The sequence below is a fragment of the Eschscholzia californica genome, unplaced genomic scaffold, assembly GCF_041429995.1.
Source record: "Eschscholzia californica isolate CP2 unplaced genomic scaffold, dmEscCali1.0.p SCAF_5, whole genome shotgun sequence".
In the NCBI taxonomy this organism is placed as follows: Eukaryota; Viridiplantae; Streptophyta; class Magnoliopsida; order Ranunculales; family Papaveraceae; genus Eschscholzia; species Eschscholzia californica.
In genome coordinates, this window is record NW_028238472.1 from 24,959,805 (window position 1) to 25,103,983 (window position 144,179).

At 39.1% G+C, this 144,179-nt stretch overlaps 4 protein-coding genes, 4 long non-coding RNA genes, 1 other non-coding gene and 1 pseudogene across 21 annotated transcripts; 4 read left to right on the forward strand and 6 right to left on the reverse strand.

Moving 5' to 3' along the window:
- Positions 1–7,218: 7,218 nt before the first annotated feature.
- LOC147537941 (uncharacterized) lies at positions 7,219–8,670 on the reverse strand. Of its 3 annotated transcripts, none has more exons than XR_015225481.1 (3): positions 8,140–8,670; positions 7,714–8,057; positions 7,219–7,258 (listed from the first exon to the last, which is right to left on the reverse strand). It is a non-coding gene; the product is annotated as an uncharacterized LOC147537941 (long non-coding RNA). The 3 variants fall into 3 exon arrangements; XR_015225480.1 differs by having other exon boundaries at positions 7,225–8,057; positions 8,140–8,197; positions 8,303–8,670; XR_015225482.1 differs by having other exon boundaries at positions 7,225–7,757; positions 7,887–8,057.
- A 2,269-nt stretch (positions 8,671–10,939) lies between these two features.
- LOC147537942 (uncharacterized) lies at positions 10,940–14,567 on the reverse strand. The gene is made up of 3 exons (XR_015225485.1): positions 13,758–14,567; positions 12,233–12,337; positions 10,940–12,087 (listed from the first exon to the last, which is right to left on the reverse strand). It is a non-coding gene; the product is annotated as an uncharacterized LOC147537942 (long non-coding RNA).
- A 933-nt stretch (positions 14,568–15,500) lies between these two features.
- On the reverse strand, positions 15,501–27,785 carry LOC147537943 (uncharacterized). Of its 9 annotated transcripts, none has more exons than XR_015225473.1 (7): positions 26,555–27,785; positions 26,355–26,420; positions 20,825–25,678; positions 20,689–20,746; positions 19,520–20,555; positions 19,399–19,441; positions 16,912–18,551 (listed from the first exon to the last, which is right to left on the reverse strand). It is a non-coding gene; the product is annotated as an uncharacterized LOC147537943 (long non-coding RNA). The 9 variants fall into 9 exon arrangements; XR_015225474.1 differs by having other exon boundaries at positions 26,547–27,785; XR_015225476.1 differs by lacking the exons at positions 26,355–26,420; positions 26,555–27,785 and adding an exon at positions 15,501–16,877 and having other exon boundaries at positions 18,263–18,551; positions 20,825–26,073.
- Positions 27,786–29,098: 1,313 nt separating this feature from the next.
- Positions 29,099–31,005, reverse strand: LOC147537944 (uncharacterized). 2 transcript variants are annotated; one of them, XR_015225484.1, is made up of 4 exons: positions 30,914–31,005; positions 30,550–30,801; positions 29,881–30,182; positions 29,099–29,806 (listed from the first exon to the last, which is right to left on the reverse strand). It is a non-coding gene; the product is annotated as an uncharacterized LOC147537944 (long non-coding RNA). The 2 variants fall into 2 exon arrangements; XR_015225483.1 differs by having other exon boundaries at positions 30,550–31,005.
- Positions 31,006–39,551: 8,546 nt separating this feature from the next.
- Positions 39,552–43,706, reverse strand: LOC147537945 (uncharacterized). The gene is made up of 7 exons (XM_086642488.1): positions 43,320–43,706; positions 41,502–42,510; positions 41,307–41,420; positions 41,118–41,177; positions 40,828–40,887; positions 40,368–40,516; positions 39,552–40,042 (listed from the first exon to the last, which is right to left on the reverse strand). Exons 1-7 carry the CDS (start codon positions 43,461–43,463, stop codon positions 39,776–39,778), a joined length of 1,803 nt encoding a protein of 600 aa, XP_086498614.1. The 5' UTR covers positions 43,464–43,706; the 3' UTR covers positions 39,552–39,775.
- A 4,411-nt stretch (positions 43,707–48,117) lies between these two features.
- LOC147537946 (uncharacterized) lies at positions 48,118–75,836 on the forward strand. Its single transcript, XM_086642885.1, has 10 exons — positions 48,118–48,690; positions 48,777–49,124; positions 49,235–49,772; positions 49,923–50,212; positions 65,226–65,231; positions 65,423–65,499; positions 65,582–65,672; positions 65,874–65,918; positions 75,517–75,588; positions 75,723–75,836. The coding sequence occupies exons 1-10, from the start codon at positions 48,118–48,120 to the stop codon at positions 75,834–75,836; spliced, it is 2,154 nt and encodes a 717-aa protein (XP_086499011.1).
- LOC147537947 (small nucleolar RNA R71) lies at positions 50,872–50,978 on the forward strand. The gene has a single exon (XR_015226814.1). It is a non-coding gene; the product is annotated as a small nucleolar RNA R71 (small nucleolar RNA).
- Positions 75,837–102,520: 26,684 nt separating the features above from the next.
- LOC147537948 (uncharacterized) lies at positions 102,521–109,517 on the forward strand (annotated as a pseudogene). The gene is made up of 6 exons (XR_015225546.1): positions 102,521–102,612; positions 102,710–102,763; positions 105,186–105,284; positions 106,037–108,293; positions 108,374–108,637; positions 108,731–109,517. The product of XR_015225546.1 is annotated as an uncharacterized LOC147537948 (transcript).
- A 207-nt stretch (positions 109,518–109,724) lies between these two features.
- On the forward strand, positions 109,725–110,870 carry LOC147537949 (uncharacterized). Its single transcript, XM_086642886.1, has 5 exons — positions 109,725–109,982; positions 110,070–110,276; positions 110,361–110,450; positions 110,542–110,646; positions 110,745–110,870. Exons 1-5 carry the CDS (start codon positions 109,725–109,727, stop codon positions 110,868–110,870), a joined length of 786 nt encoding a protein of 261 aa, XP_086499012.1.
- Positions 110,871–131,881: 21,011 nt separating this feature from the next.
- On the reverse strand, positions 131,882–135,711 carry LOC147537950 (uncharacterized). The gene is made up of 5 exons (XM_086642887.1): positions 135,127–135,711; positions 134,950–135,084; positions 134,497–134,811; positions 133,444–134,334; positions 131,882–132,925 (listed from the first exon to the last, which is right to left on the reverse strand). The coding sequence occupies exons 1-5, from the start codon at positions 135,709–135,711 to the stop codon at positions 131,882–131,884; spliced, it is 2,970 nt and encodes a 989-aa protein (XP_086499013.1).
- Between the last annotated feature and the right edge of the window lie 8,468 nt (positions 135,712–144,179).

Sequence of the window (144,179 nt, forward strand, 5' to 3'; positions counted from 1 at the left end):
TGTTTCTCGGTGACAGAGGTCATGTCTGAGAAGATCTCCGATAAGTGGATGCTTGATTCAGGGGCGTCGCACCATATGTGTCCAAATAGGGAGTGGTTTACTACCTATAGGAGTATAGATGGTGGTACAGTTATACTGGGTGATGATAGTATATGTAAAACTGTGGGACTCGGAACAATACGTATCAAGATGCACGATGGAGTGGTGAGAACATTGACGGACGTAAGACACATACCCGATTTGCGGAAAAATCTAATTTCCCTAGGTGTGTTGGAGCGGAACGGCTGTAAGATAATTATAGAGAATGGCTCCATAAAAGTCGTTAAGGGTTCTTTGGTGGTAATGAGAGGTACTCGTTACGGTAATTTATACAAACTTTTGGGGACAACAATTACGGGAGATGTAGCAGTAGGAATCAGTGGAAGGGATCCAACGGCTAGTACGAGGCTTTGGCATATGCGCCTTGGGCATATGTCAGAAAAGGGTCTATCTTTGATGTGCGGAAAGGCTTGTTGAAGGACATGAAGAAGCCTTGCATGGAGTTTTGTGAGCATTGTGTGTTCGGGAAGGCACACAGGGTGACGTTCTCTACAAGCAAGCACAGGAGCAAAGAGGTGTTAGACTACGTACACACCGATGTCTGGGGACCGGCAAAGTTACCTTCCAAGGGTGGTTCCAGGTATTTTGTTACATTCGTTGATGATCATTCGAGATTTGTCTGGCTTTATTTTCTGAAGCATAAGAATGAGGTATTCAACACATTCCTGGTGTGGAAAGCAATGGTTGAGAACAAAACTGGTCGAAAGCTGAAGACGTTAAGGTCGGATAATGGGACCGAGTACACGGATGGGGCATTCAAGGAGTTTTGTAATCAGGAAGGCATTATGAGGCACTGGACAGTAGTAAACACACCTCAACAAAATGGAGTCGCAGAGAGATTGAACCGTACACTACTTGAGAAGGCTAGATGTATGCGCTCCAATTCGGGATTAGGCGTAGAATGGTGGGCAGAATCTGTTGCTACAGCTTGTTATATTGTGAACAGGTCTCCACATTCTTCTTTAGATGGCGGCATACCTTACGAAGTGTGGTCAGGTGAACATGCAGATTACGGGAGACTTAAGGTTTTCGGTTGTACGGCCTATTACCATGTTAAAGGTAACAAACTTGACAATAGAGCAAAGAAGGCAATTTTCTTAGGATATGCTACAGGAGTCAAGGGTTATCGGCTATGGTGTACGGAAGACAAGAAGTTTGTAATCAGCAGAGATGTGGTGTTTGATGAGTCATCTATTGTAGCTATGGCGAAAGCTACGGTGCCTAGTTGTGGTGATGTTGGGTCTACTAAAGCTCAAGTAGTGGAAGTAGAAATCGAAGACCAACGGGTTTCTAGGAATCATGATCAGGTTGAGCATCAGGATAATACTCAGGATGAGGAAATTGATGAACCCGATCATGAGGAGGTTCAAGGGGAAGGTACACAAGTTTTACAACAACAACAGCAGGATGTTTCGGTACACACTAGGCCGAAACGGTTATATAAGCCGGTACAGAGGTTAGGGTCAGACAAACCTCTTAGGCATTACGGGCAGGCAAATGTGGTTGAATATGCACTCTCGGTGGAAGACGACGAGCCGGTCACCTTCAAACAAGCTATCACCGCGGCGGAAAGAGAGAGTTGGTTGGTTGCTATGCAAGAAGAGATGGAGTCTCTTCACAAGAACCAGACATGGGAGGTTGTCCCATTGCCCGAAGGTAAGTCTGTTATTGGTTGTAAATGGGTGTACAAGAAGAAAGAGGATTCTTCCGAAATCAAGGGTACAAGGTATAAGGCAAGACTAGTGGCCAAGGGTTATGCACAGAAAGAAGGGGTCGACTACAATGAGATTTTCTCACCGGTCGTGAAACATACTTCTATTCGGGTGCTATTGAGTATTGTTGCTCATAGTGATCTTGAGCTGGAACAACTCGATGTTAAAACCGCCTTCTTGCACGGAGATTTGGAAGAAGAAATTTATATGGCTCAACCTGAGGGATACAAGGTTGAGGGTAAAGAAAATCAAGTATGTCATTTGAGGAAGTCTCTTTACGGATTGAAACAATCCCCTCGCCAATGGTACAAACGATTTGATTTTTTCATGCTAAAGCATGGTTTTCGCAGAAGTGACTATGATTGTTGTGTATACATCAAGAAGCTTCGCGAAGGTGACTTTATTTATCTCCTTTTGTATGTGGATGACATGCTTATTGCTTCTAGAAGCATGGTGGAGATTGATAAGTTGAAATCTCAACTCGGTCAAGAGTTTGAGATGAAAGACATGGGCGCTGCAAAGAAAATACTGGGAATGGAGATTAAGAGAGAGCGGTCAAGTAAGAAACTGTACTTGAATCAGAAAGGTTACATCAAACGAGTAGTTTCTCGATTCGGGATGCAGAATGCGAAGGCGGTGTCAACACCTTTGGCACCACACTTCAGGCTCTCGGGAAAACAATCTCCCACTACTACGGTGGAGAAGGATCATATGGATCGTGTACCGTATGCTAGTGCAGTTGGCAGTTTGATGTACGCTATGGTGTGTACTCGTCCGGATATTTCACAGGCGGTCAGTGTGGTTAGTAGGTTTATGGCAAACCCGGGGAAGACACATTGGGAAGCTGTGAAGTGGGTCTTGAGGTACTTGAAGGGTACTGCTGATACAGGTTTGTGCTTTGGTGGAGACACATGTCAGGTAAGCGGTTATGTTGACTCGGATTATGCTGGCGATCTAGATAGAAGACGATCTACTACTGGTTATGTATTTAAGGTACATGGTGCTCCAGTTAGTTGGCGATCGATGTTACAATCTACAGTTGCGTTATCTACTACGGAGGCCGAGTATATGGCTATGGCCGAGGAAGTGAAGGAAGCATTGTGGTTGTGGGGTCTTCTGGATGATCTAGGGATTAAGCAAGAGTGCGTGGATGTATGGTGTGATAGTCAAAGTGCGATCCACTTGGCGAAGAATCAGGTTCACCATGCTCGCACTAAGCATATCGATGTCAGGTATCACTTTGTACGAGATGTCATAGAGGAAGGTGATGTTTCTCTCATGAAGGTACACACAGATGAGAATCCCGCGGACATGCTGACTAAAGTGGTGACGTGTAGCAAGTTTCAGCATTGTCTGGAATTGCTGCAAATCGGCTCGTGTTAAGTTGCCCGAAAGGGCGTAATGGCGACAAGGTAATCTTTATGTGAAGGGTTGGTAGAACTACGGTAGGCTTGATCCTGTAAAAGGGTACGTAGGCAGCCATGGTCATATGGTGCAGTCGGATGAAGTTACAAGAAGCAGATATATCTTACAAGGAGTATCCTGGTGTTCGTCCAAAATTTGAAGTGTATCAAATTGTGTACGAGGTGGAGAATTGTGAGAGGCGGTTTAGGTGACTTGTGGCGGTTTGTCCAATGGCGGTTTATGGAGCCAATTTGTGGCAGTTTCTAATTGTGGCAGTTTCTAATTGTGAATTGGATTCACAAATTGGACCCGGCTTATATTATTATAAATAGGGGGTTAAGGGCCAATGTATAAATCACCAACACAACTACTCAACAACTCTTCTTTAGAGAGCTAGAGAGAGAGCAAGAGTGAGAGAAATTTTTCATAGTTTTTGAGCGGTGTTAAATTTCTCGGTCGTCGAAGATATAGTATAGAAGGTTATTACTATACGGTACCATCTTGGGACGAACTTGCGGGTTGTGTGAGTCGTCTTCATCTATCCTTCAATAAAGATTTCTTGTTCGCCCGAGGACGTAGGCTTTAAAGCCGAACCTCGTAAATTCTGTTTGCATATTTAGATTTTGACTTAGCTTTTCGATTAATCTTCATAATCGGATCAATTTCTAGGTAGGTTCGATAGCTTCCGCGACTTTTAGTTATAACAGATATAAAAGATGTTCAAAAACCTCCTTCAGAGCCCAGGTTCAGAAACGCATGAAGCTTCTAACCTGATACACTGCATAACATAAGGAGCACCAGTTAATATTGTCTTACCTGAAAAAACAAGTTTACCAGCTACTACTTGTGCAGTGCGTTTATCCCACTAGAGAGACCTAATGTTAGAGATTCGACCTAGTCTCTTCATTTCCTTAGAGCCAAACCTCAATTTCTGCTTTTCAATTTAGTATCCCCTAAATGTTCTTCCATCAGAGACAAAATAGGGTGTAAGGAAATTGTGAAGAAAGTGATCCTTCAATGAGTTATTTGTTCCTATAACATTTCCAAAAAAATTAGAAACGAAGTGGATTTTCCAAACAGGTTTCATTTGAGCACAAGTGAAAAGTTGCCTTCAGTGCAACAAATCCTTGTGATCAGTCGCCAAGTTCTCCAATTTCACAAAAGAATAGGTTGATTGAAGAACCAACAAAACTTGTTTGCTGAATCATACTTTATCTCTACATAGGGAAGACTCTACCATCAACTGGAATGCAAAAAAAGGAAGAAGAGGAGAAAGGAAAAGCAGACTCCATCTGGCGATTCTTATTAACCATCGTGTCACATGTGATTACTTCTAACCTGTTCCACAGCAGCGATACCTTCCAGAAGATACTGAAAAGCAGAATGATACTTCTAACAGCAAACTTATAAAACCTTTTCTTAGTTTTCCCAACAATCAAGACACTGAGAAAAGTTCAAACAACTCACAAAATTCAATAACAGAACACCTACGCTTCAAAAAATCAGGTTTCAGTCTCCGATGCGAAATTGTGCTGCCATATTCAATGCTATAGGGATCTGAAAGACAAATAAATTATCAAGATTCTACAAACACAATTGAAGAAATGAAAAGGAAATTGTGGAATCAACCTTGTTTTAACTTCAGTGTGTTATAAGATGTATGAAGAACTAGTAACAACTCCATTTCCCTGGATTTACAAAATAGAAACAAGAAAAGCCGAGGCAATTTAATCCTAGTTGCACACTAAGACCTATAAAATTTCATCCAAATGAGAACATTCTCAGCAAGAGCTGCAAGGAGTGAGATATGTTAACATGCTTAAATAAATCCAGTAACAGTAAATCGGATGTCAAATCTATGCAGTCGATCTACAGAATTTTTTTTTCAAAGCTACGCAAAAGTGATGAATTCAAAGCTATGCAGTCCAGTTAATTGAGTGATTGAGTCTCTCAATAAGAACAAGTGTTGGAAACACCCAAACACTTGTAATGGTCGTGTTGGCAAGTAATCACACACACACTGACAATAAACATACAACACACACAAAAACAAACTCTGAACTATAACACAAACGCGACACACCAAAAACGACCACAACAGCAAACACAAGCAGAAACACAAACAAAACACACAAACAGAAACAGAAACACAAGCACAAGCACACGCACAAACACAATCAAAAGCACGAACACAAACATAAACACAAACACAAACACAAACACAAACACAAACACAAACACAAACACAAACACAAACACAAACACAAACACAAACACAAACGCAAACGCAAACACAAGCACTAAGAGAAGCACAATCATAAAGATAAATCAAGACCCAAACAATGAGAAAGAAAAAGACAGATACAGACAAAGACAAACAAAAACACAACCACAAACACAAACACAAGCAAAAGAACACATGCACACCTACAGACACAACACAAACACAACCACAAGCAAAAGCAAATACAACTGAAAACTCAAACCTAATAAAATAATACACAAAAAGATTTAAAGAAGCTCAAACAAAAACGAAAATAGTCTGAATAAAATAACACTTTACAAATCAAGTTGATATTGGAACTTAGGGTGCAGTCTAGCCTTCCTGAGTTAATTTTCCCGGATATTTATTTTATCACAAACCTCTAAAGGTTTAGTCTAGTGTACGATAGTCAATAATTGAAAATAACATCACTTTATAACTCGTAAGTTCTGTCTTTGTGGCTTTTGTTCTTTTGCAACATACCTTAATTTTAACATTCGAGCATATGTGCGCTGCCTTGATTCCTATTCCTAACAATTTGCATACTTGACATAGAAAACAGGATGATCATACTGTAGTGTCCCTACTAATTTATGGGGGTGCCTTTAGCAACACAAAATTAATACCCCTTTAAATCCCTACACACCCACCAGATTCAATTTCGTTTCTTTTTCTTCCCTTACACCCGTGAGTTGTGAGAGGACTTTAAAGAGAGATAGTAGGGTTTAGAGAGAGAAAGTGAAGGAGAAGGAGAAGGTGGATCAAAAAGGCTTTGCTAGGGGATTTGTTTCTTCTTCTTGGTACTAAAAATCAGGTAGGTTTCTTCTTCCCTAGGGTTTACATAGCCCTCTTTAATTTCAAACCTAGATTTGAATGGTTAGAACAATAACAACTTTAAACCATGAATTTTTGCTAGGTTATCATCATATTAGTACCAATTAGTGATACCATAGATATATATTATGATTAGAAACTAATTACAACAACAACATAGTAACCCTAGACCATTATAGTAACCCTAGACCAATTAGTGATACCATAGATATATATTATGATTAGAAAATTGGAATTCAATGCTACACCCCATGGAAGAATTTTCATTTTTGGTCCCGAAACCCTCCCACGAAATAAAAAATCAACAAACTAAGATCTTGTTGACAAGAAGCAAGAACCAACTGACCAACTGTTAAAAAAAATAATCAATTCAAACCATTCTTAAAGTTAAACCCTTAATAAGAGTATCAATAAATCACTTCGTGTTACAGACTCGCAAATCGAAATGATAAACCTTCCAATGACAAAGGCTTAAAGTTATTCCAAAGCACATATACCCAAAAAAAGCAATCCTTATCAGAATTTGGTGCTCATATATCATTATCAAGATATTAAACAAAAGGATAAACCTTCCGCTCACCAAGATGATGTTCTCAAGTTATGTCAAAGCAACTATATAGACTAGCATGAACAAATCCAGATAGTATACCTACGTATCTGTTAAGAATAACCGAAGGCGAGAACAAATTCTAGATTAACAGTTACAGAGAGACTACTAAATGTCAAAAGTTTTCTATATTGACATATTCCGAAATCTACATCGACAAGGACAAAGTGACCTTGCGGTTTCCCCGAAATCTACGTTGGAGACCACATAGCAAAGGCTCAATAGAATGATTATAAATGTGCTTTACCTGAAGAAAAATCAGATTAATAAACTGTTGCTGGTTTAAACCACCAAGTTAACTTAGCAAGCATGCAAGTTCATCCGGATGTAGATTTTCTCCTGCATATAGTCATGATAAGATCGGCATCAGAACAATCTCTAAAGCCATTAAAAAGTAAATATCAGTGAACTAATAACACTGTCCTATATCAAATATAAAAGCTAACCAAATTTAGATGCTCAAAATGAAAATCAAAACAAATGACCTTTTCATGATTCGATGACTACCCCTATAACAGTGAAAAAAATTGAAAAAGCAAGTTAAGAGAGATAAAACAATTTCTAAAGCCATTAAAAAGTGAATATCAGTGAACTAATAACACCGTCCTGTATCAAGTATAAAAGCTAACCAAATTTAGATGCTCAAAATGCAAATCAAAAGAAATGAACTTTTCATGCTTCGATGACTACCCCTATAACAGTGAAAAAATTTGAAAAAACAAGTTAAGAGAGAGAAAACACCCTTCCATAAACAACTCATTAGTAATTGGAAACAACTCATTCGAACACTACACCTTCTAATAGGAGAGTGCTTCCATACCGCTACAGGCGCCAAATCCTAGAAGGTGAAGGAATTTTTAAGACGGTAGGAAAAATCGACAAATTGTAAACTAAGCTGTAAGGAGAACAAAAATTAGAAAGCCCCCTTGAGTTGAACAAGTCAGCTTAAATCCAAGTCCTAATATACCAAATGTGAGCGATCATCTGAACCAGCAAAATCACGCAAATAGCACTGTTAAAGCCAACTGCATCTTGTAGCTGTCGCAACAAACATAACCTAAAAATAAAAATTTAGCAACAGAAAACTTCCTTCAAGAAAGAACCATGCCGGTTCTTCAAGGGTTAAAGCCTAATAACGCTGCAAAAATGAGGAAGGGAGTTCAAAAGAAGAACAAAAGTGAAATTAATAAAAAAGTTAAGTTTTTTGGGGTCAATCAAACCTTACTGTTTCCTAAATCGATTGCAAACAGGTACATATTACAACCTCCAATGCAGTCCCTAGAATAAGAAGAAAGAAATCGCATGTACTCAATAGTCAAATAAATAACCTATGAACTAAGAGAACAAGATTTATTAATCCCCTAGAAATGAGGAAGAAGTAACCAGAACGAGCGAAAACTAGGTCGTGGCTACTTGGAATTGGCCCAAGTCGCAAATCCCTGCAAAACATCAATTTGATTTTGCTTCCATTAATTATAGTTTCTCTAAAAAGGACAAAAATCACAGAAGCAAGTTAAAAAAAAATGGCCCTTCACACAGATGATTTGACAAAGTTGACCCCAACCATCCTAGCAAACCAATAAGAATCAAATGAGTACTTATATCTATTGAAAACACCGTAAAAAGAAACGAACTAGTGTGGTTTTTTAACCCATCGCCTCTCTGACGTTAACATGCAAAACTAAGACAAGTCGTCCCATGATCACATCACATCGATACCTGAGAAAGATAACACAAAACAAATACGTAAATCAATTCAAGAAGATATGAAAGAAGAAAAAAAACTGAAAGAAGAAAGTTCAATTAGATAAACCCTTTTTCAAAAAATAAAAAGAACCTAGCCCTTAAGAAGATCACCATTAGGATGCGAGAGTAGTTGTGAGCTATGCTTTAAAAAGCGGCGCCTAGCCGGCTAGTCGTGAGTTCACCGATCGACTAGGACTCAGCTAGCTAGTCGTTTTCAGAAACCGAGTTAGCCGGCGCCTGGGAGCCGACTATAGCCGACCAGCCGGCTCACTAGGCGCCGATCAACTCGGTAAAACAATAACTTGTGTTTTTTTTTTTTTCCTTTTTTACCAACTTAAAGCTAGGGTTTTGATGAACCTTCCTTGCCAGCCATCTCCCTCTCTCTCTCTACTACTTATTGTCCTAATACCAAGTTCTACAAAGATTTGAAGCACCATAATCTTCATTTAAGTAAGTTTCTCTCTCTAGAACTTGATTTTCTTCTCTTTCTCTCTCTAAAGGTAAAGGCCTGACTTCTTAGGGTTTCTCAACTATTAGTAAGATCTTCTTGCCCTAATATTTCAATCTGCCTCTCTCTCCAGCGATCTGTTTCTCTCTCTCTCCAGCGATCTCTTTCTCTCACTCTCTCTCTTTTGATTTATATTTGTTACAGAGATGACATCTTCTCTTTAATGTTTCTTGTTTGATTTTCTTCTCGTCTCTCTCTCTACAGCTGTTAGACACTAAAAGTGAAAGGTGTCTTTATTTTAATTTTTTTATTTTTATTCTCTGTTTTTTGATTTGCTGTGATAAAAGTTATTTATCACTTTTTTTTTTGTTGAATGAGAGTTATTTATCTAGTTCAACAAAAAAAAAAAAAAAGAGAGTTATTTATCACTTGGAAAAATATTTTCATACATATTAAAGGTATGATCTCTATATATACTCCATATATTATGTATAATGTCTATTATATAATTTATAATAAAATATATATATATATATGGAGTATATACATCATTTACATAATATATACATAATTTACATATGATATATTATATATATTATTTTATATTAACCGATTAAATCCGACTGGTCCCGTTGTAGTCCCGACTAGTAGCTAGGCCCGGGTCGACCGACTAGTCCCGATTTCCGACTTTTCAAGCTTAGGTTGTGAGTATTTTAGGCTCCTGAAAAAGTGTTAAGTAAATTCATTGTTACAACCTCATACAGTTACAAACGACGAATGATAAAGAATGTACATTGTGGAACCGATGTGAAATAGAAAACCCCCTTCAGACAAAAAAGATAGCCCAATCTTCCTCCCGAAGACACCAACTTTCCTCTATAACATCATGCAACTTTTAACAATGGATATTAGATTAGTAACAATGAACAAAGAAAATTGGAAGGATTGCACAAGCTACACTCCACGTAGAGATTTACATTTTGGGTCCTAAAACCCTCCCACGACAAAGAAAGTTAATAGACTGATATCTTGTTGACAAGAAGCAGGCAACCAACTAGAGAAAACAACAATCAATTCAAATGATTCTCAATGTTAAAACCTTGATCCAAGCATCAATAAATAACTGTTTGTTACAGATATTCATAGATCGAATCAACAAACCTTCCAATGACCAAGATCATAACTTAAAGTTATGCCAAAGCAACTATACCCAAAACCGCAATCCATAGTCAGAATTTGGTGGTTATAGATAAAGGTATCAAACAAAAAAATAAACCTTCCCCTCACCAAGATGGTTTTTTGAAGTTATGTCAAAGCAACTATATCGACTAACACAAACAAATCCAGAGATGTTACCTGCTTAACTGTGAATAACAACCAATGGCGATAACAGATTCTAGATTGACAGTAACAGAAAAACTAGTTAATGTCCAAAGTTTCTATACCGAAATATCCATATACATATAAAATCTTCCCTGGAGACCACACAACAAAGGCTCAATAGAATGAATATGAATTTGCTTTACCTGAAGAATCAAAGAAGCGAGTTAAAATATCCCTTTCACAAAACAACGTAATGTGTCCTTGCTTATATAACAAATGAACTTTTCATGCTTATATAACTACTACTCTAACAAGGAAAAGTTTGAAAAGGCAATTGATGAAACCCCCTTCCAAATAAAAATGCATTAGTAATTGGAAAGGAGGGAACCCTAAGAGGCAAATTTGAATGGAAATTCAAAGAAAACAAATTAACGTCTCCTCTAAACACCAATCTTCCTCAAATCGAAAAAGAAAAGGAGTGACATGTTAAGGAATGAAAGTAAAACTTAATAGTTCACTGTTTCCCTAAGGGGCTTGAGAAAAGCACGGATAGTTGGGCCTTTGGGTATTTGGTGCCCTTTATGATGAAAACAGGAAACCCCCTAGGAGACATGCAAATAACATCTCCTCGGAGTATCTAATTTGTAGATTTCCCTTGAAAATCAAATGAATTTTGCATGCACAAATTATTATTCCTTTAACATGGATAAAAATCAAAGAAGCAGGTTAAGAAAACACCAACTCGTCCTCCAAACCGAAAAATAACATAATGGAAGACTGCACGGAGTGGAAAAGTATTGAAAGATTCTAAAATAATGGCCCAATAGAAAAAAACAAAGTATATATACTAGTAACGTTTTCCCGTGGGGAATTAGAAACACATGGACAGCTGGACCAATCAATAGATTAGAAGTTATTAACATAAATAGGTGAACCCTGATGCAGAAGGATAAACCAACGATATGGGAGAGCTTTATGCAACCTATGGAAACCAAAGCGATACAATTAACACAAACAGATACCTAAACTTTTGTAAAGAAAAATCCGAAGTAAAAAAAGTTTTCAGATTAACAGTACCAGAAAAAGTATATTATGTTTAAGTTTGTATATCTGACATATGCAAATACATTAACACAGTTGTTCTTTCTGTTTGCCGAAAGCTTCCTCCCAAGCTATGCAACTGGGGCTCAATTGGAAGAATTCCCCCTGAAGAGCAGTCAAATAAACAAACTGTTATTGGTTGAAACCACCACTAGAGCAAGTATTGAACGTGATTCTGATGTGAAACCACCACCATAGACATGAAAAGATTGGCATCAGAATCATTCTCTAAAGCTATTAAAAACTAATTATTAATGAAAAAATAACCCCCTTTCATATCAAATACAAACTTGAATCCCTTTCGTAGTTGAATCCAATTGACGATGGAAATCTCCAAAAATTGAATAATTATGGAATCTGCAGAAGCAATCAAATGGTCAAGAACGTAATCTAACCCATATTGTACTACCCTAATCAGAGAAACGATGAAAGAATGAAATCTAGATGTTGGAAATGCAAACAGAAAACAGCGAAACCAAATTAACCACGAAACCCTAGATTAGTCAAAGAGCAAATACGCTTGCAAGCATCGCCTGGACAGCGAAAGTTCCTGCAACGAAAATGGAAAAATAAGGAAAAAAAACCCTAACAGAGGGAAGAAACTGAGGGAGTAGAAAGATAAAACGAAAGGGAAACAAGAAAAACTCTTAACAGAGGGTACAAGAGAAAATGAAAGAGGAAAAGTAAGCAAATACCTTGACAAATGAAGGAAGAGTCGAAGAGTAGATAGAGAAAACTGAAATCGTAAAGCAAACCTTTTTCGAGAAGAAACCATGAAACTATGTCAACCAAATTCCATGCTGCAGAAAAGATATCAAGAAAGATAGTCTTCATGAAAATACAAGAAATTTTGTGGAACTTGTAGCATAAGAACCTATAATGCAATGCATATTTCCCTGTAGAAGTGTGCTACCAACTGGACAAAACAAATTTCTGATCCAGGTTGAAATATACAGGTTCAAGTAGAAAACTCCATTCAAAATAAGAACCATACCAGTTCGTCATGTATTAAATCCTAATCACTGTGGAAAATGAGCAAGGGAGGTTCAGAAGAAGAAAGTAAAACTAATAAAGGCTCAAGTAGACCACCTAAAGAAGAAAGAAAAAGAAACTGAAAGTAGAAAGCGCAACAGAACCCCTTAACTAAAAATAAAAGAAACAGTCCTTAAAAATGGAAAACCAAAACGACACAAAAAAACAGTCTATATTGATATAACCAAGGAATGAAACTTCCCGAAGTTTCACCGAAATTTCGCGAAACGTTTCCTAAAATGAGATTAGGTGTACGAAATAACACTTACAACTATTTCCTGCATAGTATCCACCGACATGATCGAAATTTCCACCGAAGTTGTGGGAAATATCGAAATTTCCACCGACATGATGGAAATTTCGACTGACATAGTAGAAGTCTAGCAAAAAAATCAGAGACTAATACTAGAAAAATATCCATTTCTTCGTCTTTTTCATCTTCATTTCTCTTAGATCTTTTTTGATTTTTATGTTATGTTTTCCATGGTTTTTAAATCTATTTGAATGATTTACGACTTGACTTAACGGCCTAAATTGATTTTATCTTAGTAACACGTCTAATATAACTGTGTAATTGACGATACCTTCTCAAACTAACATAGTTTGTTACTTATTATTAGTAAGAATGATATCTTTTGGATGTTATAGCCAAAAAATTATTCAATTTACCACCGGAAGTAACTGTGTAATTGTTAATACTCCCTCAAATTAATAGATAATGTTAAACATCATTTTTATGCTTCAATATGGTTTAATAATCTTGTTATACATAATTGCATCATATTTTTATCATTTCTGTAGATTTGTAAGATTTCCACACTGACCGAAACATTTCTACGAAACGTTTCCACTTTTGGACCGACCGAAATTTCCACCGAAACCGAAATTTCATTCCTTGGATATAACTACGACCGGACCTTCATAAACAAACAGTAAGGAAGAGAACTTCAACATTATAATAGGAGATAAAAAAAAACCCTCAATTCTCTAAACAAGGTTATTCCTCCCTGGAGAGAAAACCCTATTCTCACAAAATCAAAGAAGAAATTTCTAATAGCCCTTTCACAAAACAATGTAATGTCTCCCAGGAACAAGTCCAATTCTCAAAACAAGGGTATACCCATACCTCGAGCAAGAAATCGACAATACCAGGTAAGGAAAGTTCTTGACCACGAAAAATATGAATACCTCCATATATCAAGATGGATGCTCGAACATAGTTGAGGTTCGTACTCTCATAACACCTGAGGAACAATTTAATGGCACTGTCGTAGTGGAAGAGGCCAAAATACCGAATAGAACGATAACTTCCACATAAGAAATCAGTTAGGGAAAAAAAACAGATTTCCAAGTGGGAGTTCAAGCCTTATCGTTTTCAACATCAACAAATTATCCCATTTTTTGTAGCTAACACTCCGTTAAGCTGCCACTATAGAAGGAAACCAATTTGTTCAACGATTGAATCAGATGAAAACCTACACACCAATAAAACACCATTTAAGTAATCAACTTTATTTTATTAACAACTCCTCAGAACCTAGACTTGTCCACATCTAATCCAAGCCCCAAATAATAACCAACCAAAATGAAATAAGTCCAAGACAAAGAAAAAGAATTTAGATTTATATCCAAATGAAACTTGCCCCCATCCCCACCCGAATGAAAGTTGAAACAGAAACCCCTAATAAGAAAATAATTTAAGTTCTCTATGTATACCTCAGTTGTCTTAAGTATCAACCATCAACAAAAGGGTCTACGCGACATGTTAGTGGACGAAAAAGACATGCAAATTTCTCAGTTTCTATTGGTTAGGAACTAAAAAGAACATAAGAAATTTAAATGGTATTGTTCACCTAGAGGGTATTGGAGGAAGACAAGAAGCTGATTCTTTTCACCACAATTAGACACTTGCACACTGCAAAATCAGGAGAGACATCCAATATTCTCTTCCCACCAGAACATGAGCCAAATATAGATTGTGATCTTCCAAATTGGATGCCCTGAAAGTAGTTGAAAAAGATTGTTTGTTTGATGCTAAAATTAGATATAACTCACAAAAGAATGAAATAGCAAGTTAGAACAAAAACACCCAGGCGATCTATCTGCAGCATCCAACAAATTCACTCGAACTAGAACAATTTACCAAGTAATGGCTACAAACATGACAGAAAACCATCGGCTCTAAGAGAGTTATTTAACTAGAAATAATTGTTATCACCTCAAAACTTATCTAGCTGTAACTCTTATGTTATAATATAACATTAAAAAGGAAGAAAGCTAAAAGAGAGAGCTCCTGTTGCAGCTGCTACCGCAGTTTTCTTGATCTACTGTCAAATAAATTAGCCGCATATCCCTCCTAATCGATCTATCTTGTTATCTTGATGCCCCACTAGAGAGGACAACAAGTGACCATGCAAACGAAAAAATCAAAATAAAATAAAAAGGGTTAACTCAATTTTGGCCCCCTAAAGATGACCAGCTCACCAAAATGGCTCCCTAAAGATGACCAACTTCCAAAATAGCCCCCTAAATCACTTTTCCGTCTGTTTACCTTTAGAAATTAAATTTTTTCTTTTTCATTACCAATTTTACCCTTCTGACATTCTTCCATTATTTATTGTCTCTGAAGCCGATAAATCTTCAACCATAAGAGTCCCTGGGAAAAACAAAAAGCAAAGCCAAAAAATAGGGTCCCAAACACTAAGAAATTTAAAAAACACTTCCACAGTCCACATCCTAACACGAAGGGTACATCATGCTATACTATGTATATTCAATGAACTTCTGAAGAGTACTTCAAGACACTACCCCACGTAATATAACTTCTATCCCTACAACAGAGTGAAGGAATTACAAAAGAAGGGCACAAGTTAAGGTGGATACAACACGAAACATAAAAATGGCAAACTTGGAACCAGAAATGAAATTTAATAGTTCTGTTTTTGTCTGACGGGTATGAGAAAAACTAAGACAGTTGATCCATGGATACTATATTTTCATGTAAAGTGATAAGACAATAGGGACGAATAGTGGATTCTATGTTTTTTTTTATGAAAAGGATTCTATGTAAAATAGGAAAACCCCCACAAGTTAGAACCAAATCACATCTTCTTAAAGTAAGTCCAATTCAAAAATCCCTACAAAAATCAAAATAATGCTTACTTTAATTGTTATTCCTCTAATAAGGAAATTAATGGAGGTAGCAAGTTAAAAGACAGAAAACGCCTTTACCAGATGAAGTCATAACTAATAGAAAAGAAGACTATTAGAGGTCTGGAGTGCACCTCCAAGCAGAAATCATTTCTAAGAAGACGTTTCCAGAAGACCAGTCATCCTGAAAACTACTAACTAACACATATGAGGACCAGACGACTAAGGAAATGAAAAGGTATAGAAAGATTCTTAAATCATGCCATGCAATAAACCAAAAAAAGGTACTACTATAACTTTCCCGAGAGGCATGCAGATAACAAGGAGAGCCAGTTTTTGGACGTTGAATATTGTTGTGAAGTGTTAAATGTTAACAACATAGACCGGCACTAGAGAAGAATTTTATGGAATCTGTGCATAATATGGGAACTCCCTTGAGAGAGAACACTGAAAAGAAAACGCTAACCTAGACAACTCCTTCAGTCAAAACAAGAAACCCCAATTTCCATTACAGTGACTTCTCTACAACATGATAAAAACATTTCAATTGCGTGTCAACCATTAGTAACGCAAAACTAAATAAAATCAATAGTGCAGTTTAATATAAACTCCCTTCACTTGAAGATTTACTTTTTTGGTCAAGAACTAACCCATGAGAACATTTGAACAACCTGAAATCCCCTCAAGAGAAGCTGGTTACCAAGTGGAGATAACAACAATCTATACAAAACTGTTGTCAAAATTTTCTACTCTTGGTTGAAATCCCATCAACAAAAGAATTACTGCTAGAAAGAAGAAAAGTTTTTCTCATCACCAATTTTGATAAATCCGAAAGGTTAACCTTGACCAAGATGATGTCCTACAGTTACGCAACAATAACAACTTTACCGAATAAACCTAAAAAATCAATTAGGATACCTAAGCTTTTGAGGAAAGCCGCAATGAGAGAATAGATTCCACAATAACAGTAACAGAAAACCATAATCATGTCCAGAGATCCACTAGCAACATATCTGATACATCACAAAGTGATCTTACCTTTTCCCCAAAACTTTATTGGACAACACAAATAGAAGCTGCTTAATGGGAAGAATTTCAAAGTGTGTTTTCCCTACACAACAACTGGATCAATAAACCAATGAAGATGCAAATCCGACCCTGAGTCCCAAATCAAAGAACAAATTAAGAGCCAAATCAGAACCAAAATTTCTAGATGCTCGAGATGCAAACTAATACCAAACAAACCAGTTAGATCACGAAATCGACATTGTTTCAAATGTAAATATGTTTCAGGCACACCACCAATCACCAAACAACATGGAACTGTTCATACCAAATTCAGAACTTTAGTCCTCACACCAACTTCAGAGGACAACAATCAATTCAAAACAGTTCTACGATTAAACTTTTGGTTCAAGTTAATTGTTACAAATCAAGAAGTTAAATATTTTATTATGTATAGTTTCTATAGCGTCAAATTCGCACTTGCAACAGATTGATGTTCATGTTTCCCTCAAGGCTCTAATAGTAATAACAACAGGGGTGAACTGCGAGATTATGAATATGTGGATTCCCCAAAGAGTAATCAGATTAATAAAAACTTTGGTAGTCTAAAGCATCAACAAAACCATTCTGATGTGCATCAAGTCAGTCATTCACATATACATAATAAGATCGGCAGCATTATCTCTAAAGCCTTTAAAAATACTACCCATAAATTAGGACCCCCTCAACTAATCTTCGTTTAACAGGATAAAAATAAAAAAGTAAAAAATATTACAATTCATTCAGAGTTTAACAAAAAAGATAAAAATCAAAGAAGTGGGGTAAAAGACAAAAAAAAACCTCCCAAGATGAACAACGCATTAGGAATTGAAAATGACAAAATTTTAGACGCAAATTTAAATGGAACTTGAGACACAAAAATCTCTTCCCAGAAAATGCTTCCTCTAGACAGAAGCCGTCCTTGAAACAAACTATAAAACAAATTTCAGCATATTTAATAGCAGTTCTGTTGAGGCTTATTTAACGAACAAACACGAAGTAGAGTGAAGATCTACAGTTCCAATAGGGCGTATTTGATAACATTACATTTCAGAACCTTTCAGTTGGCAAACACTATCTGGTAGTTGTTGGCCCCTGAAATTTAAAAAAGGTGGATCTAAACGACCCTCCAGATATTACTAACTCACTATTATATGTTGTGCAAGGAACAACCAATTGGCACATCTAAAATCAGATGAAGTAGAATTGAAATAGCTATTAATATGTCACATAAAATCTTAATATCCAATATAAATTAGAAGCAGGCAATAACTGAATAACTGAATTGATTCACAACCGAAGCACAAAAGAATTTGGAGACAAGATTAGAAGGTGAGATGGCCATTCCTAGCTAACAATAAGACTATACAAGCAACAAGCCAACAACTTCTCAAGCGTTAGAGCTCATGTTAGATACAAATAACACTAGATTATGTCTTAGGCAAGGAGCAACATAAGACACAGCTAAAATAAGATGAGGTAGAATTGCGAAAGCTAACCTCCCAAGTTAGTAAGTATACCAACCGAAGTTGAAGATGAAAAACCTACGGAACAGTTTGCATCAACATGATAGCTCTCCTAAGATAGCATGTGTTTTAAATTACCTTTAAAAGTCAGAAAATAAAGGAAAGGTAAAGAACTTTGGCACTACGGATCTATTACTCATGGATCTGGAATAGGACTGAAAATACTTGACTTACACATTATAAAGGAAATTAGTTCAGTCCGAAATCTTCTGACCCGTCGAGCAAGCACCAGAAAGTTGTTCCATTGGACTTGGAAGTCCACCTATCCTACATCAAGATAAGACCGTCAACAATTTTACAGATGTAGATAACCTAGACACGACACTTTAAAACTGAAAAAGATAAAAAAAACTACATCCTGATGACAACCAGGGAATATGATAGCAGCATTCAGCAACCCCGACAAGAAAGATTTTCCATTTTGTAAAACCAATCCAACATCTTTTAGAAACGAAGGAACACAACCAAAATAGAGAGAATAACAAAAATCATCATGTACATTATAACAAATTACCTATTCGGAGAAAATGAGCAAACAGAAAACCTAGAAAAAAAAAAAAAAAAAAAACCTAGAAAAAAGTGCAAAACTGTGATTAGCATAAAACTCAAAACTGAAGAAGGGAAAATGAAGAATTGCCAATGAGGAACCACTAAGGAAACTAAGGATAACTTGACCAAACACTACCGCGTAACAAAGTTGGTTCACTCACGATTGACATGAGGCAAATATGGATCGCAGACATCTCAAATAACGTACTCCAAGAAACAAAACCAAATCGTCAAGCAATAAAGAAACCTTCGGAAAAAGAACAACAAAAGAAAAATAAGGATCCAGCGCACTAAGAAATTTAAAAGAAACCCCAACAAGGTTGAGCAAGTCAAAAACCAAATACGAACACAGAAATAGGTGGCAAGCAAGACTCGTAACTCCATATTTTCCCCTCCCCACGTCAGATATTGAACTTAGTATTGATATCTACCAACCTGTAGCTCATACCCCTAACATCAGGGCTCAGGTGGGAAAAAAAATATTTGTACTATAATAAAAATCTACCAATAAACTTCCTCACTAGCAACTTGAAATAAAAACTCCTTCGGGAGAGACTCACGTCAGAATTCCTTGTCCTCCAACAACCGGAAGAGTGACAGAATCTGCACAGTGGATATCACCGGTCACACATTGTGAATATAATTTAAAGTAAATGTGAACAGAAAGTTTGAAGAAATGACCTATGTACGAAATGTAACTGCAAGTTTATATAAGAAAGAAACCCTTCGAAGAAACCAAAGCGCTCCCACCATGGAAACCTAATCCTCCAGTAAACAAAGATAATCCAGCAAAATAAGTTCTACCACCACTGCAAGAAATGCAAAGCAGGTTATTTTTTCCGTGACAAAACGTGCGACACGCTAACCCTTCCAGGTCCATGCCACATATTCTTAAAACTAAGGTTAAGGAATTTCGTATTACGAATAGGAAAAAGATTGCAGAAAGACTAAAATAAACTTCCATGAAAGCCCCTTAACTAGAGATCCCCCTTTAAGCCCCGTTCAAGGTTACCAACCGTCGGGGAATGTCTGAAATGGCGGCCACCCATACCCTGAACACAGTTACATGCAATTAAATCTTAAAGGTAGAAGAGACATAACATAAGCAAACCATCTCTCTCAGGGAACAAGCTAGTATAGAAAACACCCTCCCTTCACAGCAGACAAACCAAACCTCTTCTGCAAGTATTTAAATCCTGAGGGTTCGGATAGGAAATAAAATGCCAAATTTTGATCTTTTTCCCAAATCACGAAATGATTGAGGTAAGGATTCCACAACAAATCCCTAATGATAAGGAGAGAAATTTTTACCACTCAATATCCTAATAGCAAAGAAAATGAATTTAAAGCCCCGTGTTTGGATAGAGAACCCCTTTCAAAATAAAAATGGAGTCGCTCTCTAGGCAAAAACCATATCATCTAGGAAACAAAGATTACAACTGAAAAATAAAGGAATCACATAATTGAGAAGGCAAAGCCAGATAAGAACATCAAAATGCTCCTTCCCCCATCAAAAGTTGAGCCTGTATATTTAAGGATTAAGAGTAAAAATGTAACAAACTTCCGGGAATCAAGTAATAAGCAAAAAGCTTTTTAAAGAAAACAGAGTAGTTTTAAAATTATAAATACCACTCGGATCCAAGAAATGTTACTCCCATGCAATAACTCCCTTCAAGAGAAGAACCAACTAGTTCTCCATGAATTAAATCCTTATCATCTGGGGTCCAAAAAACTAGTAAGCCAAAGGTTGATCTCTCCAAAACTGAGAGAGACAATCTAATATAATTGAGCAGAAAGAGGAAAAAAATCTAATCAAACTATAAGTTTGTACGGGGGAATAAGACTGTTACTCTTTCATAAATCAAGAAATAACCAAGTATCGGTAGCTAACACTTCCATAACAAATCCCTGCAATATTGGGAGAGAATTGGCATATTAAATATTTGAATAAAGAAACAATGAACTTAAGATATAAAACTGAAGTACCCCAAGACCGCATATAAAACTCTACAACAATAAAAATGTGATCGCTTCTCTAGGTAGATCCTATCATCCAGGCAACAGACAACAGCCAAGATGATTCCCATACCTGCAGAAATGAGGAAAAGGAAACCAGCTTGAGTGGAAGAAATAGAAACCAAGTATGCGGTATCCACTGTTACACTTCCGGCATGAAGAGGTCAGACGACTATTTAAACTTCCAGAATCAATTTCTAATCACCAAGTGTCTGTGATCATGTTATTCAATGATTAAATAAAGAATACTGCAAAACATAATTAGTACACGGATAAAAAAGAAAAGAAAAGCAAGTAAAGAAAGACCCATACGAATACAGCCTATAGAACTCCGTTGACTCCACCCCTCTTACTAAACAATCAACCAAAATATATACTTGGACAACTAAAAAACCGAAGGTTTAAAGTCACCATCCACTTTTCATGTTAAAAGGTCACACTCAAGAGAAGAAAAGAAAAAGAACTGAAACGAAAGAACATAGTGAGACTTTATACTATGCGTATTCCATTACTAACAAAGAACTAAAAATACTGCAATGCATTAGATATAGACTCCTCTCACGTAAAGGTTTCCCATATTGGATTGCAACAACTACCCCATGAAATCTACACAGACTGAAATTCTGTCAACAAGAAGCACCACCAACTGAAGAGAACAACAGTCAATTTAAAACAACTTCGAAAATATTAACTCTTAGCAGAAATATCTCATCAATAATTGATGACTGCTAGAAAGAAGAAAAATTGAAGGCGAATCCAAATAAGCTTAACAGAAGACTAGATCAGGTTTAAGTTTCTATACTGACTAATCTAACATATCACAGAGTCATCTAGTATAGGATCAATACCTTTACTAGCTAAACCCGCAGTGAAGCAAGTATTTAAGATGATCCTGATGTGAGATCGACATCAGAATAATCTCTAACTCCAAAGTAATTATCAATGAGTATTAACTCTTAGCTGAAATGTCGCATCAGTTATTGATGACTGCTAGAAAGGTGAAATATTGGTAAATCGTGAAAGGACACTAAACCAAATGCAACCTTCCCACTACAACGACCAACTAATCATGTTATACAAAACGTTTCTAGGATAGCAAATCGAAACGATTAACGTTATAATGACCAAGATGTTATGCCAAAACAGAAGTATTTAAGATGATCATGATGCGGTATGGCATCAGAATCATCTTTAAATCCATTAGAAGTAATTACCAATGAATTAGTAATCCCCTTCAATCTCAAATACAAACTCAAGGGCGATGTGTAGTCGAATCTGCATAAGCCGCCAACTGATCAAGTACTAATTTCCAACCCATATATTCATTTCTCCCTAACCAAAGAAAAAATTCAACTTAGAACCAGATCGAAATCAAACATTTTAGATGCTTGAGATGCAAACCAAACTGAATAGATTAGGTTGATTGAGAAACCATAGATTACTGAAAAAAGCAAACCGCTTTTAGGCACCACCAATCAATCAGCAAAAGCTTGAATAGCTTGAACTGTTCACACCAAATTCAGAGAACAACAATCAAGTCAAAACCATTCTCAAATTGTAACACATGCTTCAAATATATCATAAACAAAACAACTGGTAGATGGACAGTAAACTTTAGGCTGTTAATACTGTGGTAGTGTGGTAAATAACTACACAAGCTAATACCCCAAATTCAAAGAGAGAAAGTGCAGCTTCTATATACAACCCACAAGTTAGAAGCAATTCCAAATTAACAAGAAGTAAAAACTAAATCATGTATAGTTTCTATACCGAAAGATTTGATACACCAACAGAGTTATCTTACTTTCCCTCGAGGCCTTCTTTGAGAAAATCTGGGATGATTCCAGAATACTAATCTGAGAAATAAATCGTTATTGGTTTAAATGCTCAATAAATCCATTACACGAGATGATTCAAATGTGGACCGCATCGTGCATATTTGCACAATAAGATTGGCATCGGAATCATATCTGAAGTCATTATAAAGAATAATCAATGAAGAACACGCCTCTTCTTACAGTTGAATTAGATTTCAAATGGAATCATTGACAGATATCAAATCTGCAGAAGCATTTAATCAAAAACATAATTTGAAACCCCGTTTTATGAAACGTCACGCCTAAACTACCAATAATCAAATTGAAAGGAAACTGGTACATGCTTAAGAACGCAAACCACGAAAAACAACAGAAAATCGACCAACAACCTAGATGAACAAAAACACAAACCACGAAGAACCAGCTAATCAGCCAAAGCTTCAATAATAACATGAAAAGGCCTGCAACAGATACCGAAAAATCAGGGAGAACACAAACCTAGATAAATCAGAAAAGGGGAGACAGAGAGAGTGCGGGTCAGGATCTATAATATAAGATCCATTTTGTTTGTGAGGTCTAAGAGTTTCAATTTTGACGAATAGGATGAATTGCCAATCAATAAAGCAAAATAAATTCACAAAACTACCAAAAAGACCAGAAAAGGAAAAAATGCAGATAGGTTTAAAAGCCATTGCCTTCCCAATAAACCACAAGTTTATTCATGACATAGATCTCTGAGAAAGAGACGGGAACAAATTCTACCAATATTTCATTCAAATAGATCATCCTCACAAGCAAAAATCCCCCTTTAGGCAAAAGAAGAAAGCTCAGTTTTCCTTACATAGACACCTGACTTGCCTATAGAACATCATAACTAGAACTTTTTACATTTTATATCAATCATTAGTAACACAGTACTAATCAATAATACATTTGCTATGAACTCCATTTATATAAAGATTTTCCTTTCCTGTTAACAACTACCCCATAGCAACTATACCAGTTAAAAATAAAATAAAATAACTCAACAAGGATACCTAAGCTTCTATAAGAAAACCCCCAAGGCAGAGAATCATGCATAAAGTACGTAAAAAAAAATGGCTAATGAAGATGACATCAATTATGTAAAAACATAGGATAACAAGTTTTTCTACTACACTACCATAGTATAAAGGTCTGAAGTATTGCCAAACAACTCAAAAATAACAGTGAAAAGGAAAACCAAAACTTCTAAAGAGGTTATTGGATTCGAAAAACACAAACATCGATAATGGCTTAAAATACGTATGCTTCGAGGCGCGCCTCCAGGCGTACACCTCAACCTTTTTTTCAAACATTCAAGCATGGTTTATTAAGGAAATCTCGAAACTGTACTATTCCCTGAAATACAATCGGATAAAAAATCAATAAGCAGGGTTCAGTAGAGCAAGTATTTAAGATGATCCATATGCGGATCTTATCCTGCACATAGGCATGATAAGATTGCCGGCAGTATCATCTTTAAATCTATTAAAAGTGATTACCAATGAAATAAAACTCAAGTCCAATGTGTAGTTGAATAAAGTAGCAATCCAAATCTTTTCATGATTGGTTCCATATAAAATTTCGAGAAGCAAATCAATCAATCAAGAGAAAAATCCAAACCTACTATGCAATGCCTGATCAGAGAAAATAACTGAGAAGCAAATCACGATAAAAACTTTTAAACAGTGCTATCAAAATCGTGCGATTTAGAATTTCTTACGTGAAGCCTTTTTCTGGGCTAGGGGCCGCCAACTTCAAATATAGGACTTGGCTTCAGCACAGTTAAAACCATTGATCAGTTGTGAGTGTCGCACCACCTCAGGACTTGACACAACTCATATAACTTCACATAGACACGCTGACCACAATTGAAACAACTATTAATACATCGCACCAAACAATATCCAATATAATATATTGCATCTCATGACATGACACAACTCATAACTTCACACACACACATTGACCACAAGTGAAACAACTACAGAAGAAGAAAGGAGTTTGGAGGCAAGATAAGTGAGACGGTCATAGCTGGCTAACAATAAGACTAAGACCGACAAGCAAAAAACTCGAAGTGTTAGCGCTTATGTTGCAAACAATTAGCACTAGATTATATTTTTGGCAAGGAGAAATATACTCACACAGCGAAAATAAGATCAAGTACGATTTCGAAAGCAAACTTAAGTTAGTAATACAAACCGAAGTTGAAACGAAAAATCTACCAAGCAGTTTGCACCAGCATGATGGAGCTCCTACAATAGCAAGCAAATCTTCTAACATATCTTTAAAAGTCAAAAAATGAAGGAAACGAAAGGTAAACAACTTAGGAACCATGGATTTACTACTCATGGATCTGCAATAGGACTGCAAATACTTAATTTACACAAGATGATGCATAAAACTCGGGCGTTTTTTCTTGTCTCAAAAGTCAGCAAATTGTGATTCTCTCCACTACGATTCAGGAAAGTAGTTCTGTCCACTCAACATATATCGGATATATATGCCTACTGTTAACGAGAGGTATACTCGAGAAAGAACATAAATGCAAGTTAGAACAGAAGACCCCCTTTCTTGGAGAAAACCGAATCAAACCTTCAGGTAAAAAATAAGTCCCTTGAAAAACAAACAACAAAGCCAAAATAATGTGTCAGAACACTAAAAGATATTTTTAGAGGAAACCTACCAACCCTATAACTCATATTCTACACAATTGCATGATGAACAGAGTATTGATATCTAACAACCCAATAACTCATACTCTACACAAATAGGATAAAAAAATGGTACTATCAAATAAAAATCTATCGCTAAACTTCCTCACCACCAACTTGAAATAGAAACTCCCTTCAAGGAGATTGAGTAAGATTTCATTATAATTCCCAGTCGGTCAACAACCGGAACAAGTGACTGAATCTACAAAGGAGACATCACCGGTAACCCTTCATGAATATAATTTAAAGTGAAATGTTTGTACAAATGATCCCTGTACAAAATGTAACAGTAGCTTTATATAAGAAAAAACACTTTCGAAGAAACAAAAGCACTCCCACAATGGAAACCTAATCCTCAGTAAACAAAGATAATCCAGTAAGATAAGTTCTACAACCTCTTGAGGAAATACATATCCCTAAAAGCGAGGCCAAGGAATTACATATTACGACTAGGAAAAAAGATTGCACAAAGAGAAAACTAAACTCTCATGAAAACCCTTAAATGAAGATCCTACTTCTAACCCCGTCAGTGAATGTCTGAATGTGGATAGCGGCCACCCATACCCAGAACACAGTTAAAGCCTAAAGGGGCACTTACATATTAAAGGTGGAAGAGACGTAGCCTAAGCAAAACATTTTTCATGGAACAAGCTACTATAGGATACTCCATCTTAAAGGTGGAATAGAGAAAGCCTAAGCAAAACAGTTTCGGGAAACACCTTATAAACAGAAACTTTATCGAAAAAACATATAGATTTTTAAATTGTAAATACCACTCAGATACCAAGGATCAGGGTGAACACTCAAAACATAGCAGCTACTTAATTGAGGATTCCGAATTTGAAGTAAATTGGCTTCATGAAATGAACATGGGCAGAATAAAAAATCTTATCTGAAGGCATTATAAAGAACAACCAATGAAGGAACCCCTTTTAATATGATACTTACAGTTGAATTAGATTTCAAGTGGAATCATTGACAATCTCAATTTCCAAAATGGAGTAGATATCAAATCTGCAGAAGATCAAGAACATAATTTGAACCCCTTGTTTTACGAAACGTCAAACCTAAATAACCAAATTGAAAGGAAACTGATAGATGCTTAAGAACATAAACCAAGAAATACAAAATGAAATCAACCTGACAACCTATATTAATATAAACACAAACAACGAGGAACCAGCTAAAGCTTCAATAACTTGAAAGAAGCCTGCAACAGATACCAAAATATCAGGAAGAACACAACCGTAGATTGATCAATTAAGGGGAGACAGAGAGAGGGGGCCAAGGATTTATAATGCAAGATTCATTTTGTTTGTGAGGGATAAAGGTTTTAGTTTTGACCTACCTTCCCCAAATAATAAAAGCAAAATAAATGAAGGAAATAAACGGTAAAGAACTTAGGAACCATGGATTTACTATTCATGGATCTGCAATAGGACTGCAAATACTTAACTTACACATGATGAAGGAAATGAGTCCAGTTCAGAGTCTTCCGACCAATCGACCCAGCAATAAAAAGCTGATTTTTGTCCGTTCGACTTGAAATTCCACATATCCTATCAACATGATGGAGGTTCTGAGAAAGCAAAACTTCTAACACACCTTTGAAAGACAAAATGACGGTAACGAGAACTGAAGAACTTGGAACCTTGAACCCAGCAACTTTGGATCCATGTAAATTGCTGAAGAAACTGTAGACCAAGCCAAGGAAATGATATCAGTTCAAACCCATCCACCCAGCACTGGAAAGTTGAATCTTCTCCCGTTGAATTGGGAAGTTCCGCATATCCTACATCAAGATAAGACCATCAATATTTTCACACATTTACTTCATCTAGACATGGAACTTGAAAAGAGAAAAAAGAAAAGATAGAATTTTATCCTCATAACCTACATCAAGATAAGACCATCAATATTTTTACACATTTACTTCATCTAGACATGGAACTGGAAAAGTGAAAAAAGAAAAGATAAAATTTTATCCTCGTAACATCCAGGCAATCTAGTTGTAGTATCCAGCAAATTCTCTCAAACCAGAACAATGTACCAAGCAAAGTAATGGCTACCAACATGACAGACCTATTCTGAGAGAGTTACCTATGTGCAAAATAGCTGTTATCACCTCAAAACTTATCCAGCTGCAAATCTTATGTTATAATATCACATGAAAAGTGAAAAAGAAAAGATAAAATTGTATCCTCATAACATCCAGGCAATCTAGTTGTAGTATCCAACAAATTCTCTCAAACCAGAACGATTTACCAAGCAAAGAAATGGCTACCAACATGACAGACCTTCTACTCTGAGAGAGTTATCTATGTGGAAAATAGTTGTTATCACCTCAAAACTTATCCAGCTGCAAATCTTATGTTATAATATCACATAAAAAGAAGGAACACAATTAAAAGATAATGTCCTCTGTCAAATAAATTAGCAGCACATAAAAAAGAAGGAACACAACTAAAAGATAATGCCCAAGTAAAGAGGACAAAAATTGACCATGCACCAACTGCCTAATCACATGCAAACAGAAAGGACCAAGATAAAAGCATAAAACTCAGGGGTCTTTCATTTGTTGTGTCAATAATCAGGAAATTGTGATTCTCCACTACGAGTTCAGGAAAGTAGTTCCGTCCACTCAACATATGTCGGATATAGATAACAGACTCTCCACATTGTCTACCCCACAAGTAGTTGAACGAAACTATATGCCTGCTGTTAAAGAGAGGTATGCTCGAGAAAGAACATAAATGCAAGTTAGAACAGAAGACCACCTTTCGTGGAAAAGCCTAATCAAATCTGCAGGTAAATATCAAGGCCCTTGAAAAACAGAACAACAAAGTCAAAATAATGCTTCAGACCACTATAAGAAATTTAAAAGAAACCTACCAAAACCTATAACTCATAATCTACACAAAAGGATGGAAAAGAATTGTACTATCAAATAAAAGATATATTGGTAAACTTCCTAACCAGCAACTTGAAATAGAAACTCCCTTCAAAGAGACCGAGTAAGATTTCAATATAATTCCCAGTCGTTCAACAACCAGAAAGAGTGACTGAATTTGCAAAGCACACATCCCCAATAACAATTCATGAATATAATAAAGTTAAAATGTGAACAAAATGTTTACACAGAACTACAGAAGACCCCTGTAAAGATGTAACTGCAGTTTACATAAGAAAAAACCCCTCTCGAAGAAACAAAAGCACTCCCACAATCCAGTAAGATAAGTTCTACAACCTTTTCAAGAAATACATATCCCTAAAAGTGAGGTTAAGGAATTACATATTCCAACTAAGAAAAAGATTGCACAAAGAGGAAGGTAAACTGTCATGAAAAACCTTAAATAGAGATCCTTCTTGAAACCCCGTCTAAGAATACCAACCGTCAGTGAATGTCTGAATGTGGATAGCGGCCATGCATACCCAGAACACAGTTAACGGCACATTTTAAAGGTGGAAGACATATGGCCTAAGCAAAACATCTTTTCAGGAAACATGCAACTATAGAAAACTCCATCTTAAAGGTGGAAGAGACATAGCCTAAGAAAAACACTTTCAGGAAGCAACTTATACACATAAAGCTTTATTAAAGACAAAGTGATTTCTAAATTATAAAGAGAGATGCTAGAATCACAAAAGATTTTGACAAAAAAAAGTTTTCAGCTGATGTGGCGGTTGTGATTTTCATCTCTCAACGGCCTAGATTTGGTCAAAGTTTGAAACCACACCCGCCACATCAGCTGGGAACCTTTTTTTGTCAAAATCTTTTGTAACTTTATCATTTCCCAATTATAAATAACAATCAGATACCAAGGACCAAAGTAAATCCTCAGAACAGAGTAGCTACTTAATTAAGGATTGCGGATTTAAAGTACATTGCCTTCCTGAAATGAACATAGGCAGAATAGGACTAGCCATCCTATAACAAACATCCCTAGGAAACACAAAGCAAATCAACCAACTATCTTCAAAACAAAATATAGCCTCGACGGAAAAAGGGAAAAAATTTAAAGAGGTAGCTTCAATTTTGCATAAAAGAGAAACACCCTTCCGGAAATAAATCAGCATTGGAACACAACAGTACCTAAGAAATTGCAACTGCACTCAAACCGTAATCCCCGGAGAAAATTTGAAATTCTTAAGGTTGTGTATTCCATTGTTAAGAGAGAACAATAAACACTTACAATGATAAGAGAAAGCTCCTTTAATTAAATAATTTCTTTGACAAACTTAGAGAACGACAATCACTTCAAACTTGTTTTGTATAGGAAATCAATACAAATGTAAACAACTGTACCTGCTATTCTGCTAATACCACCAAACCCCAAATTCAGATGGAAACCACAGATCCTATATACAACTCACGAACCAGAACAGAGTCCAGATTAACACTATAAGTAAGTTAAAAAATCCATTATGTTAGTATCTCTACCACCAAACTAAATTCAGCAACAAATTGACGTACCTCAAATTTTTGTGCCCTCAAAGTAGTAGAAAGAGTCTGTTTGCTTAATGTTGAACATAGATATCCCGCACAAAACAACATAATAGCAAGTTAGAACAGAAATCATACACCCAACTAAATACTGGATCTTTTAAAAATAAATGCAGTCAAAATAATGTTCCGAACTCTCTAAGAAATGAGAAGGGTAACCGGAATAGATTCACCAAACCGAGAAATAGCTGGCCGTGGGAACTCCCAAGTGTTCCTCCTTCCCACTCTAAGTGATGGACTGAGTATGAATAGCTAGAACTTAATGCATATCCCTGAAAATAAGCTAAATAAGTTTTGTACATTCAAAAGTGGACTTAGTACAAATTTAGAAAGAATCAATAAAAATACATAAGGAACTTCAAAGAGAAAACACCATCCGGACAGGCCAAGTAACTTTTTAGCATAACCCATAGTCCTAGAGTAGCAAGGATCAAAGAGTGCTGGACATTGAAAGCAGACATGTCCTCGAAATAATGTGATGTAAAGGACCTACTTAAAGAAGAACCTGAACACTAGATTCCAGAATAGAGTAACAGAAAACTAGATTCCAGAATGTAGTAACATAAAACTAAATCAGGTTTAAGTTTCTACACCAACTAATCTAATATTTCACAAAGTCGTCTAATGCTGCATCAATACCTTTACTGGCATAGACCACAGTAGAGCAAGTATTTAAGATGATCATGATGTGGGATTGGCATCAGAATCATCTTTAAATCCATTAAAAGTAATTCCCAACGAATTAATAACCCCCTTCAATCGCGATTATAAACTCAAGCTTGATGGGTAGTTGAGTCGTTTGACAACTGAATTTTCCTAGACTGCGTGTAGATATTGAATCTGCATAAGAAACCAACTGATCAAGTACTACAATCCAACCCATTTTTTTTCCTGCACAATCAAAGAAACAATTAAACTGAGAACCAAATCGAAATCAAAACTTTTTAGATGCAAGCCAAAAATCAAACAGAATTGATTGATTGAGAAACCCTATATTACTAACCTATTTCAAGCACCACCACTCAATTTCCAAAATTTGCAATATACGATCGGCATCGGAATCAGAACTAAAGGCATTATAAAGACCAATCAATGGAGAACCCCCCTCCCCCCCCCCCCCCCCTCTCAATATCATACTTACAGTCGAATTAGATTTCAAATGGAATTATTGACAATCTCAAATTCCTAAATTGGATAGACATCAAATCTGCAGAAAGCATTCGATCAAGAACACAATTTGAACCCTCGTTTCACGAAACGTCAGCCCTCAATAACCAAACTGAAAGGAAACTGATAGATGCTTAAAAACATAAACCAAGAAATACAAAATAAAATCAACCCGACAGCCTATATTAATACAAACACAAACCGTGAGGAACCAGCTAAGCAGCTAATGGTTAATAACTTGAAAGAAGCCTGCAACACATTCCAAGAAATTAGGAAGAACACAACCCTAGACAGATCAGTTAAGGGGGGACTGAGAGAGGGGGCCAAGGATATATAATGTAAGATTCATTTTGTTTGTAAGGGTTTTAGTTTTGACTAATATGTAGAAATGGTGGACTGAAGATCTAAATCTAAAAAGACTGGACTGATCTAAATCTAAAAAGACCTACCTTCCCCAAACAATAAAAGCAAAATAAATTCATAAAACTACTAAAAAGACCACTAATTGCTTCATGATTGCGTCCATATCAAAATTCCGAGAGGCAGTCAACCGATGAAGACAAAAATCCAACCCTATTATGCAATGCCTGATCAAAGAATCCAATTGAGAACCAAATCAAAATAATCATAGAATTAAATCTGTAGAAGCATCTAAATCTAGGGTTTTAGATGCTTGAGACGAAAACGAAAAACAAACCAAAGGTAACGAAACCCTAGATTACCACAAACCCAAATAGCTTTCAAACACCACCGAATCAGCAAACTTGCATAAGTATTTAAGTCTGTAGAAGCACGCAATTGATCATGGACACAAATCGAAGCCATGAATCGTCAAACCTAATCGAAACCACAATTTACAAACCTAATCGAAACCAAAATTTACAAACCTAATCGATCTCTTCACGAAAGGACTGAGGAAGTCCATCCTTTTTCTCCTTCTCACGGCAAACAAAGAATGCTAGATATCCGTTCTTCAGTTCGGGGGGTAACATGTTAAAAGTGATTGTTAATCGAGTGACGGAGAGATTAGAGCGTAAAGGCACTTCAACGGCTATAATTTTGACGGATCTGATGAAGCGGTGGACTGAAAGATGTAATGATTTATCGGACACAAGTAGGGCTGGAAACGGTCCGAGAACCCAAAACCCGGCCCTATCCGCCCGGTCCGTAAGGACCCGTAGTCCGAAGGGAGCCCGGCTCGGGCTTACCCGGCCCGAAAACTCGGGCTCAAGCGGTCGGGACTCGGGTAGAGGCTTCTACCCGAGTTCCGGCCCGTTACACCCGCCCGGGAGCCCGTCTATAGACTGCCCGACAACCGTCCGATTTATTATTCCGTTTATTCAATGGATCAGGTCCCTCACATTTTCCCATTAGTTTTAGGGTTAGAGTACTTTGGTATTTAAAACAATTTTTCTCGTAAGCTTCATTATCCCTTAGGATTTTTTAGACAGAGGGAGAAAAAAAAAACTTCTGAATCATGAAGAGAGATCGAATTAACGTGAAGGCTTTCATCAAACAAAATAACTAGAAAGTTAAGGAGGACTAAGGAAAAAGATGGATTTAGAAGATAATGATAGAGAGAAAAACCTTCAAAATAAGAACATCAAGATTCTAAAGTCTCTTTGAGATGGAGATAGTATTGACTCGGATGCTTTCAATGTTTGGATGAAGATCAAAAGAAGAAGTACTAAAGAGACAGAAAAAAACGGTATGGAAACTACTTTTGTTTTCTCTAGATGAAGATTATAAATAACATCTCTGTTTATGATGTGTATTTTGTCATTTTTTTTGTTATGATCTATATTCTAGATCTTTTTTTATGATGTATAAACTATGAAACAGATCTGGAATAGATCTATATTCTAAAACAGATCTGGAATAAATCTATATTCTGAAACAGATTTGATGTGAATATGTAATTTAGTTGATGGTGATGATGTAATTTTATCCGAAACAGATGAGATTTATATTATGATGTGGATCTATAATTTTTTCCATGGTGGTGATGATGTAAACTTGTATGATTCATATATTGGTATTAACTTATTTTTTCCTTGCACCATTTTTTGCATATTAAAGTTGGAAACTTGGGACAAGATTTGGAAAATGCAACTATATTTTGTCATTTAATTTTTTGTTTCTGTTTTAAGTTTATTTTGTGGTGTACTACTATTTGTTTATGTAAATTTCGTAAATTTTCTTTTATGTTAATTGATGAGTATCTATTGTTCTTAGATCAAATATCTCTGTGATAGAGGCATAATTCAAAAATAACAAAAAAAAATTGTTGTTGGGATATGTAATTTCCTTTTATATGTTTGTTTTTGTAAACTTTGTTGTGTAATGCTAATGGTATATTTTGTAAATGAGATAAAGGTAATTAATTTTATTTTTTACCCTTAGGGTTTCATAAATAATTGGTTATTTTTTTTTAATAATTAAATTACCCGAGCCCGTCCTGCTGGAGTCCGATTGAGCCCGCACGGGCAGGCGGGCTCGGACGGGCTACGGGCCCTCAATTGGGTGAATTCGTCGGCCCAATCCACCCGGTAACTAGTAGCGGGCTAGGTAATGTAGTACCCGAACCTGCCCGAGTCCGGCTCTATTATACCCAAGCCCGATAGAACCCGCCCGATTCCCACCCCTAGACACAAGGACAGTCACCATAGGATTTTTTTTTTTTGGAGATTTGGTGTTTGGACTTTTTTTCAGTGTTGCACTTTAGACTTTTTTTTAGGCCGCGGCTTCGGCGAATAAAGAAAAATCTCTGGGTAATAAAGACTTAGAGACATATTTTCTTTTTAGACCAAAAATTGACACGATTGTTATTAACCCCCTAATATTCATTCTTCATTACAGGTTTTTTTGTTTAAAAGACATAGTAAGTTTTTAAGAAGCTAGGGCCCAAATAACTTTGCAAAATGTTCTTGAAGGACGATTTTGAAGACACCCACATTTTCAATGTCAGAAATGCCCTTTCCTTAACGAAAATTACCAAAAAAATCTGTTTGTGAACATAGCAGGAGGAATTTCTCAAAACGATTGACAAACTAAACGAGCGTGGGATTTAGGCGATTTTGTTAGCCGTGGGTTGAAGAATTCTCTTTAGGTTTTATGATCATCAACCTATTTTGGATTAAATCTCTTTAGTTGTTGAGGGTTTTGAGTTAGTTTTTGGTGAAGAGTTCTAGAGAGAGAAAGTTGTAATCTCCTTTCATAATTTGCTAGGGTTTAAAAGGTCTATATACTTTCAATTGAAGGAGAATCTGAAAGTATTCCAAGGTATAATCTGACTTCATAATTTGATAATTATGATTATTCATGATTTTGTGGGTAATTTTGATTTAATTTCATATTTGTTATGTTTTGACTATTACCCAATTATATATGTAGAAGAACTGTTTGTTAAAATGATCAAAACAATATATAACTTGGATAACCTATCTTGACATTAGAGAACGTGGGTAGTCTTCTTAACTAGAGTTACCATAATAATATTGTTTCAAAATTAGATAATTTGGGTAATCTTCTTTGCTGCAGTTACCATAATAATCTTGTTTTGACATTTGAGAATTTGGGTAATCTGCTTAGCTGTTGTTACTATATTGATCTTGTTTTGACATTAGAGAATTTGGGTATTCTTCTTAGCTGCAGCTATCATATTAATCTTGTTTTGATATTAGAGAAGTTGGGTAATCGCGTAATCTCTTGAAAGTTCAGAGTTGGAATACAAGAAGTGGGTCTATCATTACCTTTATCTACTGCTTGTCTGCATACTTAGAGGTCATCCAATTAATAGCCAAGCACTTCACGAACTTATGGTCTCCTATGGTTTTGTGTCATTTGCATCCATTCAGTTTATAGTTCCATTTTATTTATGTTGATACGTACTAGAAAAACTATTATATGATGGATATTTACATATTTTGAGTTTCAGGTGTGGTCATCTATGTTGTTGTATGATATGCTCATCGCCCTTGACTAGCTGTCCACTTTGCCGGCGAACAATCTCACAGGTTGTAAGAACCTTCTGCCATTGATCGAAATTCATAGTGTAAGGACCATACAAAGGAAGGACCGGTAAATACCAAATTTGCTGCTAATTTCAACTTTGTCGATAGGTAGTCAGTGAATAGTTTTTTTTCTTTTTAATTCATTCTAGGAACACAATTTATCTGCAGGCGGTGTAAATCCTTATAGGCTTTGATTACATAGTAATTTTGGTCCCTCTAATGAACATATTGATAAAGTTAACCCTTTGGCAGTCAGGAAGTACTGAGTCTTCGACACCAGGCTTCTTAGATGAAGAATATGAAGATCAATAGTTCATCTGTTTTTTTTTTGTGAATAATTGTAATATCATGTGCAGGTATAAATATTAAACTTATTCTAAAGTTGAATCTTTAACTCTAATATTAAATTGTAAACTGGTGATGCGTTTATTTGTTGCATTTGGGACTTGTATTCATGGATTCAGATTTTGCCGCCCGATTCGTTATTTAGATGCAACATTTTTCAAAGGAAAATTTAGTGGATGTTTATTAGCTGAAACGGGCAAGAGTGCCGAAGGAGGTAAAATATGTTCTTTTTAGCTTTGTTCTTGTATTTATTTTGTTCAAATTATTGCAAACAAGTTTCAAGGCATTGCAGGACAATTTCTATCACATTGCAAACTGATTTGCAAGACAATGCAAACTGATTTGCAAGACATTGCAAACTGATTTGCGAAGACATGAACCCACTGCAAATCAATTTGTAAACCACAATACAAACCAATACAAACCAATGCAAACCAGTTTGCAAACTGATTTCCAAGACATTGCAAGCTGATTTGCAAAGACATGCAAACCACTGCAAATCAATTTGCAAACCACAATACAAACCAATACAAATCAATTTGCAAACCACTGCAAACTAGGAGTAAACCACTGCAAATCAATTTGCAAACCTCTCTAACTTAAATTCAAAAGAACAAATAAGTAATCAAATATACTCAACACAATAAGATTAAAATCTATTAAAGATTCGTCAAAATATTCACAAACACATTCATCAAAATATTCAGAGCAAATACTACATTCAAACGCCTTGTTTATTGAATTCAACAATAGTTTTCATCTGAAAGAATTTCATCGACTATCTTTCCTCTAAGTCTCGTAATCTCATTAGGTTCAACCTTCACTTCTTCAAAATCCTTGCCTTTTGTAGCATTCGAAATGAATTGCAACTCATCATCAACCTGCATTAAGTACATAATGAATAATATATTAAGAAGAGATAATCATAGTGTTTGTGCAAGCGCAGCCAAATGCAACAAATGGTTCAGGCTTTTAACGGCATGAATGTGCAAGCGCAGCCAAGAAGACAAAGAGTCGGAGATAACCATTCATCTTCTGATGAAGACGGACGTGTTTCTCTTAGTTCTAATGATGATCATAGTGTTTGTTCTAGACGTGGGAGAAGAAGAGATAATCGACCACATCAACCCACTCGGCAAGAAGAATTCAAAGTTGATTTTCTTGATTTTGAAGGTAATCTAAATCCCGATGACTTTCTAGATTGGTTAAGATCAATGGAACGAGCATTTGAATATAACATTTATGATGATGAGAAGAAGTATAAAATAGCAACCTTAAGGCTAAAGGTTATGCTAGCCTTTGGTGGGATACTCTTAAGTCGCAACGTTTAAGAGAAGGCAAGACTAGAATAATTAGGGTTTCGGTTTTGGTAACATACCTCTGCGTCGAACAAGATAACTCTCGAGAAATCAAAACTTAATACTACAAAAATAATTAGGGTTTCAGTTTTGTAATCACAATATCATATTACTTTGATATAAGAAAAAGAAACCTAGATCTAGTTCAAAATCGTACAGAAATCTAGATAAAAAATACAACAAAAATAATTAGGGTTTCGATTTTGAATCACAAGACTCTTGATCGAAAAATATTTAGGGTATCGGTTTTGTAATCGTACAGAAATTTAGAACAATCATGAAGTACAGAAATCTGATACTAATTTTATAGTAATTAGTATCAAATTACTTTGATATAAGAAACCTAGATCTAGTTCAAAATCGTACAAAAATCTACATAAAAAATTCATGAAAGAAAAAAACAGATTAGGGTTTCGGTTTTGTAATCACAAGACCTTCAATAGTCTCCTCTCTCTACATCTGTTTAGAGAGAGAGGAGAGAGGAATTTTTTTTCTTTAAGTATGAAGGAGAGAGGAATTTTTTTCTTTAAGTATGAAGGAGAGAGGTGATGAGATGGAGGAGAGAGAATAACAGAAACTTAACCATAACGGAAAAAAGGGGACCTTCTAGATATTATTGATAAAGTAGAAGGCTACGAGAAAGCTGGTCACAAAGTAAGGGCATATAGGGAAATAACCCAATGTTTAACGGATTTGCTCCCCGCAAAATGTAACAAAAGTAGAAATTCCAGGCAGTTTGGAATCATAAATATATGATTTGATGGATGAGCTAACTCGTTGATATGAATAATAGCCACGGCCTATTAACGTGAATATTTTAATAAGGCCATCAACACGGACATTTTTTTTGTTAAATTTGTTATCAATCGTTTTATTACATTAAGAGCAAATGAGTGAGATGATTAGAATAAAAAATAAACAAAAATCTTGTACTCCTACTACAACAAAATCATTTTCTCATGAAAATTTCCGGGGAAAGAGTATGTTAACAGACGATTCTTTCCTCAAAAATTCAAGCATATGATACAAAATTCACTTTAAAGTATACTAATAAATAACAAAAACATAATCAAATAACTAAATTTGTTTTGGACTTCGATAATAAGAACAGAAAATCATCTAAGATTTACGAAAACTGCCATTTCTTCCTCCATTTTCCCATTTAACGTCTGTCACACTTTCAGTCTCTACAAATAACAAGTAATCATAGTCAATATAAAAGCAAATAGAAACTATTCTACACTTATAATTCTGAAACGATATTGAAATCGTGAAAATAGAAACAAAATTTCAAAGTTCACAGAAACAGAGAAGATATGAAGTGTTTCTGAACAGTATATAAACCAGCCTTTCAGAAGGAAAACGAACGTGGGTTGAAGTGGAACTTTGAGCTCTTGGAACATCTTCCTGTTTCGACGGTAAGTGGGCATTTTGTTGTCTAACAGAGCTGTTTCTTTTTTTCATTATCTTTTTCATGAACTGTACCCACTGAGTAATTCAAGTAAATGTCATAAACCAGAGTTCTTAGTTCCGGGAAACTATGCAAGTCTAGCAACGGTTTCAAACCGTTGTTAATAGTGTTCCTCTTGTTATATGTCTAAATGTTAGTTTCTTGAAGAATTCAAATACGAAATTGAGAATTATATTGTTATGAGAAATTGGAAAAACTCAATTCATTGATTTCATTATTGTTAACAACTGACAAACATTTGGATCAAATAGACATTCACAAGATAAACCAGTCTTCAAGGCCTTTAACTTCAACCTTATAATATCACCATTTCTAATTCCATTTTTCTCGACTCACTCCACCATAATCTTCGACTTCGTTATCATTGTCATCTATATACATGCTAGATCCTTCTTCTTTATCAACATCTCGCCACTGAAATGACCGATAATCCGTATCTACATTACGTGCTTTGAGCTTTTGTGTGCCTTTGGCTTTATCTTTCGACTTGTTAACCGGACGAGAATGACAGTCACTGCACCGTGGAGCGCCACATTTGCCTGTGAACTTCGAGTGATTGGTCGGCTTGGATGGTACTCTGTCATACAGTCCGGCCGTAGGACGAGATTCTAATTTGTTGATCACTTTGGGATTGGGTTTTGGGTTTTGGGTTTAATGGTGATGGCAAGATAATGTGGGTTCTAACCATTCCATGTTGGTAACCCTGTCTCTTCATTTCTCCAGTTCTTGGTTTGGAGGCTGATAAGAAATGTTCATGTTTCTCCCTTAAGTTTTATAGGTTTTGTAAACAAGCTAGAATTGAGATGAGACTTGGTGATCAAGTATTTCCTTTAGTCTTTGTTCTTGTGGTACAAGTAGTCCATGTTGCAAATTTCATTAATTAAGATTTAAGACATTATTATTTTTTTCACCCTTGACTTTCCTTCTTTATTTATTATGTCTAAGCCCAATTGAAGGTACCATCATCCACCGAGTGATAGGTTTAGACGGAGTCAACATTTGGGAAAACAATACAACAGTTTTCGGCCAAACAAAAAACTGAACGGAAAATTTAAAATGCTTGTCCCTTTACTGTCTTATTTAAAGTTTGACTTAAAAATTGATCGGACATCTTCAGAAACTATTTATGTTTAATACTATCTCAATATTTTAAAATTAAAAGTACAGATAGTGTCATCAATACGTTAACTGATGGTACCCATCCCAAGCGAAAATGGCTAAATACAAAAAGTATAACAATTAATATAACATATAATGGTAGCAATCCAAACCGAAAATGTCCAAATATTGAAAGTAAAACAATTAATATAACAGTTATATAACATATAATATGACCGTTAGTCCGTTACAATAGCAAAAAAAAAAACAGTCATAGAGATAACTCAGATAAATAGATAGCAGTTAGCAGATATGCATTAGTATTAACAAGCTTCTAACTGATGATTCACACAAGGAGATATCCGAGATTCGAATACATGTGACTTAAACTGTACCAGTACACCGCAGCTTGATTACTCAGAACTATCCTTTCTTTGGATGGCTATTTTAATTAAGCTTTCTGATTGATTTTCAACACTCAAGTTGCAGATATCTCCTTCTTGGATGTTGTTTGCCTCGGCTAAAGCTTTCCACCCACTTGCTAAAATTCTGAAAGCAGATCTTTCATGGTAGATTATTGGCCACTTTCTCATGGCAGAATCTTGAAGAACTACAATCTTCTTCTGAAGTTTGGACCTCTTCCCTTTGGATGAAAATGATGGCAAGTTCACTGGTAACTCCTGCACGAGTGTAAACACCGAACCCCGTTTATTTTTTAAAAGGAGCGCTCTTTTTCTTTTCTCTCTTAATCAGTATGATGCCTAATTAAATATTTCAATACATAATGAACAAGACAAATAAGATAAAGCAGATGAAGAGCATGAAAACTTACAACTTATTACACAAACTACATAGTATTGGTACCAAGACACTAATAATGCTGAGGGAAAGGTGAATGCAGCTAACTACCTAATTCTAGCAGTCCATAATACTTTCGACAAGTATTTGAGAACTCAGAATGAATGGTAAAGAATATAAATATAACAGTGGTAAGAAGAAACTTACAAGAAAAGAGTGTGCTCCTGCTGGGGCTGAACAGAAGAAACCAATTGAACGGGGTGAATACTGAGCAGCCTCCATGTCGCTGTCTGGTCCCCCAAATTCATCACCGTAATTATCTTCAGGCTCTTCTTTAACTATTACTGGGCATTCTCCTGTTTAAACATAGCAACAAGTGAGAAAGTTCATATGGCCGTCTAGGCCTGACATATGAAAATTTTCCTAAACATAACAATCAAAGATGAAGCCATTAAAAACAGCAGCAGAAACTCAGGTAGAAACTAATTGAAAAGACAAAATATGATTTATGCTTCTCCCAAAGTACTCGGGTTCAAATTGCATTTAAGTCTCCGAATAACTATTTACTACTTCCTCCAAAGAAGTCCGGTTAAGACGTATATAGTTGCTTTTCAGGGAAAAACAAACATTTCCATAGCAGCTTTAAGAAAAGAAGTTAAGATAGTACCTCTGTTAAAAGCTGCAGCATAACCAAACTGTTCTTTTTTAACTGCCACTGGCACTTTCACTGTTTTGATCATATATACGAATTGTCAAGCATCATCCGACGTAATAGAAAGCAGAACACTACTAAATACAATCAAAACAAGTAAGATGGTTCATTGATCGCATTTTTGAGTCTCTGAATAACCCTTTTTCACTTCCTCCAAAGATGTCTGGATAAGAGGTTTATGGTTGCTTTTTAGGGGAAAACAAAAACTTCGGTAGCAGATTTGAGAAAAGAAGTTAAGATAGTACCTCTGTTAAAAGCAGCAGCATAATCGAACTGTTCCTTTTTAACCGCAACTGGCACTTTCCCTGTTCAATCAAATATATCAGCTATCAAACATGACCCACATAAAGAAAAAGCGGAATAATTCTAAATACCATGGAAACATAATATTTCAATGATTAAGCCAGACAAATTTAATAAGGAATGAAACATACCAGCCTGACTATCTCTCGCTTGCATGTTAACAGGATTCTGGTCGTATCTATTGTGAGCCACTCTTCCACCACTTTCTCGAGTATGTGTTCTTTGAATTTTAACGTTGTCATTCCCTGTGAGAGTGCAGTTATGATCATAAATTACAACGGAATATTAGTCGAGATAATTTTGTTAGAAGCTAGTAAGCTACTAACCTGAAGACACACGATTCAGTTCCTCGGTAAAAGGAGTTCTTTTTAAAGCTCCATTAGACTTGGGTGGGAGTTGTTTGAGGATATTATTAACATGGGAACTTTCTCCAGTCGGCAATGGTATTTTTTCTGCATGGTCAGCATAGTACTTTCTCTTGTTCATTTTGGCATCCTGTGCATCTTTACTAACACCATTGTTTTCTCCATCTCTACCAACTGGAACTTTATCTATCTTCTGCAACTGATCTTTGACACCATTATTTTTGGATATGGTTTGATGATCTAAGTTACTGACATCATGACAAGGGGACTTTCCCTTTTCACTAAATCCTAGTAAATTTTTCTCTGTCGCACTTGATTTCACATTAGGCATTTCATAGTTAGACAAATCAAAAAGAGAACCTCCACTAGCTCCTTGTTTGTCCGGTGAGTTTCTACCGAACATGTAAAATGGTACTTCGTCGTACACTACTTGTCGGACAGGTTGGGGTGTGCTTCCACTATTACGGCCATTAGGAGGCATATCTAGAACCATGTCTAAGTCTGCTACATCATAGGTATCAGCTTTGCCCGTATGTTTCTTAACGCCAAAATCAGACTGAACAGTCGAGTTTGATCCTTTTCCGTCAACTGAATCTTTACCTGTCATTCCAGATGGGATAGTTGAGACACTTGCTTTAGTTCCAACCGGAGGCAAACGATCCAAGGAATGTTCTGTTCTAGTTCTTTTGTCTCTACTGTTGTACCTTTTCTCTGAAACATATAGCCTTTCAGAGCCAGATGATCCATAAATTTGAACTATAAAGTGCGAATCAGCAACATGATAGAACACCAAAAAGTCTCCAATTCTAAGAGAATGAGCATATGCAAATTCGGACCACCCCTGTAGGATAGCCAAAGATCCGTCAACTGTGGATAGTGTTACCTTCCAACGTCGCCCCTTCATATCTTCAAGAAAAGTTTCTTTATCTATTAGGGATGCCATTGTTCGGGCAGTTTTAGGAGGTATAAACTGGAAGGATTATAAAGGAACAAGTAAATGATCAGAAAGTGGTAAGTGTGAAGAATATGAAGAAAAATATAAAACGTTAATGTATTTTCATTCTAAAATAACGACAAAATAAAATATATTTTTTTTCTTTTTAAAAGCAGTATGAGACTCGACAAAGAGACAAAGTCACTCTGTATCTCAATTAGCTTTCTGGTAACTAGCAATTGATTGTTAATCAGGGGTAGCTCAACTGAACAAACTTTCAACTTCTAAATAACTCGCTCAGTTTTATTCAATCCCTAGTCCTAGATATTGTTTGAAACTAGTTGCCATATTAGGCACTACGGCGAGGAATGACATCAACCAATAGAGCAACAAGGCCCCTAACACTAAGAACATAAATGCACCAGCTTTACTCAACAACATACTATAAGGAATGACATTTATTATTTTAATCTTCAACCTGTTTCAACTTTAAACAAACCCTCAAGCATTTAAGATGCTTTGTATTTCCATGAATACAAAGACGGTAAAGTATAGAAAATGCGCTAAAATCATAAATGCACCAGCTTTGCTCAACTTGAAATGATCAACTTTTGGTACATAAAAACGATAAATCGAGTCGTAATTACATGTCAAATTGACAGGAGAACGTAAACAATGTCAAATTAGCAATGGAAAAACACTAACATTGAGGGTTCACGAAAATGCAGACCCTTGAGATACAAGTTCATGGTTCAAGATTCTTAAATTTAGATAAAAACCCAATTTTTCTAAAGATCATGGACACTAAAATAGATCATAAAAACAAATGGTTTAGGGTTTTATACCAGAACAGTTGAGAATCGATCACCGATCATGACTTTAAAGAAAGAAATGACATCTGGTGATGCATCCTTCTTTCCATGATGAATCAATAAGCATTTCTGTGTACATTCTTCACATGCTGGATATCCCTTGCCACAATGTCCCATCTTCTCTCCTCCTCTCTCTCTGAAACCCTCACAGTCTTTCTCTCTCTAAAACCCTTAAGTCTTTCTCCCTCTAAAACCCTTACAGTCTTTCTCCCTCCAAAACCCTTACAGTCTTTCTCCCTCTCTCTCTCTCTGGTAGTGGTGGGGGAAAACCCAAAACCTAAAGGGGGAAGGTTCCCGCTTTTTTTATTATAATTGGCTTAACCACTCCGACGTACTTATTCCATCCGTAAAAGTGTTCTTAAAACGAAGATTATGGAGCCAAATTTATGTATAGACCCATATTTTATAATATATTTCTTGTTTAGCCCCTGTTTTTTCTTTAACTTCGAGTTGGTCCCATTGTGATTTATTCATAGATTAATCTAGGAAATATGCAATATTAACCGGTAGATTTTGGTTATTTAAGAATCGTTATACATCAAGTAGTAAAACTGAGGTCGACGAGCGCATGGTTTGTCTAGCTACAAAGTCGATTATAACAAACAAACTAGTCGCTCCTAAAATTCGATACCCAATTGATGATGTCCTGACCAATTAAGCAGTATCCTCAAAGTATCTCTCCGTTAGGTTCAGACTTCTGGAATAAGCATATATATTGATTAGTGTATCTCCTTCCTTAATGATATTCGTTGATGCGAATTGTTGCAAGGAAGGGTCACACCTACCAAGAAGGCTTGGGATTCACCCTTTGTTGTTTTACGTTTACAAGGTATTTCAGATTATCCGTATACAGATAGATAGCTCTACAAATGCTTATATATATATATATATATATATATATATATATATATATATATGTTTTTGTTACATCTGAGATTGTATAAAACATTCTAAATAACTATACAGATATTTCGTTAGTGTGACTGTGTGGGTTCGATCAATCTACTACAAAATTGTGTTTATTCATGTGGTAGAAGGAAAATTGCTGATACAGATTTAGATAGAGAAGATGAGTGTGGTATTGGTATTGAACCATGTACCAAGATAGTCTTGCCTACCATTCAATGTGCAGTAATTGCTATCAAGAATGGTATAACTAATAATATCATTCTTGCCTTTCTTTAATGTACAAAGACTAGTAAGGATTCTTGTGCGCGTCACTGGCGTTGCTCTTAGAAACTTTTATCCCATTTGCCTCGACCGGACAACATGTTAGGATAATCTCACACTGGTAGTGGAAGAGGGGCACAAGGTAAGTTTATAAGTGTAGAAAAACCCTTACCTCTTGAGTTAGCTTTTGGGGGGAGAGAGACTCAAATCCACCTATCTGGTACTAAGAGTTCTAATACTTGTGGTAGGTCAGCCATTATGTGTGAACTATATTGGTATTATAGAATATTCATATGAATACTGTAAAAACCATTGTCAAACACAAATAACATATATAAACTTTAACTCGCCCAAGTTCCCAAAATTGCTAATTAGGGATTCTTAGGTGGTAAATATTTTTGCTTTACAGGATGTCAGAGTCATGCCTTTTTTGTCGAGGGAGCTTAAAGAGAGTGAGGTTAGGAGATTTATGGTTTCTTACTAGTAATGACAATTTGGTCGATACAGAAACTGATGCAAAGGATGACTTGTCTCGCTTCTACTTCTATGTCAGTAACCTGCCTCCTGATATTCCAGACGAAATTTTCATAATGTATTACAAGTCCTTAATCTGATTAATGAAGGTAGATAAGAAGAATGATGTACATATTGTGAAACAAGCCGACCATCACCCGTTAATAGAGTCCGGGTAAGTGAAAATCTCGCTTAGATCAATAAATGCAAGACTGAATCACAAATATACAACAAAAATCTCAATACTAAAGCTTTATCTTTTGTAATGTATTAAAATTGTGCAGCTTTAGGTTCAATATTATCTCTTTTTCTTCTATTTCTAGTAACCCTAGCTATACCAGGTAGTTGGTTTTTATTTTTCTCTCACTTTAATATCAGATTTTCACCATCTGGTCCAGTTTTTGTTGAATCAAAACCTAATACAATTTCAATCTCTTCTTTTATCTTCTTCTCCACCTCCACCTCATTTAGCTTACTTAACTTTTGGATCTGTGGGTGATGGTAAAATGCTTAAAAGAACTCTTGAAGCTATTATTCTCTGACGTAAAAAGTAGGAGAGAGAAGCTCCCAGGCGCCGCGAAATTTTAGGTATTGGTTTCACACTTTTTTCCAGCTGCCTTGTTTTTCGGTCATCTTGCTGATTAATAACGATCATCTTTGTTGGTTATTCTGATCTTCCTTTCTCTTCCTTGATAGTTTCCTTAATCTTTTGATTCATCTCTTTAGAGTGGATCTGGCGGTTAAGGAGGCGCAAGTTTCCCTCCCGACTTCTAGTGATGGAGGTTCTGGACTTCGGTCTGAACTACTATCAATACAGGGTATGAGTGAGGGAAAATCAAGGGGTGGAGGAGAAAAATCATTCACTACTACTTCCTCTGATGGAGTAGAGGGTAAGGGTCGTCTTCGTGGTTCTTCTAGAGTATTATTGTCTGTTATTCATCCTGATACTTCTGTCACTGGTTCTAAAGTTCATGGGGCTGGGGGTTCCTCTGGGTCGATTCCAATGGATTCGTCTGAGCTTCCTTCCAACCAAAAAGGTTGTTTTGTTGAGGTTCGAGTTGTCCTAGCTGCGGTGCAGGTAAGGGAGAAGTAGATAGCTCGAGTGCGACAAGGTTTACTTCTACTGCTGCTAATGAGGCTCAGGGTAAGGTTAATGCTAACTGGGCTAGTCTGTTTAAGGAACAAACCTCTCAAGGTAGGAAGGTACTTTCCTTTACTCCTCCTGTTGATGTTAATGGTAAAAAGGTTGTTAGAATAGAAAGTTCTGCTAGTTCTCATCAAGACCATATTAAGGAATGTCAAGATTGGATTGTGGGTAATTTTGTTGGAGGTAAATTGCCTTATGGTTATGCTACTACTTCATTGTTGCGAATTTGGAAGCCTAAGGGTAGTGTTAAGTTCACTTTGTATGGTGATTCTATCTTTATTATTAGGGTTGACTTGTTAGAAGATAGAGAGCTAATATTGGGATATGTTGCCAGTAAGCTTTTTATTGATATGCCATGGCAACCTGGGATTGAGAGGGAGGTGAACCTTCTTTTTACTAATCCTCTTTGGATAATATTGAAGGATCTACCTACCTGCCTCTGGTACGAAGAGGGGATTGCTCAAATTGCTAGTTTTGTTGGTAAACCTCTATTTGTGGATTAGCCTACTGCTTCTAGAGCTCGGATGTCCTACGCTCGAATCTGTGTGGAGGTGGATGTGGGTGTGGATCTGCCTTCTACCATTCCTGTTGTGGTGGATGATGAGGATGAGGTAGTGGTAATGGTGGAATATGCTTGGAAGCCTTTGAATTGTTCTAAATGCAAGGTTCTTAGGAATATTCTTGCTAGATGCTCCAAGGTAGCTCCTAACCTAAGCAGATGTGGGTTCCTAAACAACAGTAAACTGTAAATGTCCAACAGCAGAATGATGGTGAGAAGGGTCCAGTGGAGGACTAGCATGAGGTTGGGAGGGGTCCAGTGGCTGAGATGCTTAAGAGTTAATTCCTATATGGCCCCCTACATTGTGACCAGCTTCCTCTTTGGCCCCTTTTTTTTTGTAAATTCAAATATAGCCCCCTATTTTCAAGTAAATGTCCTAATTGTCCTTCCTATTCATAATTTTTCAAAATAAAATTAAATGCATTCCACCTCATTTCCACCTCACCTCTATCTCCACCTCACCTCTCTCTCTCCACCTTTCTTTCTCTCTCTCTCTCTCTCTCCAATTTTCTTTCTTTCTCTATCTTTCCACCTTTCTTTCTCTCTCTATCTTTCCACCTTTCTTTCTCTCTCTCTCTCTCTCTCTTTCCAGTTTCCACCTCTCCCTCTTTGTCTTCTCCAGCAAGGTCGCCGGTCGGAAAATTTTCCGGCCGACGAACTTAATCGGAGAAGACAGAGTGAGGTGGAGAGAGAGATAGGGAGGTTAGGTGGAGAGAGGGGTGGGATGGAGAGAGATAGAGAGAGAGGTGAGGTGGAGAGAGAGAGATGAGGTGGAGAGAGAGAGGTGAGGTGGAAATAATTATGTTTTCAATATTTTATTTAGAAATTAGGAAGGGTATTTACGCCATTTACATAAAAATAGGGGGCCATATTTGAATTTACGAAAAAAAGGGGGCCAAAAAGGTAGCTGGTCACAAAGTAGGGGGCCATATAGGAATTAACTCGATGCTTAATTCTGAGGTGAGGATTTTGGAGAAAGAGGTGACTGATGCTATGGAAGAAGATGATGGTTGGACCGAAGTCAGGAAGAAGGGCTCTCTCAAGAGAAAAGGCAAAGATAGAGATGTTGTTGGTTCTTATGCTTCTAATACTGAGCCTAATGTTGTTGGACCCACTAGTTGTTCTGTTTCTGAGGGCTTTGGTGGTAAGGATAACCCTGATTATGGACACTATATTTCTAAGAGTGTTTCAGTACAGGAGGAGTCAGGTCCTTGGGTGGATATGCAGGGTGCAAAAAAGAATTGTAATTTGTTAGTTCCCTATGCTAGTAGGCCAGTGGCTGCTTATGTTCAAACTTTTGAGGCAAAGATTCATGCAGGCAGGAGGAGTGCCAAGGTTAAGTGGGATGCTGGAACATAAGGGGCTTGAACTCCCCCCATAAGATGAGTGAGGTTACTAGGTTTGTCAAACATAATAACTTAGGGCTTTGTGGTATTATGGAGACTCAAGTTGCTGTTGTGAATAAGGATAAAGTTAGGAAGAGAATTATGCCTTCATGGGATTGGATGCATAATTATAAGAGTAATGGTAGTGGCAGAATTTGGATTTTATGGGATGCTGGCCTTCTTACCTTAAGTAAAATAGGTGAATCTTCCCAGATGGTGTCAGCCATTGCTACCATGAGGGATCATAGATGCTTTTTGGTTAGTTTTGTGTATGCTAGTAATAATGGTGTGGTTAGAAGGGAGTTGTGGCAAGAGATCATTGCCTTGGCTCATACTTATACTCTTCCCTGGCTTGTAATGGGAGATTTTAATGTTGTGCTTGAGGTTAGGGATCAGTTGGGGGGAGTTGTGACTAAGCAACATAATGTGTTTGAATTTAAAGATTGTCTTGATGAGAGTAATCTTTTTGATTGCTCTTTTTCAGGTTGTCATTTTACTTGGACAAATAAGCAAGTGGGTGATGGAGCTGTGACTAAAAAGCTTGATAGAGCTTTGATCAACATAGAGTGGGTGCAATTTTGCACCAATGCAAAAGTTGAGTTTCAAAATATGGAATCTTTGACCACTCCTCTTGTGTTGTGTCCATGTTTGAGCAGGCTACTGTGGGTCCCAGACCCTTCAAATTTTTTAATTGCTGGTCTGATGATGAAGACTTCCTTCCTATAGTCGAAAAAGCTTGGAATACTCAGGTTATGGGGTCTCCTATGTTCAGACTTGTTACCAAGCTCAACAAGGTCAAGTCAACTCTGGTTGGTTGGAAAAAGGATAAGTTCTCTGCTTTTCCTTCTCAAGTTCAGTCTGCTAGAGTGGCTCTTGAAGCTGTGCAGGCTGAATTGAGGAGTAAACCTTTGTGTGCTCAGACTAGAATCAGAGAAAAGGAGGTTGTGACTGATTTTGTTTATAAAGCTGGTCTGGAGGAGTCTATGCTTAAACAAAAGTCCAGGGTCCAATATGTAGATTTGGGGGACAGCAACACAAAGTTTTTTATAACTCTCTTAAGGAGAGAAGAAGTAGAAACAATATTCCTTTCCTTTTTAATGATGATGGGATTAAGTTGTTGAAACCTGAGGAGGTAGCTGAGGAGTGTGTTGGGTTTTATAAACTTATGTTTGGTACTTCTAGTTTCTTTTCATTTGGGAAGCTTTTGGGAGAGGTCAACTCTACTCTTGTCACTTTAGTTCCTAAACTTCCTACTGCTTCTAGAGTTCAAGATTTTAGGCCTATTGCTTGTTGTAATGTGGTTTACAAATGCATTACTAAAATCTTGACTCTTAGAATGAAGGGGATTATTGATAGTCTGGTTAGTCCATGCCAGTCTGCTTTCATTTCTGGGAGAACTATTCAAGACAACATTCTTCTGGCTCATGAGCTCACAAGGAATTATCATAGGGAGAGGGGTCCCCCTAGATGTGCTGTGAAGATTGATCTCCAGAAAGCTTATGACACAGTTGAATGGGGTGTTCTCAAGAAGGTCTTGGTTCTTTTTGGGTTTCCTAGGCTCTTCATTGATTGGGTGGTTGTTTGTGTAACTTCTCCCAAGTACTCCATTATGGTGAATGGTAGCTCCTATGGGTATTTCGAGGGTAAAAGAGGTATTAGACAGGGGTGCCCAATGTCTCCATGCCTCTTTGTGCTTATGATGGAGGTGTTGACTATGCTTCTTCTGGAGAAGGTGAATAATGGGGGTTTCCACCTCCACACCAACTGTTCTAACCCTCTTATTACTCATCTTTGTTTTGCAGATGACCTTCTAGTCTTTATGAAGGGTGATGTGGAATCTGCTATGGGCCTTACTCAGGTTTTGGAGCAATTCCATATTTGCACTGGCCTTAAAGTGAATCAGAACAAAAGCTCCCTGTTTGCCTCTAGTATTGATGTGCCCACTCTAGAATTGATCAAGTTTGTGTTGGGGTTTGACTGTGGTAAATTGCCTATTAGATACTTGGGGGTTCCTCTTATTTCTACTAAGCTCAAATATACTGATTGCCTCTATCTTATTGATAGAGTTCTGCTTAGAGTTAAGTCTTGGAAGGTAAAATTTCTCTCATATGCTGGAAGGACCCCTTTCTCGATGTCTTTCAATTTTTCCTCCAACTCTTTAGGGGTGTGCAAAGTATTTTGACTAATCTAAGTTTCTGCCTCATAAAATGATTTCGAAACATCTTCAAGAGTCCTCTCATGATGAGACGCATAAGTGAAACCGACTAAGGGCTCTTGAAGATTCTCATAATCATTTGTAAAGGCATCACTCCTCGAACCTATGTGCTTCATATGAGTGTCTACGACATTTGTGCATCCTAGTGAGACATCTCGACAAAGAGAATTAATAGGGCATTCACTCGCTAGGTGTTCTCGAATTGCGCAAATGCTACAGACACTATCAATCACTAAATCACCATCATGCATATATATAAATTCTTTCCGAGACATGTTGAAAATTTTATCATGTACTTCCCCATTTTCCTTTAAAAAGCATATGCCTTTTTTGAGTTATTATTTCCTACGGCTATATCTCGGTCACTGTTAACGGGTGTGTCCCAATCTTGGGCCCTTTCCGCTAATAGGTCGAGATACTCCCAAACCTCATTAGGATTTTTACTCATAAACTCTCCGTTGCACATCACTTCCACGAATTGTTTCATTTTGGAGGTTAAGCCATCGTAAAAGAACCCGATGACCCTCCATATTTCATAGTTATGATGTGGACATGCGAGAAGGAGGTCTTTAAATCTCTCCCAACACCCAAAGAAGGTCTCCTCTTTGTCTTGCTCAAAGTCCATAATTTCTCTTCTTAAGGTGTTGGTTCGATGAGTGGGGAAGAACTTTTTCAAAAACACCATAGTCATCTCATCCCAACTTCTTATAGTCCTAGGCCTTAGAGAATGAAACCATATCTCCGACTTTTCTTTTAATGATAATGGAAATAATTTGAGTTTAGCGATTTCCTCAAGTACTTCATTGATTGGGAGTAACGAGCAAACCTCATCGAGCTCTCTCAAATGAAAATACAGATCTTCATTCTCTAGGCCTCGAAATATAGGAAGTAATGGAATAATCTCAGGATCTATGTCTAAATTGCACTCATTACTCGGAAATATGATGCATGAAGGTATGCTAGCCATATTAGGTTCAAGGTAGTCTCTAAGACTCTTGATCGGTCGATGAACCTCATAACAATCATTCCAACAATCATTCCCATAAATATCCATTGAAGCACAATTAAAGCAAAATGCAAGCAATCACAAGTGTTCAATCCGACTACTACTATCAATAATAGACAAGATGCAAATGCACTTAAGCCGCTCAAATAGGTAAAGGTTAGGGAACGAAACTAGAGGTGGCGTTTGTTACCACAATTTGATCCTCTTCCCTTTTCTTGTCTCTACCTTTTTATCCCCAAACTTGTTTGTTTTCGTCCTTTAAAGTTCCTTGGATGAGTACCTTTGAGAACACCAAAAGATTTGAAAATAAACTATGAAAAATAAACAAAGAAAACGTCTAAGTAAATAACTAACACCAAACTAATGAACAAAACAAACAAACGTTATCCAAACTACTAAGCCTATCCCCGGCAGCGGCGCCAAAAACTTGATGCACCCGAAAAGGTTGCACACCCAAGCGGAGATATCAAGTAGTAATCCGGCAAAGCCGGGATTGATCCAAGGATAGGAAGGTAGTTTGGATATCGAGGGGTCTTATCAACCGGTTTAGATATCAAATGTTAAGTTAGACTAAAAAGTAAAGGAACAAAGATAAATGAGGGGCTTTTTATCGGATGATCAACAAAATAAGAAAACAAGTAAACTAAACTAAATTATCAAAGTAAACAGGCGAGAGAGATTCGAGAGAAGAGTTGAAGGAACAAGAGTAGGGAGGCAACAAATAAGTGAGAGAAGTGTCGAGGTCCAGGAATCCGTTGTGGCGAACCTACAACTATTTACCGTCTAATCGAATGTATTGATACAAACCTAGTCTCGATTCCTACGGTGGATGTTTGATGTGACACGAAAATGTCACATTTGGAGAGCCTAACTTAGACTAATTAGTCCTTATCGAGTGTTATCAATAATATTTTATGTGTTTTTCTTGTTTAGGTACCATATTTGGAGCTAAACATGGAATTCGGAATAAAGATAGCGAATTATCACTATCATTTCATGTGCCCAAAATGAGAGAAAAAGACTTCAAGCAAATCATATGAGAAGAGGACTCAAAGACGAGCCCAACGGTGAAAACGGAAGTCAATTCCGAGTTCGGACGGAGAAGTTGTGAAAGAAAGAAGTCGAGGTTCGGTCTTAAAACAAGGATTCTATGAAGGCACCCTCCTTTGGTTATAATTCTAGAAGGCACCCTCTTGATTTCCATATGAAGTAATGAAACCCAAGCCCAAAGAAGATGAAAGGAGGAAGAGATTTTGGAGGCACCCAATGGACCCAAGTTTGAGTCAAAGTCAAGGTTGACTAAGTCTAGGGTTGGAGTCAAATACACTATTCATCTTCTTCCTCATTTCAATCATTGAACAACCAAGAAAGAGGAGAGAGAAAGAGGCAAGAGGGTTCTTGGTGGGAAAGCTAGGGTTTCATCTTCATCAAGAGAGTTTGAGCAAGAGTTAGAGGAAAGAGAGAGAAGGAGGGTGCCGGCCAAGTTGGCCGGCACCACAAGAGCTACTCGGACGCGGCTGCAAGCAAACTCGCGACAGCAGCAGCTGCTCGGAGGAACTTGCTCGGACGCGACCTGCTGCTGCTCGGAACAGCAGCCCGAGCTGCTCCAAGGACGCGACCTGCTGCTGCTCGGAACAGCAGCCCGAGCTGCTCCAAGGACGCGACCTGCTGCACACTCGGGCCTTCAAGGCATAGCTCGGTTGGCATGGGAACGTGCTCGGGTTGCTCGGACATCGCATGGAAGGGGTCGACAGTGTGCACATGGCCGGATCTAGGGTTGGCCGGAACTAGGGTTTCTTTGACCGGATTTTTTCGAGGATTTCCGGCAACTTTTTTTGATTCGAAACCATAGGGCTTTTACTCCCCATGTCTTGATCTATCTTCCCATGTAGTTTGATTTGATTTTGGGTAAGAAATCTCTAGAGAGAGAAAGCTTGATGAAGCTTTAATGGAGTTTGGGTAAAAAATGGAGAAGATGATGGTGGTCGCTATGGGGAAATCTGATTTTTGCTCGGGGACACCCAAAGTTCACTATTAAAGGGAAATCCAGAAAATTGCTACGGGGAGATCGACTACACTTAGAGACTCAATTTTCTCGACGAACCTAGCCTCGAACCACATCGAAAAAGGGGGATTTCTCATCATCTTCTTTCATTTATTACTTATTCACCATGTTAGCTAAATCAAGTGTGTCGATTATATGAGATGAAATGTGATGAATTTGTGATTATGTTTAATATGATTTGATGTTTTGATTATGAATTGATGTTCATTTGATATGACTCGGGATTAACCGAATTAGGCGTTTGTTTGACTAGGTATGATCTCCGGATATACGTAGTACTTAGAAACATCTACTTTAGGAGTCGAACATCAATTATACTTCGACACATTAGATTGGATCATACGTAGTCGTAGGATTATTATTGTGGATTCCCGGACTTCGACACCTCTCTCGCCTATTTGTTGCCCGAATCGAATCTTACCGTCTCCCGACTCTTGTTCCTCCGACTCTTCTCTCGAATCTCTCTTGCCCGTTTACTTATATTGTTTAGTTTAGTTTTCTTGTTTTGTTTCTCATTCGATCAAAACCCCTATTTATCTTTGTTTCCTTTCCGTCTTAGTCTAAGTTAGCTAGTGATACCTAGACCGACGAACGAGACTCCTTCGTTATTCAAACTACCTTCCTATCCTTGGATCGATCCCGGCTTTGCCGGATTACTACTTGATACCTCCGCTTGGGTGTGCAACCTTTTCGGGTGCATCAAGTTTTTGGCGCCGTTGCCGGGGATAGGTTTAGTAGTTAGGATAGCGTTAGTTGTTTTGTTCATTAGTTTAGTGTTAGTTGCTTCTTAGACGTCTTTATTTTATTTTGTACTTTCTTAATTTCATTTTCCTTTAGGTACCATTATAAGAAAAGAGCCAAAAGTGACATAAAGGCGAAAGGAAAGGAAGGAATCGAGAAGCTAAGGAAAAGGCGAAAGAAAGGAGAGGAGCACTCGATAGTATCACTTTCTATCTCTTCCTTTTTACTTGTGTGTGATTGTTAGTCTATAAGTGTTTGTTCCCATATTGCGATTGTGTGTTACTATCCTTGAATATTGTGAGATCATGGCAAGTTGGTCATTTGATGAGAATGACCTTATGCGAACCCTTTCCAATACTAGTCGACCATCTACAAGTCATCAGGACTACTCAAACTTACATAGGAATGGTCCGACTAGTGATAGGAATAGGCGAGTTGGGTCTGACCGACCTAGGATGACCATGGGTGAATATCGACGGATGTATGGAGTTGGTCAGACTCGTCATGAACATGGATTTAGGGATTATGAGCATGAGGGTAATCAACCCCGTAAGAGTCTTCGAGACTATCGACAAGAATTTGGGATGACCACACCTTCATGTATGAATTTGTCACTTCATGAGGACCGTAGTTCTATTAGTATTGATCGACCACGTCGAAGTCTTCGTGACTATCGACAAGCATATATGAACGGTTCATTTAGTGATGACAATTCCCGACTCGATGATTCCACTCAAAGAGTCGAGTCTAGGTATCTACATGAAGGTAGTGAAGGAAGGACTATGGAGACCATTAGCCCGGTTTGTGTTATTTGTGCGAGCTTAGACCATTTGACCGACTATTGTCCCATGATCCGTGTTCCGCGAGAGTGTTCGTCTAGTTATACTCATGTGCCTTATTACGAGGAGATGTCTGAAGAGACTCTCCAATTAGTTTTAGAGTACCAAACTAGAATTAATCGAGATATAATGGAGATCACGGAACGGCTTCTCAAAATTGTTGATAGACTTGAGTCAGAGCCTATCATCGACGAGGAAGGGGTTCGCGCACCCCAAACTCAAGAGGAGACTATGAATGATGGTGAGGGTAATACACCTAACTCTAGTCTTAAGTTAAATGTCGATGAAGCTCCTGATAGACCATTTGAGATTGAATTGACCGATGACCCTCATTGCTCACTCCCTCAACCATTGTCATCTCACCATAATAGGACTACACTAGATTTTGATGTTAAGGATGATAGCTCTACGAGCAAACATGGGAATCACACAATGTTGAACTTTCCAATCTTTAGCACTTGTGATTATTTGGATGGGTTATGTAGAATGGAAGGTGTTACGCCTGACTTTGAGGCTCCAGATGCCTTTAAGGGTGTCGATAACATAGTAGTTGAAGAGATAGCGGATAGCCTGTTGGATTATTTACCTAAGGGAATTATGGACCTTGACTTGGTCCCCGAGCTTATTGCCTTACCCTTAGAGTCTAGTTCGACCTTCCACGTGATCTCAGACTCGGTTGTTGACCCCTTAAGGGACACTTCAGACGTCTTTCCTAGCATGTCTAGGGACTTAGTGGATGTCTTATCCACTAAGCTTGAGTTTGATTATTTGCCTCGGACTGACCTCCTCCCACTTCCCTTATATGTCGACCCTTTTGACGACCTTTTAGTCGTCGCCCCTAGCATTTATGCGTACTTAGTGGACCGTGCATCCACTAAGTTTGGGGATGGTCTCTTTTCGCTTTTAGTCTCACGTGCACTTATATGCTTCGATATTATGGTGAGACTTTTAGCATTTGTATATAGCTTTCTTTGGGTTGACCCCCAAATCTTCCGTCTTTTGCTATATGATCGTTAGCCGATTAAGATGGGTCTTGATGTTTGTGGGTAGCATCTCTGGAAACCCTCCGCGAGACATAACTCGTGCTCTTGTGTGAAAACAAGAGAATCAAAGGCTAATTGCATAGCTAAATGCAATCGAGTGATCCCGCGTGAGTGGCCATTCTATATGGTCATGTTTTTTTATGTGCTTCACTCTCATGACATTTGGTGATATTTTAGGAGCATCTCTTATATGTTCTACTTCTAAGGCGTGGTTTGTTCCAAGTTTGGGGATGGCACGAGCTTAACATCAACTTGGAACCTCTTTATACATGAGCCTTGGTAGTATCATCTTTTATCTCCTTCGGTTATGGTAATATCTCTCCACTCTTCTCTTTAAATTGATGTGCCTCTTTATCTTCTGGTGAGTATATGCTTAGAACATTGAGGACAATGTTAGTTTTAAGTTTGGGGATGCGGGATATGACCATAACCAATGAATGACCATGGGTTTCAAAGACAAAAGGGTTCAAATTAGCCAAAATTTGAAAATTTTGAACATTTTGAGTAGATTTGCATGCGATGCTAGTGATAGTTTTAAGAATTTTGATGCAGATGTGTCGAGTTGATGAGTTTTGTGATTGCTAATGGCCTTTCCATGAAAGTCGAGTCTTTTAGTGTTTGTGTTGTGCCATGTGAGTTACATCTTAGTGAAGAAGAAACATTTCTAAGAGACCTAAAGTAGTCATTAGTGGAGACTTAACCCGTGTGAGAGCTCAAAGCCTAAATTGTCATTCGAGTGTACTCTTCCGCGCTAACTCCGAGTAGAATGAAGAGCTACTCAACCTCGTAACTTATAAAAGAGCTCATTTGATCTCGTGTGCTCAATTTCCTTAGCCACTAGGAGTGACATTAGGATAGTGAATTAACCTTACCCTTGTAGTCCATGAAACCCAATGAGAATGCCAACTAGAGGATAGCGGATACTCCATCACCATCCATCATCTTATATCCCGAGAATGAAGACATGAGATAAAAGAATGAAGAATGTCAAAAGCAAGTATGAAATGAAAAGTTGATTGCAAGAATAGAGTTGTGTGTGTTGTATTTTGTTTTGTTTGTTTGTGTTATAAAAAGAAAAAAAAAAAAAAAAAAAAAGAATGAAAAATGAAAAAAAGTGATATGAAAAAAAAGAAAAAGAAAGAAAAAGTGAAATAAAGTGATTTTTTGTGTATGTTTGAGCATGTGTTAGCTCTTTTGTGTGAGTGATGTGATTGTATATATGTGTTGGTGTTTTTGTTCATGAATAAGTATTCGAAGCAAGAAACAAATGTTGAGATGCTTAAGAGGTTCTACCATCATGAAGAGGTCGAAATTCTCGGGAATCCACCATCATCATCCATCTCTAGTATCCGCTAAACTTTAGAAGACATTTTTAGAGGGTAGAATGGGTGAGAAGGGCGAGTGAGCTTCCCCACTCTATTTAGTGGCTAATTCCTTTTCGAAGATCATTCGTTCCAAAATGTTGTCCTCACCCCTTTTTATGTGTTGAGTCCTAGTTAAGTGATCACACTCACACATACGAGCGAACCATTCTTGAGTGATTTCATTTTTGGAGTGTATGTCCGTGAGGCCGAAGTCGAGGCGAAATGTACTAACTTGGGAATCAAGGTTTAGTGACTTCGGAACATAGATGTGCTAATTATGGTATGACACTTGCATTTTAGGGTAAGATCATTAGTGAAGAGATCTTTAGCTTTTACAAGAGCTCATTTACTTGATTCATTATGCATTGACATGCTTAAACCCTTTACTATATGAACCATGTTTATCTATGATTTGGATTTTGGATCCTTTTTTATTTGAAACCACGATGTTTGTGGGTGTCATCTATGGAAACCCTCACGAGACGACACTCGTCCTCTAGGGGTAACCTAGAGGTTTAAAGGCTTGTTGCATACGCAAAATGCAACCGGGATGCCTCCGAAAATGAGTTAGGCTTTTATTTTGTTTTATTTGCTCGAGGACTAGCAAAGTTTAAGTTTGGGGATCTTGATGTGACACGAAAATGTCACATTTGGAGAGCCTAACTTAGCCTAATTAGTCCTTATCGAGTGTTATCAATAATATTTTATGTGTTTTTCTTGTTTAGGTACCATATTTGGAGCTAAACATGGAATTCGGAATAAAGATAGCGAATTATCACTATCATTTCATGTGCCCAAAATGAGAGAAAAAGACTTCAAGCAAATCATATGAGAAGAGGACTCAAAGACGAGCCCAACGGTGAAAACGGAAGTCAATTCCGAGTTCGGACGGAGAAGTTGTGAAAGAAAGAAGTCGAAGTTCGGTCTTAAAACAAGGATTCTATGAAGGCACCCTCCTTTGGTTATAATTCTAGAAGGCACCCTCTTGATTTCCATATGAAGTAATGAAACCCAAGCCCAAAGAAGATGAAAGGAGGAAGAGATTTTGGAGGCACCCAATGGACCCAAGTTTGAGTCAAAGTCAAGGTTGACTAAGTCTAGGGTTGGAGTCAAATACACTATTCATCTTCTTCCTCATTTCAATCATTGAACAACCAAGAAAGAGGAGAGAGAAAGAGGCAAGAGGGTTCTTGGTGGGAAAGCTAGGGTTTCATCTTCATCAAGAGAGTTTGAGCAAGAGTTAGAGGAAAGAGAGAGAAGGAGGGTGCCGGCCAAGTTGGCCGGCACCACAAGAGCTACTCGGACGCGGCTGCAAGCAAACTCGCGACAGTAGCAGCTGCTCGGAGGAACTTGCTCGGACGCGACCTGCTGCTGCTCGGAACAGCAGCCCGAGCTGCTCCAAGGACGCGACCTGCTGCTGCTCGGAACAGCAGCCCGAGCTGCTCCAAGGACGCGACCTGCTGCACACTCGGGCCTTCAAGGCATAGCTCGGTTGGCATGGGAACGTGCTCGGGTTGCTCGGACATCGCATGGAAGGGGTCGACAGTGTGCACATGGCCGGATCTAGGGTTGGCCGGAACTAGGGTTTCTTTGACCGGATTTTTTCGAGGATTTCCGGCAACTTTTTTTTATTCGAAACCATAGGGCTTTTACTCCCCATCATCTTGGCTAGCTACCCATGTGATTTGATTTGGTTTTGGACTTGAAATCTTCTAGAGAGAGAAAGCTAGGGTTAGCTTTAATGGAGGTTGTGTTCTAAATGGAAAAGATGATGGTGGTCGCTATGGGGAACCCAGAAATTGCTAAGGGGAGATCGGCTGCAACTAAAAACTCATATTTTCCGACGATCTTAGCCTCGAACCACATCGAAAAAGGGGGATTCTCTCACCATTTCCTTTCCATTTCTTATTCAATCACCATGTTTAGCTAACTTTAGTTTGTCGATTATATGAGATGAAATGTGATGAATTCGTGACTATGTTTAATATGATTTGATGTTTTGATTATAAATTGATGTTCATTTATTTCGATTATCGTTTTGATCGTATTTTCATGTGTCTTGTCAATCACTTCGCATAGTTAATAGACGAAACGAAGTATTCGATATCGATTGTAGTCTAAGTCATAATTTCATGTGTCTTGTCATGCACTTCACATAGTTAGGCGACTAGACGACACTTTCGTTGACTCGGGATTAACCGATTTAGACGTTTGTTTGACTAAGTATGATCTCCGGATATACATAGTACTTAGAGACATCTACTTTAGGAGTCGAATATCGATTGTACCTCGACACATCAAATCGTAATACACATAGTCGTAGGTTTATCATTATGGATTCCCGGACTTCGACACCTCTCTCACTTATTTGTTGCCCGAATCGACTCTTGTTCCTCCGAACTTTTCTCTCGAATCTCTCTTGCCCGTTTACTTTTATCGTTTGATTAGTTTACTTGTTTTATTCTCTTATTGCTTATTCGATCAAAACCCCTATTTATCTTTGTTTCCTTTCCGTCTTAGTCTAAGTTAGCTAGTGATACCTAGACCGACGAACGAGACTCCTTCGTTATTCAAACTACCTTCCTATCCTTGGATCGATCCCGGCTTTGCCGGATTACTACTTGATACCTCCGCTTGGGTGTGCAACCTTTTCGGGTGCATCAATGTTCATAAGCACTACGTATGTCCAGATATAATACTTAGTCAAACAAACTTCCTAAACGATTAAAACCGAATCAACGAAAATGTCGTCTAGCCTCCTAACTATGTGAAGTGCATGACAAGACACATGAAATTTGGATCTAGACTACGATCAATATCAATCACTTTGCCTAATCGATTAACTATGCGAAGTACTTGATAGGACACATGGAAAACGATTGAAACAAGTAATCAAAATAAGAAAACATTAATTTATTATCAAAACATTAAATCATCACATAGATAATCACAAATTCATCACATTTCATCCCATTAACGACACACTTGATTTAGCTAACATGGTGAATAAGTAATAAATGAAAAGAAGATGATGAGAAATCCCCCTTTTTCGATGTGGTTCAAGGCTAGGTTCGTCGGAAAATTTGAGTAGTTAAGGTTCAGTCGATCTCCCGTTAGCAAATTTCTGGATTTCTCCTTAACAGTGCATAATGGGTTTCCCCGAGCAAAAATCCGATCTCCCCTTAGCAACCAGACTCATCTTCTTCATTTAAAACCCACCACCATTAAAGCTTCACCAAACTTTCTCTCTCGAATCACTTTAAACCAATAACCAAATCAAACAACATGGGTAGCTAGCCAATGGTGTGGGAAGCAAAAGCCCTAAGTTTTCCGGCCCAAATGATGGTTGGAAAACTTAAAAAAGTTCGGCAAAAAGCATGAGGATTCCGGCTAACCCTAAGAACCATGGAATCCGACCAAGATGAAGGTTCGGCCAGCTCCAAGCAGTCGTCCCGTGCACGTCCTTAAGCGTCCCGTGCATCTCTTGCTGCTGTCCCGTGCGATTCAAGCTGGTTTCCTAGCAATCCTAGCTTCCCGGGCTGCTGTCCAAACATAGAAGATGAGGAACACAGCAGCCCGAGCTGCTGCCTTTAGTGTTCCCGTGCAGGTCCGACCGGTGCAGCTGCTGTTCCGAGCTCTAATGGCTCCTAGTTCCAAGCTGTTGTTGCCGCGATTTGGTGCTCCCAGCTGCTGCTCTGTCGGCCTAAGCTAGGCCGGTCTAGCTTAGGCCGGCTCCTCCTTCCTCTTATTCTCTCTCTCTAACCAAGCTTTCAAAATGAAGAACAAATAAACCCTAGGTTTTCTCTCTCCTTTAATCTCTTTTTTTCCAGACTTAGAATCCCTCTAGAAGATGATGACCAAGACCCCTTAGACTAATTCAAACCCTTGACTTGGTCCATCATTAAAGACTCTTGACTTGGACCATAAAGGGTGCCCATAGAATCTCTATTATTCTCTTCTTATTTGGGCTCTTGGGGTTGGGTTTCTTTCTAAAACAAGGGGGTGCCTTCATAGAATCCTTGTTTCAAGACCGAACCTCGGCTTCTTTCATTCACAACTTCTCCGTCCGAACTCCAAATCGACTTCCGTTTTCACCGTCGGACTCGTCATTGACTCCACTTGTTGGTTGACTTCTGATTTTGACCAAAATGACCAAAATACCCCTGGTGCTATTTTCTTCCCTTTTGCAAACGATTTCCAGCCAACAGAAACCATCCTTCCCCTATCTCTCTCTCATCCCGCAAGCTTGATTCATTCATGGCCGGCAAGAACGAATCAACCAGCAAGAAAACCCTAAAAAAACACTTTCCTCACGTCACTTTCTCTCTCCTCCCGTCACTCTCTCTCTCCTCTTAGTTTACACAGTTTACATTTTGGTGCAGTCTCATTACTTTCGATTAAGGAATGGCGGGACTCATGATGATGCATAAAATGTCCAGACGTTGACTAACGTCTGAAGAGTCAAGATCAGACCTGAAGTCTACTGGGCTCAACCCGGCTTAAGGTTGGAGGACAGCTGAGCCCCTGATGGTCCACCGAATATTCCCCTAACTAGAAGGTCGGCCAGAAGAAACCAGCCCTGCAAAACGCCCTTGGCATGGACAGATCAACCCTGGGATCTTCAAAGGAGTAAGGGGATTCCGCACAGGTTCGGCCAGTGTCTTACGCCCAGAACTAAGGAGGCAGCAGCGTCAAGCGATCTACCGACTTAATCTCGAAACTTCCAGAAAGATCTCTGTCGGCTACACATCTCGAAGTGTTTAAGACAGTTTGGATTCCACGCATCTAAAGGAGGAAACTTCTCCTTTAGAGTCTATCACATCGGCAAGATATCTACGAAGAATCCTTGAACTTAGGAACTTTCACTAATCAATGATCCGAGATAGACTCTAAGAGAAACCCTAGATACTCAAGAGAGGAAACTTTCCCTTCGGTTTGACGGCAACCGCCTCACCACCGCCACTAATCACAGTCAGCCCAACATTGCATATAAAAGGCCCCCCACATCGTCCTTCACAGGACACGATCTCTTTACTCAAAAAAGATCGCAAGAAACTCAGAGTTCTCATAACTCGCCCCCCAAAAGGATCAATCAATATTCATTCTTTTACTGCAAAGAGCACCCTGACTGGCTTGAGCGTCGGAGCGGTTTTCGAACCCTGCAAGTTTCGCCCCCTCGGGAACAGACGAACATGAGCAAGCGCAAAGAGTAGGAGCAAGGAGCTGGAATAAAGAGAAGCAGAGCTGGAAGCAGGAACAGTAGGTTGAATAACACCCTACACAGCGGAATAATCCTACATAACGGATATTGTCATGCATGACATCTATATATGAAGTTATCATTTCCTTGCTTCATTCACTGTGGCTTCTGGTGATCCTATCCTATTTTGTTTACAAGTCGTCACTTGAGTACTTTTACTGCGTGTTGACATTGTTTAGGTCCTTTGGGATACATTCCTACAGTTAAAAACACATAAGTCTAAGCAACAATTTTAGGTTGTCACTTTAGTCACTGCTACTGCGCGTTGGACATTGTTTGAGGATACGTTCCTACAACTTAAAGCATATAAACCTAAGAAAGAGTCGACCTTCATTCTTTCTGGAGTTATATGTTTGTGGTCAAAGAGACAAAATGTTCTAGAATATGATGCAACCAACCTTATTTGTTGATAAGGCAACAGTGATGAGTCTGGTGGAAAGGTGATTCATTCGTCAATTGTTTATGGTACCAAATTCTTACTTTTCCATGAACATCTCTCACCCACTGATTATTTATGAATACAGTGCTTGGTTGTTTCATTAGCTGAGGCCTATGAGATGCTCGTATCCGGTAAGGACCTCATAACAAAGGTAAGAAACAAGCGCATGTTTTAGCATTGACAGTCTTAAGTTAAGCCTTTGTTATTTTGGCAAGTTTATTATATTATGTTTGTCCCTCCAAGGATCAAACCATAATGAACTCAAGCAAGTTCGGTTTTCAGCTTCTTTACAGTTTTACACCGTTTTCGACCCAAGACTTGTCACACTAACTTTATAATGTAGATAATGAGGTTGCACCATGCCTTTATATTTACACTTTCTTAGGCGTGTCTTTCAATCTTTAGCGAATTCATTGTATGTTGTATAGTTTCTTTCATCAGGTGGCTTCTTTATGATTTATAATCTTTACATTTGATGTTTTTCTCTTCACTAGTAATGCACAGTTGTTCTTCTAGCAACAGACTTCCAGACGCATGTACAGAGCCATGGGTATAGTGTGCCATACTGCCATGAAAGGTGGATCTTTGTTTGGAAGTAAATTGAAACTCAACACTTCATCCTATATTGACCTCCTATTTATTTGTCTGTCCATTAAAGAAACTAAGTACGACCTTACTACAATGGTCTTGCACCGACTCAGAAGTAATTAAATACGTAGCTTCAGGACTGAACCTAGAAGCTCTGCCCCTTGCAGTAATTTGGGTTGATACAACCAAGGACGATGTCTTCTATTTAATAATTCTGTTTTTAAGAATTTCTCATAATCTGATGACAGACATTTTTGCACCACAACCTGCATTTTTAGTGTGTTGCTTCATGGTCTTGACTATCACAGAAAATTTCTGCATATTTTTTGATAATTTGTATGTACCTCCTTTTCATTGGGTTTAATATGCATGTTTAATATGTTAAGACTTATTATAGGTCAAATTTCGTCAACTCTAGAAAAATATTTTATGTGAGCCAAAATTTTCTTCATTGTGACTAGTATTTGTGGATAGTTAACTTATGGTGGTTTTGTGGTGTATGAGCCATTTTATTCATGATGGTTGCGTGAGAAATATTTATAGTGAAGCTACTGGTGCTTGGACCATGGGGCATGTTTTGTATATGTATTTTTAGCTAATCGATGGATACTTAACCTATGGTGGTTTTTAAGTGTATAAAGATATTATCCATAATAGGTTGCGTGAGAAGTATCTATAGTGAGGCTATTGATTCTCGTACCATGGGTCATTTATTCTTGTTTTCTAATTAATAAGAACCAACTTTCTCATTTTCTTATATATCTAGAATTTATGAAAAAAAACTGTTTTACAATGGATTAAGTGTTCACGAATGCCAAATGTACAAATTACGTGCGCTTAACTACTAAATGTTTACTTTGCTGGTTTAGTTTCACAAGTTGGCATTATTAATATAGGTAATAATAATATTGTAATTGAATCGAGGCATTTGTATGACAGTATGTTGACAGTCGTAGATGATTAAAGGGAAGACTTACTATTTGAGATTGGTAGATCTTGAGAATATTTTTTTGGCTTGTATTTTTATTATTAATCTAAGGAACTTATGTATGAATCTTCATTTATCAGATTAAAATGTTAGATGGATTTTACTGTTTGTAAATAACTCCATGCGTTTTGTTTTGTTGTTCCTTTTCAGGTAAAGGAGGTCGGCAAGTACGGTTTTATGCATATTATGGTTTTTAGTTTAACTTTTGATAAGGTTCCCATAGCTAGAATTTTATTATCTCTTGGAGAGAGGGAGACTCACCAGACCGCCTCACCCTAATGTGTGTATTAAAACTTTTCGTAACATTTTTCTTTCTTTGAACCAGGACTATAGATCTCCAACAACCTGTAGTCTGTATTAATAGCCAGGTTGCTAAACAGGAAATGCAGTCTCAATCTTTCAACACGACAATCTTTATTAGACATATATATTTGGTCACCCGATGCGCAACCCGAGCCCTCTACATTAACCAATCTGTTTCCTGATTGGGAAAAGTTATCTACAACACCTCATTCTTGTTTGTTTACCGGGTAAGTATTTACTTATTTAAATTGCAGATAAAGGTAATTCCAGAGTCCTGTTTTATAAAAGTAAAATAGACAAAGTTGTTGACATGCTAGAGGTGAATTCAAGCTCTGCAACCATCTGCACATCTTTAGGTTGATGCACATATTTTTAGTGACAACTGACAACGCATCCTGTTTTAAGTTATTTATTTCTCTTATACTGAGTAAATGTGTACCTGTCACATCAGGACATGTTGGGACTTGCAATTTTGCCATCTCTAATGAATTCATTGGTAACTGCTATACATGCTATGTCTTTGTACTGGTTTTCAGTGAAAAATCCCAAACTAGCATCAATATATCCTCTTTGAATCATATTTACGCTGTTATGCTGGTTTGATTGACAGGTTGGTGACAGTTAGAGAAACTATAGTGAAACAAATGAAACAATATTGCTTATTTTGTCAAATCTTATGGAAGATGCTGATTAGTCATAATGTACGACACTGTCACGACTTACAAACAATATCAAGTGATCTTATTCCTCTGGACCTGCTATATATGATTTTAGAACTTCGTTTTTTTGGCTTATTCCTGCATTTCTTGATTGGTACAAGAATTTCTTTTGTCCCTTAGGTGTAGGTAACGATTAAGGTTTTAATTTGATTAATTGTGAGCATTTGGTGTCATCCTTTGCAGGATAAGGTTATACAACTTCAAGAGAAGGATAAAACTGTTGGGGTGGTAAGAGTACTAAGCTAGTAAATAAATGATACAGGGAAAGCCAAGTAAGTATTTCATAATTATTCATTCTTCTATTTAAGTTTTACACTTCGACTATACATAAATGCGGAGCTAATACTGTAATATACCTATTGCCATTTTACAAACTCATTAGGAAGTGAAGCAATTTAGATTTGTTATGAAGAGATGATAGAATGCCTTTTCACCTTTCTAGACTTGATAGTTATAATTTCTGAAGCCATAGAATTAAAATGTAACCAAAATGTGGAATATGTTATATATCAAACTAGTTCACATGCTAAGTATGAATAAGATGGTCTATGTGCACATGCATAACATATAACATGGGATTATTTGCTTATTGTGTGTACTGAATTTATGGTTTTGTCGCTTGAAGATTTAAAGAGAATATTATGTGTCTGGAGGTACGGGTAGTAACTTGTTTCTTCCAAAAATCACAAAGTGTGTCACTTTAGAATCTCATCCCCTCAAATTGCTTGAATTTCGTATTATTTCGTCCCATCTTTGCCTTCTGCAAGGAGGAAAGTTTTTTCGGTTGAATCTGTAACAATGTACACTGTACAAATCAAATCTAGTTGGCCACTTCATTGAACTCTTAATATGCCATTTGTACTTGTGCTACGTAGATTATTTTCTTTTCATAATCCACATGGTGTAACTTAATTAATCCTGAACTGAAGACATGTTTATGTTGAACAAACCTTTGGGGCATTATAGTTTTTTTACAAATTGGAGTCAGTATAATTCATCTAAATACTGATGGGTAGGCCAGAGTTTCCCAGAGTAAAAGAAACAATCGGCTTGATGAGAGTTTTGTTTTTTTACATGACAAAATATTGAATCTTACCCTGGCTAGTGCCAGAGTAGCTCAAGCTTACAAAACATTTATGATCCGAGCTGATTTATTTCATGTATATAAAAGTTTTACTTTATGTTACTCTCAAGTATCTTGAACAAGACATTTTAATTGATGTAAGAGTAGCTTGTTATAGAGGAAAACACGCACAACCTGGTTTCAAGTTATCTTGTTTCAATTTTATGTGAGTGTTATAGTAATCATATTATGCATGTTTGATTGAAAGCCTAAGGAAGAGGATTTAAGTGAAAGATGAGCTTTCGAGAGAACCAGGAACTCGCCGAAAGCTTTACAATTTTACCTCGTGAAAACACTGAAAAGACGGATAAATTGGTACCGATCAACAAAAAATAAAAACATTACGGTTTAACAAAGATGGTGATTAGATTGGGGTTGAATTCTTAGTCATGAAGAAGAATACTTTGGAAACGTTGAGGAGTAATCACAGAAGGCCTAATGACCAAGATGAAGATACAACTCAACCTATGGCTTTGGAAGGAGCACATCTTTTCATTGGGCTTAATATGCATGCTATGTTTTTTTAGTTTTGTTGTTGCTTCATATAAACTATAGAATTTGAGAGTTGTGATGTTTCCTTTTCAGGTAATGGAGGTCAGCAAGTACGGTTTTATGCATATTATGGTTTTTAACTTTAACTTTTGATGAAGTCCATAGCTAGAATTTTATCATCTTTTGGAGAGAGGGAGACTCACCAGAGTGCCTCATCCTAATATGTGTATTTAAGCTTTTCGGAATATTTTTCCTTTGACCCCGGACTACAGATCTCCAACACCCTGTAGTCTGTATTAGTAGCCAGGTTGCTAAATAGGCAATGCATTGTCAACCTTTCGACATGACAGTCTTTATGTAGACCTACAGATATTGTCACCCTATGCACTACCCGAACCCTCTAAATTAACTATCTTTTTCCTGATTGGAAAGATTTATCTTTAACACCTCATTCCTGGTTATTTACAGGGTAATTAAGTATTTATTTGAAGTGCTGATATAGGCAATTGCAAAGTCTTGAGTCCCCTTTTATAAAAGTAAAAAAGACAAAGTTGTTGACCTGCTAGAGGTGAAATCAAGCTCTGCAACCATCTCCACATCTTTTGGTTGATGCACATTTTTTCTCTTGAAGATTTAAAGAAAATATGATGCGCCTGGAGTTATTGTTCTTCTAGTTTGTTTCTTCAATAGTACTAGGGCTATTCATCATCCCGTTGATGGTATTTTGAAAATTCTAAAATTTTCTAGGGTTCATATGGCACCCTTTCTCTTTGATTATGGGAACTGCTGCGTCCATGTCGATATATCTTGTGTGCAGATAAACTTGGGGGGTTGCTATCAACCTTTACTGTTAAAATGTTATCTTTCCCTTCTCCCTTGAACACTTCTTTCTACTACTCTGTTTTGCAGGATAAACCTGTGTATCGAAATATACTTTTTCGGATCATTACATTTTTTACTATCACTATGCTGGCGATGCTTCTATTTCACTTAAGTAAGCCCTACCTTTCGCTGTTCTTAAACATTTTGAAATTGATTTTGTGATTCTTGTAAATTGATTTGTTTTTGGTATCTTAGGCATGGTTATTTAGGTTGTTTTATATTTAGTTTTTGATAACTGTGTGTTGCTTCGTACTCTTGACTGCCATCAAAAGTTCTTTATATGCCCAATTTCTGCAAAGTTCTTGATATTTGTGTCTACCTCCTTTTCTTTGGGTTCCATATGCATGTTGAATATGTTAAGACTAGTACAGGTAAGATTTACACCAATTCCAGCTAGAAGCAAAAACAATTGTATCTTAGTTTATTGAGTGTGCACTATTTGTACAGTTTTCGGCTTACAATGTTTCTGACTTAATAATGAGTTTTTTTTATTGCTCTAAAGTAAAACAAATTGTTGAATTCGAAAAGTTATTCATTGAAAACAATATTGGTATAAAAATCTTTTTTTTGATTGCTTAATATGTTCACACATTCATAAGTGTATAGGTATTTATGATGGTCTTCAGTACGTAATGTATCTTTTTTAAATTAGAGAGATTAAAACTACCTTACTTTCATTTCAAATATTCATGATCATGTATATAGCAGTGTTGTTCTTCAATACATAATGCATTTTATTGCATTTAGATTTTAGAGAGATTAAAACCTCCTCAGTCAATACCATAAAATGCCATGTTTAGTAACCAGAGAGAATAAAAACTAACACAAAATACACACATATTGCCTAATTATGCATGTTTGAATGAAAGCCTAAGGCAGAGAATTTAAGTGAAAGGCAAGCTTTTTAGAGAAGCATGAACGCGGCAAAAGCTTTACAATTTTACCTCGTGAAAACACTGAAAAGATGGATAAACTGGTATCAATAAAAAATGTGAAAAACGTTAAGGTTTTACAAGATGGTGATTACATTTGGGTTGAATTCTTAGTCATGAAGAAGGATACTTTTGAAGCTCAAGCTTCTTTTTAACCAAAAGATTTTGTACGGACCAAATTTTTTTATTCAAGGTGTAGCTACGATTGTTATTAGAAAATTTTGTTTGAATTAACTTTGGCCAGTAAACATGGGTTCGATTATCGTCACAAGTTATTGCTAATAAGGGGTTAAGTCAAAAGTTCCTCCCTGCTTCAGAATACCATGTTTACTTTATGGCTTCCATTTATGTATGGTAGGTGGTTTGATGGTAATAATTTGTAGCAGATAAACAACTGTATCAGAATGCTTGGATTTACTATTTCAAAATTTGTGTTGTCACAGAATGTGAACCTTGTTCTATTTAAGGATTTCATTTCATTTTATTCTTGAGCATGTTTAGAATCCATATGTATGATGAACTGGAGGCTTATGAAAAATGCAATTCGGATGTTGTGTTTGTGGATGTTACTTTGAAACGATTTAAATCCTAATACCAAGTGTTGACATAAAGATTGTAGTTGTTTGCTTAGCACCATAAAGTTATTAAGAGAAAGTTACTCGAGCATCCTTATATTAGCTGTTAAAGCACAGTAGAAAGCTACCATATTGCGACCATCTGGGCAATATGGAAAGATAGAGACGATAAACATTAAAAAATTCTAATTCTCTCAGTGTTCTGGCAGGGAGGATGTGTTTAGCCATACTGTTCCATTGGAATAAAGATTCAGTTTGGGCTAGGATTTTATCTTTTATGGACTTCGTGTCCAATTGGGAGGCTATCATGATGTATCATTAGGTTGTTCTAACTGTCTGCCTCCTTTTTGTTTTGTTTTTGTCTGTTTTTCTTTTCACTTGTATTTCTCATTTTTCTCAATTTTTCAATATTAATTCAAAGTTTCAAAAAAAAAAAAAAATTTGTAACTTTGTGGAGACAACTGAACACTTATTCCTGCACTGCAAAAGGCAAGATTCTTATTGTATTTTTCACATCTCCATCAGGATATAACAGGTGTGCTCCCAAATCGATAACACAGACTATTTCTCAATGGAAACATTTGATAGTTAAAAAGGAGAAGAAAAAATTATGGACTCTCATCCCAACAGTAATTATATGAGCAATATGAAAGGAAAGAAACTGCAAAATTTTCAAGGAATCAAACTCAACAATGTACTATAAGTATAAGATATCCTAGCACTCCTCTTTTATTGGAGTAGAGCAAAGGGTAAGTCATATTATGATTTTATTTCCAAGCGGAAGGGTTTACTGATGTAACACAGTTCACTCATCTCTTTCAATTTCCTTGTACATTCTTTCACTCCCTACTAATATTAATTATAAGTTCCATAAAAAGAAGTCCCCTTTCCTGTACCTGTGTTTAATTATGATCTTTTATTGAACTCATTCTTTTATGTTTGTTGCTCTCATTTTTCTTTGTCTAATTTATTGTCTGCAGAATGAAATGCACGAGGTTGTCTGGCCAGATTGCTGGATTATGATAATGTGTTATGGTTTTCGATAAGAACTGACACTTATTTTCTTTTTGAATTCAATTGTAACTATTGGGCATAAAGATTGCAATTGTTTGTTTAACACCATTAAGTAATAGGCAGACAAATAATGAGTTTTAAGGTGCCATTCAATTGTAAGCCTTAATCAAAGTTTATGCGTCAGTGGTCTCTCGGTGCCATCTTGTTTCGTCTTAGTAACATTTGGAAACCTTTTAGTAAAAGTCTAGTCATAATTTTCAACCAATTTGCCTTGTAGATTGTTCGTTAAATTGTTTGTAGTAGTAATTTCTAACTTAATTTATACCTTTAGCTTAAGATCCCTCTTCCTGTACCTGTGATGAGTTATAGTCGTCCATTTAACTCATTTTTTCATTGTTTGTTGTTACCATTTTTCCTGCTCTAATTTATTGTCTGCAGAATGAAACACACGAGGTTGGCTGACCGGATTTTTAGATTATGACAATGTGTTTTGGTTTTTGAGAAGAACTGACACTTTTCTTCTCTCTTATATATATTATAATCCGTCGCTTGCCCGTTTGAAAATTTTCTTTCAACATATTCTTTTCCTAGTTCAGATTTCATTTTAGCAATAGTAAATATAAGGGTGCAGCTTTTACAGAGGCTTTGAATCAAAGGAAGTTCCCGACCTCTAATATCTCCATCATCTTCTTTTGGCTGCTAATGTTTATTTTTTTTGTAGATGTGAACTGTTGTTTCTCAAACAAAACAAATATTTATTTTATAGATGGATGTTATAGTGGCTTATGGTACATGTATAATTGTTGAAAGCCTCTTAATTTTGGTAATTTTTATAGTTAATGGTAGTCATACTACATCCAGTGATGGAGATGTCGAATTTGGAACATATAATGCTACATGCTAAATGGAGTAAGCCTCACATCAATAACAAGTGGAAATGTCTCATCGTTAATCATGATGCTTGTAAAAGGCATCAGATAACAATAGGTGATTATGTGTGATTGGTGTATTAATTGCTTTTAAGGTAGCAGTTCGAATTAACTTTTTTTTCGCTAAACAGTTTCCCATGGTACGGAGATGTTCCAGTGTTGGGGTTCTTTTGTCAAAGAAGGCATAAGAGATGGTTTTAGGTGGCTCATAACATTGAAAGGTGATTAAAAAAAAACTCCTATTTAGCTTCTACACTTTTTAGATATCTTCCTGTATCATTGAAATGTTTTTTAGGTACAGTTGTTTAATAATTTTTGTGTTCCTTTTACGGAAATGGGTATAAGTAATCAATCGAATGGTTCTGACTGTCATTTCAGCTCCACTGCTTTTCATTGAATAAAAACTCATTTTTGTATAAAATTGTGTATGTTGTCAAAAAACAAACAATTTACTACTCAATGTATGGGTCTTTTTAGGCTTGCTTGTAGCGCCTATATTGTTCTTAAGTTATCATCTCCTTGCTTCAGTGTGGTTTACGGTGTTGTTATCAAAAAATTTTATATGTTGTGATTTTAACTGAGTGTTGGACTAGGTTTTGAGGATATATTCCATTTAGCATGAGGATATATTCCAAATCTGCAAACATTTCTTTTGTACTTGTTGAATATCAAAGATATCCATTAATGTTATGCATCTGTTAGTCCCTGCTGTTCTTTTGTATAATTGTTACACATTCAATTCTTGGAATTTGTGTTTATACCTGTTACAAGGATTGGGAGGGATGGATTTCAACCGCGGAGATTTTGGAATTTTGTGGGGTTCTTAGTTATGCATCATCTGGACTACATAGGGTTGCACCACTACCGTTACTGAATATGTAACCCACCATTACCTGTAGCATTAACTTTAGACACTAAAACCCCAACACATCAACCAAAGAAAGTGAACAACAAATGACAGCCCAAGATTGCTATAGCTTCTTCCATTAATCATGTGACCAAACTCACAATAAACCTCCGAAAACAACAATATTTCTTTTAATCCTCTAACGAAACCCAGTACAACCTTTCTGATACGAAGAACCTCCTTAACAGAAGGAATTGGTACAATAAGGTGGCAGTGGTTGAATCCTGACCAGGGTTGTGGATGTCAATGGAAATTACAATAAACACAAGGAAGTGCTACGGAATTTTATTTGGTATCGTTTATTGATGAAGAATGTACAGAGATGGGGGAGTAAGGAGGAAGCTTGGAGAGAATAAAAAGAATTTATTGCCTCAGACTATAACAATAACCATATTACAAAGGTATGTTTTTGGTTAATGTGTTATTCTATAACTTTGATGTGACATCTAGCATAACATGTTTAGTTTTTCGAGAAATTAACTTAAAAGTAATGACTGTTTTCACTTCGCTTTTGTAGTTATTTTGTTTCATAAACTAAGGTGTACGGGATGCTTGTTAGGAGCTAACTCACCTTGGATAGAATAAAAAGACTGATATCTCTCTCTTTCGTTGTGGTTTTTTAATTAACTCTTAAACTCATTTGTTCTTCCAGCTGCAGGTTTGCCGTTTGCAGATGCTAACTCACCCTTATTATACAAATTTTATCTGTTGTATTTTATTTTTTTGTACAATTAGAACAACTGTTTGAAGATTAAAAAATATATTTGATCTGTCATTGTTTTTGTCATAAATTTCTTAAGCCTGGCTATGTTATTTTGTTTCCCGAAGGTATAAAAAAATGGTTTATGATATGAATTATAGTCATTCTTGTTGCCTATTTGAGAAACTTGATGTAATGGTAGTTTAAGGAAAGCTACTTCTACTTTAAGAATATTTTCATTTGACATAACTGTTCTCACAACTTAATTCGTTCATGTCCGGGTAGCTAGTTCTTTTTTCCAGTTTTAGTAAATCTGATTTTGTATCGGGTAACATGGCACCTTCGCACGAAAGCAAAAAAGAAATGAGATTGTAAAACTTCTAGCTCCCAACAAATCACGTAACGAGTCTAACAATTTTTGACTTGCCTAAGTAGAAACTAACGTAGAAAACTAATATTGAAATCGGCAGAAATTTGCAATTAATTGATCTATTGAGGAAAACCTCTGATTTTGAGAAAGCTATAGTAAACAGATATGTTAGGTTTACTTTTATTATACTCGAACTTAGGCTATTGAAACACAAGAAGAAAGTTAGCAAATTGGAAAGACATTTGGCAGGGAGAAAAAGTTTGGAAAAAACAAAGGCTACTTTATTTATTCTTTTCTGAAGTTGATTTCATCTCATTGCAGGGTTTCCTGTGAATGTGCCTCTTGGCTGGTTGAGCTGGGTAAGTTAGAATAACTTCTTTAGCTTCATACTCATATTTTCATAGTAATCGATCTTGGAGATGTTTATTAGTCTTTCAAGAATTGTTATTGGCATTGTTCTTTGAGCCACAACAAGGTAATCTTATTTTACAAGAAAGTTCTATACTTGTTTTTTATCGTTTCTGGTTTCCATTTTTCTCTTGCAGACCCACTACTTGGCAATGCTAAATATAAAGTTGTTGATGGTGTAGCCTTGTATCTGTTTGTTTTCACTTTTTTGGTTATTAATAATTGCTTGTTTTACAGGTGAGGACTGCTCTGATAAAAAAAAAGTCCTAGATCAAAAGCAATAGTTTGTAAGACAACAAAAATCTCATCTCTAGTCACCCTCGTAATGAGAAGAGCTCCTTCAGCTTTCGTAAGCGGGAGTGAGAACTCCACATTAGATATGGGATCTAATGCTTCATTATCCTCATCCTCTCGACCACATAAATCCCGATAGAAGTCCCCACTCATATTAGCTATCTCCGCTGGATCCTCGGCAACCGAACCATCCTCCCTGGTGAGTCGAGTAATAGCATTCGTAGACTTCCGCTCTGTGATAGAATTTTAAAAGTAAGTTGTATTATTGTCATCAAGAGTGAGCCATTCAACTTTAGCACGTTGTCGGAGCATTGCCGTTTCAGCCCGAGCAACATTACTATAGTTTTCAATAGCTACTCTCTCTTGCCTCCGTAAAATCGGGTTTGCTGGATCTCCCTGCAATCGGACCTGCACTGAATGTAAAAAATCCCGGTTAATGGTTACCTGATTCGTCACCCCATTGAACCGATCTTTCTTCTAATCATTCAACCGAGCTTTCAAAGCCTTGAGCTTTGTCACCATTCGAAACATCGGGTTACCCCTTACTGACTCCTTCCATACATGCTGAACAAGAGCTCTAAACGTGGGAATCTCCGTCCAGGCATTAAAAAACCGAAACGGAGTTCGTCGGTGTATGTTAGGTGCAGCAAGCGGTATAATAATAGACGAGTGATCTGAGTCCCCAACCGGTAGAAAGTCTGCTTTAGATAGAGGAAAACAGGTTGGCCACCCACTATTAATAAGTGCCCGATCAATCTTTGAACTAATGTTCGCAACTCCCATCTGCCTTGTAGACCAAGTATAAAAACAATCTGTTTACGAGCAGTCGAACAGTCCCAAATCGGTTACACAGTCAAACATCTCATTCGAACCTTGAGATGGTGAGGTATTACCACCTCTCTTCTCATTAGCCAACATCGTGGTGTTAAAGTCACATAGCACCAACCAAGGAGCCTCAGAACCCATCATAAGAAGCTCAAGGTCCCTCCAAAGCTCCCGACGATGAACAATTCTATTACTTCCGTACACCACTGGCAAATGAAAACCCGAACCATCTGTAAAACGAACACCACCTGCAATAACTAGCCCTCTAACATTTATGTACTTCTGCTGTAGGTAGTGGTTGTAGGCTCGTAGCAGATCGTTTATTTATAATAGTGTAAGCTTGTGCTGTTATAATTTTTTACGTTTCTGTTGTAGGTCATTATAGTTATTGCATCGAATGTTCCGCAGGATTATCATGTTTATCGAGCTTTTGAACGTCAAAAAAAAGTAATAAACTCGACATTGGTTTGAGAAATATTTCAGCAGATTACTAGCAGAAACTATGCGCACATCATATAGTTTACATTTTGGGTTTTTGTTTGTGTTGGTAGTTGTGATTGTGCCTGCCTTTGTGCTTGTAGTTGGTGTTTGTCGTTGTCGTTATGTTAGGTGTTTGTCTTTGTATAGGCATTTGTGTTTGTGATTGGTGTTCAGCGTTTACTCTTGTATTTGATCCTTCGCAAACGTCTAGTTGACACAACCAAGATACTCACTATTCGACTAAAAGGAGTCATTTATTCGATGATTAGTCCAAACCAGTCAGCTTTTATCTCTGGACGTACTATCCAAGACAATATCATGCTGGCCCATGAGATTGTCCGGAATTACCATCGACCTACTGGTCCAACTCGGTGTATGGTTAAGATTGACCTTAAGAAGGCGTATGACACAGTCCGTTGGTCTTCACTATTCTCGGTCCTTGGTAAGTTCCATTTTCCAAGTGATGTGACACGAAAATGTCACATTTGGAGAGCCTAACTTAGACTAATTAGTCATTTTCGAGTGTTATCAATAATATTTTATGTGTTTTTCATGTTAGGTACTTATTTTGGAGTTAAGCGTGTAAACCGGAATAAAGGGAACGAAGTCACTATCATTTCATGTGCCGAAAACGAGAGAAAAAGATTTCAAGCAAATCATATGACAAGAGGAGTCAAAGACGAGTCTAACGATGAAAACGGAATTCGATTCCTAGTTCGGACGGGGAAGTTGTGAAAGAAAGAAGTCGAGTTTCGGTCTTAAAATAAGGATTCTATGAAGGCACCCTCCTTTGGTTATAATTCCAGAAGGCACCCTCTTGATTTCCAAGTGAAGATTAAAACCCAAGCCTAAAACCCAAGCCCAAAGAAGATGAAAGAAGGAAGAGATTTTGGAGGCACCCAATGGACTCAAGTTTGAGTCAAAGTCAAGGTTGACTAAGTCTAGGGTTTGAGTCAAATACACTATTCATCTTCTTCCATCTTCATTCTTAGAATACACAAGTTTGGGGAGGAAAGAGGAGGCAAGGATTTTAGGGTTGGTGTTCTTGGTTGCTAGAGAGAGAGCTTGAAAGAGAGGGTTTTGAAAGAGCAAGAGGGAAAGAGAGAAGGAGCCGGCCAAGCTTGGCCGGCCATCACCAAGGCCGGCCAAAGCTTGGTCGGACAAGTCACGGGAACAGCAGCTCCTAAGTCGCGCCGGCACGGGAAGCTGCAGCTGCACGGCCGGGAAGGAGCAGCAGCACGTTCCACGGGAACAGCAGCACGTTCCACAGGAGCTGCTGTTCTTCACGGGAGCTGCTGCAGACGCATCCAGCAGTAGCTCGGACGGCCTCCTGCTCGGGTTTCTTCAAGAAGACGCGGCTGCAAGGCACGGGGTGGAGTTGCTGTGCACGGGAACTTCATTGCTAGCTCACGGGACGTGTCTTCATGTCTCGGGACGGTCGGAACGGGCTCGGACTAGCATGGAAACAACTCGGATTGCTCGGATAGTGCACGGCATGGTTGCACATGGTCGGATCTAGGGTTGGCCGGAACTAGGGTTTCTTTGACCGGATTTTTCGAGGGTTTCCGGCAACATTTTTGATTCGAAACCATAGGGCTTTTACTCCCCATGTCTTGATCTATCTTCTCATGTAGTTTGATTTGATTTTGGGTGAAAAATCTCTAGAGAGAGAAAGCTTGATGAAGCTTTAATGGTGGATATTCTTGAGATGGAGAAGATGATGATGAGTGCTATGGGGAAATCTGATTTTTACTCGGGGACACCCAAAGTTCACTATTAAAGGGAAATCCAGAAAATTGCTACGGGGAGATCGACTACACTTAGAGACTCATTTTTCTCGATGAACCTAGTCTCGAACCTCATCGAAAAAGGGGGATTTCTCATCATCTTCTTTTCATTTATTATTCAATCACCATGTTAGCTAAATCAAGTGTGTCGAATATATGAGATGAAATGTGATGAATTCGTGATTATGTTTAATATGATTTGATGTTTTGATTATGAGTTGATGTTCATTTGATTCGATTGTCGTTTTGATCATAATTTCATGTGTCTTGTCATGCACTTCACATAGTTAGGCGACTAGACGACACTTTCGACGACTCGGGAATAACGTATTTAGGACGTTTGTTTGACTAAGTATGATCTCCGGATATACGTAGTACTTATAGACATCACCTTAGGAGTCGAACATCGGTTGTATTTTGATACATTAAATCGGACAATACATAGTCGTAGATTTATCATTATAGATTCCCGGATTTTGATACATGAACTCTCGTATTCGGATATCCTTGAAGCATGAATCGAATGTGATGATTGGTTTGTTATTTGTTTACATGTGAGTTTAATTGTCTTCGTCTAGTTTTATAAACTAGAAGCCTCGATCTTAATCGTCTAATTGACACGAAGTTTGATAATGTGTACTTAGTTTGATAATCGATACTTAGTGATGTTAGATCGATTATACTTAATTTGACGTATTATGCTTATTAGTGTCGTTCTTTTCATTTTCAATTCATAAGATAGTGTGTTTAAGTTTGATAGTCAATGCTTAGTTACGTTTGATCGGTTATGCTTAGTTAGACACATGATGCTTAGGATTGTCAATGTGGGTGAAGTTAATTACACTTTCATGCGAATAGATACATAGTATTTGTCATTGTCGATCTTGTGGATCGAAGTATCCGTCTCAATTAACTTTTACCCGAATCAACTCTTACCGTCTCCCGACTCTTGTTCCTCTGACTCTTCTCTCGAATCTCTCTCGCCCGTTTACTTTCATTGTTTAGTTAGTTTATTTTACTTGTTTGCTTTATTCTCTTATCACCTAATTCGATCAAACCCCCATTTATCTTTGTTTCCTTTCCTTTTTAGTCTAAGTTAGCTTGAAATATCTAGACCGAGGGAGAAGACCCTTCGATATCCAAACTACCTTCCTATCCTTGGATCGATCCCGGCTTTGCCGGATTACTACTTGATACCTCCGCTTGGGTGTGCAACCTTTTCGGGTGCATCACCAAGCATATTTATATAATGGATACGGGCTTGTGTTACTACTACGTCCAAGTTCTCTATTCTGGTCAACGGTGAAGCCCATGGGATTACCTCTTATATCGTCTCGTCTTACCTATAGTCATTGCATCCCGCTAATCGATAAAATCAAGGGACGAATCCAATCTTGGAAGAGTCGCTTTTTATCGTTTGCGGGGCGTGTTCTTGTCATTAAGGTGGTTTTGAACAACATGTTACTATATTGGGCAGCGATGTTTGTTATTCCCAAAAGGGTTATGAACGACATCAACTCCATCTTTAGTAAGTTCCTCCGGTCAGGTGCTGATATGGGGTGTAAGAGAGCTTCTATTGGCTGGGAAAGCCTTTGTTACCCAACTGGTGAAGGGGGCCTCGGACTTCGCAATATCGAGATGTTCTTTGAGGCGTCTAACCTTCGCCATATATGGGATCTGGTTAGTGGTAAGACGACTTTGTGGGCTGATTGGGTGAGACATAATCTCATCAAAGATCAACACTTCTGGACTTTATCGGCTTCGAGTAGAAGTTCTTGGTGTTGGCGTCGGATTCTAGCCAGCAGACCGACATCTCATCGACTCATTTGCACTTCTTTGGGGGATGGTCATGATACCAAATTCTGGGCTGATTTATGGCATCCTCGTGGTCTTCTATTTGATGCTTTTGAGGAGACACATAGATATGATTCTCACCTTCATTTAGATGCCCGGGTTTCTTAGTTTATCGGGTAGTCAGGCTGGGCTTTCCCTACGCATGTGGCAGCTGTGTTAGGGACTATTGAGGTCGAGGCTAGAGAGGTGGTGGTAGATAGTACTCTTAGAGATGAGGTGATCTGGACACCTAGCTAGAATGGAGAGTTTACTCTCAAAGAGACGTATGAAGCTATTCGACCTAAAGGAACTCGATTGAGCTGGACATCATTAGTATGGTCACTGGGTGGTATACCCAAACATTGCTTCATCACGTGGCTTGCCTTCCGACAACGCCTCAAAACCAGATCGCTTCTGGCTAGTTGGGGTATGGCTATAGACACTACTTGTGTATACTGTGGGGGAGATGAAGAAACGGTTTCCACCTATTCTTTGGGTGTTTAGTTACAAAGATTATATGGGATTCGTTACTACTCAAGATGGGATTTCAGAGAGTATGTGCTGCAGATTGGGAAGGGGAGCTACAGTGGTGTATCAATCACTTTGGTGGGCTTTGTATCGCTGCCCGAGTGGGTCGTTTGCTTCTAACTGCCTATGTTTATCATATTTGGAAGGAGCAGAATAATAGGGTATTTAGAAGTAATGTCATGTCACCGGGGTTGATTATACACACTATTTGTGACGAAGTGAGGATCAAGCTGAATACCGTTACCAAACGGTTTGAAGATACGGAGGAGAATCGGAGAACCATCGATCGCTGGAATCTTACTATCTCTTTCTAAAAGCCGATTTACACTTCATGCATATGGACTCGGCCGACGGCAGGGAGATATATGATTAATACGGATGGTGCATTGAACGAGGTGGATGCGGGGTATGAAGCCATTATTCGAGACTCGGAGGGGACTGTTGTGAGAGCAGCCACAGGTCAGGTTGACGGACAGACTATTTTCATACATGAGCTACAGGATGTTGAGTTGGGATTGGAGTTAGCACTTAGTGCCAGATTGCAAGAAGTTGAACTTGGTCTTGACTCGATGAATATCAAGTTACTTCTTGCAAAACCACATCAGAAATTACCATGGAGGGCGAGGTGTTTGTGGAAGAGAGTTCAGAGGCTTCGGAGTCAATTTCGGAGTTTTCGAGTTTTTCATGTCTATAGAGAAGCCAATCAGGCTGCAGATTTCTTGTCGAAGATGAAGCTCGGACCGGGGGTGACTCACTTGAATATTAGTCAACTTCCGGTGGAATTAGTCAATATCGTTAATACGGACTCTAGAGGAACAGTGAGAATGAGGAAAGGGTGGGGCTAATGAGATGATGTAATTTGACTTCTTTGCTTTTTTTTGATTTCTTATTTCATTGTATTCGTTTTGGGCTCCTCACGCTTATCATAATAAAAAAAACTCCTTATAGCTTCAAAACTGCACCAAACTGAAACCATAGAGCTAGATTGAGACCAGGTGCTGTGAGGAGAGAGTAAGTGACGTGAGGAGAGAGAAAGTGGTGTTTTTTTTAGGGTTTCTCACCGGAAAGCTTGTTGTCCGGTTTGGTTTAATCTCCGGCTATGAGTGAACCTAATCTGCGTGATGGAAGGGAGATAGGGGAAGGACGTTATTTGCTGGCTGGGAATCGTTTGCCTAGTGAAGATGAAGAAGATGAGATGGAAGATGGAATTCCTGTGAAGTTACACGAGCAGTTTACAGGAAAGGAAGATCTTGGTCCTGTTGGGATGACATTTCAAGCTACATAAAAAACTACTAACCCTAATAAAGGTGCTGTCTCACGAATGGTAGGAGAACACAGAAGCAGTTCTGTTCGGGTGGGGAATGGCAAAACTGGTCGTGGGAACAACACAAATAGGGGCAGTAAACAGTTAGCAGATTCAATTAGGAATAATATGTTCTCGGGTGTTCTTCGTAGTCAAGCTGCAAACGACACCATGAATACAGTAGTCTCGGCAGAACATCAGGTGCAAGATCATCAGGGAGTTCAGGCCGTGAACACTAGGGTTCAGGCAGAAACTAGGGTTCCGGTGAGTTAGAGGCACATGGGCTTAGGGCCAGCAAACCTGGGCGTCTCTTCTATGGGTCACGAGGGTGTCAATAAGACTTTTAACTGGTCCAACCTTTTCACTAGTACAACTGTAAAGAACCAAGCAGAACTGCAATTCTTTCCTCCTCGGAAAGTGAACGGTAAACTTGTTGCTGCCCTCGATGTTGCTGATTTCACACAAGAAGCTAAATCATTTGATAATATTCTTATTGGTAGTTTCATTGGAGAGAGATTGAGCTTCGGATTAGTGCATAATGTATTAACAAAACAGTGGAAACCGAAGGGTGAACTGAGTCTTACGGTGCATGGAAACTCGACGTACGTAATAAAATTTCCCTCGATGGATGATAGACAACGAGCTTTAGAACATGAACCTATATTCATATCGGGGCGTATTTTTTTGGTCAGACCGTGGAGACTCAATGTTGAACGAGAACTTCAAGAAATGAAGACTATTCCGATATGGGTTTGTCTGCGTAACATACCTCTTCTGTTCTGGAATACGACGAGAATTTCTTACATTGCCAGTGTGGTGGGTACTCTTCTTCGGCAAGATAGTCGTACCAAATCAAAAGAACGGATGGCTTTTGCACGTGTTTGCGTGGAAGTGAGTGCCGATACTTGTCTACTCGATGAAGTTGATTTGGAAATAAAGGATGGATTGTTGGAGCACACCGGAAAAGTGCAAGTGGAGTATTCGTGGACACCGGACAGATGCAGCAAATGTAAGGTATTTGGGCATGATGACTCAAAGTGTCCTAAACTAAGGTGTACGCAAAATGGCAAGGGTGCTGTCCATATTGATGGTGATGCTCAAATCAGAGAAGGAGGGCGAGGAGAGATATTGATTAACACACAATCTGGTCAGGTTGGTTTGAACCTGATGAAACCAAAAAATTACCAAACCAACCACCAAAATAATGCTACAACTGATAGGAGGCCTGGTTTCAACCGAGAAGGTGGTAGGAAGCGCTTGGCAACGGTGAGAAATCGGGATTCAACTCATCAAAATTCAGAAGAGGGTCGTAATACTAATGGTGGGTGGTCGATGGTCGTAATACTTAGGGACTATCGCGGTCGAGGCTAGAGAGGTGGTGGTGGATAGTACTCTCAGAGACGAGGTGATCTGGATGCCCAGCCAGAATGGAGAGTTTACTCTCAAAGAGACGTATGAAGCAATTCGACCCAGAGGAACTCGACGGAGCTGGACTTCTTTAGTATGGTCACCGGGTGGAATACCCAAACATTGTTTCATCACGTGGCTTGCCTTTCGAAGACGCCTCAAAACTAGATCTCTTCTGGCTAGTTAGGGTACGGTTATAGACACTACATGTGTTTTCTGTGGGGGAGATGAAGAAACGGATTTCCATCTATTCTTTGGTTGTTCGGCTACAAAGAATATATGGGAATCACTATTACGCAAGATGGGATTTCATAGAGTATGTGATGTTGATTGTGAAGAGGAGTTACAGTGGTGTCTTAATCACTTTGGTGGGTTTTCCATTGCTGCCCGGGTGGGGCGTTTGCTTCTAAATGCCTATGTCTATCATATTTGGAAGGAGCGGAATAACAGGGTATTTAGAGGCGATGTTATGTCACCAAGGATGATTATTCATACTATTTGCGATGAAGTGCGGATCAAGCTGAATACTATTACCAAACGGTTCGAAGATACTGAGGAGACTCGGAGGACCATTGATCGATGGAATCTTACTATCTCTCTTCAAAAGCCGGACTATACTTCATGTAAATGGACTCGGCCGATGACAGAGAGATATATGATTAATACTGATGGTGCTTTGAACGAGGTGGATGCGGGGTATGGAGCCATTATTCGAGATTCGGAGGGGATTGTTGTTAGAGCAGCCACGGGTCAGGTTGATGGACAGACTATCTTTATACACGAGTTGCAGGGTGTTGAGTTGGGATTAGAGTTAGCACTTAGTGTTGGGCTGCAGGAAGTTGAACTTGGTCTTGATTCGATGAATATCAAGTTACTTATTGCAAAACCAAATCAGGAATTACCATGGCGGGCGAGGCGTTTATGGAAGAGAGTTTAGAGGCTCAAGAGCCAATTTAGGAGTTTTCGGGTGTTTCATGTCTATAGGGAAGCAAACCAAACTGCTGATCACTTGTCAAAGATGAGGCTCGGACCGGGAGTAACTCACTTGAATGTCACTCAACTGCCGGTGGAATTAGTCAACATTGTCAATGCGGACTCTATAGGGACAGTGAGAATGAGGAAAGGGTGGGGCTAATGAAATGATGTAATTTGATTTCTTTGCTGTTTTATTTAGTTTTATATCATTGTATTCGGTTCGGGCTTCTCCCGCTTATCATTATAAAAAACAAAACACCTTATAGCTTCAACTTTGCTTTCATCAACTGAAATGCCCTTATTTGAAACAATATAACCAAGAAACACAATGCTATAATTAAAGAACTCGCACTTCTCTGGCTTAGCATATAGCTTGTTTCTCCTCAACACCTTGAAAACTTCCCTGAGGTGTATAACATGTTCTTCTTCAGTTTTGCTGTAGACAAGAATATCATCAAAATAAACTACAACAAACTTGCTTATTAAATCACGCAGAACCTGATTCATTAGTCTTATGAAAGAATATCCTTCATTCTGATCTGGTGATATCCACTCCTTAGATCAATTTTCGAAAAGACCTTTGAGCCATTCAGCTCATCTAGCATGTCATCCAACCTGGGTATAGGATAACGATACTTGATGGTTATCTTGTTAATAGCTCGGCTGTCTACACACATCCTCATCGAACCATCTTTCTTTGGAACAAGCAGAGCAGGTACATAACATGGACTCATGCTCTCCCTGACATACCCTCGATCAATCAGCTCTTGCACTTGTTTTTGCAACTCCTTAGCCTCTTTTGGATTTTTTTTGCATTGATGAGCAGGGATTAAAGGGCCCAGACCCAGAACAAGAGAACAAGTAAAAAAGCTAACAAAAAAGCAAAAAGGAACACTATACAATCAGTCCCAAAATTTCCTAAGTCTCACTCTCCCTCTACAATCATCTCTCACAATAGCAGACAACTCAGGAGACAAGCTTGAAGGGTCTAGCTCCACGTCACCATCAGGTCTCATCTTAGCCAAAAAATCAGTCACTTGATTAACTTCACGGACTACATGCTTAACGTGGCAGTGGCTGAAGCAATCCCACAACTTTTTGATGCGCAGCCATACTAACCAAGCATTCCAAGGAGGAAGCTTCTCAAAGTTGGAAAGCAACAAACACACTGTCATAGAGTCTGTGGCCACTAGCACCTGGTTATAACCTCTAGCTTTAGCTAGTCTCAAACCAAATTCAATCCCTTGAAGTTCATGCACAACCACAGTAGCAGTAAGAGTTGAACCTGCACCCAAAGCCAAGACATTCCCATGGTCATCTCTAAGCACAACTCCATAACCAGCAGTGTTACAATCAAGGGAGCCATCAGTGTTGATCAAGACCCAACATCTAGGAGGGGGTTCCCATTTGTAACCCCTGAGCTGAGGCCTAGTAAGCTTAATGTTAAGATTCCAGTTAGAAGCAAAGGTGGAGTTCTGTTCATTGTCCTCAAACCTTCCTTCCCAAGCAGAGAACTTCATTTTAATTTCATCCATGATCAGGGTAAACACTAAGGCAGAAGGTTTAGCCTGACCTCTAAAGACCCTATGATTCCTTTCCTGCCAAACATGATAGAAGAAACTATTAAGAACAAGTTTACCCACATAGGCACCAACAGAGTCCCCTCTAAAGTGAGTAGTGCACCATTCAATTTCAGCTTCAACAGAAGACAGACACTGTCTTTGAAAGCCCAAAGAACCTAGGAGTCTGAGCCAAAGCTCCTGAGCATAGCTGCAGTCAAAGAAAATATGATACTCAGACTCCTTATTCAAGCTACAAATGCCACAAGTATCCTCCACCTGCATACCCCATGACTTAAGCCTCTCCTTGGTCTTAAGACCTCTGTTCAAGACAAGCCAAGTAATAAAACAGTGCTTAGGTATGCACTTAGAGAACCAAACCAGGTGCTTCCATATAACTTTTGGACCCCTATGCCTAAGAGCATCATAGGTTTCCCTCAGAGAGTAAACTCCCTTAGCATTGGCCTCCACAAACCACCCTATCCATCTCATCAATCTGAAAAGGGACCTCATGGATACTAGAAAAAACAGTGGGAAGCTCATAGACCAAAAACCCAGGCACCTTCCATTCTCCATCCCTGATAAAAGCATCAACTGTAGTATGAATGTTCAAAAAGGAATGGTACCTGAAATGAGGCTCAAATAACTCATATAGGGGACCCTAGAGGATGCCAATTATCTACCCAAAAGGAGGTATTAACCCCATTACCAATAATGTGAAAGACAAATTGCTGAGCACAACCTCTACTCTCAAGCACCTTTCTCCAACACCAAGAGCAGTCTTTTGAAGTCTTCATAAGCCAGAAGTCTTGTTGCTTCACTAGGTTTTGCTGAACCCATTTGACCCATAAGGTATCATTCTTGGAAGCAACATCCCAAACATGCCTAAGATTCATAGCCACATTCAGAGTCTCAATGTCCCTTATACCTAGACCCCCTTCAGCTTTGGCCAAACACATAACAGACCATTTGACTGTAGTTCTCTTGGAACCCAATTCAATACCAGACCTGTTGGGGTCCCTCCTTATATAAAAAGGATTCCTAGTTAGAATAGGATTTCCCTTATTCCTTATTTAGGGAGAAATAGAAGTTTCTATTTCTAGCCTAAAAAGGAATCCTATTTCTAGTAGAATACCTCCTTATTTATCATTATAAATAGGGAATGAAAGGGAAGAAATTATTCATACTTTCAGTCAGAGAGTATCCTCCCAGTTGGGAGCTCCCAGTTGGGAGAGTTAGTAGAGAATCCTCTCAGATATATCTTCTCAGGTTAGAGAGAGATATGAGAGATGACAACAACTTCCAGAACAAAGAGAAGTCAGAGAAAGAGAGATTTCTGAAGTGGTTCTTTCAAGAGAGATTGAAAGAGCAGAATATTGGTTTGAAGAAAAGAAGATTATTAATCTTATGAAGCAATTTAGTTTGTGGTTATCTTCTTCAACCTTTAGTAATCTAGGATTTGTTCAAATCCTAAGGAGTAAGAGATTTTATTTCTTTGTTTCTTTGTTCGGTTTATCCACAATAGGTTTGGTGAAGAGTTGTCCAAGAGTGTTTCTACACATCTTGAAGAGTTGTGTAACCCATTATTTAATTATAGTGGAAGATTTCTGGACTAGGTCCCGTGGTTTTTTACCTTCTAGTTTGGAGGGGTTTTTTGCCACGTTAAATAATCTTGGTGTCCCTACTTTTACTTTCGCATCGTTTATCTTCATATTCCTGAACAAGTTAATTAGGTTATTTTTCCTAACAAGTGGTACCAGAGCTAAGGTTGGATTTATTGTTCAGAAATATGGAAGTGAATACTAATCGCATGATTAGTTTAGATGGAGAAAACTACTTGATGTGGAAAGCAAAAATGGAAGATTTGTTATACTGTAAAGACCTAGCTGCACCCATTGAAAATCACGGTACAAAACCGATGAAGATAGATGAAGAAGACTGGAAGGTATTAGGTCGTAAGGTTGTTGAATTTATTCGACAATGGGTAGAACCCAGTGTTTTTCATCATGTATCGACGGAGACTTCCGCTTATAGTCTATGGAGGAAATTAGAAGAATTGTATGATCAGAAGACAGCTGCCAAAAAGGCTTACTTGTTCAGAAAGCTAGGAAAATTACAATATAAAGAAGGAACCTCAATTGCTCAACACTTGAATGAGATGAAAAGTCTAGTAAACCAGCTTTCTGCAATGAAGTTAGTTTTGGATGATGAGTTGCAGGCCTTACTTCTTCTAAATTCTTTACCAGATAGTTGGGAGACATTGGTGGTGTCTCTTAGCAATTCTGCTCCTGATGGCATAATGCGTATGAATCACGTAACAGGTAGTTTGTTGAATGAAGAAACAAGAAGGAAATCATCGTCAGACGAGTCTCATTCAGAGGCACTTGTTACAGAAAGACGGGGGAGAGGTAAAAGTAGAAAACCTCATAACCGTGATAAGTCAAGGGGGAGATCAAAACCAAAGAAAGAAGTTAGATGTTTTGGTTGTGGAAAAATGGGTCATTACAAGAGTGATTGCAGGAAACCAAAGAAGGAAAATAAAAAGGATGATGAAAAACAAGATAATGTTGCGGCAGTTGCCTCAGGTGATGACATTATCTTACTCTCAGGTTGTGGAGACACTTGCTTAAGTATGGCTGAGTCAGAACCAGAAACGACATGGTTGGTTGACTCAGGTGCTTCGTATCATGCTATTCCATGTAAGGATTTCTTTAACTCTTACAGAACTGGTGACCTTGGCAAAGTCAGGATGGGAAACTTAGGTTTCTCAAAAATCGTAGGAATTGGAGAAGTGAAAATTGAGACGAGCACAGGAAGTACATTGATTCTTAAGAATGTGAGGCATATACCAGATCTTCGATATAACCTAATCTCTACCGGAGTATTAGATGATGAAGGGTACCACAGTCACTTTGGTGATGGAAAGTGGAAGCTCACAAAAGGGTCAATGGTGATAGCAAGAGGGAAGAAGTGTTGTACTTTATACAGAACTCAAGTAAAACTGTGTAAAGGAGAATTGAATGCAGTTGAAAAAGATTCTTCCACTGATCTTTGGCATAGAAGACTCGGGCACATGAGCGAGAAAGGACTTCAAATCCTTGCTAAACGACCAGACTTACTGAACGTAAAAGGTATAAATTTAAACACTTGCTCTCATTGTTTAGTAGGAAAGCAACATAGAGTATCCTTTCAAAGGAATGCATCTGAAAGAAAATCCAGTGTTTTGGAGCTTGTTTATTCTGACGTTTGTGGACCTTTAAAGGTCAAAACACTTGGTGGTGCTTTGTATTTTGTTACTTTTATAGATGATGCTTCTAGGAAAGTTTGGGCATATGCCATAAAGACCAAAGATCAGGTACTTGCAGTTTTCAAGAATTTCCACAACATGGTAGAACGGGAGACAGGAAAATCATTGAAGTGCATTCGCACTGACAATGGAGGAGAATACATCGGGTCGTTTGAAGAGTATTGCAAAACCCATGGTATTCGACATGAACAGACAGTTCCCAAAACTCCACAACAAAATGGTGTAGCAGAACGCATGAACCGCACTATTGTGGAGAGGATCAGATGTATGCTCTCAGAAGCAAAGCTGCCTAAAAGCTTCTGGGGTGAGGCAATGCGTACTGCATGTTATCTGATCAATTTATCACCTTCAGCACCATTAGATGGAGATGTAGCTGAGAGAGTGTGGGCTGGGAAAGAAGTCAGTTATGAACACTTAAGGGTGTTTGGTTTCAGGGCTTTTGTGCATATACCTAAAGATCAAAGAGCAAAGCTTGATGATAAAGCCAAGCAATGCATCTTTTTAGGGTATGCAGATGAGAAATTCGGATACAGGTTATGGGATCCAGTCGATAAGAAGATTATTAGAAGTAGAGATGTGGTCTTTCTTGAAAATCAAACTATTGAGGACTTCGGGAAAGTTGAGAAGCATGAGAATCATAGTAATGATCTCATTGATCTAGATCCACATATCTCTTCTAAGGTTATGCATGATAATGCAGGTGAAGAACAAAATCATGAAGATGAAGCTCATGAAGATGTTCCTATGGGTGATGATGTTGAGCAAGGAATGGAAGTTCAACATGAACCACCAGCTGAATTGAGAAGATCGACTAGAGATAGAGCACCATCTACCAAGTATCCTCCACACGAGTATGTGATGGTTACAGATAGTGGAGAACCACAGTGTTATGAAGAAGCCATAGATGATGAACACAAAAAGGAGTGGTTGAAAGCTATGCAAGATGAGATTGAATCATTGCATAAGAACAACACTTTTAAGTTGGTTGAAAAACCTAAGAATAAGAAAATTCTTAAAAATAAGTGGGTTTTCAAAATCAAAACCGAAGAAAGAAATTCACAACCACGGTATAAGGCACGCCTAGTGGTGAAAGGATTTGGGCAGAAGAAGGGTATTGATTTTGATGAGATTTTCTCTCCGGTGGTGAAGATGTCCTCTATACGGTTAGTATTGGGATTGGCTGCAAGTATGAACCTAGAAATTGAACAACTAGATGTCAAGACCGCTTTCCTTCATGGTGACTTGGAGGAAGATGTGTATATGGAACAACCGACAGGGTTTGAAGTTAAAGGTAAGGAACACTTGGTTTGTAAGTTAGAGAAGAGTTTATATGGGCTGAAACAAGCACCAAGACAGTGGTACAAAAAGTTTGAATCATTCATGAAGGATCAAGGGTATCACAAGACGACTTCAGATCATTGTGTTTTCGTTCATAAATTTCCTGATGGAGATTTGATTATACTTCTACTTTATGTTGATGATATGTTGATTGTTGGTCAGGATGCTAATAAAATTAGCATGTTAAAGAAGGAACTAAACAAGTATTTTGATATGAAAGACTTGGGTCCAGCAAAACAAATTCTTGGCATGCATATCTCTCGTGATAGAAAAGCTGGAAAACTTTGGCTATCACAAGAAAGATACATTGAGAAGGTTCTAGAAAGGTTCAATATGGACAAGACAAAACTAGTGAGTTGTCCATTAGCCAGTCACTTCAAGTTGACTCGTGATCAGTGTCCATCAACTAGAAGTGAAAAAGAAGAAATGGAGAAAATTCCTTATGCTTCAGCTGTAGGAAGCTTGATGTATGCAATGGTGTGTACAAGACCGGACATTGCATTTGCAGTTGGAGTAGTAAGCAGATTTCTTGCCAATCCAGGCAAAGAGCATTGGTTAGCAGTGAAGTGGATTCTGAAGTATCTTAGAGGTACGTCTAAAGCTCGTATATGTTTTGGTAATGATAAGCCAGTATTAGTCGGTTACACAGATGCAGACATGGCAGGAGATGTAGACTCTAAAAGGTCCACATCAGGCTACTTATTAACATTTTCAGGGGGAGCAGTGTCATGGCAATCTAAATTACAAAAGTGTGTAGCTTTATCTACTACAGAGGCAGAATATATTGCCATTACAGAATGTTGCAAGGAGATGTTATGGATGAAGAGACTGTTAGAAGAACTTGGTATGAAACAGGACAATTATGTTATTCATTGCGACAGTCAAAGTGCCATCCACCTCAGTAAGAATTCTAGTTTTCATTCAAAGTCCAAGCATATAAATGTGAGATACCAGTGGATCCAAGATGTTCTTGAAGAAAAGGTGTTGAAGATCGAGAAAATCCATACTGACGACAATGGTTCAGATATGATGACAAAACCATTACCCAAAGGCAAACATGAGCTATGTAGCAGTGTTGCAGGTTTGGGGATGGTAGGTCCCTCTTCATAAGTCGGGAGGGGGAGTTTGTTGGGGTCCCTCCTTATATAAAAAGGATTCCTAGTTAGAATAGGATTTCCCTTATTCCTTATTTAGGGAGAAATAGAAGTTTCTATTTCTAGCCTAAAAAGGAATCCTATTTCTAGTAGAATACCTCCTTATTTATCATTATAAATAGGGAATGAAAGGGAAGAAATTATTCATACTTTCAGTCAGAGAGTATCCTCCCAGTTGGGAGCTCCCAGTTGGGAGAGTTAGTAGAGAATCCTCTCAGATATATCTTCTCAGGTTAGAGAGAGATATGAGAGATGACAACAACTTCCAGAACAAAGAGAAGTCAGAGAAAGAGAGATTTCTGAAGTGGTTCTTTCAAGAGAGATTGAAAGAGCAGAATATTGGTTTGAAGAAAAGAAGATTATTAATCTTGTGAAGCAATTTAGTTTGTGGTTATCTTCTTCAACCTTTACTAATCTAGGATTTGTTCAAATCCTAAGGAGTAAGAGATTTTATTTCTTTGTTTCTTTGTTCAGTTTATCCACCATAGGTTTGGTGAAGAGTTGTCCAAGAGTGTTTCTACACATCTTGAAGAGTTGTGTAACCCATTATTTAATTATAGTGGAAGATTTCTGGACTAGGTCCCGTGGTTTTTTACCTTCTAGTTTGGAGGGGTTTTTTGCCACGTTAAATAATCTTGGTGTCCCTACTTTTACTTTCGCATCGTTTATCTTCATATTCCTAAACAAGTTAATTAGGTTATTTTTCCTAACAAGACCAAATGAACTTATTAAGAATGCTATTGATTTCTTTATAAGCTCTTTTTGGGAGGACAAACACAGACATCCAATAAATTAGCATGCTGTTGAGGACAACATTCACTAGTAAAAGCCTACCAGCAAAAGTGAGAAACCTAGCTTTCCAAGACTGAGCCCTACTAGATATCTTCTGTATGAGAGGCGCACAATCAGTATAAGAAAGCCTAGTAGAAAGCAGAGGCAACCCAAGGTATCTAATGGGAAGAGAGCCTTCTGGGAACCCCAAGACATGAAGCATTTCACTCTTGTTCTCAATAGTCACACAAGAGAAAAAGACTGAACTCTTCCTACCATTTGCAGCTAGGCCAGTACAAGTATAGAATTCATTAAGCACCTCTCTAAGAGCAATAGCTGAACCCCTATCACCTTTCAAAAAAACCATTAGATCATCAGCAAAGCAGAGATGAGTTATCATAGGGTTTTTGCACTTAGGATGAAGCTGGAGAGCACCAGTACTCTACTTTCTGGCAAGAAGGACAGCAAAAACCTCCATCACCATCAGCAAAAGATAAGGAAAAATTGGGCATCCCTGCCTTAGACCCCCCTTCCCCTCAAAATATCCATTAGCTGCTCCATTCACAACCACTGAGAATTTGAGAGTAGTAACACACACTTCAACCCATTTAACAAACTTTTCAGGAAGCCCATATTTTCTAAGAATCTTGAGCAAAGAACTTCATCTCACTGTATCATAAGCATTTTGGAGGTCAATTTTCACAGTGCATCTAGGTTGACCATCCTTCCTCCCATAGGATCTCACCAACTCATGCGCCAGCATGATATTATCTTGGATAGACCTCCCTGAGATAAAAGCTGACTGGTTGTCACTCACCAAATCTTTAACAACCTTTTTGAGTCTAATAGTTAAGATTTTGGTGATAGTTTTATAGATTACATTGCAGCAAGCAATTGGCCTAAAATCCCCCATAGTGTTGACATTTGGCACCTTAGGAACCAAGGAGAGCAAGGTAGCATTAACTTCACCTAAAAGCTTCCCTGACTTGAAGAAGCTCTGAATTGCTCTAGTAAAGTCAACCCCAACCAGAAACCAACACCTCTTGAAGAAGTAAGAGGAGAACCCATCTGGCCCAGGAGCCTTATCAGATCCAATTGTGGAGAGAGCAAAAGAAACTTCCTCCCTTGTGACTGGGGCTACTAAAACCTGCTCATCACAAAGAGAAATAGTATTAGCAAAAGAAAAAGAGTCAAGAACAGCATCTTCTCCTGCCCCACTATCCTCAATTCCAAAAAAGGATCTATAGAAACCAACACACTCATCCACCACAAGCTGCTGATCATCCAGAACAACCCCCTCATTATTATTGATCTTGAAAATGCTATTTCTGGACCTCTTCTCTTTAACAGTGATGTGGAAAAACTTAGTGTTAGTATCATCCTCATTGAGCCATTGGACCCTAGCTTTCTGCCTAAGCATAAAAGCTTCAGCCCCAGCCAAGTGTGTATACTCAGAAACAGCTTTCCTCTCTGTTCTTCTAAGCTCAGCATCAAGAGGGTAAGACTGAAGTTGTTGTTGCACCTCTTCCACCACTCTTTTTGCTTCAAAGACCTGCTCAGAAACATTCAAATAGTTAGCAACCTTCCACTGAACCAGCCTAGCTTTGACCCATTTCACCTTAGAAACCAGCTGAAACATAGGAGTACCCTCCACCTTCCTCTTCCACTCCTTCTTGACAAGCTCCGTGAAACCTGTCTCTTGACACCAAAAGTTGAAGAATTTAAAGGGCCTTCTACCAATGGAGGCCACTGCAGCCAGAGAGAAAATAGCAGGGGAATGGTCAGCAGCTCCAAGGGGCAAAAAAGTCACTCTAGAGGCAGGGAAGAGGCTGAGCCAATCAACATTCACAAGAACTCTATCCAATTTACAGAAAATACTAGCATCTCCCTCCTGGTTATTGCTCCAAGTGTACTGGCAACCAGAATAAGGGCAGTCTAATAACTCAGTATCAAAAACACAATCAGCAAAATCACTATAGTGGCTGGGTCTAACAGGGTCTCCTCCAATCTTCTCATCCATTTTGAGTAAAGAATTGAAGTCACCCATGAAGGACCATAGACCAGGGAACCTAGCTACCATAGCTCTCATATCATTCCACAGGTCACCTTTCTGGGCTCTAAAATTGTGGCCATAAACCACAACAAGCATAAATAACTTGGCATCAGTAGTGAAAACCCTGACCACCAATAGCTGTTCAGAAGAAAACACCTCACTAATATTAAACACATTAGCATCCCAACCAAGCCAAATCCTCCCACCTCCAGTTGCTGAGTAGTTGTCCAGATAGCTCCAATAAGGATTAATGGACCTCTGCACAACCAATTTATTCCTCAAAGCTACTTTGGTTTCCACTAATCCACACAAACTAAGTTTATTAACTCTAATGAGATCCTTGACCTCCTTTATTCTATGAGGACCATTAAGGCCCCTCACATTCCAGCAACCTAGACTAACCATTTAAAAGTCTAAATGGTTTCCTAGCCCCCACCCTTTCCAACCCATCACCCTGGGTAGCACTTTTGCCTTTGTTATCAAAAAGAGCAATAGCCTCAGCAACTGATTCAGTGTGACCCAATCTATGTGCCAGGGAGACACTACCATCAGGAGGTTTAGCTAAGCCCACAGTACTAGGACCATCATCCTCAAGCCCCTCCATACTAGAGTTCTCCAAATGAGAACTTTCGTCAGCAATACAAACTCTTTTGTGACTCATTCTCATAGTAGCCTGAGCACCATCCCCATTCTTATTTTTCTTTTTCACAACTGGGGTCCAACCCTCATCATCCATATCCTTCCCTTGGTCCTCAGCTCCATTAGTGTAAGCAGTGCCACCAGAAGAACCTGACTTGCCCAAAACAGAGAACCTAGACTCAGAAATAATAGGGCCAGGCTGAACATCTTGCTTGGAATTTTCCCTAGAACCATTGGACCTTAATCCAGGCTTCCCAATAGGTTCCTTAAGAGGGAACCTTTGAGGGGGTTTTGGTGGAGCAAAGACATTGTTCCTCTCTTGCTGCATCTTCTCTCTAGCATTAGGTCGAACACCTTGTCTACCTAGGCCAGGCTTCCTCTCCTCAGCCTTGTGAGAGTCTTCAGACCTAGGCACAGAAGGACATCTTCCAACCAAGTGCCCAAACTCAGCACAATCAGTACATAAAGGAGGTTTCCAAGCATAATCAACAAAAATAGGCTTAACCTTCACACCATCAATCAACAAAGGTATCTCAGTAGGATATGTACATTCCTTGCCTATCTCAATACAAACTCTAGCATAAGCCATTCGAGATTTAGACTCAGTAGGCTGATCTAACATAATTGGCTTACCCAAAATACTAGCAATCTTAGCCAACCCTTTAGGATTCCAAAACAGAGAGGGAACATTTCGAAAACACACCCATAAGGGAATAGTATCTAAACTCTGAATATCAGACTCAATGAATGGTGACCAAGGCCGGGTCACAAACAAGTGATTCATTATGAACAGAGGCTCATGATCCAGAGCTCTCACTCTCTATCAACATCAAGTGACAATTTCATGAAGAAATTAGACTCACCCTGAAGAGTAAGCTTGAGTTCTCCCTTAGGTTGTCAAGCCTTCAACAGAGCACCATAGACAGCTGGGAACGAGAGCCGACGACCTACAAACGAGCCAACTAACCATGACTCACATTCCTTTCTTTCTTCCTCAAAATCAGCTACAGCGAGATTGGCAACAGCTTCCCCATCTACCGCAGAGAGATTTGCAACCCTTTAGGATGGCTAGTCAGTCGAACAGGAAGAACTACTCCCAGATGTAGGAAGAGTCGATTCCTTCTCACCATCAGTACTCTGTTTTGCTGAGAATCCAGCCCCAAAAGTGACCGGAATCTCCACACCAGAGGGAGGGAGAAGAAGCTTCGCTCCCCCTTTATCCGACATACACTCTCAGAGAGAGAAATGTCGGAGAAAAGGAAGCTATCGAACTCAAAAACCAAGAAACCAACCAGAGCCGCCGCTCCAATCTTACCGGAAAACCTTTTCCAAGAACCCATCACTGAACTCATTCATCAATTTTTGCATCAATGGATGAGAAATCACTTCAGCTCCGCCATTCTTTTCAACCACCAGCAAAGCAAAGACCTCCTTGCCCTTACCCATCTTTTTCATGATTTTGGTTTCACCCAAAATCATGTTCTCCATGCATTTCTCCGTTGCAGACTTAGCACACATAGTAGGTGATAATGGTGCCAATGTAATGTGCTTCTTATCCTTATGAAAAGAATAAGTGTTCTTATCCCCATCAAGTACAACTTTTCTATCAAACTCCCAAGGTCTGCCAAGCAATAGATGACAAGCATCCATTGGAATGACATCACAGATTACCTCATCATGGTAGTTCTTCCCAATAGAAAAGAAAATTGCTACCTGTTTAGAAACCTGCAACTTGCTTCTATCAGTCAACCATTTTAGTTTGTAAGGTTGTTGATGCTTTATAGTTGGCAAACTCAGCTTCTCCACAAGTGTACTAGATGCCACATTAGTACAACTTCCACTATCAATGATCAAACTGCAGACTTTTCCTTTGATGGTGTACCGGCTCTGGAAAATAGCTTCTCGTTGCTCTTCTGTATTAGAAACAGAATGCAACACCCTTCGAATTACCAACAATTCTCCTCGATCATGTTGCTCAATGACTTCATCATCTTCCTCATGAACTTTCTGATCAGCAACTTCTAAATCATGAGATTCCTGTTTTAGTTCCTCTTCAATCTCCTCAATCTCTTGAATAGTCATAACTCTTCGATTAGGACATTCAGCTTGGAAATGCCCAAATCCTTGACATTTAAAGCACTTCTTCTTCAAATTCAAGTCACTCTTCATAACTCCTTTTGGAATCAAAGAAGAAACTTGATTGTAAGGTCTGTTATATGACTTCTTGCTTGTTTTGATCTGCTTCTCCACCTTGATAGCAAGCTTCTTTACGTCATCAAGAGTCCAGAAAGGCTGCAACTCTACCTTGGTTGAAATTTCATCATTCAAACCATGTACAAAGCGTACAATAGTCCTTTCTTGTGGTTCTTGAATATCACAACGTAATTGCAGAAGATCAAACTCCCATGTATACTCTTCTACTGTCTTCTTCTCTTGCTGCAAGTGTGTAAGCTTTAGGTACAAATCTTGTTTGTAATCATCGGGTAAAAATCTCCTCTTCGTAAGTCATCTTAGCTTTTCCTAAAACCTGATTCTAGTCTTGCCTTCTCTTAAACGTTGCGACTTAAGAGTATCCCACCAAAGGCTAGCATACCCCTTGAGCCTTAAGGTTGCTATTTTATACTTCTTCTCATCATCATAAATATTATATTCAAATGCACGTTCCATTGATCTTAACCAATCTAGAAAGTCATCTGGATTTAAATTACCTTCAAAATCTAGAAAATCAACTTTGAATTCTTCTTGGCGAGTGTGTTGTTGATGTGGTCGAGTATCTCTTCTTCTCCCACGTCCAGAACTAACACTATGATCATCATTAGAACTAAGAGAAACACGTCCGTCTTCATCAGAAGATGAAGGGTTATCTCCAACTCTTTGTCTTCTTGGCTGCGCTTGCACATCCATGCCATTAAAAGCCTGAACCATTTGTTGCATTTGCTGCCTCATTTCCTCCATATCTCTACCAATACGTTCAGCGTAGGCTTGGTCGAGAGTCAATCCTCTTGAAAATTCCATATTATCAAAACAGGGGATTTATAACTTCACTTGATACCGCTTGAATTATAATAGAGTCAATCCTCAGAAGCTTATAATTCCACTCCACCAACCTGAGTTAGAGCTCTGATACCACTTGATGCGTTTTCCCGGAAGCGTGAGTACGGAGTGAATGTAAAATCGTAACAGAGTAACTAGGAAGATCCGGATCACCGCACTTTGATAAAATTGCCACCACAAAGTGATAAAGAAACCGGTTGAGCTAACACCACACCTGGATAAAGTTGCCACCACCAGATGATAAAGACGCTCAAAATCCACCACCAATGGCTCTTCCAAAACCAGAGGATAAAGGAGTTGATCTAAACAGATCCAAAGTCACAAAGACTCTATAATTTCCAATTCAATATTCTCTGATTTTTCCATTCATAATAAGCCTCATTGTATAGAGGATAATACATTAAATGGGGAAATAAAAGCTAGACTAAATGCATAGAATCTAGTTACATTGGAAACTTTCTTAGTTTAAATGCATGAAAGTCGAAAGACTAGATTAAATTTAATGCAAGTTACTAAAACGAGAATGACTCTTCGGGTCGGCGAGAAACTTCTTTAAAGACCATAATTATCCAGTTGATTGGTCCAACTTCAGTAAAGTAACGCTCGGACCCCGAGTAGGAATATCGTCGTATCCCAGCGCTGCTTGTTCCAGACCTGTTTTCGTGATCCAGAGCTATTTGGGTCAGCTCGGGTTGATCTAGCTTCGATGCTCCCGCATCAGCTTCAGACCCCAACACTTCCGAAAGTCAGCGCAACTCTACAAGCCAGCTTCGGACTTCAGTTATACTCGCGTCAGTACATGTAAAAGTCTTGATGTCAAAAACTCCTACCACATGAATATTTCTCTTATACTACAACGATGTTTCAGTTCAAGTCATATTCTGTCTATGCAAAGCAAGCTAAGGGCTTCAACGCCACGAAACTTAGTCTAACCCTAGACCTTCTCAAGCTCTAGGCTCAGACTAGGGGGATAGATGGACAGTCATCCTCCACAGATTTCAAACGCGTTATGACACTCGGCACAGAGTGACTCGAGTATTCAAACAAGGCAAGCCTTGCTTCGCCAAAACACTCCAAGCTTTGGCCACGCCAAACACAATGCAGGTATAATATAAATTATATGTAAAGGGCAATACCCTTACCCCTATGGATAAAAGAGGCAAACAATATGTGTCTGTAAAGTGTAATACCCTTACCCTTATGGATATGAGGCATTCATCGGTGGAGCTACACCCTGGCAAAACAACTAAGTCCACACCAAGAGCACTCGGCAAACTCGCCTTGCCTTGAAACGACGAGTTTGCCCGTGCCTCGATCAGCACACCAACTTCGCCTCATTAAAAGTCTACGATCAAAAGCACTCGGCGTATAAGCCTTGCCTTGATTTGTAGCCCTGCTTCGCAAGCCTTCCTTGATTACCGCAGGCTTCATTAAGCACTCGATATATGGGCCAAAATACGGCACCAGGGGCGCCCCCAGAAATCCACGATTGATGGGCTTACGCCGTGACCAAGCCCACGAATTAATGGGTCCGACCCATTTATCTTCAGGCATCCCGAAGTAGTGTTAAAGTACGGGAGTACGTCCAGCTCTGGATAAAGAGGTCCGTCTTCACCAGCAGACCAAAGGACGAAAGTTCATCCAGCTCTGGATAAAGACGTCCCTAGGGTTCCGACTCCATTTAAAAAGAGTCTGCCCCAAAGTTATGCAGACTCACCATTTGTAGATGCCATCGCTCTTGTTGAAATGCCCAGGAAGTTTAGTTTTCCGAATATGAAGATGTATGATGGTACATCTGACCCAGCTGACCACATCGCTTCTTACAAGCAACGTATGTTCACCGCTGCAATACCCAGAGACCTAAGAGAGGCCTGCATGTGTAAGAGCTTCGGCTCAAGCCTCGTTGGCCCAACCTTGCAGTGGTACACAAATATTCCTAACAACTGTATTTCGTCTTTCGCACAACTAACTTATACATTTGTTGAGCAGTTCGCCAGTAGCAAGAAGATAGAAAATTTATCTGGCGACTTATACAGAATACAACAAAGGAGAAGCGAACCTCTTAGAGAGTACGTAGGAAGGTTCAACAGGGAGAAGGTGTCAATCCCGTACTGCAACACCGAGACAGCTGTGGATGCCTTCAAGAAGGGGCTCCTACATGACGGAGAGTTATACAAAGAGTTGACCAAGTTCAACTGTACGACCCTTGATGACGTGTTATCCAGAGCTTGGTTAGAGATCAGGTGGGAAGAAGACAAGACCCACCAAAGCAAAGGATATTCCTACGACAGTCAGCCCAGCGATCGACGATCACAGAGACCTGATCGGAGGCCGGAACACCGAGGCAACAGAGACCTATACCCACCAAGATGCTCGAATCTAAGGGAGAACAGGAGACCGCTAGATCTTCCATCCAGATGACCTGAGGAGAAGGTCCATGCTCCTCCCAGGGCAAGACTCCCGGAGTACAACCTCAAACCCAACGAGGTAGTGGCCGTGATGAAAGGCATGGGAAATATCTGAGGTGGCCAGGTAAGACCAAAACTCCAAGCGACAAAACAAAAGAGACAACTCCAAGTGGTGTGAATTTCATTCGGATCACAGACATACCACTGGAGATTGTATAGCCTTGAGGTTGGAGGTGGCAGAGCTGTTGAAAAGAGGGCACGTCACGGACTTGCTAACAGACAAAGGAAAAATGAGACGCTAGCACTTAGGGACGAACAAATGAAGTAGCCAGAGCCGCCAATCCCAACAAGGACATGCTCGATGATCACTTGAGGTTAGGAAGTAAGTGGAGTCAGCCATTCAGCCGCCAAAAGGAGCGCAAGGATAGCTCACAGCCCTGCAACACACTCAACTAATGCTCCATCACCAGCTTGCACTGACCAGATCATCGGCTTTGTAGACAACGCAGTCACAGGGCTCGTCAACCCTCACCATGACGCTCTCGTCCTATCTCTTCCAATTGCTAACGTTCTGGTAAAGAGAATTTTCATTGATAATGGATCATCCGCTAATGTACCGTTTCTACATGCTTTACAGGGTATGGGCTTAGACGAAACAAGCACATGTCGTCGATCGACTGTACTCATTGGCTTTAGTGGTGAATAGAAGCATACCTTGGGGGAAGTATCTCTTTTACCTGTCTATGCTGGAGGACTCAACTTGCCGACCACATTCGTGGTGTTGGACTCTCCGTCGGCCTACAACATGATCCTAAGCAGACCATGGATCCACGCAATGAGAGCAGTACCTTCAACATTCCATCAGGCAGTACGGTTCCCTACACCTTGGGGAGTTAGGGAGATTAAAGGAGACCAAGGGGCCTCCCATAATTGTCATAAAAATACGATGAAATCTCCCAAGTCCCCCTTGTAGCAATTACAGACCAAGCAACCTCGCAGTGCCGACCCCGACCAACCTAGTATAGAGGAGCTGTACAAATCCATCCAGACTACCCCGACCATAAAATACAAATAGGGTCTAATTTGAGTCCTGCTCTTGGAAAAGAGTTGATAGACTTCCTCACTACACAATACGACTGTTTTGCTTGGTCACACGCCGACATGACAGGCATAGACCCGTCCGTCATAACGCACAAACTTCAAGTCGCCTCAGACCACCCGCCTGTTAGACAAAAGAGGCGGAGGTTTGCACCTGAACGTAATAAGGTAATCAACGATGAAGTAGAAAAGTAACAAGGCATAGGATCAGTCATGGAAGTCCATTATCCTGACTGGTTAGCCAATGTGGTGGTCGTAAAGAAAAAAAATGGGAAATGGACGGTATGCATTGACTTCACTGATCTAAACAAGGCATGCCCAAAAGACTCATTCCCTTTACCTCATATAGACATGCTAGTAGATACAACTGCTGGCCATGAGCTTCTCAGCTTCATGGATGCCTTTTCGGGGTACAATCAAATCCTTATGCACCCCGAAGATTAAGAAAAAACCTCTTTCATAACAGAGAGAGGTATTTTTTGTTATAAAGTCATGCCATTCGGACTAAAGAATGCAGGAGCTACTTATCAAAGATTGGTGAACAAGATGTTTGCCAACATGCTTGGCGACACAATGGAGGTATATATAGACGATATGCTGGTCAAATCCTTGGAAGCTGCGCAACACATCAACCACTTGCAGCAGGCCTTTGAGGTCCTAAAAAGGTACAACATAAAATTAAATCCAAACAAATGTTCATTTGGTGTATCTTCAGGGAAGTCCCAAATCGGTTACATAGTCAAACATCTCATTAGAACCTTGAGAATGCGAGGTATTACCACCTCTCTTCTCAGTAGCCAACATCATGGTATTAAAGTCACCTAGCACCAACCAAGGAGCCTCGGAGCCCATCATAAGAATCTCAAGGTCCCTCCATAGGTCCCGACGATGAACAGTACTATTACTTCCGTACACCACTGCCAAATGAAAACCCGAGCCATCTGTAAACCGAACACCACCTGCAATAACTTGCCCTCTAACACAGGACACAGTAAAATCGACCCTAGTAGGGTCCCAACCAATCCAAATCCGGCCTCCCGAAACAGCCGTATAGTTATCAATCAAAGTCCAGTGGAATTAAGACTTCACTGAATACGAGTCTTATTAACCTCCTGAACATGAGTTTCTAGCAATCCACACAAACCAATTCTATTCAATCTCATAAAATCACGCACACTCTTCGTACGGAGAGCGTCATTAAGACCTCTCACGTTCCAACATGCAAGATTAATCATTTAACTATTGGGAGGTATCCTCGACCTCTATAGAAGTCTCGGTAGTGTTATCCAGTCGCATACTAGTCAAATCGGGATTGGTTGCCTCATGTGTGTCATGTAAAGTGGGACTAGTTCACTACAAAAATCCAGAGTTTTCATACCGACTTATTGTAACGGCCCCCGTGGACGCCGTTACAACAAGAATTTTTTATAACGGCTCTCTCCAGTAAAGCCGTTACAACTAACACAAAAAATTGGCGCCACTTCACGCGCCTATAATTGGTGTTTTATAACGGCTTTTATTTTTCAAACGCCGTTACAAAAGCCGAAATAATGGCGCTAGAGTTGGCGCTGGTGGCAAAACAGTTGTAGCGGCCCCTGGCCGTTACAAGAGGTGCCTATTATAACGGCTATTTTGCGTAGGGCCATTATAAATGTGAAACACCTAAATTATTTCGTTTTAGCCTGCAACTCTTTCATCTTCTCTCTCTAACCGTGAAGGCGAAATCTGTGAAGGTGAAATCTCGGTCTCCCTCTCTTGTAGTAAGGGTTCTATCCTGGTAAGATCTCTTTCTTCTCTCATCTTCTCCTAGTTAGGGTTCTAACCGTGAAGGCGAAATCTGGAGTTGAGAAGAAATTCTTATCTCGATCTAGCAGTTAGGGTTCCAGGGAAAAGGGGCGAAAGGTCGATCTCTCGTTTTTCTTGAGCTGGTATCCAGGTTTAGTTTGATTTTTACCTAATGTTAACTTGATTTTAGTTTGATTACTACCCAATCTTGATTTTAGTTTGATTTTAGTTTGATTATAAATCTGAAATCTTATGTGATGTTACCATAATGGGGTTTAAATTACTGTTTACTTGATTTTAGTTTGATTTTAGTTTGATTTTTACCTAATGTTAACTTGATTTTAGTTTGATTATAAATCTGAAATCTTGGTTTTAGTATGATTACTCTCTCGCTCATATAGAAGGCACAATCCTAAACTTAGAAAGCACAACTTCCCCTTTACATATATCCTCGAATCAGATAAGTACATCTAAAATCTGGTGTTCTTTCCCTTGGTACCTATTTTCTCCTTCTCTTAATCCATGCAATTTAATTTTGATAAGTAAATATTTAATACCATATCTTATTGATATTGATATTGATATTGATATTGTTAGTAGTAATAGTAATAGCTTCATGGATGAAGATTGGTTGGTAACCGAAGTAGTGAGCAGACTCCCTGTTAAAACCCTTTTCACTTTTAAGACTGTTTCCAAGAATTGGCTTTCCTTAATTGAATCACACATGGCTTTTACGAAAACACGCCTTCCTTGTCGACTATTTATCGTTCATCCTCTTCCAAAAATTCAGGAAGAGAAAAATGTAGATGCTTTCTTGAACGAGTTAGACACTTGGCCTTATATCGAATACTTCATCACTTGTGATGTTTACTTTGAAGATAAACAACTAGTAGTTGATACGATACGAGAGGTTGATTCTTCATCAAATTGGTGCAATATGATTTCGAAACCTGCACATGGTTTCATATGCTTCATTGACTCCAACCTTGAACATACTGTTCGTATATGCAATGTCAGTACCGGAGAATTATCACCTTGAATTGGAACAAAACCTTGTATGCTTTATAAAGATAAGAATGGAAAACCTTATCCTAGTTTATTTTTCGAGATTGTATCATCCGCCTACGGATTTGGTTTTGTTACTTGTAGTAGTGCTACTACTGGTAGCTGAACCACCATCATCGGCAACAGCACCGATACTGCTACAACCACCTCTGCTGGTGGTGGTGTTACTACTAGTAATGTTGTTGTTGTTAGTATTAGGGGGAATGGGTGGGTGTGTGTCATGATTGTAATAAATGAGTCAGTTTGGGATTGGTTTATACCGTCTATGCGACTGCCATTGATCCCAAAAGAGGTAGTTTGGGACGATTGCCCCACTGGCAATAGGGTTCATAGTCGGAGCAAACATACTCGCCGGTGGCCCATTTGACGGAGCTTCGATGAATCCGGTAAAGAGCATTTGGGCCAGCCTTGGTAGGTTGGAGGTGGAGACACCATTGGGTTTACTGGGTAGGACTATTTGTGGGGGCTGGACTTGCAGGTTTGATATATGAGTTTATAATAATACCAACTGAGATGACTCCTCCAAGAACTCACCAGCCTTTGGGACCTGAAGATTACTAGTTGGGTATTTAGGTGCATGTGAATGTTCATAGTGTTGTATTGTATTTGTCTGTGCTGTGGTTGTCTATTAGGGTTTACATAAAGTTGGGTTTGTTGTATTTCTGTTGTTTTTGTAAGTTTTTTAATAATAAATATGCTTTCATCTTCTTCTATTCCTTGCTTTTGATCTGTTTTCTTTCATCCAATTTATTTGTGAGCCATGAGTTTTTGCCTTCTTTTATTTATCTATAATAGAGAGACTAGAAATTGGAGTTGGAAGTTAATTTCATGCAAATTTTCATGATTCATCATATTCTCATGGTTAGCTAGCTCCTTTGATCCACACACTTATCTCACTTCTAAGTTACAGTTGAACCACAAGTATTTCACCCTAACTTCATTATCAATAACCCATTATTCCCTATATAACCATTGTTTTCTTACCCTTTATCTTTTTCACCCTAATCCCAATGATTCTGACTCATTTATTACACACAATATTGAATTGATTGTAGTGCATATATGAAGAGAAGGAAATTTAGTTATATATGGGTGATTAGTCCAACAGTTACCAGAAATCTGTGAACCTAGAATAGAAAAATGAGGATAGACTTGAATTAAGGACGGTATAAATATGTTGTTGTACTATAAATATGCTGGGCTATAAATATTTTGTTGTAATGAATAATGTTATCCGCTTGTTGGTTCAACTTATACGTCGACCCATGCTCGTGAACTACGAGGAGTTTTTCTACCAAATGTCTCATGCTAATTTCACTTTCAAGTGCTGCTTTGCTACTTTAATTTTGCATTTTAATGATCTGACTCAAGTTGTTTTCAGAATGCTTTTGACTCGTATGCTTGATCCAACAAAAACTAGGACTAGTCTAGTAGTGTATTTTAGATAAGGAAATGACCAACCCTGATTTTTCTAAAATTCTCATTCTCCATCTCTAGCAGTTGCTAATAGCAAGTCGAAGGAAACTCGGTGGCGACAGCGATAAACCGGAGAAGCTTTTATACACGGATTTGGCTGTGAATCTCAACTCTCCGAACCAGGTTCGGTCTAAATCTCTCAAAACTCAAATTAGTTGTCTTTGTTGTTTATGGTTCTAAATCTCTCAAAACTCAAATTAGTTGTCTTTTATACACGGATATGACAGTTTTCACTTGAAATTCGTGAGAAACTAATATATTAAACTCACACTTACAAATGTACAATAAATGGACATACACAATTATAAATTTCTTGAATGCTGTATGTAGTTCCTAATCTTTCAACATTTTCAATGCAGTTTAACTATTCTACCACTTGAGCTCATATCATCGCAAAATGTTATACTCTTACTTAGGCCTGAATGCTAATGTCAAGTAACTCATTTTTGATGAAATAGGGTGCATGCTATATAGCATACAAAGCACCAAAATTAGTTCACTTTAGACACCTAAATATGTGTATTGCATTAGAGAGAAGGGAGGACTAATTGAACATCAAGGATCCACCTTCCACACCCTTTGTGTGCGATTACATCAACAGACAAAAGACCCAAACAAGTAGTAATCATATCTCACAATATTGTGTTGATAATGTGTCCCTTTTCAATTCCTCTCCTTATGAAAAGTTTACAAGCATCTATAGTTGTTACTTCTTAATACATTGATATGTTTAAACATTGAGTTTAAATTTTAGTTTGATTAGCTTCAGTTTTTGTCCTTAGTATGTTTTACCTATCATCTTAGAATTTTAAGCTTTTAACTATGTAACTATACCTTTCATGAACTCTTTTATATCTTTATTACTTTGATGGAAGTTAAATATCATGGACAAATCTTGGATGATTCATGATGATAGGCGTTCAAAGAAGTTTGCAGATGGTGTAAATGCGTTTTTGGATTTTGCGTTTACTCACGGTCCTGTTATGGGCGGTGATCAAATTAAGTGTCCATGTGGGAGATGTAATAACTCTAGATTCGCAGTTAGACAAAGTGTTATGGAGCATTTGTATTACCATGGGATGGCAAAACATTATAGAACTTGGTTTTTGCATGGAGAAGCTAGACCGATAATATCGAATCCTTTGCCTGCTCCAGTAGAGGTTACAAATGAAGAAGTTTGTGCTGAGGACCTTGAAAGGTTGGTGCGAGATGCTTACGGGGTTCATGACGAATCTGGATTAGATGTAGATGGTGGAACGGACGAGGTTGAAAACGAGGATCTTGAAAAGTTGTTACAACAAGCGAAGAAGTCTTTATACCCGGGTTGCGATAAGATGAGTGTGCTGTCCTTAGTTATAAAATTATGGAATATTAAAATCATGGGAGGTTGGAGTAACGCGTCTTTTGAATCAATGCTCAAGTTACTGCATGCAACTCTACCTGACGGTTGTAATCTTCCCAAAAATTTTACACAGTGCAAGAAGATCATCTCAGATTTGGGATTAGACTACATTAAAATTCATGCATGCCCGAATGACTGCATTTTGTATTACAAAGAAAATTCGGAACTACAACAATGTCCTCGATGTGGCCAGTCTAGGTATAGTAAGAAAAAGTCACCTGCAAAGATTCTTCGTTACTTTCCTTTGAAGGCAAGATTACAGAGGTTGTACACAGTACCGGAAACCGCAACCGAAATGAGATGGCACGATGAGAAACGTAGCGAAGATGGGATATTAAGGCATCCAGCAGATTCTGAAGCCTGGAAAGATTTCGATGTCAGGCACACATTCGCTGCAGACTCGAGAAATGTAAGATTGGGTTTGGCAAGTGATGGTTTTAATCCCTTCCGAACAATGAATATTTTCCACAGCACATGGCCAGTGGTACTTATTCCTTATAATTTACCACCGTGGTTGTGCATGAAACAATCTTATATGATATTGTCCATGCTTATAACTGGACCTAAAAGTCCTGGAAATAACATTGACGTGTACCTGAGGCCTTTAGTTGATGAACTGAAAGAATTGTGGGAAGAAGGGATTGACACTTATGATGCTTCCAAAAAAGAAACATTCAAAATGCATGCAAGTTTATTATGGACTATTAGTGATTATCCTGGACTTGCTATGCTATCTGGATGGTCCACAAAAGGTAAGTTGGCATGTTCAACTTGTGGCGAGGAGACAGATCATCTTAGGTTGCGTAACTGGAAGAAGGAGGTTTATATGGGGCATAGGCATTTCTTACCTGTGACACACAGATTTCGAAGAAACACGAAGGAGTTTAATGGAAAAACTGAGCGTAGAGTAGCTCCAAATCCTCCTTCGGGTCCTGACATCTTGCAAAAACTGAAAGACATACCACACGAATTTGGTAGGGAACTGGAGAGGAGTGTACGCGCTCCCAGAAAAAGAGGAAGAGATGACGAGTCCATCAAAATGCCTGGTAACTGGAGAAAACTAAGCATCTTTTATGAATTGCCGTATTGGAAAGATAATCTGCTTAAACACAATCTAGATGTTATGCACATTGAAAAGAATATCTGTGACAGTATTCTCGGTACCATTATGGATTTTGATGTAAAATCAAAGGATAATAAAAAAGCAAGATTGGATTTGAAAGATATGGGTATTAGACAAGAACTTTGGCCACAACAAGAGGAGGGATCTCGTACATGTACCCTTCCAGCCACATGTTATTCTACAGACAAAAAAGATAAAGAGTTGTTTCTCAATGTTTTGAAGAATCTTAAAACTCCGGATGGCTATGCATCAAATATTTCTACTCGTATCGATCTTAAACAACGAAAGATAATTGGTTTGAAGAGTCATGATTCTCATGTGATCATGCAACAATTGTTACCTTTGGCGATTCGAAAGGTTTTGCCAAAAAAAGTGTGCTCTATATTAATAGAGTTCAGCACGTTCTTTCGTGAGTTATGTTCAAAAGTAGGTAGTGTTGAAGATTACAAGCGATTAGAAGAAAAAATTCCACTTATTATGTGTAATTTAGAGAGGATATTTCCACCAAGTTTTTTTTCGATATAATGGTTCACTTAGCCATCCATCTGGCTTCAGAGGCAAAAGTAGGTGGACCAGTCCAATATCGATGGATGTTTCCCATTGAAAGGTATTTATTTTTCTTGTTTAATTAATTTATTTCTTAGTTACTCGTGTGTTACTTGTCTAATGAGGTACTTGTGCGATTAGGTTTTTGTATACTTTAAAGAATTACGTTCGTAATAAAGCACAACCAGAGGATTCTATTGCCGAGGGATATATTGTCGACGAGAGTGTCACGTTTATGACAAGATACATGAGTGACGTTGAAACACGCTCTAACGTAGCGCCTCGGTACACAGACGACAATCCGATTGGAACTGTTCGGAATATTAAGAACCTGGATGTTGCTGAACGTAATAAGATTCATCATTATATCTTGTCGAACGACAATGATGCCTCCGTTTATGTCAAGTAAGTATGATTTTAACTATTATGACTTCATTTATGAAAGTCTTTCTAAGTGTATTTTACTAGAGATGATGAAAATACGCAACCTCTTTGCAGTGCTCACAAAAGAGAGTTGAAGCTTCGCTATCGTAAACTAGATGATACTGCGATTCAAAGAAAACACATAGAAGAGTACGGTACTTGGTTTAAGGAACTTGTGAAAGATCTTAAAGAATCTAAACAGCCGTATCCAGAAAGACTTGACAACCTTGTCAATGGCATACACCCACGTGCCGTAAAATTGTCAGGTTATACAATTAATGGATACAATTTCAAAACTGTTGCAAACGAGAGAGACGCTAAAACGCAGAATTATGGTGTTGCGGTCGATGCAAATCAACCTTGTGGCTCAAGTGCAAGAGATTCAAATCCGGTTGATGCAATATTAACATATTATGGACGTGTCACGGAGATACTTGAAATCACGTATGGACCAGGATGTGAATTTGTAATATTCAAGTGTGATTGGGTTGATGTATCTGCAAGGAAACAAACAAAGGAAGAAGAGGTGTAAAGATCGATGATTTAGGTTTTACACTTGTTAATTTCAATCGTATTATGCCAACACAAAGTGACGAGCCTTATGTGTTGGCGTCTCAAGTTAGGCAAGTTTTTTATGTTGAAGATCTAACTGAACCTGATTGGCATGTTGTGGTGCACAATAGACCTAGAGATATTTACGACATGAATATCCCTATACCAGATACCGAGCAAATTCTTGCACCTGCATGCCACGATGCTAGTGATGAAGAAATCGAATACATTAACAAAGATGTAAACGACGTAACATGTGATGGAGATAACTAATAGATTCAAAGGATCGTCTGGAAATGCGTGACCAAACATGGAGAATTTGAAGAGTTTTGGTTTTGTTCTTTTTTTTCCTTTAATGATGAGTTTAATCACAATCTGTATGGTTTTTGATAAATTAATGAATGAATGAATGTTTAGTTTCCGCGATTGTATTTTTCTTTCAATTTTGGTTCAATTAGATGGGATAATTAGATATTTTTAGATACAGTTACAAGTGAACTGACCAATTTTGTACAGGATGTCTGATAGAGGAACTACTCAACCTTCTAAGAAGGGGAGGGGACGAGATTTATTAAAATTCCTGAAAGATCTGGATCACGGCGAGAAATACACAGTTGAATGGGATGATAGCTTTCGACCTGTTGGAAAGATTGTCGGGTTCTTAGCGACTTATATATCTTCATTTGTTAGAGATCCAGTTCGATTCCCTCTGATTCATGATAAATGGGAAAAAATGGAATCTGCTGCCATCAATGACACAATTACAGACTTGAGGGTAAATATTTCCTACATTTTCATTATAGTATAGTATTTTTTTTATTTATTTCATATATAATTATTTTACCATGTTATTTTCTTAAAGGTGTATTTTGATTTCCCTGAGAATGACGAAGTTATAAAATGGATTAAGAAGGAACTCAAAGAAAGATGGAGAACTTGGAAAGCAAGAGTTAAGAGAGAATATTTTACACCTCACCTTCCTAATATAGCTGAGTGCAGAGCAAATATCCCTCCTGGCGTTGACCCTACCGATTGGTTTGGCTTAATTCGATATTGGTGTAGGGATGACGTAATGGTAAATATGTCTTTCCTTTAATAGCTACACTGAGTTTACTTCATAGGTACTAACAATGTACCATCTTCCGATATACAGAAGGTAGTTGAGACCAACAAGAAAAACAAAGCTATGACAAAACATCCTTATGTTGGAGGGCGTCAATCTATGGCCCAAATTGGGCATGCGGTAAAATTTTCAATTTCTTTTACAATTTTTGGTTCAATTCAGTTGGTTTTGTTTGCAATTGATAATTGTCATTTACTTTGTATATTTGCAGTATAAAAATAAGTATGGCACTCAACCTAGTCAATTTTGTATGCTCCACAAGACTAGATTAAGAGCGGATGGAACTTGCGTTAACCAAGAGACAGCAGATTTAATTGTAAAGTTTTAATTAAAATCAATTAAATTTTATTTTGTTCATATAATGTGTAAGAACTCAATCTTATATAGGTAATCAAGCGCATGTAATGTTAACAGGAGCTGATGGAGGAAGATCAGGAGAGGCGACGAAGCGAGAGCTCGAGCGAGTTTGTCGACGCCCCTGGTCCATATGATGTTTTCGGAAGTCATATGCCACCAGAGTCACGTGGCGAATCCGAATGATGCCCTTTGTCACACCTACGGATGCAGGTTTTAGAAATTCAAGCTCGGGTGGTGTTTCAGGTCTTCGAAAAGAAAATGACAAGCTGAGAAAGGAATTGGCTGAACAGCGTGAAATACAAGAGAGACAAGGAAGAGATATGGCTGCACTTATGGCACTCATTCAGCAGCAACAACGACCACCATCAACTTCAGAATCTTCACAACAACTCTGTAAGCATGTTTTCTTCTTCATATTTCATCTTGTTCAATTCCTCAACCATCTTGTTGTAGTCCTTAATTTGTGAATACGTGGTTTAGGCAAGTTTTATAAACAACTTTTCTGGTATTACAGAAGCGGTGACTATTGAAGGAGCATGCAACTTTTTGATCAATGTTTTTGGAGGTTTGGTCTCTCCTTCATGGTTTCCCATATATGTGTACTGTTTTTTGAATTTGTTTTGATGACCATCTGAATTTGGCATGTAAACTACTAAGTCAAGGTTGTGTGATTCCGATGTTAACAAGATTCCATTTGCATCTGAATTTTCCATGTAAACTACTAAGTTTAGCTCTCTAACCCCATCATCACTCTACTAACACTACCCACTCTAATTCAGTTAAGTCATAACACCAACACATTAGAATTTTCTTCACTTTTGCATCTGTTTTATGCTATGTTTTGTTGTATTTCATAGGGAAAATGTGATCGAGAAAGGCAAACTCTTTAGCGTAAAACCCTTATAGTGAGTGTGTATATGCAAGAGTACTTCTTAGTATTTTTATGAATTATCATTTCCATGCCTACAGGTTTTATGCTTACATTTGCTTTGATGACCATTTGAATTTGACATGTAAACTAGTAAGTCTAGGTTGTGTGATTCCGATGTCAACAAGATTCCATTTGCATTTGAATTTGGCATGTAAACTACTAAGTCTAGCTTTTTAACCCCATCATCACTCTTTTAACACTACCCACTCACTAGAACCAACTGTAATCATATTGTAATTTGTTACTTGTTTGTGCTTAAATTGGTTGTTTCTGAAGAATTCTCTACTGATATCTCTGTTTCTGAAGAATTCTTAATGTCATGTTAAATGCGCTAATGTGTATATATTCATCGTTTTGGCAGGGTTTTTAAAGTTTTGCGCAATGATGAATCCACACCGATTAGAGATTTTGCTTGAACTCTCATTGCGTATGAAATCTATCATCACCTAGTACCTACTTGTTATCTCTATTTCGTAAGTAGTTGAAATGCATTTAGGGAGCTGAACCGTTAGTTTAGTTTATGATTTTTACTCAGATAAACAACTATCGACATCTTGTGAAACATATTGACATTATAAAGTAGTTTACTAGTTAATTCATCATCTTTTCTATATATTTTCATCTTGTGTAGCTTAAGTTCTATATTGTGTTTGGGTTGAATGTTTAAAGGTTTTGTGTGGTTGGGTTGAATGTTTATGGCTTTGAAACAGGGAAATGTACAGCAAGTAAAAGCAGCAAAATAGTGCTGCTGGTTTTCACATTTTGCTGCAGCTTTTTTTTTTCTTAAAAACAAACATTTGCAACGGCTCAAAGCCGTTACAACAATTTATTTGTAACGGCTGGTCATCCCTCACGGCCGTTACAAATTGACTCCCGCTAACAATTCCCGCGCACTCAGTTATAACGGCTTAAAAGAGCACAGCCGTTACAATAAAACTAGTTGTAACGGCTTCTGCTCGTTACATTTTTTATTGCCACGTCACTTATTGTAACGGCCTAGGCATAAATAGTAACGGCCCGAGGCCGTTACCACTACACTTTTTGTAACGGTTTTTCCCTTGTTGTAACGGCTTAAAGCCGTTACAACTAGTCCGTATTTTTGTAGTGGTTCCCTCATGGTGGGAACGGTCATTTGCAGGTAACCTCCCCTCCGGCTCACCCTCATGTGCATCAATGTCTAAATTTCCAGAAGTGGAAAGAGCCGAGAAAGAATTACCTTCATTGTAACTATTTGGGCCTAATTTGTCGTATGTTGTTGTTGCCTTCTTTGCCATCTTCCTTGGTTGTTGATCAAGCTTTTCTGGTTGTTCTCCACCGGGATAGAGCTTGCTGCCCTTAGATTTAACCACCGACCATCCTTCATTGTTATTTCTGTTATCCTCACGTGTTTGCTGAATTTCTCGAGCTGGGACCATTGTCGGACGTTTCCTCCCACCATTTTGACCACCCGAACCAAACCCCTTACTAGATTTAAAGTTCGTTTGCTTCCCATTAAACTTTCTCGTTTGATTTGTTGTTACCGTACCTTGCTGGTTCGCCCGAGCCTTAGGGTTACCATCTGGTACTCTGTCTTCTCTAAGTTGCTGGTTTTTGACGACTTGGCCTGTAACATTTTCAGCAAGTTTTGGTCGCTTAGGACACGTCGAGTCATCATGCCCAAACACATGACACATCATACACTTGCTGGGTTTCCATGAAATTCTACTTGCACCTTTACTATATGATCTGAAGTACCATCCTTAACTCGAACTTCAATCTCATCAGGTAAACCCCTATCCACTTGAACTTCAACACACACCCGTGCAAAGGCCATTCGCTCCTTGGATTCCGTACGACTATCTTGCATAAGAGGAATACCCAACACACTAGCAATGTGTGAAATTCCTTTTGAATTCCAGAATAGAAGAGGAATATTTCTCAAGCTAACCCATATGGGTATCGTCTTCATTTCTTGGAGTTCCTGTTCAATGTGAAGCTTCCATGGCCTTACTATAAAGACCCGACCAGCGATAAAGATAGTTTCGTGTTCCAATGCTCGTTTCCTGTCTTCTAAAGATGAGAACTTAATGACATAAGCTGAACTCCCATGTACTGTGAGTGTCATCTCACCCTTCGTTGCCATTGTTTCACCAAGACACTCTGTACCAAACCAAATCCCATTCTCTCGCCAACGAAACTACCAATGAGTATGTTTTTTTTTATAATGATAAGTGGGAGAAGCCCGAACCGAGTACAATGAAATAGAAAATAAAAAAAAACAGCAAAGAGATCAAAATTACATCATTTCATTAGCCCCACCCTTTCCTCATTCTCACTGTTTCTATAGAGTACGCATTAACGATATTGACTAATTCCGCTGGAAGTTGACTAATATTCAAGTGAGTCATCCCCAGTCCGAGCTTCATCTTCGACAAGAAATCTGCAGCCTGATTGGCTTCTCTATAGACATGAAAAACTCGAAAACTCATAAATTGACTTCGAAGCCTCTGAACTCTCTTCCACAAACGCCTCGCCCTCCATGGTAATTTCTGATGTGGTTTTGCAAGAAGTAACTTTATATTCATCGAGTCAAGACCAACTTCAACTTCCTGCAATCCGGCACTAAGTGCTAACTCCAAGCCCAACTCAACACCCTGTAGCTCATGTATGAAAATAGTCTGTTCGTCAACCTGACCTGTGGCTGCTCTCACAACAGTCCCCTCCGAGTCTCGAATAATGGCTCCATACCCCGCCCCCACCTCGTTCAATGCACCATCCGTATTAATCATATATCTCCCTACCGTCGGCCGAGTCCATTTGCATGAAGTGTAAACCGGCTTTTGGAGAGAGATAGTAAGATTCTAGCGATCGATGGTTCTCCGATTCTCCTCCGTATCTTCAAACCGTTTGGTAACGGTATTTAGCTTGATCCTCACTTCATCACAAATAGTGTGTATAATCAACCCCAGTGACATGACATTACTTCTAAATACCCTATTATTCCGCTCCTTCCAAATATGATAAACATAGGCACTTAGAAGCAAACGGCCCACTCGGGCAGCGATAGAAAGCCCACCAAAGTGATTGATACACCACTGTAGCTCCCCTTCCCAATCTGCAGCACTTACTCTCTGGAATCCCATCTTGAGTAATAACGATTCCCACATAATCTTGTGACTGAACACTCAAAGAATAGGTGGAAAACCGTTTCTTCATCTCCCCCACAGTATACACAAGTAGTGTCTATAGCCATACCCCAACTAGCCAAAAGCGATCCGGTTTTGAGGCGTTGTCGGAAGGCAAGCCACGTGATGAAGCAATGTTTGGGTATACCACCCAGTGACCATACTAATGAAGTCCAGCTCAATCGAGTTCCTCTAGGTCGAATAGCTTCATACGTCTCTTTGAGAGTAAACTCTCCATTCTGGCTAGGCGTCCAGATCACCTCATCTCTTAGAGTACTATCTACCACCACCTCTCTAGCCTCGACCTCAATAGTCCCTAACATAGCTGCCACATGCGTAGGGAAAGCCCAGCCTGACTGCCCGATAAACTAAGAAACCCGAGCATCTAAATGAAGGTGAGAATCATATCTATGTGCCTCCTCAAAAGCATGAAATAGAAGACCACGAGGATGCCATAAATAAGTCCAGAATTTGGTTCATGACCATCCCCCAAAGAAGTGCAAATGAGTCGATGAGCTATCGGTCTACTGGCTAGAATCCGACGCCAACACCAAGAACTTCTACTCGAAGCCGATAAAGTCCAGAAGTGTTGATCTTTGATGAGATTATGTCTCACCCAATCAGCCTAAAAAGTCGTCTTACCACTAACCAGATCCCATATATGGCGAAGGTTAGACGCCTCAAACAACACCTCGACATTACGAAGTCCGAGGCCCCCTTCACCAGTTGGGTAACAAAGGCTTTCCCAGCCAATATGAGCTCTTTTACACCACATATCAGCACCTGACCAGAGGAACTTACTAAAGATGGAGTTGATGTCGTTCCTAACCCTTTTAGGAATAACAAACACCTTTGCCCAATATAGTAACATGCTGTTCAAAACCACCTTAATGAGAAGAACACGCCCCGCAAACGATAATAAGCGACTCTTCCAAGATTGAATTCGTCTCTTGATTTTATCGATTAGCGGGATGCAATGACTATAGGTAAGACGAGACGATATAAGAGGTAATCCCAAGTACCGAATAGGCAGAGAACCGGTACCGAATTCCAGGATGGTGGTGGTATCACTCTGACCTTGAGCCGAAAGACCAACAAAGAAGATGGTACTCTTGAGCACGTTGGCCTGCAACTCCGTCGCCCGATGATAACCAGTTAGCACACCTTTTAGAGATTGAGCTGAACTCATGTCTCCTCGAAAGAAGACCATGAGGTCATCGGCAAAACCAAGATGAGTAACCTTCGGGACTAGACACTGGGGGTGTAGCAGAAACCAACCTGCTATTTCCTCTCGATCAATGAGGACCGCGAAAACCTCCATCATTAAAACAAACAAATATGGGGATATCGGACAACCTTGCCGTAAACCCCGTTTCCCATCAAAGTAACCATGGGCTTCACCGTTGACCAGAATAGAGAACTTGGACGTAGTAACACAAGCCCGTATCCGTTCCATAAATATGCTTGGAACATGGAACTTACCAAGGACCAAGAATAGTGAAGACCAACGGACTGTGTCATACGCCTTCTTAAGGTCACTCTTAACCGTACACCGAGCTGGACCAGTAGGTCGATGGTAATTCCGGACAATCTCATGGGCCAGCATGATATTGTCTTGGATAGTACGTCCAGAGATAAAAGCTGACTGGTTTGGACTAATCATCGAATAAATAACTCCCTTCAGCCGTATAGTAAGAATCTTGGTAATGCATTTATACAACACATTACAACAAGATATCGGTTTGAAATCTGACACTGAAGAAGCATTATCTATTTTAGGAATAAGAGTCACAAAAGTAGAGTTTACCTCTTTGAGAAGTTTTCCTGAGCTGAAGAACCTCTGGATAGCTTCCACAAAATCATCTCCCACGATGTCCCAACACGCCTTAAAAAAATGGGAAGAGAACCCATCCGGCCCCGGCGATCGATCAGAACCAATAGTTTGCAAGGCAGCATATATTTCATCTCTGGTCACCCTCATAATGAGAAGAGCCCCTTCAGCTTCCGTCAGCGGGTGTGAGAACTCCACATTAGACATGTGATCTAATGCTTCATTATCCTCATCCTCTCGACCGAATAAGTCCCGATAGAAATCCACACACATATTAGCTATTTCCACTGGATCCTCAGCCACCGAACCATCCTCTCTGGTGAGTCGAGTGATAGCGTTCCGAGACTTCCGCTCTTTAATAGAGTTGTAGAAATGAGCTGTATTGCTGTTATCGAGAGTGAGCCAGTCAACTTTAGCTCGTTGTCGGAGCATTGCTGTTTCAGCCCGTACAACGTTACTATAGTTTTCATTAGCTACTCTCTCTTGCCTCCGTAAAACTGGATTTGCTGGATCTCCCTGCAATCGAACCTGCACTGAATGTAAAAAATTCCGGTTAATGGTTACCTGGTTCGTCACCTACCCCATTGAACCGATCTTTCTTCTATTCATTTAATCGAGCCTTCAAAGCTTTGAGTTTTGTCACCATACGAAACATCGGACTACCCCGTACTGACACCGAAACGTGGGATCCTCTGTCCAAGCGTTGAAGAACCGAAACGGAGTACGCCGGTTTTATGTTGGGTGCAGCAAGCGGAATAATAATAGGAGAGTGATCTGAATCCCCAGGCGGTGGAAAATCTGCTTTAGCTAGAGGAAAGCAGTTCAACCAACCACTATTAATAAGAGCCCGATCAATGTTGGAACTGACATTAGCAACTCCCATCTGCCTGTTAGACCATGTATAGAAACAACCTGTAAACGGGCAATCAAACAGTCCCAAACTGGTAACACAGTCAAACATCTCATTGGAGCCTTGAGATGGTGAGCTATTACCGCCTCTCTTCTCATTGGCGAGCATAGTGGTGTTAAAGTCACCTAGCACTAGCCACGGAGCCTCAGAACCCATCATAAGAAACTCAAGGTCCCTCCAAAGCTCCCGGCGATGAACAGTACTATTACTTTCATACACCACTGCCATAAGAAAACCCGAACCATCTGGAAACCGAACACCACCTGTAATAACTTGCCCTCCAACATGGGACACGGTGAAATCAACCCTACTCGGATCCCATCCAATCCAAATCCTTCCACCCGGAACAGCCACATAATTATCAATAAAAGTCCAGCTAGAGTTAAGACTTCGCTGAATGCGAATCTTATTACGCTCCTGGACATGAGTTTCTAGAAGTCCACACAAACTAATTCTATTCAATCTCACCAAATCTCTCACACTTTTCGTACGGAGAGCGTCATTAAGACCTCTCACGTTCCAGCATGCTATATTAATCATTTAACTATTGGGGTAATGTTTCGACCCCCTCAGAGGTCTCCGGATGACTCTCCATTCTCAAAATTTCTGATGGTGTTGTCCGTGAACTAAGCATTAATTGGTTTCCTTCCTCATGATAATTATGGTCCTTACCCGATGCCTCCTCTTCTAGCATTCGGTCGGGACCCTCAGAGCCCACCACATCAAAACCGAGAAAGGGTTACCTGAATTGAGTTCGCTCGAATGTGGTGGAGGGTTCCTTTGCGCCTGTTTTCCTATGAGTAAAGGGGTTCTTTTTGCTATCTTCCGACTTGATTGGTCACGTACGTCATTGTTTCCCATTCCAACATTGAAATGATTACCTTTAGAAGCCACCACCGACCATCTTTCTCCCGCTTCACCTTCACTCTCTGAGTTTCTGGATAGGTTGTCTCGATTAATTACTACTGCATGTCTCTTTTTGCTGCCTTGTTGTCGGTTACTTCCTGGTCCTCTACCAGCTTGCTGCACTGGGTACTTGCCTTTTACATTCCTGTGTTGCTGGTTTGTAATATTGCCTTGATGCTCTCGGTTGCTCGTGTGTTTCATTTCTTCTCTTCGATCCACGTTGCCCTGATTAGGAACTTGATTAACATGCTTAACACTCATTGGGTTTTGCTGCTGTGCGGGACACCCCTCTTGGTTATGCCCGAAAACTTGACAACTCTCACATCTGTCCGGTTTCCATGTGTATTCTACCTGCACCTTTACCATGTCTTCATCTAAACCATCTCTAACCCGAAGTAGAATTTCATCCGGTAAACTCTTATCAGCCCTTACTTCCACACATACCCTTGCAAATGTCATACGTTCTTTAGATTTGGTGTGACTATCTTGCAAGAGGGGACAACCTAGCACACTAGCTATATAAGATATCCCAGTTGGGTTCCAAAAAATAAGTGGCACGTTCCTTAAGTTAACCCAAATCGGAATTGTTTTCATCTCCTGTAGTTCCCGTTCCACATGAAGACGCCAAGGTCTGACTATAAACAATCGTCCCACCATGAAAATATGCTCATACTCCAACGCCCGCAATCTATCTTCTTGAGAAGCAAAGGTTATAACATATGCTGATTGCCCATGATCGCTGGAATCTTACTATCTCTCTCCAAAAGCCGGTTTACACTCCATGCAAATGGACTCGGCCGACGGCAAGGAGATACATGATTAATACGGATGGTGCATTGAACGAGGTGGATGCGGGGTATGGAGCCATTATTCGAGACTCGGAGGGGACCGTTGTGAGAGCAGCCACAGGTCAGGTTGACGGACAGACTATTTTCATACATGAGCTACAGGGCGTTGAGTTGGGTTTGGAGTTAGCACTTAGTGTCGGATTGCAGGAAGTTGAACTTGGTCTTGACTCGATGAATATCAAGTTACTTCTTGCAAAACCACATCAGAAATTACCATGGAGGGCGAGGCGTTTGTGGAAGAGAGTTTAGAGGCTTCGAAGTCAATTTCGGAGTTTTCGAGTTTTTCATGTCTATAGAGAAGCCAATCAGGCTGCAGATTTCTTGTCAAAGATGAAGCTCGGACCGGGGGTGACTCACTTGAATATTAGTCAACTTCTGGTTGAATTAGTCAATATCGTTAATGCGGACTCTAGAGGGACAGTGAGAATGAGGAAAGGGTGGGGTTAATGAAATGATGTAATTTTGTTTTTTTTGCTGTCTTTTGATTTTATATTTCATTGTTCTCGGTTCGGGCATCTCCCGCTTATCATTATAAAAAAAAACTCAATCGCTCACCAATAAAGCTGCCAAGAAGGATGTTATCAAACGATTTTATCTCAGAAGTAAAGTCAGATACATTTAGATCAGCAACTAAGTTGCCTTTCCACTCGATAGGGGCAAAATACTTCAATTCAGATTGTGTAGTTTCCTTCTGTGGGCCGAACAGATCAGACCAGTTAGCGCCTCTGTGAACACCTCCAGCATGCTGTTCAGTGACGCCCAGGCCCACTGGCCCATTAGGGATAATTCTCTGAGTTGTCGGAACCCTAAGTTCTTCCTGCCGTCTCCTCTGATCAACCGGAACCTGCTGCTGATCCGACATAGACTGTTGTTGCTCTTCACTTCGAGTAGGGTTACAAAAGGGACCTGAAAACAAATTATTTCTTATGTCTTCAGCCAGATTTGAATTACCTTTAGTGGATTTAATGGCTGATCGAATGTTTCCTCTAGTTTTATTGGCAACTTCCAATGGCTGCTTTGCTTGCGCCTGAAAGGTAATACCTACTGTTTGCGTGGGAAGGTAATAACCCTTTGATTGGACTCCTAAGACCGACTGACCTGTTGCCGCTTGTTCCATATCATCTTCACTACTTGATAGTGTTACAGCTGACAAGAATCTGCCTTCTCCAACAGACTCAACGTCCTTCATGAGGACCATAAACCAAGAATGATCTCCAAACTTTTTGGAGATGCAGATCAGAACACCTAGAAGACAACCAGCAAAAAAACCCTAGAAAAAACACCACTTTCTCTCTCCTCACGTCACTTTCTCTCTCCTCACAGTTTGGTGTTGTTTACAACTTTACCAATGAGTATGTTGTCGAAGGACTGAATTTCGTTTACAAAATCTGAGGTATTCAATTCTACCATGAAACGACCTTCTAAGACAGTGGGAGGGACATAGTTCAAAGCAGCTCGAGTAGGTTTTATTTTGTTGCTGAATAGTTCTGCCCAATGAGAACGAATTGGGGCACCCCCCTCCCAGATTTCTGGAGGCATCCAGATTCATGTGATCAGTTTCACGTGAATCTGTTCTTGCAGGAACCCTAGCAGCAGCCGGAAACCTAAAATCTGGTGTTGCCGTCGCCGGTTGTTGCCTTCCTGGATCTGCTATGTTTGTGTTAACCAACTCCATTGGATTACGAAGAATACTTGAAAACATGTTGTTTCTAATAGATTCAGCGAAAGTGTTAGTACCCATCGTCTTCTTCTTGTTCGTCCCTGAACTTGTTCCAAGAGCCGTGCCTCCTTCAATATGAACAACATTCTTTGGAGTTGATTTATGGGGCTTAGAAACTCCTTTTGATAGGCTAGAAACCTGGTTTGCTGTTGCCTTGAAAATAATGGGGACAAAGACATGATCAGCCCTACCTATGCTCCGTTGTGTCTGTTTAGCCGCCATGGAAGCATCATCCTCCATTTCATCTTCTTCACCTTCACTGATGACACGGTTTCCAGTCAACAAAAACCGCCCTCTCCAATCTCTCCATCATCTCACGTCCCTAAGGTTCCTAATGCTTCTAGGGTAATTGATTTTAGGCCCATTTCTTGTTGTAATGTTATTTATAAATGCATTACAAAGATTCTCACTTTGAGGATGAAGAGGGTAATTTTTGAGTTGATCAGTTCTTGTCAGTCTGTTTTTATTGCTGAAAGAGCTATACAGGATAACATCCTTTTAGCTCATGAGCTTACCAGGAATTATCATAGGGGTAGAGGCCCTCCTAGGTGTGCTGTGAAGATTGATCTTCAGAAAGCTTATGACACAGTTGAATGGGAGGCTATTTTCAAGATTATGCAGCTTTTTGGATTTCCTATGGAGTTTGTTCATTGGGTTAGGATTTGTGTTTCTACTTCCAGGTTCTCTATTATGGTGAATGGGAGTTCTTATGGCTATTTCTTGGGGAAGAGGGGCTTGAGGCAGGGGTGTCCTATGTCTCCTTACCTTTTTGTGATGGTTATGGAGGTCCTTAATGTTTTCTTGTTGCAGAAGGTTGGGGATGGTAGTTTTCATCTACATCCTAAATGTTAAGTCCTATTATTACTCACCTTAAGTTTGCAGATGATCTTTTGGTCTTTCTCAAAGGAGATGTGGAGTCTGCTAATGCCTTGGCTGGAGCTTTGGAGAGTTTTTCCTTATGCACTGGATTAAAAGCTAATTATTTTAAGAGCTCCATTTTTGCTGGTGGTGTTGCTGTTGGTACTCTTGAGGCTATCAAGGTTGTGTTGGGATTTGATGTAGCTGCTTTGCCAAATAGATACCTTGGAGTTCCCTTGCTCTCTTCTAGATTGACCTATGCTGATTGCCAGCCCTTGCTTGATAGGGTACTTAATAAGGTACAATCTTGGAAGTCTAAATTCCTTTCATATGCTGGTAGAGTTACTCTTATTTCTTCTGTTATCAATGGCATGGTTATGTTTTGGATTAGCTCTTTTGTTCTGCCTAAGAGGGTCTTTCAAGAGCTCTCCTCTATCATTAATAACTTCCTTTGGGCTGGTACTGATTTGAAAGCTAAGAGGGCTACTGTTAGTAGGAGTGTGGTGTGTCTGCCTTATAAAGAAGGTGGCTTGAATCTTAGAGATTTATTGACTCTAAATACTGCTGCTACCTTGAGACATATATAGGAGTTGTTTATTGGTAAGGATACTTTGTGGGTTTCCTGGGGTAAAGGCCAATTTGATTTCAGGGAATGACTTTTGGGTCATGAAGGTTCCTCAGGACACTTCATGGAGTTGGAGATGTATATTGAATTGCAGAAGACAAGGTCTTAGCCTTGGCAAAGTACTTATAGGCAATGGTGAAATTACTGATTTTTGGTTTGATGTGTGGCACCCATTGGGTGTTCTTTATCCTTTCTTGGACTCTTTCTTTAGGCTTGATAGCAGGCTAAATGCTTCAGCCAAAGTTAGTGTCTGTATCTCTAATGGTGAATGGGATGTTCCTCATATGCTTCAAGGAGCCTTGCTTGAGATTTTGGATAGATTGCCTGAGGTGGGTATTCAGGCTGGTTTTGATGATGAGAGGGTGTGGACAGCAGGTCAGTCTGGCATCTTTACTCTAAAGGAAACCTATGAGGCCATTAGAAGGAAAGAAGAAGTTGTTCCTTGGTGTGATATTGTGTGGTTTTCTCATAACATACCTAGGCAAAGTTTTATTACCTGGGTAGCTATGAGAAGGGCTTTGAAGACCAAGGATAAGCTTCACAAGTGGGGAGTTATCCCTGACAATACTTGTGTATTATGTGCTTATCATGTGGAGGATGATTTCCATTTACTTTTCTCTTGTAGCTTTTCCTGTGCTATTTGGAAATCTATCTTGGGTCTTCTTGATATTTATAAGCTCTCTAGGTCTGATTGGAATCAAGAAGTGGCCTGATTGGTTAAATTTTTTATTGGAAAGGATATGGTAGCTCTAATAGGAAAGCTGGCTTTTAATGCTTATGTATATCATATCTGGATTGAGAGGAATAAAAGGATTTTCACAGGTAAAACTGAAACAGAGAGGGAAATCTTGAGGAGAATTGTTGCTGATATCAGAATGAAGTGCTCTGGGTTGAAGGTTAAAGCTAGAGATAATCAGAGAAGCAGAAGGGTTGCTCTCAATTTCAACTTGGCCTTTGAGTTTGTTGTTGTTGCAGTTACTCTATGTGAATGGAAAAAACCTGTTGTTGGGTTTATTATGCTCAATGTGGCTGGTTCTTTTTGCATGAATTCAGCAGGGTATGGTTGTGTGTTAAGAGACCATAGAGGTCAGGTACTTGCTGCTGCTGATCCTGTGTCTGTAGTGCACCATGAGTTTCAGGGGGTGGAGAGAGGGCTCCTTCTAGCTGCTAAGCATGGTTGTGATAAGCTTGTTGTTGCCATTGATTCCAAGATGGTGTATCACCTATTAACCAGAAGCAACTTAGTTCCTCCATGGAAGTCAAAGTTCCTGGTAGCTAGTATCAGAAAGTTGATGGGGCAGCTGACTTATTGTAATATTATTCATGTTTTTCGTGAGACTAACCAGCTCGCTAATTGTCCGATCCGTTATATTGAATTGTGAGAAACACATTGCATATGATGGAATGACGAGATACGTGTCTACTGCTTTTGTAGAGCTAATATTTGATGACTTTATGTTTGCAAAAAAAATAATAATAATAAGGGAAACCGATGTTAAGACTTCATAATCGTTGAGGCGTATCGCCTAAAAAGGTTTTTTTTATGAGATGCCTAAAAAGGTTGTTGAGGTAATTTGAATTCGTTCAGTCATTCCCCGTACCACCCATGAGATGAAGAAGAAAAGACGGGTGAAGTGAAAGATTAGGGAGACCATACTTATTCATGTTTTTGTCTTCTCAAATCAGCATCAAGAGGTTCAACCTGGAGTTTGGTTTGAATCTGGTCCACAATTTGTCTGGCTTGCTGAACTTGGGCACCAAACCCAGTATACTTAACCCTTTTCCAATCAATTAAAGCCTTCTTCAGGTTCTTGAGTCTGCTAACAAGCTGAAACATAGGATTACCACAAACTGGTAAACTCCAAGCCTTTTGCATAATGCCCAAGAAATCCTCATCAAGAGTCCAGGCATTAAAGAACTTGAAAGGCCTAGGACCTGTAACAACACCATCAAATAAAGAAAGAACAAAGGAAGAGTGATCAGAGACAAGGGGATTAAAAAATTCAGCTTTGGCATTGGGATACAAATTCACCCAATCAATATTAACAAGAACTCTGTCCTACTTCTCAGCAATAGCACCTTGACCAACCTGCTTATTAGACCATGTAAATTCACACCCAGAATAGGCACAATCAAACAAATTAGTCTCATGAACAAAATCTCTAAAGTCCCCAAGCCCTCCTTCTCTAACAGCAGCTCCACCCATCTTATCTTTTACCTTAAGAATGGTATTAAAATTCCCCAGAACAGTCCAAGGACCCTGAATCAAACTGGCCACCTGAGATAAAGAACTCCAAAGGACTTTCCTAACATAAACATCATTACTAGCATACACAAAACTAAGAGAAAAATACTTCCCACTTACAAAAGAAGCCTTAACACGTTGAGCATTCATATCAATGACATGAAGGTTCACCACAGAAGAATCCCAAAAAAGCCATATTCTGCCAGACCTATCCCAATCATAGTTATGCAACCACTCCCAAGTAGGAAGCAGCATTTTCCTCACCATCTCACACTTACCAAGATCAATATGGGTTTCAAAAATACCACAAATGAACAAATTGTTACTTCTAAAAAAACTAGTCACCTCTCCAGCTCTAGAGGGACAGTTCATCCCCCTCACATTCCAACCACCTATATTAATCAGTTAAAATTATGTAAAGACCCCCTCCTAGGCTTAGGGTCCTTTACCTCATTCAAAATTTTGGCCTCAAAAGCCAAAACATTATCCACAACTAAGCTAACATTAGGAATGGGCAGCTGCCCATCAGAAGTTACCTCATTAGTCACAGTACCTCCAACTGAGGAGCTACTAGCACCATCAATCACCATGGAAGGCCTACAAGGACCAAAACTCCCCTGCACTTCAAGAGAAACTTGTTTGGGTCTGAGAGCAGCCTCCTGGTCTGTCAACTTTCTCTCCACACCACCAGCAACCACTCCTCCACTTCCAATGCTGGCATTCCTACTAATAGTTTTCTTAACATTACCCCCAGCAGCTCCCTTATAACCTCCTGACTCTCTCCCTTTTCTCTTCATGCTACCCTTGTGCTTAACTTCAGTCCAGCCCTCATTAGAAACATGAAAACCCTCCATAGCCTCCCCTAAGTCAGCCCGAGAAGCCACCCCCTCCTCCAGACCAGCATCCTGGTCACTCTCCATAGGGACAAAGACAACCTGTTCAGGAACCTTTGGAGTAGCTTTAGAAGCCTTCAAACAAGACCCAGAACTATGACCCAATTCACAACAGTGTGCACAATACCTAGGCTTCCAAGAGTATTAAATAGCAATATCCAAATCCTCACCATCCACACATAATTCCAACAAATTAGGCAACTCTCTATCCATAGGAATTTCAACACAAATTCTGGCATAAGCCATTTTTAACCCAGAGAGAGTAGGCCCATCTAGAAATAAAGGCTTGCCTATAGAACTAACAATGTCTGCTAGTCCCTCCTCATGCCACAGATGGATGGGAACCCCTTTGAGTTTGATCCAAAGAGGCATTGATTTCAACTTCATCACCTCCTTCTCAAGAAAAGGGGCTCAAGGTCTAGCAATGAAGATCCTGTTAGTAACAGAGATTGGCTCATGTTCTAAGATCTTAAGCATATCCTCCTCTAGAGCAGCTCTAATAACATAAACAGAATCACCACTTAGGTTTCCAAATGCTCAACAGTGATTTTTTAACAACCATGAAAGGTAGCTTACTACCAAAAAAGTTCCCAATAATTCACTTCTTACATTCTTCAATTCGATCAGAATAATGTGAGGAAGAAATAACCGTACGACCATCTACTAACACAGAATTACGAAACTCTAAAGGTTTTCGACCAGCAAGACGATTTTTAGCAAAAAGCTTAGTCCAATCAAGAGAAGGATGAATACCTAGGTCAGGAATGGCAGAAGACTGGTTCGAAGGGAGCTCATGAGAAGAGCCATCTGCAACACCACTAGGAGGCTTAGGTGGTTGTGAAACTCTTGATGGTTGATGCAAAACCCTAGTGCCACCCCTCACAGCTACTAAATTCAACGTACCCTCAACCAAAGATTCCTGTTCTGTCGATTGTACCGATCTAACAAGACCAGCAATATCAACACCAGAAATATGGAGGGAACCCTTCATCTCTATACACCAACTGTAGCTCCAAAAAGCAAACAGTGGTGAAGAGATTGTTGAAAACTAGAGAAAAGGAACTGAAATCCAAGAAGAAAGGAGAAAACGTCGATCAAAATAGGTTTGTCGGCCAAAAAGAGACACCAGCAACCACTGCCGGAAAAAGAGACCACCGCCGCCAAAATCGCACCTCCCGGGACTTTCTCTCTCTTCTAATTAACTATCAGATGAGTTGCTTGTGTATTTTCATTGAGCGATGGCTTGCAGAGTTGCACTGACTTCCGGAAGAGTTGGGGTCTGAAGCAGTGCAAAGCTGGCTTGCAGAGTTGGGTCGACTTTCAGAAAGAGTTAGGGTCTGAAGCTGATGCGGGAGCGTCGGAGCTAGATCAACCCGAGCTGACCCAAACAGCTCTGGATCACGAAACAGGTCTGGAACAAGCAGCGCTGGGATACGACGGTATTCCTACCCGGGGTCCGAGCGTTACTTTACTGAAGTTGGACTAATCAACTAGATAATTATGGTCTTTAAAGAAGTTTCTCGCCGACTTGAAGAGTCATTCTCATTTTAGTAACTTGCATTAAATCTAGTCTAGTCTTTCTACTTTCATGCATTTAAACTAAGAAAGTTTCCAATGTAACTAGATTCTATGCATTTAGTCTAACTTTTATTTCCCCATTTAATGTATTCTCCTCTATATAATGTGGCTTATTATGAATGGAAAAATCAGAGAATATTGAATTGGCAATTATAGAGTCTTTGTGACTTTGGATCTGTTTAGATCAACTCCTTTATCCTCTGGTTTTGGAAGAGCCATTGGTGGTGGATTTCGAACGTCTTTATCATCTGGTGGTGGCAACTTTATCCAGGTGTGGTGTTAGCTCAACCGATTTCCTTATCACTTTGTGGTGGCAACTTTTTCAAAGTGTGGTGATCCGGATCTTCCTAGTTACTCTGTTACGATTTTACATTCACTCCGGACTCACGCTTCTGGGAAAACGCATCAAGTTAACTCAGGTTGGTGGAGTGAAATTATAAGCTTCTGAGGATTGACTCTATTATAATTTAAGTGGTATCAAGTGAAGTTATAAATCCCCTGTTTTGATAATATGGAATTTCCAAGAGGATTGACTCTCGACCAAGCCTACGCTGAGCGTATTGGTAGAGATTGGAGGAAATGAGGCAGCAAATGCAACAAATGGTTCAGGCTTTTAATGGCATGAATGTGCAAGCGCAGCCAAGAAGACAAAGAGTTGGAGATAACCCTTCATCTTCTGATGAAGACGGACGTATTTCTCTTAGTTCTAATGATGATAATAGTGTTAGTTCTAGATGTGGGAGAAGAAGAGATACTCGACCACATCAACAACACACTCGGGAAGAAGAATTCAAAGTTGATTTTCTAGATTTTGAAGGTAATCTAAATCCAGATGACTTTCTAGATTGGTTAAGATCAATGGAACGTGCATTTGAATATAATATTTATGATGATGAGAAGAAGTATAAAATAGCAACCTTAAGGCTCAAGGGGTATGCTAGCCTTTGGTGGGATATTCTTAAGTCGCAACGTTTAAGAGAAGGCAAGACTAGAATCAGGTCTTGGGAAAAGCTAAAACGACTTATGAAGAACAGATTTTTACCCGATGATTACAAACAAGATTTGTACCTAAAGCTTACACACTTGCAGCAAGAGAAAAAGACAGCATAAGAGTATACAAGGGAGTTTGATCTTCTGCAATTACGTTGTGATATTCAAGAACCACAAGAGAGGACTATTGTACGCTTTGTACATGGTTTGAATGTTGAAATTTGAACCAAGGTAGAGTTGCAGCCTTTCTGGACTCTTGATGACGTAAAGAAGCTTGCTATCAAGGTGAAGAAGCAGATCAAAACAAGCAAGAAGCCATATAACAGACCCTACAATCAAGTTTCTTCTTTGATTCTAAAAGGAGTTATGAAGAGTGATGTTAGTAGCAGCACCAAAAAGCCAGAAATTCAGAATTGAGCAAAACCTATAGACTTGAATTTGAAGAAGAAGTGCTTTAAATGTCAAGGATTTGGGCATTTCCAGGCTGAATGTCCTAATCGAAGAGTTATGACTATTCAAGAGATTGAGGAGATTGAAGAGGAACTAAAATAGGAATCTCATGATTTAGAAGTTGCTGATCAGAAAGTTATGAGGAAGATGATGAAGTCATTGAGCAACCTGATCGAGGAAAATTGTTGGTTATTCAAAGGGTGTTGCATTCTATTCCAGAGCCGGTGCACCATCAAAGGAAAAGTCTGCAGTTTGATCATTGATAGTGGAAGTTGTACTAATGTGGCATCTAGTACACTTGTGGAGAAACTGAGTTTGCCAACTATAAAGCATCAACAACCTTACAAACTGAAATGGTTGACTGATGGAAGCAAGTTGCAGGTTTCTAAACAGGTAGCAATTTCCTTCTCTATTGGGAAGAACTACCATGATGAGGTAATCTAAGATGTCATTCCAGTGGATGTTTGTCATCTATTGCTTGGCAGACCTTGGGAGTTTGATAGAAGAGCTGTACATGATGGGTACAAGAACGCTTATTCTTTTCATAAGGATAAGAAGCACATTACATTGGCACCTTTATCACCTACTATGTGTGCTAAGTCTGCAGCGGAGAAATGCAAGGAGAACATGTTTTTGGGTGAAACCAAAATCATGAAAAAGATGGGTAAGGGCAAGGAGGTCTTTGCTTTGCTGGTGGTTGAAAAGAATGGCAGAGCTGAAGTGATTTCTCATCCATTGATGCAAAAATTGATGAATGAGTTCAGTGATGTTTTTCTAAAGATTTACCACCCGGACTACCTCCAAGCAGAGGTATTGAGCATCAAATTGATTTACTACCAGGTGCACCTTTGCCAAATCGTCATGCTTATAGATGCAATCTAGAAGAGGCTAAGGAGTTGCAAACAAGTGCAAGAGCTGATTGATCGATGGTATGTCAAAGATAGCATGAGTCCATGTTTTGTACCAGCTCTGCTTGTGCCAAAGAAAGATGGTTCAATGAGAATGTGTGTAGACAGTCGAGCTATTAGCAAGATAACCATCAAGTATCGTTATCCTATACCCAGGTTGGATGACATGCTAGATGAGCTGAATGGCTCAAAGGTCTTTTCGAAAATTGATCTAAGGAGTGGATATCACCAGATCAGAATGAAGGAAGGTAATGAGTGGAAGACTGCATTCAAGACGAGGAATGGACTGTTTGAATGGTTTGTCATGCCATTTGGATTATCCAATGCACCCAGCACTTTCATGAGACTAATGAATCAGGTTTTGCTTGATTTAATTGGCAAGTTTGTTGTGGTTTATTTTGATGATATTCTTGTTTACAGCAAAACTGAAGAAGAGCATGCTATACACCTCAGGGAAGTTTTCAAGGTGTTGAGGAGAAACAAGCTATGTGCTAAGCCAGAGAAGTGTGATGCGGGAGCATCGGGGCTAGATCAACGCGAGCTGACCCAAACAGCTTTGGATCACGAAACAGGTCAGCGCTGGGATACGATGATATTTCTACCCGGGGTACGAGCGTTACTTTACTGAAGTTGGACCAATCAACTGGATAATTATGGTCTTTAAAGAAGTTTCTCGCCGACTTGAAGAGTCATTCTCGTTTTAGTAACTTGCATTAAATTTAGTCTAGTCTTTCTACTTTCATGCATTTAAACTAAGAAAGTTTCCAATGTAACTAGATTCTATGCATTTAGTCTAGCTTTTATTTCCCCATTTAATGTATTTTCCTCTATATAATGAGGCTTATTATGAATGGAAAAATCAGAGAATATTGAATTGGAAATTATAGTCTTTGTGACTTTGGATCTGTTTAGATCAACTCCTTTTATCAGGTTTTGGAAGAGTCATTGGTGATGGATTTCGAGCGTCTTTATCATCTGGTGGTGGCAACTTTATCCAGGTGTGGTGTTAGCTCAACCGGTTTCTTTATCACTTTGTGGTGGCAACTTTATCAAAGTGTGGTGATCCGGATCCTCCTAGTTACTCTGTTACGATTTTACATTCACTCCGTATTCACACTTCCGGGAAAACCCATCAGAAGCAGTGCGGAGCTGGCTTGCAGAGCTGACTTTGGGCAGAGTTAGGATCTGAAGCAGTGCGGAGCTGGCTTGAAGATCTGGGCAGTAGGCGGAACCCGAGTCTGAAGTAGTGCGGAGCTAGCTTGCAGAGCTGGTTGTCTTCAAGTGGGGTAGATGCGGAGTTGTGCTTTATCCTTGTTTGTCTCTTGGAGAGATAAAATGATGTCGTCAACTTTTGCTTGGCAAAGTTGTCGTTGTTTCCTTCCGTTTGTCCCCCAGTCGAAGCTTGATTTGCCTACACACCCCTCAGTGGGGGGGAAGTCGATGGCATAGTCATCGACCCTCCGACGCCCAAGTTAGTAGGTGATGAAGAAAGGTAGAAAATAAATCAGTGAAACTGAGTTAGAAATAGTACTGTTTTAGGCCAACAACCCTTGGTTGGAGTGGTAAGAGGTATAATCTTCCACCTAGATGTCAAGGGTTCGAGGCACACGCTGAACAATTCAAAAAAAAATAGTACTGTTTTAGGTGTTTCGCATTCCAGCTGTTGTGGATGTCCGGACCTTCTTATGAGCGGAGCTTGTATGCTCCCTGCCCCACTACTTGGGTGATCAGGTAAGGCCCTTCCCAAGTAGGAGCCAGTTGCCTGCTCCTTTCTGCTTGGTGTTCAGAAAGACCTTTCGAAGCACCCAATCCCCAACTTTGAAGGATCTGATTCAGACATTTTTGTTGTAGTGAGAGGCTGCTCTCTGTTGATAGACGACGTTTCTAATGGCCGCCCTGTCTCTTAGCTCGTCAATTGTGTCAAGGTTGTGGTTAAGCTCGACCCAATTGCTTTCTTTTTCAGTTTATTGGTACCGCACGGTAGGAACTCCTGTTTCAGCTGGAATTACAGCTTTAGAACCATAAGCTAATGAGAAAGGGGTTTCACCTGTTGGTGTCCGTACAGTTGTTCGATAGGCCCATAGTACTGCCCGTAGTTTTTTTTTATCTGATCAGCAGGTTTTAGGGATCCTGAACCCTTACAAAGAAAGAATGAAAATTACAAACAAACCCAAAGGCCCAAGCCTAACAAAAGCAACCCAAAAGGAACATATGATCCCAAGGAAAAATAACAGCCATTAAGCAAAATCAAAAGAAAGACCACAAATCCACAATAGTCACTTGAGCCGAACTCTGATCACTTCTAGCCTATCCTCCAAAGCTATTTGCTTCATCTCCTCATTCAGATCTCCTGCTGGACAAGATATCCCTACCCACTTCTTTTCTAGCTTTAGACAGCAAATCTGCTAATTGATTCATTTCTCTAAAAGAATGCTCAAAGAGGCAAACTTTGAATTTGGTTATACTGCATTTAATCTTCCTCCACAGGCTCAAAGGTCGCCAAGGAGGGATGGCACCACCACTACACAGCAGCTCACAAGCTCCCTTGGAATCAGTAGCAACCTTCACATTATCATACCCATTTGCCAGGGCCATTTCAAGACCTGCATCAATGCCTTGAAGTTCATGATGAATCACACTCACAGGGTGAGCACCACCTTGGACAGCAATAATCACTTGACCTGCAAAATCCCTCAAAACACAACCATACCCAGCCTGCTCACCACCAAAACAGCCATCAGTATTAATCAAGACTGAACCAGGCTGAGCAGTCCAAATGCAAGGAATAATCTTAGGAAGGGTAGGGCTCAACTGAATATTCCAGTTGTTAGCTACAATTGCCAGCCTGGGGCTATTAGAGGTTTTACACTGCAACCCAACCATTTTCATACGAACATCCTCAATGATCTTTCTTAAAACTCCTTCAGGACCAACACTCTTATTGGAGAAAACCCAGTTATTTCTTTCACACCATATGTGATATATAAAAGCATTAAAAGTAAGTTTGCCAAGAACAGCTACCTTGTCCTTACCACTCAAGAGCCTCACACACCAATCTATCATTTCTGTCCAAGAATGGCAGGGAGCCTGGTGCAGAGCTAAGAGTCTCAGCAACTCTTTCCAAATGCCTCTAGAGAAGGTGCACTTGAAGAATAAGTGAACATCATCCTCTTCTTCTTTAGAACATAGGAAGCAGGTAACTTGAATATTCAAACCCCATTTATAGAGTTTCATCTTAGTCTTAGCAGCCCTATGTAATACCACCCAAGAAATAAAGCTATGTCTTGGTATATTATGACTAAGCCACACCAAAGAAGCCCATGTAACAGTTGAAAGAGACTCCCTTAAGGCCTCATAAGTACTTTTCAAGGTGAATTCACCCTTTTCATGAGCAAGCCAGATTCTAGAATCATCAAAGTCTTTATCCACCCCCACTTCCTAAAGTCTACTAGCAATAGGACCCAGATAAATGGTCTGTAGAGCAGAAAGATCCCACTGACCATCTATCAAACACTCATGAACCATGGCATTCAAATGGAGTTTAGGGTCATACCTGAGCTGCTCAGGAAGAAAGACATTAAGACACCCATTGGATGCGAAGGATCCTTCCAAAACCAAGTGTTGTGCCCATCCCCAATAATAACAGAGCAAAAAAGAAGACCCAGCTGCCTATTATGAATAAGCCTGCGCCAACACCAAGAAGCATCACCCTTGATAGTCATTTGCCAAAAGCAGTTATCCTTGATGAGATACATTTGAACCCATTGGACCCAAAGGGTAGGCTTGTTAATAAACAACTCCCATATATGTCTAAGGGTGCAAGCAATATTCAGGGTAGCAAGGTCTATCAAATTTAGACCTCCTTCCTGATATGGTTTACAAACCAACCACCAGCTCACAGGTGCCCCTTTAGACCCCATATCAGGTCCATCCCAAAGAAACCTTATGAAAATTCTGTCTAGTTCTTTGATCACCCTCTTGGGAAGAACAAAAACACTAAACCAAAACAACACCATACCATTAAGCATTGCTCTAATAAGGACCAACCTCCCAGCATAAGACAAAAACCTCATCTTCCAAGATTTTATTATACTCAAAACCTTATCTAGGAGAGGCTGACAATCATGATAGCTAAGCCTGGAGGAAATAAGAGGGACACCCAAATATCTAACAGGGAGAGAAGCACTAACAAAACCAAGACAATCTTTGATTCCCTCAAGCACCTCATCCCCTAGACCAGCTGCAAAAATTGAACTCTTAGCTCTATTCACCCTCAACCCAGTGCACCCAGCAAAAGAATCCAACACTTTAGAAAGAGCCCTGGCAGAACCACCATCACCCTTCATAAAAACTAACAGGTCATCAGCAAAACTTAAATGAGTAATCAGTGGATCCTTACATCTGGGGTGAAGGAGAAATGTACCTCCTCTGGCCATATTCATTAATAAAACATTAAACACTTCCATCACCAAGACAAAGAGGTAAGGAGACATAGGACACCCCTGTCTAATGCCTCTTTTGCCCTTGATATAACCATAAGAACCACCATTGATTATGAAGGAATATCTAGGAGAAGAAATACAAACATTAACCCATTGAATAAACTTATCTGGAAACCCAAATTTTTCCATGATTCTGAGAAGGGCATTCCATTCAATAGTGTCATAAGCTTTCTGCAAGTCAACCTTAATTGCACATCTAGGGGGACCTTTAGTTCTGTGATAGTTCCTAGTGAGCTCATGAGCTAAGAGAATATTGTCTTGGATAACTCTTCCAGAAATAAAAGCAGACTACAAAAGGCTAACAAGGCAGCTAATAGTATTCTTCATTCTAATAGTCAGGATCTTAGTTATACATTTGTAGATGACATTACAACATGAAATAGGTCTGAATTCAGTCAACTTAGAGGCACCAGGGACCTTAGGCACAAGAGAAACTAGAGTGGAACTTACCTCCCCTAGAAGCTTCCCAGTCCTGAAGAATCTATTAATAGCCTCCACCACATCGTCCCCAACAATTTTCCAACATTCCTTGAAGAACAGAGCAGAAAATCCATCTGGCCCAGGGGCCTTATCAATACCAATGGTGGAGAGTGCATAGACCACCTCATCCCTAGTAACCATGGCACTAAGATCAGCAGCCTGCTCATCAGTAACATACCTATCAAAAGTAATAGAATCAAGTAAACTTAACCCATCAACAGTGGCCTGAGAGCTACCAAACAACTTGCTATAAAAATCCACACATTCAGAAGCCACATCTTGAACCTGGACCAGTTTCACACCATCTTCATTATATAAGAAAGGAATATTATTCCTTGATCTCCTCTCTTTCAAGGAGTTATGAAAGAATCTGGTATTTTGATCACCTACATCAATCTTCTGTACTCTGGATTTCTGTCTCACCATGGATTCCTCCATGTCAGCAAGTTTAGAATAAGAAGCCACAGCAGACCTTTCCTGTTCCCTGGTATTCACATCAAGAGGTTCCCTCTGCAACCTGGTTTGAAGCTGCTCCATAACATGCCTAGCTTCCTGCACCTGAGAACCAAACCCAGCAACTCTCACCTTCTTCTATTTAACCAAGGCCTTTTTCACATTCTTCAACCTGCCCACAAGCTTAAACATAGGATTACCACACACTGGTAAGGCCCAAGCCTTACTAACAATACCCTGAAACTCTTCATCTTGAGTCCAAGCATTGAAAAATTTGAAAGGTCTAGGCCCTGTAGCCAACCCCTCAAATAAGGAGAGAACAAAGGGAGAATGATCAGAAATCAGGGGATTAAAAAACTCAGCCTTAGCATCAGGGCACATAGCTACCCAATCAATATTCACTAGAATTCTGTCCAATTTCTCATCCACAACACCATTACCTACTTGCTTATTGGACCAAGTGTACTCACAGCCTATATAAGAATAATCAAAAAGACCTGCCTCATGAACAAAATCCCTGAAATCCACCATACTGCCATCCCTCACAACAGATCCACCTATCTTATCCTTCACCTCAAGAATAGAGTTGAAATCTCCCATCACCACCCAAGGACAATGATAAAGTCTAGCAAGATGGCTGAAAGAACTCCAGAGCTCATTCCTAACCAAGGAATCATCACTAGCATAAACAAAGCTAATTAAGGAAGCTTTGCCATCAGCAAAGTTGGCCATAACAGTAATATGTTGAGCACTCTTGTCAATAAGGCAAAATTTGACCAAAGTTGTATCCCAAAAACCCAGATTCTACCAGAGCTATCAAAATCATAATTATGAATCCAATCCCAAGTAGGCAGCAATCTCTGCCTAACATTCACACTTTTCCCAACATCTATATGGGTCTCAAATACACTACAAACACACAAGTTATTACTTCTGGCAAACCTAGTAACCTCTCTAGCTCTAGAAGGACAGTTCATCCCTCTAACATTCCACCCTCCCATATTAATCATTAAAACTGTGAGAAGGTCCTTTACTAGGCATGGGACCAGAACCTTTACCCAAAATTTTAGCCTCAAAAGCCAAAACATTACTTTCAAAAATTGTGGACTGAGCAGAGGACAACTTACCTCCCTCAACAATTCTTGAAGAGCTGGTCTCCATCCCTTGAACACTGCTTCCATCCTCAGGAACCATAGTAGACCTCAATAACATCTTCTTCTCCATACCTCCTAAGATAATAGGTTTACTGCTCATGGAATGCCCTGAGATTGGCTTTTTACCACCAGTACCCCCACTTAAAGAAGCATCATGAAGCACTGCCCCAGCAGAAAGACAGTCACTAGCCTCCTCAACCACCATATTAGGTCTCACAAGCGTTTGCCCTTCCTTCCCACCAAAATTCCTGCTTCTGCTATTCACTCCAGTACCCTGTAAAGGTAACTTACCATTATCACCCACTAAGAGTCTCCTAACAGTATTCATTTCAGCAACAACCCCCACATTTTTCTTTCCAGTACCACCTGGAATCCCCTCATAACCACCTGTATCTCTACCCTTTCTCTTCATACTACCCTTATATTTCACCTCAGTCCACCCCTCATTAGAACCATTGACACCCTCCATAGGCTCTCCTACTAAAGGTTGAGAAGGAACCACAACTTCAACCTCAACAGCTTTATCACTCTCCATGGGAACATGCTCCACTTTATCATCTACCCTTTTTTTTGCCTTAGCAGCCTTAAGACAAGAACCAGAACTATGCCCCAATTCACAACAGTGTACACAGTTTCAGTTTGGTACTAAGGTTTCTGTGGAGCAAGCTTCTGATCTTAACAAAATGGTCTCCAGGGAGGAAATTGTTTATGCTCTTTCTACCATTAGTTCTGATAAGGCCCCTGGTCTTGATGGATTCTCCTCCCATTTTTTTAAAGCTTGTTGGAAGATTGTTCGAGATGATGTTGTTAGTGCTATTTCTAGATTTTTTCTTTTGGGAAGTTGCTTGGGGAGATGAACTCTACTCTGGTTACCATGGTTCCCAAGATTCCTTCTGCCTCTAAGGTTCATGAGTTTAGACCCATTGCTTGCTGTAATGTGGTGTATAAATGTATCTCTAAAATTCTTACTTTAAGAATGAGAGGGATCATTGGAAATTTGGTGAGCTCTTGCCAATCTGCTTTCATTCCTGGTAGGGTCATTCAAGATAATATCCTCCTTGCTCATGAGCTAACTAGGAATTATCATAAGGAGAAGGGGTCTTCAAGATGTGCTATTAAGATTGATTTACAGAAGGTCTATGATACTGTGGAATGGGAGGCTCTGAGGAAAACTATGGAGCTCTTTGGCTTTCCTTCTCTTTTCTTGAGTTGGGTTTCTGCTTGTGTGACTTCTCCTAAGTATTATATTATGGTGAATGGCAGCTCTTATGGTTATTTTGAAGGGAAGAGGGGTATTAGACAGGGTTGTCCCATGTCTCCTTTTCTTTTTGTGCTTTTAATGGAGGTTCTCAATGTTCTTCTCTTGAAGAAAGTGCAGGAGGGTGGTATTCATCTTCATCCTAGATGTTTTAATCCTCTTATACCTCACTTGTGTTTTGCAAATGATCTTCTTGTTTTCATTAAAGGGGATGTTCACTCAACTGTGGGCTTACATCAGGTCTTGGAGAAATTCCATGTTTGTACTGGCCTTAGAGTAAACCAACTTAAGAGCTCCATTTTTGCTGCTGGAGTGGATTCTGACACTCTTTGTTTGATTAAAGCTGCTATTGGGTTTGATTGTAGTCCTCTTCCAGTAAGGTATCTTGGGGTGCCTCTCATCTCCACTAGACTCAAGTACACTGACTGTTTGCCACTTATTGATAGACTTTTGGCTAGAGTTAAATCTTGGAAATTAAAATTCCTTTCTTATGCTGGTAGGCTTACTATGATTTCCTCTGTTCTTTATGGTATGGTTCAGTTCTGGTTTTCTGTTTTTGTGCTTCCTATGAAAGCCATTGATGAGATCAATAGAATCATCATGAGGTTTTTATGGACTGGTTCATAGATAAGGATTGGTAATAATGCTGTTAACTGGGCTATGGTTTGTTCTCCCTTTTCTGAGGGTGGTCTTCAATTGAGGAATTTGAGGAAGTTAAATGTTGCTGCTTGTTTGAGACATATTTGACATATTGTTACAGGCAGGAAGTCTATGTGTGTGATCTGGGTTCATAAGCATTTGGTTAGAGAGAGGTGCTTCTGGACCATTAAAACTTCAGAGGATGCTTTTTGGGTTTGGAGGAAGATTCTTCAGTATAGGAAGCTTGGAATGAAGTTTGCAAAGCATCTTGTGGGAGATGGTCATAACATTAGTTTTTGGAGGGACAATTGGCATCCCTTGGGAGTTCTTATTAATTTTCAGACTGATTTTTTCAGGATGGACAGTAGGCTTCACAAGAATGCTAAAGTCAGCTGTTGCATTGTCAATGGCAAATGGTATGTTCCTCTTATGGTTGAGGGAGCTCTTAACTTTATTTCTTCCAGGTTTGATGACATTCCTATTGGTGGAGGTGAGGATGCCCTGGTGTGGACTGCTGGTACATCAGGTGATTTCTCCATTAAAGACACTTATCTGGCCATAAGGGAGGTTGTTGTTTCAGTCCCTTGGCATGGTCTCATTTGGTTTAGTCACAATATCCCCAGACACAGCTTAATTGCTTGGATTGGTATGCACAGAGCTCTTAAGACCAAGAAGAAGCTTATTGGCTGGGGATTAGACCTCAATCCCACTTGTGTTCTCTGCTGCAACTCTGTTGAAGATGATTATAATCTTCTCTTTGAGTGTGAGTTCTCCTGTTTTATTTGGAAGAGATTAATGAACTTGTTTAATGTTCATTGGGTGTCTCATAATGGCTGGGATGCTGTTATAGCTTGGTGTGCTGCTATGTTTGCTGGTAAAGACAACTTTGCTATTCTTGGGAAGGTAACTTTCAATTGTTTCTTCTATCATATTTGGGCTGAGAGAAACAGGAGAGTCTTTACTGATAAGTTGGAGAGTTGTGATGCTATCTTCTAATCTCTTCTGATGTCAAGCTTAAGATGTCCAGGATCAATAGGAAAGTGCTTGATTGTAACAGGAATAGGTTGGTTGCTTCAAATTGGAACCTTTATTGGGATTTTGTGGCTAAGAAGGTCACCATTTGTAAGTGGGTTCATCCTCCTGTTGGCACTACTATGATCAATTCAGATGGTTCATATGGTGTTGAGAGAGCTGGGTTTGGTAGTGTTCTTAGAGATCACAAGGGTGAGGTCCTTGCTGCTATATGTGGCAGATCTAGTCCTATTAATGTGATCCACCATGAGCTTGAGGGGGCTGAGGCAGGTTTAACTCTTGCTGCTGATCTTTTTTTTTTGAATTGTTCAGCGTGTGCCTCGAACCCTTGACCTCTAGGTGGAAGATTATACCTCTTGTCACTCCAACCAACGGTTGTTGGCCTTGTTGCTGATCTTGGTCTCACTAAAGTCATTCTAGCTACTGATTCTTTGTTAGTTCATGTTCTTCTTACTAAATCTGAAGTGGTTCCTCCTTGGAGATCTTTGTTTATCTGGCGCAAAATTAAGACTCTTATAGGGGGTTTTGAGGCTTGCTTGGTTCAACATGTTTATAGAGAGGCTAATGGTGTGGCTGATCTCCTTTCTAAGGCTAGATCAGACCTTGGGGCTGAGGTTTTATATAGTTCGGCTATGGGGGCAGAGATTCAGAAGGTGCTTAGTGAGGACAAGAGTGGCTTTCTTAGAAGAAGATATCTTTAATGTGCTTCTTCTTTCTTTTAGCTAGTTTTTTTCCTGAATTTTCTAGCTTTGTAAGACCCTGGGTCTCTTTTGCTTTTGTCTTCTTTAGTGTACACAGTACCTTGGCTTCCAAGCATACTCAACACCAATGTCCAAATCCCCACCTTCAATACACAACTCCAATACAGTAGGCAAACTCCCTATCCATAGGAATTTCCACACAAATCCTAGCATAAGCCATCCTCAAACGATGTTGTAGGATCATCAAGAAAAGGAGGCTTCCCAAGAGTACTAGCAATGTCAGCTAACCCCTCTTCATGCCAAAGATGAATCGGAACCCCCTTGAGATTAACCCAAATAGGCATAGACTTCAGCCTCATAACCTCCTTCTCAAGAAAGGGAGCCCAAGGTCGAGCTATAAAGATCCTATTAGCCACTGAGATAGGTTCATGGTCTAATATCATAAGTATGTCTTCCTCTAGAGCAGCTCTAATGACATAAACAGAATCACCATGGAGAGTAAAAGAAACATCTCCTTTAGGCCTCCAAATCTTCAGCAAAGTTCTTTTAACAACCATAAATGGCAACTTACTCCCAAAGAAATTACCAATTATGAGTTGTTTACAATCCTCAATCCTATCCAAATAATTCGAGGAAGAAATAACAGTCCTACCATTGACAAGAACAGGGTCTCGAAACTCAAGAAGTTTCCTACCAGCAAGTCGATTTTTAGCAAAGAGTTTAGTCCAATCAAGAGAAGGATTCATACCTCTCTCAAGAGTAGCAAAAAATTGGTTCGAAGGAAGCTCTGAATCAACCCCCTTCTCAGATCCATCAGCAAAGGAAGCCTGGCCAGAAACTCTCGTCGGAGCACGCACAACACTGACTCCTCCACTCACAAATCCTGAATTCAATGTCCCCTCAACAAAACGAACCTGTTCTGATGATTTCTCTGATCTAAAATGACCAGAGGAACCATCACCAGGAACTAGGACGGGACCCTTCATCTCTACCACCACTGGCTGGAGCTATAAAGGAGCAACAATAGTGAAGAGATTCTTGAATTCACAAAAAAAAAGCCAAAATCCAAGAAAATAGGAACAGAAAGCGATCAATGAAACTGTCGGCAAGGAAGAAAACACCAGTTACAAGTCTAGTAATGCCCGTAGTTGGTCTGCCCAAGCTCTTTTAGCTTTTTCCTGTTTCTTCTTTAGAGAGTTCATGATAATTTTGTTGGACGATTCGGCTTGGCCGTTGGCCTGAGGATATCTTGGGGTTGAAAAGCTGAGTTTTATACCCCAATCCTTGCAAAAGTCTTGGAAAGCGAAGCTTATAAATTGAGATCCATTGTCGTTGACTATCTCCTTAGGTACTCTAAACCTGCAAATTATATGCTTCCACACAAAACTCATGACCTCTTTGTCTTTTATTTGGTGGAAGATTTCGGCTTCGATCCACTTGGAAAAATAGTCAGTCATGGCCAACATGTATATGTGCGAATGATCTCCTTTTGTGTTTTTATTTCTAGGTAGTTTATTTGGGGTTTGGCGTTTAATTCGGAATAAAGAGAGCGAATTATCATATTTTCATCTTATGCGACAAAAGGAAAGAAAAGAGCACCAGGGGTATTTTGGTCAAAATCAGAAGTCAAACAACAAGTAGAGTCAATGACGAGTCCGACGGTGAAAACGAAAGTCGAATCAGAGTTCGGACGGGGAAGTTATTAAAGAAAGAAGTCTGGGGGGCTACCTAAAAGCCTGCTGATTTATGCAAAAAAAAAAAGAAGTCTGGGGGTATTTCAGTCTTTTATGGAAATTTGAGAAGTAGAAAGAAGGATGGAGGCACCCCCTTGAATTCTATGTGAAGTCCAAAGCCCAAGTCCAAAGCCCAATAGCTAATAGAAGAAGGAACCAAGTTCCAAACCGAAAGAAGATGAAAGAAAGGAAGGAATTTTAGAGGCACCCACCTTTAGGGCTTTTAGTTGTTGAAGGAAAGAAAAGTGGGGGGGTTGAACGGCTATCTTCATCTTCTAGGGAACACAAGTCTGATTTGAGGAGGAAAAGATTAAGGGAAAGAGAAACTCTAGGATTTCTGCTGATAGCATTGCTGCTTGGTTGTATTGAGTCTCATTATATTTGCTATAATGAGGGATGATTGTTTTGATCTTTTTGTTCAATAAATGGGTCAGGGTCCCTTTAATCCCTGCTGATTCCTGCAAAAAAAAAACTCTAGGATTTCTTGTTCTTGGTGTTTTGGTTAGGGTTTGAGAGAAAGAAGGAGAGTGGAGAAGGAGCAGTGCCGGCCATAAGCTTGGCCGGCACCTCAAAGAGCTCGGGACGGATCGGCCAGCAACTCCTCCATTGAAACAACAAGGAGCAGGTCAGTTGAGCTTCAGCTCGGGATGTTCCTTAACGCCGTAACGTGGCCGGGAACAAGAACTCCAGCTCGGGATCTTCATCTCTAAGCTCGGGACCCTTATACCATAGCCGGATTTCATTTTTTTGGTTGGAATCCTTCTTGCTTTAGCCGGATTTATCTAGATTGGTTCCGGCCATAATTTTGGCCGGAAACTTAAGGGTCTTTGCTTGATAATAATGGTCTTGCTTCCCTTTTGCTTCACTTGTGGTTTGGTGTTGATTTTATAGAGAGAGAAAGAGCTTAATGAAGCTTTCATGGTGGATGGAATTTTGAGAGGAAGAAGATGACAAAGGCTATGGGGCATTCTGATTTTGCTAGGGACACCCAATTTGCAATACTAAAGGGAACCCTACATTCTGCTAAGGGGAGTTCGGCTGCATTTAGAGACTTATCTTTTCTGACGATCTTAGCATCACGCCTCATCGAAAAAGGGGGATTCTCGCTTTGACTCATGTCTTTCTTTATATTATTTCCATTCATTACTTGATTCACCATTTGTAGCTAATTCTCGTGAGTCGAATATGGGATGAAATGTGATGAATATGCGATTATCTATGTGATGATTTAATGGTTTGATAATAAATTGATGTTCTCTTATTTCGATTACTTGTTTTATTTGTTTTCATCTGTCTTCTCAAGTACTTCGCATAGTTAATTGATTAGGCAATGTGATCGATGATTCGGCTTTATTCGTTCAGGAAGTTTGTCTGACTAAGTATTATCTCCGGACATACGTAGTGCTTTGAACGTCTACCTTAGGAATCGAGACTAGAATTACATCAATCCATTCAATTGGACCGTACATAGTTGTAGGTTCACCACATCGGATTCCCAGACCTCGACACTTCTCTCACTTGTTGTTCCCGACTCTTGTCCCTTCGACTCTTCTCTCGAATCTCTCTTGCCCATTTACTTAGATTGTTTAGTAGTTTTATTTGTTTTCTTCTTTGTTGCTTATTTCATTATAAAGCCCACCATTTACCTTTCTTCCTTTCCTTTTTAGTTTAAGTTAGCATTTGATACCTAGATTGGTGGATAAGACCCCTCAATATCCAAACTACCTTCCTATCCTTGGATCGATCCCGGCTTTGCCGGATTACTACTTGATACCTCCGCTTGGGTGTGCAACCTTTTCGGGTGCATCAAGTTTTTGGCGCCGCTGCCGGGGTTAGGTTTAGTAGTTTTGATATCGGTTGTTTGTTTTTGTTCATTAGTCTAGGGTTGTTTGCTTACTTAGACGTTTTACTTTCTTTTATTTTCGTAGTTCTTTTGAGGTACCTTTTTATCGAAAAGAGCTAAAAAGAGACAAGGAGTGGAGGAAAAGAAAGAATCAAGAAAGGTAGAAAAGCGAGAAGCGGAACGAAGCAAGATGCCTTCGCTAGTATCGTATTCTATTTTCTCTTTCTTACTTGTGTTCAATTGGTTGGAAAAGTGTTAGTTTCCATTCATAGCTTGTGTGTTATCATCATTGAACATAGTTGCACAGTATCGTCTCATTGGTACAAATGGTACATTATTATAATGATTGGCCTTACGATGAGGATGGTGACTACATCGGCGATCCCCATGCCATGAATACTAGTCGACCACCTAGAAGTCTCCAAGACAATAGACATGCATATAGGCACGGTCCGACTAGTGATAGGAATAGGCGAGTTGAGCCTGACCGACGTAGGATGACCATGGGCGAATATCGACAAATGTATGGAGTCGGTCAGACTAGTAATGAATATGGTCTTAGGGATTATGAGCATGAGGGTAACCAACCCCGTAGGAGTCTTCGAGACTATCAACAAGCTTTTGGGATGACTACACCTTCATATATGAATTTTCCATTTGATGATGACCGTAGTTCTATTACCATTGATCGACCACGTCGAAGTCTTCGTGATTTTCGACGAGCATATATGAACGGTCCATTTAGTGACGGAAATTCCCGACTCGAGGATTCCACTCAAAGAGTCGAGTCTATGTATTTACATGAAGGTAGGGAAGAAAGGATCATGGAGACCATTAACC

Excerpts from the sequence above, each read along its gene's own strand:
- LOC147537945 (XM_086642488.1), bottom strand. The coding sequence starts at position 43,463 with ATGGGACATTGTGGCAAGGGATATCCAGCATGTGAAGAATGTACACAG. Across the intron at positions 41,178-41,306 it reads AGCGAGAGATAGTCAGGCTG|GGAAAGTGCCAGTTGCGGTT; the intron begins GTATGTTTCATT and ends TTGATTGAACAG. Across the intron at positions 40,043-40,367 it reads CAGGAGCACACTCTTTTCTT|GAGTTACCAGTGAACTTGCC; the intron begins GTAAGTTTCTTC and ends ACACTCGTGCAG.
- LOC147537946 (XM_086642885.1), top strand. The coding sequence starts at position 48,118 with ATGAGTGAGGTTACTAGGTTTGTCAAACATAATAACTTAGGGCTTTGT. Across the intron at positions 49,773-49,922 it reads GTATTTCGAGGGTAAAAGAG|ATGACCTTCTAGTCTTTATG; the intron begins GTATTAGACAGG and ends TTTGTTTTGCAG. Across the intron at positions 65,500-65,581 it reads CATGCTATGTCTTTGTACTG|GTTGGTGACAGTTAGAGAAA; the intron begins GTTTTCAGTGAA and ends TTTGATTGACAG.
- LOC147537949 (XM_086642886.1), top strand. The coding sequence starts at position 109,725 with ATGTCTGATAGAGGAACTACTCAACCTTCTAAGAAGGGGAGGGGACGA. Across the intron at positions 109,983-110,069 it reads ACACAATTACAGACTTGAGG|GTGTATTTTGATTTCCCTGA; the intron begins GTAAATATTTCC and ends ATTTTCTTAAAG. Across the intron at positions 110,647-110,744 it reads AAGAGACAGCAGATTTAATT|GAGCTGATGGAGGAAGATCA; the intron begins GTAAAGTTTTAA and ends TAATGTTAACAG.
- LOC147537950 (XM_086642887.1), bottom strand. The coding sequence starts at position 135,711 with ATGGCCAACTTTGCTGATGGCAAAGCTTCCTTAATTAGCTTTGTTTAT. Across the intron at positions 134,812-134,949 it reads CTGACATGGAGGAATCCATG|GTTCAAGATGTGGCTTCTGA; the intron begins GTGAGACAGAAA and ends AAACTGGTCCAG. Across the intron at positions 132,926-133,443 it reads TGGGGTCTAAAGGGGCACCT|GGTGAATTCACCTTGAAAAG; the intron begins GTGAGCTGGTGG and ends GCTCATGAAAAG.